Raw genomic sequence first — 144,179 nt, 5'->3', positions numbered from 1 at the left:
CTGTCCAACAAGAAGACCTAACAGTCTTAAATATCTATGCCCCAACATGGGAGCAGCCAACTATATAAACCAATTAATAACAAAATCAAAGAAATACAACGACAGTAATACAATAATAGCAGGGGACTTTAACACTCCCCTCACTGAAATGGACAGATCATCTAAGCAAAAGATCAACACGGAAATAAAGGCCTTAAATGACACACTGGACCAGATGGACATCACAGATATATTCAGAACATTCCATCCCAAAGCAACAGAATATACATTCTTCTCTAGGGCACATGGAACATTCTCCAGAATAGACCACATCCTGGGTCATAAATCAGGTCTCAATCAGTACCAAAAGATTGAGATCATTCCCTGCATATTTTCAGACCACAATGCTCTGAAGCTAGAACTCAATCACAAGAGGAAATTTGGAAAGAATGCAAATACATGGAGACTAAACAGCAACCTTCTAAAAAATGAATGGGTCAACCAGGAAATTAAAGAAGAATTGAAAAAATTCATGGAAACAAATGATAATGAAAACAAAATGTCTTCCTAAAACTACACCCTGAAACCTTCATCTGAAAAGCCTGAAGTGAGGGTCTTGTCCATGGGACATCCTAGGGGTGGGTTCAGCCCTAATGTAGGTCACAGGCAGCCACACGCATGTCCAAGAAAAGGACGTGGGAACTTCCCAGCAGATAAGGAAATCCAAAGCTTTGGCTTTTTCTTTAAAAGTCTCAGGTCAGGCTTAGGGGAAATCCAGTAGGGATGGCCTGAGGCAGGTGAATTATCCGGAACTGCCCCTTCCCCTCCATGCCCGGGCCATGGGAAGGAGGTTCTCCTGCCCTCTTCCTCTCTGGAATGCTGGCTGAGCAGAATGGCCAAGCCAGGGGCACCAGAGGAGGCTTCCTCCCTTGACCTGACCAGGGGCAGGTTTCCCAGCTTCTCCGCAATCAGGCTGAGCCTCCAGGACCTCAGGGGAGCTCAGATCTCCTAAGGCAACCAGGGCTCAGAGGGCCAACGACTTAGAATACTCTGGACTGTGTAGAGCCCGTTCTTCCCAATTCTTACATGTATAACAAAGCATCGTTGGGAGAGCTTTTAAATATATATGCTATTATTTACAAAAGACTGTTCAAACATGTTAAAAAAAATAAACTCAAAGGGTACCTCATGATTTAAATGAACCTCTCTCTGTTATGCTAAATACCCCTTTGCCTGGTCATAGTTCTACTTTTCAGAAGCAACTTTGTTCTGTTTTGGTTTGGTTTTGTGTCAGAGAGAGAGAGAGAGAGAGAGAACAGGCAGGGGAGGGGCAAAGGGAGAAAGACTCCCTGCTGAGCAGGGAGCCTGACGCGGGACTGAGCCACCCAGGCGCCCCAGAAGCCTTTTTAAAGCATTTTTAAACAGTTCTGGTTTGAGGTCTTCTGTACCACAGAACTAATCCACGTGTGTGCACCTGTGCTTCTGGCCTTATCAGCTTCAGAGAATACATATCTGCTTCCTATGGGGAAAGGTGTGTGCATTTCACATGCTTTGTACTCTGAGCTCGCCTCCTCCATTTCACCTTCCAGTTTTTGTTCGTGACATTAACATTTTGAGATCTTAAATGTGTCCATGCATCACTTTAAATAATCTGCCTCAATCCTTGCTTCTTGATTCATCGTCTTCTGGCATCAAGGACCCACTCCCCGTGCAGTAAGATGAGGAAAGTAGATCTCCACGGGCTAGCCTCCGGCTCACACTTTCCTCTTCCAGACTTGTCACCTGATTAATATCATCATCTGGGCTTGAACCTCGATACTGTTCTGTCATTTTAAGTTTGTTTTCTGTACTTTGTCTGTAGCTCGACTTTAAAAATTAAAAGCCAGTGAGAGACATTCATAATGTTAAGATTATATAAATACTAATTGCAGAACCAAGTAGCATGAGGACACCTGGGTGGCTCAGTCAGTTAAGCGTCTGCCTTCAGCTCAGGTCATGATCTCAGGATCCTGGGATGGAGCCCCGAGTTGGGCTCCTTGCTCAGCAGGGAGCCTGTTTCTCCCTCTACCTGCTGCCCCCCTGCTTGTGTTCTCTCTCTCTCTCTCTCTGGCAAATCAATAAATAAAATCTTAAAAAAAAAAAAAGAGAGAGAGAGAGAGAAAGAGAGAAAGAGAGGGGCGCCTGGGTGGCTCAGTGGGTTAAGCCTCTGCCTTTGGCTCAGGTTGTGATACCAGGGTCCTGGGATCGAGCCCCACATCTGGCTCTCTGCTTGGCAGGCAGCCTGCTCCTCCCGCCCCCCACCTGCTGCTCTGCCTACTTGTGATCTCTCTCTCTCTCTCTGTTAAGTAAATAAATAAAATCTTAAAAAAGAGAGAGAGAGAACCAAGTAGTATGTAAGGCCCATAAAGATGGAAATGCAACTTTATGTCACCAAAAATATCCATCCAAAAAATAATGGAAAAATGGAGTCGCTTTATTTAGACCCTTTCTTTTTTTCTAAGTCACAGAGCACTTCAGTTCACTTCATCTGATCATCACTTCTGAATAGTTTTTGTTCCCTTTATTGTAATGGAGAGAACAGACTTGGGGGACCTTTTTACAGATTGAAGATCTTCCGGATTGTTACACATCTTTTTAACCAGGCTTTCTCAACCACCACGTCCTGTCTACAGTGTTCTACTTTGGGCCAACTGCTTTCTAGGCCTGTTTGCTGCTGCTAATTTGAAATTTCTTTTCATTTTGTTCCTCAGAAGTTCTGCTGTGTGTTGGATTCATTTTTCCTTCTCCTGAGGTACAACCCAAATCACATCGAAAAGAGTAAACTCCTGAGACATTGTCTTATTTTGCCTGGATCCTTGAGTAACAGGCTAGCTGGCTATAAAATTTAGATTCAAAATAACATTTCCTGAGAACTTTGAAATCTTGCTCTACTGTCTTCCAAAATCAGTACTATTAATGGAAAATGTATGATGACAACCTTATGCGTGTATTTGTGGGTTTGGGGAGTTGGGGGCAGAGCTTGTAGGTATCCTGGTAATTCTCACTGCAAGCTTTACATTAGGAATTGTTAAATTTCAGCAGAATAGCTCCTGACACATGGTGAGTGTTTTTCATGGGAGTTTTTTCGTTCAGAGATATTCATTTTTATCATTTATTTGCTTCTCCACTTCTGTTCTCTCACCTCAGATGAATTATCAGCTTTCCAGATCGATCCCCCATCTCAACTTCTCTTTCATATTTTTCCTTCCTGTCATTCTCTGCATCCTGGGCTACTCTCTCAACTTGACTTTCCAGATCGGTACGTTAGCTGTCAGCCAAACCAACGGTTCCATTCTATTGATTTTTCATTTTATCTGGGGAGCCAATGTTTCATTTTCAAGGTCTCTCTCACGCCCCTGGTTCGCTCCTTTGGCATAGCCACGCTCTGTGGCGACTAACGTGCTGGGTATTCAAATCTCTGAGACGAATTCAATGTTCAACAACCTCCTCTTTAATCTCTTCCTCCCTCAGTTAGTTGGTCTTTCACCAAATAGTTCATGAGCCTCGACTGACCCGTAATAATGTCGAATAAAAAGTGTACTGGTTGATTATTATAGGTAGTGGGCAAAGTTATCTTTGGGGGTTTGGAAGAGTTTACTGGTAACCCCCTTCCCTGGATGGAGGGGCTAACGTTACATTTCTGTGTGCAGGGGATCAGAGACAGGCTTCTTTTGGGGCTGCATAGACGGCTCAGTGTGCACCTTCCGAAGGAGCCATGGAGGGAGGACCTGCTCTACCTGGGCCGGGGAAATGCTTCAGTGGATGTCTCTCCTCCGTGAAGCTGCAGGGTCCTAAGTTATCTCAGCCTCCGTGCCAACCACCGCACTGGAGACCTTCTCCTAGGAAGGTCAGCTCTGTCAGTGTGTGAGCACTTCCTCTGGGTCTAGGAGGGGACCAGCGCAGGAGGGGCTGCTCCTGAGACCTGGGAAGGTGGGGAGGAGGGATCATGGGAGCCGCAGCTCCTACAGAGGGTTCTCGAAGTCCTTGACACTCCAAGTACAATCAGGCTCCACCCAGACCTACTGGATCTCAATCTGCATGTGAACCAGAGACCTCCCAGACTGGGGAGCACAGAAAGGCACACTCAGAAGCTGGGCTCCTCAGAGTCCCTGTTCCTGCCCATCTCCCAGGGCCTGCTTTCCATCTGGGTCACCTCTGATCAGCCCCCCACAGCGGCTCTGTGGGGAAGAGGGGGCTCACCGTGCTCTGAGCTCCCCCCGTGCAGGTGCCAGGCTGTCCCCCTGCACGACCCACAATCCACGATCCACTTTCTCCTTTCAGTATGTAGTTCCTACGTGTGAAAGAGCACAGCAAACATGCAAGCCCCCATCACCCAGCTCAGAAATAAAACTCAACAGATAGGATCGAAACCCTCGTGCATCCCCTTTGAGGGTTTTCCTGAGTGGCCCTGCGTCCAGCAGGCGGGGGACCCGGCGGCCTTGCAGCCACAGAGGCGCTGCTCTGTGGGGACTCTGTCATCACGCTGGCGCAGACCCACAGGGGACCCTAAATGACGTGGGGTGTGAGACTGTGTGGGCTGGCCTGGGAGGGGCGGGTCTTGGAACTAAAGTCACCGACACTTGGGTGGCCTAGGAAGAATGACAAAAGGCCCTGTGGGGTGCTAAGAAATCAAAGCCACTGGTGTTCACAACTGAGCACTGGGCCCGTGTTGGGGTGATAGAGAATGGCATCTGGTCAATGGGACTGCGTCATGAGCCCAGGAGAAGCTTCTGACGCTCCAGAGAGGCCCAGAGGAGGGAACTGGCATCCAGAATGGCTGTCCGCAGGAAGCAGTCCCCTCCACAAGACAAGATCCAGAGCCCAGACAAGAAGGGACAGGAGCAGGGCCAGCTCCATGTTCTAGAGAACAGTCTTGGAGGCAGAACACAAGCAGGGTGGGAGGGGGGTCTTGAGGCACGGGGAGCAAAGACGTTCAGTCGCCAGAATGTGGAATCAAGATGTGGCTTAGGTTTCCGAAATAAGGACGAGCTTGGGCTAGACCAGGTACAAGAACAAAGAGGTGGGTTCTTAGAGACTAGGAGCTGCTGAAATTCCTCCTACTGCCTCTTGGAATTGTTTCTAGATTTAACTAATGAGGACTCCGAGGCCTGAGCTGGAGAGCAGGGCGGGTGAGAAAAGGAGAAGGGAGGGGAGGGAGAAGCTGGGAACCGGATACGATTCGGCACCGCTGCTTGACCTCCAAAGGGCTTATGCTTTTCAGCATTTGACAACAAGCCAACATACCCAAAAACCTACACAAACCATGAAGACTATTCCACGCCCCTCTGGCCCAACCCACATCCCCAAACACTGTGCAACAAACACCCCAGAGCACCAGAAGACCTCATTCCATCCCTGAAAGAAAGTTTGGTGCACCTTGTGTGTGCCAGACCCTGTGCTGGGAATGGAGACTTTGGGGGGGGGGGGGGAGCAGCCCTGCCTGGGCCTTCAGGCAATTCCTGTCCAGCTGGGCAGTCAGACATGCAAACGGTTGGTTGCAGTTGGTGTAGGAAGGGCTGTGCCTGAGGAGTTCCTGAGTTGCACGCCTGAGAGGGACAGGGGAGAGGGGGAGAGGGAGGGAGACACGGAGAGGAGACCCAACACAATGTGTTCCATAAGACTGTGGCTGCTGTGCAAGTGTGAGGTGGTCAGAAATCATGGCTTTGGAGACAGAGAGCCAACCCTGGGTTCAAATCCTTCCTCTGCCCCTTAGCATTCGTGTGACCTTGAGCATGCTACTTTAATCTCTGTAAACCTCAGTTTTCTCCTCTGATCATTAGGACACCTAAAAAAAAAAAAAAAAAAAAAAGCCACGAGAAATACTTCTGTCACTTTGCATGAAGTCCATACCCTTAAGAGGAATAAAGGATAATTCAAGAAGAAGACATATGTCATACTGGCTACTAAAATTGCTTAACGTTTATTCTTTTAGGATTAGTGGGTTGTAAGCCTCATGGGAGACAGACCCGAAGAACTGGAATTGATTACACTTGAGTAGAAATGGATCAAATTATTTCCTCTTCTTGCTTCAAGTTTCCTCCAAAAGTAGTCATTATTTTATTTTTCTTTGTCCTTTTACAGATGTATTTAGTGGGACCTACCATTTAGGCCTGCTCGGACAAATTCATGCTATGTTTATCATTGACATTCTTATATATACTTAAAAATGGAAAAAAAAAATGATTATCTGTGAATTTCCAAGAATCCAATCAAAACAATGAAAAAAACTACAGCAAAGACACAATAGAGAAGGAACCTGACAATTACTTGGCTTCCTTTTTGTGCATTCCTGCTCAGAAGTCTCTTCTTTGACTCCACAGGGAAAACAGACAAACTGCTGAGCATAAGGTAGAGAGCATAAGGTAGAGAAATTTATGCCGGGATATCTGCTCGCCGCACTGGACTACTGATTCTCTGCAGCCAGCCATGGACCACAGCTTCTCCACTAGCCAGGGTCAGTGTTTAATGGTGATGGTTTTGACTTCAGTGAAAAATTCGTAAGAGTCCTTGGCTCCTTCTCTACCTACCCCAGAACTCTTCATCCCCCCAAAAGGGAGGTTGAGCTCTCTGATGAGCCAGCAGTTTGTCCAGACCAAGCCTGACTGCAATTTCTTTGCCACACGGTGGATACGGCCCACGTTGCTGGACCACACTGTGGCTGCCAGCCCGTATTTAACACTGTTGGCTCTTTGAATCACTTCCTCTTCGCTCTCGAAGGGGACGACACACGTCACTGGACCAAATATCTCTTCCTTCATGCAGCAAGATTCATCCTTAATGTCTGTTATCACTGTGGGAAGCATAAAGTATCCTGCACGATTCCTGGGGGGGAGACTCAACGTGTCCACCCCCTCACCACACAGAATCCGGGCCCCTTCTGACCGGGCTCTCTTGATGTAACTTCTGACCTGGGTGGGTGAAAACCATGATTAGCAACATCTTACCATTTGCCTTGACACAAAGCAGCAGAAAATTCAGTATTTTTGAATCATCTAGGAAATATGGATAAGGCCATTGCTAAGAAATCTAAAGTTGATTATCTTATTGCTCAGCTGCTAAGCCTGAGGGTGGAAGGGCTCTGACCATCATTTGGACAGTCAGCCCCCAGACGGAAGAGGAGGGCTGTAATTTCTTTACTGTCTACGTCCGAGGCACATAGATAAATGCTTTTCATACATTCTCATTTAATTCTCTCAAAACTCTATTAGCTATGTATTATTATCGCCTATTTGCTGATGATAAAATTGGGCCTCCGAAAGGGTAGATGGTTCATACCACTAGTAAACAGGAAAGCTAGAATTCACACTCAGGGATATTCAGTAGTTAGATACACAAAAGAATAGTTACTCCTTGTGTGGGGTGGCGGGGGGAGGGGGCTCTGTCTGTTGCAGAATATGGGAGATTGAATGGTGTGTAAGATTTCATGAAAGGCCAAGAAAGGCTTCCAGAACAAATGATTTCTAACTTCTGTCTCATTCTGATTACGTTCTGAAAATATATCTAGTTAATATAGAATAGCTAACTATAATGGGAAATAAATTATGTAGTAAGTAAACCCAGTAACTTGGAGACAGTGACAGATGTTTATTCACAATGGTTGTAGAAATGACTCCTTATAAAAGGATACGTACGTTTATGTATGGAAATTTCCTTGCAGTCACAATGATAACCTTATCCTACCCCTGAGCATAGGAGAAGTAGAAAAGTGATCTCAAAAATTAAAAGTATAAAACAACAGATAAGCAGTACATCAAAGGCAGGGTAAATTTTGAAGTCATACTTTGGATCCCTAAGTATCACCTATTCATTTGAGCATTCTGTCCTGTATTAGATAAGTACTCCATTGTAGAACCATGCTCAACATAGAGTTATGTGTTTGCCATATAAAAATTAAAAAGTACTGTTGTCTTATTTTTAATTTTGCTCTAGCTCATAGAACACTTAATAAACCATGAGGTCAAAGACTTCTAAAAAATAGAATATTTGGAACAGCTTCATATTCCCCTCTGCTACACATTTTCCCCCAACACGTGCAATGATCTCAAAGCTCTCCCAGAAAAAGCCCTTGTCTAGTTTGCAGATGAAAACTAAATTAGGTCTGGACTTCTCTTTCCCCTATTCTCTTACTCCTCTTGAAACAACCCACTTAGATTAAAAGATGCCAAAGGCAGCATAATGTGTGTACAGGGGAAGTCGAGGCAAAGATCTCCAGGAGCACCTGCTAAATGCAGGGCCAGAACTTTTTTCCATGATTAAACACAGAGTGGCTTTAGATCATCTCATCTACGTGGAATTTCATGATTATCTCTGAGACGCTCTTGGATAATAAAATATGAAGGAAAGTGTCTGTTTTCAAAATGCAAACCTTTCAAAATTTTTAATATATAAGATATATTAAACTCACACTAAACTAAATGTATTTTCTGGATGATAGAATGATATTTCAACTAGCAGCTCAGGAACTGAGATTTTCAGGAAAATCTGAAAAAAGAAAATGCTGTGACTGCTAACATGCCATAAAATGTAATAAATTATAACTACAAAACTTTCTCTAAGAGCAGAGAGTAGTGAGTACTTGGTAGCTTTGCCCATAAAATCCCAGTACAGAGGTCAGGTGGGTGGGTGGGGAGCCCCAGGAGTTCAAATCCCAGAGCCTCCACTTGGTCGCAGAGGGATTTTCAATGCTCAGTTTCCCCTCTGAAAAATGGGATTAACACTCCCATCTGTTCATAAGCTTAGATAAAATGTATATAAAATATTTAGCATAATGTCTGGCACGCAGTAAGTCTTTCAAATGCCAGCCACCACTGGTGCTGTTGGTGAGGAAGGTGATGGCATCACACACCATCTGAGGCTTACGAGCTGGGAGACTTCAGCGACATGCCCACCCGGCAAGTCAGTTTGGTTCTGTTTGTTTGTTTGTTCGTTTTTTAATCTGACAGAAGCAGCGAGCAAACTGCAAAAGTGGACCTTTGTTAACAGCCTGCAGCCTGGCCCTATCGGGGAATGCACCTGTGAATTTTCCCTGCGCTCCGCCAGCCTCGCTGTTAACACTCAGAATCCCATCTCCGATTTCCTGCATCTTTGGGCAGGCTGGCCTCGAGCCAGATTCTCTGGACAGTCACGTGGAAAAGCATTCGAGGGGGGGAAAAGAAAAACAAAAACAAAAAGCAACCTGTGAAACAGGCAGAGAGCCTTTTCTACCCTCCTTGAGGACAGAGTCGCCTGCATCCCTGGGAGGCAGGCGAGTCACTCGTCCACTTAGGAGCAAGCTGCGTCTCTGTGAGGTTCTGAGCCCTTTGCCATGACCGAACAGCTTAACAGCTTCTGCATATTCTAGTCGGACTCCTGGGTCACCGCCTCGCCATCTATCCTGACAACCACAGAGAAGCAAGATGGACACAAAGACCCCAGACTCTGCAGGGCTAGTTGCTTCAAAGCAGACACAGACCAGCTGCAGAGGAGAAGCAGGATAGAAGATGGCCGCCTGGCCTCCCCTGGGACGCAGCCCCCACAGCTCTCTGGTGAGAGGTGAGGACAGATGACCACTGGTGGAACGTCTGCACGCCCTTCTTGATCTCCGAAGCGGCATACCCAGCCGGAAAGAGTCCCACTGAAAAGGCCACATTTATACTGCCCTACCTGCTTCCATTATCTCTCTCTCTCCCTCAAGGGCCAAGATACCCAGCGCCTCCTCACAAGAATCCATCTGCAAGCCCCCCATCATGGGTCCACCTGGTGGGAGACTCAGAGGGGGACTTCATGACTCCTTGCATCTGGGCACCTGTGCTCAAGGTGGAGCAGTGAAGATGACAGATGTCCAGGAGCCATTGAAGTCTCAGTAGGACTGCCCCATGGCCTCACATAGGAGAGGCAATGTAGGCCCACCTGCGGGGCCCTCTACTCTAGCAGGGAGAGATCCAGTCTGTAGGACGACGAAACAAGAGGGCTCCGCTGATCGCAGCAAGCTTATATGTGGTGGAGTAATGGGAATACGATCTTTAGTGTTCTTCTCTAGAAAAATAAAAATAAAATAAAATGGCCAGGGTGCCTGGGTGGCTCAGCCGGTTGAGCGTCTCCCTTTGGCTCAGGTCGTGATTGCAGAGTTCTGGGATGGAGCTCAGCATGGGGCTCCCTGCTCAGCTGGGAGCCTGCTTCTCTCTCCCCCCGCTGCTCATGCTCTCTTACCTGCTCTCTCTCTCAAATAAATAAAATCTTTAAAAAGAATAATAATAATAAATTGGCCAATGATTAAAAAACAATTTTGAAATTTTTTTAAAGATTTTATTTATTTACTTATTTGACAGAGATCACAAGTAGGCAGAGAGGCAGGCAGAGAGAGAGGAAGAAGCAGGCTCCCTGCTGAGCAGAGAGCCCGATGCGGGGCTCGATCCCAGGACCCTGGGATCATAACCTGAGCCGAAGGCAGAGGCCTTAACCCACTGAGCCACCCAGGTGCCCCAATTTTGAAATTTTTAACTGTGTGTACAAAATCTCTGTCCCTAAAAGCAGCAGAGCCATGGAGCTTTCTGAAATGAGCACAGAGTAATTAATTGTACTTTGTTTTAATAAGAAAGTGCCTGAAAAATTATTTTCTATAAGGACCAAGTAGAAAATCAAGAGAGGTTAATTGAAAAATCTGCAGTTTGGTGCACAGTCATGTGCTACATTGGTTTCTTAGTGTGGACAACTGTATCGTGGACTTGGAAGATGTTAGCAAACGGGAAAGCTGCATGAGTGGATATAGAAACTCTCTGCCCTGAGATTCTGAGATTTTTCTATAAATTTTAAGTTATTCCAAAATAGAAAGTTTATTTCTTTTCTTAGTTATTTGACCGAGATAGAAAATATATCATGGTAAAAATACAAGGGAGTTTTAAAAAACTTCTGTTTGAAAGATAAATTTGGGCTTATGTTTGAATGTGGTCAGGAAAAAAAAAAAAAAACCAAACTGCTAACTGTAAGCTTCACCATTTTCAGAGTTATTCATGGCACTTAAGTACACTACATTGAAAGGACAGTAAGCAAACAAAATCCAACCAACATGTTAAATAAACACTTGTCTTTCCAGCATAATTTGGTTTCATAGAAGATGGTATTTCTGGGCTAGGATTCGTGAGGGAGCGGTTGACACCAGGCCTAAAACCTCGACAATGTTTCAAGTCTTAAAAAAAAAAAAAAAAAAAAATATCATTTGTGGTTTAGCTCTATCAGGGTTCTTGGCTTTTGTCCACACCTTCTGTGGCTACAATGCTAGAAACAACGGGAATCCCTTCTGATGTCCTGCAGGACTGTTTCAAACCCTTTCCTCCCTCCTGAGCCCTCAGCACCTTCTCCCCTCTTCACCCTGCTTCGTAGTTCACTGGGAAAACAGAAGAAATAAGGAGACCACCTAGCTGCTACACCCTCGGCTGAGAGCCTCTGTGCTTCATAACGCTGTAAAGGTCAAAGTTAAAATGTAGTAAATCTCCCAATTCTATGCAGAGTCAAAGATTTCTACAAACTTAAGTAAAGGCTCTGTCCCTCACTGGCTAACGGACAGGGGTACATCTTCCTTGGTGGGTCTCAGTTACCACAGCTGAAAACAAAGTCCCCCAGCTCCAGCGTTCTGTGACTTATTTTGGGAGTCACATCAGGTAATACATAAAGATGACTTTAAAGACCTAAGTTCCATAAACCACCCAGAGACCATCATCGGCTTCTCCCACATAGACCACCACTAACTCTATCCACTAAGGACCACGTAATTTGGATCATGCCTGCTGGCATGTCCGGAATTCCATCTGCCATAAGCCACAGGCAGAACCCATTCCACTGGGAACTTTTATCGATGGAAATTCCTGCCACCCTTAATCTACATCATTCTTATCCGGTGACCCTTGTGTTTTTTAAATTTCTCTTCCTCGCTCTCGATGGTATCTACATGCTGACTTCTCCAATTCATTTATTCCGTGTAGACATGGCTTTAACCTGGACAACATTTGTAGACTCTGTATCCAGAGACCATTTCCTACATGTCAGAATTTTTTAAAGAACAGGGTGGTAATGAACAACATTTCAAAGCAGGAATGTGTGCTATGCCCTGCACTGGGCTTCTCCCCAAACTCCCATTGCAGAAAATTGACTTACTTTCTCCAAATGAGCTTTACTTATCAGAGCTCCCATGCTGGCCGATGGATCGGAGGGAATGCCAACTTTCCACATTCTGGTAGCTTGTACAAACTTCTCCAAAAATTCACTATAGATGCTCTTCTGGACAAAGATTCTGCTGGTACAGAGGCAGATTTCGCCCTGCCAAGAATGACACATGAGGACAATGACAAGACACACTCCTTCATGGGTAGGTCACCCTGCATCTCTGATCACCTACCTGCCAGTTGCCAGGCGGTGGTCTAGGCCATGGGAGACACTGATAAACAAAACAAAGTCCCACCACCAGGAACACACACTCTTGTGGGGAAGTCAGACAACAGCACAGCTCAATGAGCTCAATCAATAATATAATTTCAGGTCATGAGCAAAACCATACAAGAAAACTAAGCAGAGGATGGGAACAGAAATCAACGGGAAAAAGCCGCTTTTAGTCCCTTGGAGTAAAAGGAGTTCTGGAAGGCCCTTGTGAGGAGAGGCTGTTTGAATTGACCCGTGGTTGGTGGGGAGGCGCTTACTGGGCTAGATGCCGAGGAAGGCAATTCTCAGCAGGCAGGGTGGACCGGCTTCTTGCTGCCGGAGCGTGCTTGCGGGGGTGTGGTGTGTGAGGCAAGGAAGAAGGCAGGCAGGGCTGAAGCTGGGAGTGGAGGCAGGAATGGGGGCAGGGAGAGTAGGAAAGGAGGCAGGAGGTGAGAGCAAGGCCCTACCATGTGGAGTCCCACAGGCTCACAAGGAGTTTGCGTCTTGCTCCCGGGATCATGAAAAGGTGGTGGAAGGCTTTAAGCAGCGGCATGATATGATCGATTTCCGTTGTTAAAGAGTCGTTCTGACGGCCGTGTGGAGTAGAACAGAAGAGAGCGAGAGTGGGGTCAGAGTAGAGTTCACAGCATATTCCAGAAGCCCAGGCACACAGAGGTAGCTTGCACCAGGGCAGGACCAGCGGAGCTGGGCGAAGTGATAGGTATCCACTGACATCACCACATTCATAAAGGGACATGGGACCCCCAAGTGCGAGAAAACTGGTATCAATGCTCTGCGGAAGCAGGGGGTTCCAGGATATATTAGAATAATTGGGCCAACAGGATGGGTTGATGGATTAGTGAGATAGGATGTTGGGGTAAGAACAAGGTCGAGTCCCAGGTTTTTGATGGAACCTCGAATGGTAGTGCTTTGCCACCCTAAGGCAGGGAGAGGAGCGGTGTTGCAGGGATAGGGGATGGAAGGAAAGCTTGGCATGGGTTAAGGTTCGGATGCCTACTAGACATCCAAACAGAGATGCTGTCTGTTTGGGGCAGAGGTGCTAACAGGAGCCTGAGTGAAAAATGATCCTTACTATCGTCTGACTATAACGTGCAGTCACTTACAAACCACAGTCTAGACATCTCAAATCATTATGTATGTATGGTTATTACATTTCTGCATAAATAACGATTTTCACCACATTTATAGTTGATCTTCAAACCATCCTAAGGATGGAATATTTCTAATTATTTTGACAGCTGTGCAAAGGTGTATTGTCCAAATCAAATAGTCACCGTTTCAGAAAAAACAATTCTCTCTGCAACCCAGCATCACTGTAAGACCCATCTGAGTATCTGGCTTGGGAACTCTCCAGACACAAGTGTCCCCTGCCGTGTGGGGAAGGATGGTGTGGTAAAGAGAGTTGGGGGTTACACAGTCAAGGTTTTCCTGATTACTTAGTGCCAGGAAAGCCTAGGTAATGCCAGGATCTCTGGTAGCATGACTTTTGAGGAAATGAGAAAAGGGAAATATTATTTACTGCATTCCAGGGACCGTGCAGGGTGCTTTTTTCATAATAATTCTATGATGCCATAGGTTTCCCAGCTTATAATTAGGAAATGGAGCTTTGAACGAACCCAAGCCCAGGGCCACCAGGCACAGGAAGTTTCAACTTCAGGCCGAGTGATGCTGAAGTCCATTCACTTCTTCGGTATCCCACAGCTTGTCGAAGTGTGAGTGCGCCCCCGGCCGAAGGAGACTACGTGTGCCAGAGATGTTTCAAAGGGGCCCATTATGTTCAACCGAGGAAGAAGTGTTCACTTGTTTTAGGAAAAAGAAACCAGCCCCTGTAGTTTGCCTAAAGTCTGCCTATTGTCTTGAATTAACCAGTTGGGTTCCTGTCCTCTTCCCCACAGACATTTAAAATACCCCCTAAGAGGAAGGTTCTCTCAGCAATTTCAAGTTCTGGCACAATCCTGGTAGCCAAGAAGCCACAGTCCATCTCGGCGCTCAGAGTACTTTTTTTTTTTTTTTTTTTTTCATGCAGAGTTCACCTGACGTCCTCTGGGCTTTTTCGCAGTCCACAGCTTGTCCCTACCCCCCGTGTTGTCACTAAGACACCAAAACGCTTGATTTCATTGTTCATTTGGACACTTGTTTACTTTAATGATTGAAATAGCTGTATCATAAAATTGCAAGTCTATTTTCTAAAATCTTAAAATTTAAGTCTGTTGATCCAGAAAAACGCTCTCTACAGACACAGTGAAGCCACTTTCCCTAGGAATGACTGTGAGAGAAATAATTACAATGATAACGATCGCAAAAATAACCACTGTCAAGAATGGTTTTCATTCTACAACTCACAAAATCGCTACTGGAAGACATCATTACTGCTTCCAGGAGTTTATAGGCAAGGAAATGAAGGTTCAAAATGTTACGTACAGCAACTTGGGCAAGTTAAATAAAGATATATCTCATTTCACTCATCTTTCTTTCTATGGCAGTTCTAACTCTTTAGTGAATTCTTTGTTCACTGCTAAAATTTTTTAAAAGCAGGCCCTTTGGAGAAAATCATTCAGTATTTGTGCACACCTGCTCTACGCGAGACCTGATGCTGGGGTGTTTAAAATCGACTGCGGTCCCAGAGCAGACTCTGTGAGGTTTACCGTCCGGTCTATCTGGGTCCGTGTTCCTAACCCTTTGGGGTGCCACCGCCTCGAAGAATCTGCTGAGAACTTTGGCTTTCAGAAAAACATCTGTTACACAATTTCGGGAGATACCAAGTTGCCCATGGCTCTGTGACATCCATGACTCCAACATCAGCAACATCCTCTAGACTGGTTTAGGCATTTATTTCTAAGTGTGTGCTACATTTGGGATGCTCGGGGAGCACACGGTTTACTGGAGATAGGACATTCAGACAGCAAGAAGAGAACGGGGGTGACTATGAATACAGGGATGAAAAAGCTTAGAGGAGCAGTCAGTCATTTTGCCCATGGCTCACACCCGATACAGCTCAAGAACAGGTGTTTGCCCAACAGAAGCTGTGATTCCACAAGAACCACAGATGGACACTGAGACAAAACAGAGTCGATGGCATAACACAATGTCAAAATCTCCTTTCCCTGAAATAGCCCCAGATTGACCCACTCACTCCTGGCTTGGCACTGTAATGAAACGGATCCAGGCTGACCGGATTTTTAAAACAAACAAACAAACTCAAAACAAAACACACCAACCCAGAGGACACACCTGGTTGGCAAAGCTGGACCTGACAGTGGTTGGAATGCACTCCTCCAGGTTGGCGTCCTCGAAGATGATGGCGGGGTTCTTGCCCCCCAGCTCCAGGGACAGCTTCTTGCAGTGCGGGGCACTCAGCTGTGTGATCCGCTCGGCCGTGGGCTGGCTCCCCGTGAAGGAAATGAGGGGTACCTCTGGATGGGACACCAGGGCCTCGCCAACCCTGGGCCCTGTTCCAAACACAATATTTACCACACCTGGTGGGACACCTGGACAGGAAACAGAACAGTCTCCAGGTCTGTATCTGGATGGGATACAGAAACAGTAATAGAAATTACAACAGTAATTCTTCTCCGTGTGTTGAGAACTTTCAGTGACAAGGAGGTTCTCCTTGGAAGTGAAGTAGTTCGAATGGAGGGGAGCAGATTTTATGGCTGTCTCTAGTTTAATGGCGAAGCAAAGACTATAGCACAAATCCAGTGTGCCCTAGGTGGGATATTTCCAGGTGCTTTGCCTTAGAAAAATGAAGAGTAGAACCTTCTAATTAATTCATTCCATAATATTGACTAGGCATCAAGGGCTCGGGTCACAGAGATGTCCTCAGGCAGGTCAAGCCCTGCAAGGTAGAAGAACCCTGCTCCAAGCGGGCGTTGAGGAGTCACGATTCAGTGTGAAAATGTGAAGTGGACAGAAGGAGAGACTGACTGACTTGGCCCAGGGAAGGGAGGGAGGGCTCCCTTGGGCTCCCTTGGGCTCCTCCAAGAAGGTGAGTATTGAGTTAAAGGTCCTGTGTCCCATGGTACAGACATACACTCTAGAACTGACTTAAAGTGCCAAATACACCCTAAAACGGGAGCCCCATCTTTCTAGCATGAGACCCTACTGCTCCCCACTGGCCCCCCTATGCTAAGGCCCTAGTTTGCCAGATAGATTAATACCAGTAAGTGCCCGCATTCACTGTGGGCCAGTCACTGCTGGAAGCGATCTAGATCTCCCAGCTACTGGATGAGGCAGGGAGGACTCATATCCTCACCTCAACCAAACGAGGCAGAATGAAGCTAAAGGGCAACCAACTAGGAGGCAAAACCGGGGGCACGCGGTTAACAAATAATTACGTGAATGAATGAATGGAGGCTCCATGTACATTATCCAAATCAGAAATGGTCCTTGACTCTGGAAAGCTTTATGTGTCCAGAAAGAAAATCTAAGTGCAATCGTGTTGTGTCTTAGGGTTTAGGAGATTAGCTGAGTTTCTTTCCCATATTTCTCCAGCCTGGAAGTACAGAGATGCAGAAAACCTCCAACGTGTAAGGTTTTTTAACTACTTCCCTGCTCCCACTATCCTTCCCTGTCCAGGTTAAACATTCTCTTCCTAACAGAAACATGCTCTGTTGGATTAAAACCATCTCTTCCAGAATATGCTTTTAGAGTACAAAAAACAAGTTGACATTGATGATCCATCATCAACCAGAACACCTTCCCATCAAGCCAGAGCCCTAGTGTGATCACCTGAGGGGATCACCCCCATCAGGTGAGCCTCGGAGACAGGTGTGGAGAATCGATGACTCCTGGTGGTACCCAGGGGAGCTTCCCCTCTAATGGCCTCACCTTTACACGCAGGTGCACACATACTGAAATCTAGCTTGGGTTGGTCCTGGATCCCAGGTCACTGCCATGGAGGGCAGGCCCAGAGTCAGCCACTAAGCCCTGTGTTGGGGCAAAGAGGGGGCTCAGGAGAGGGGCCCTCACGGTGGTTGATGGGGGAGAAACAAGGTCAAGTCTCCCACCATTTGTAGGCTGGGGGGTCCTGCATCTCCATCAGACAGTGAGCATGTGAATATTTGCCCAATACTTTCTGATTGGGGTTTGGGGGCAAGAGAAGGTGGACGATTGGACTTTATAAATCCTGGAGGCAAAAATGGATCAAATCACTGCTAATGTATACAACAGCATTTTAATGAAGAGTGAAGAAAACTCAGAAACACCACGTATTTATCATCCCAGGAAAATGAGTTCACTTCAGCAGGCCAATTGCCCTCTACACAACGGCATTAACACTTTACATTCCCTTGAACTTTGGTGTTAATGTGCTTACCTACTGGCCAGTATTTCTCAGCACCACTTTGCCAATTTGATCGAGACAGTAATGAAATTTTTCTAGAGACACTGGCCCTCTACCCTTAAGATAGGCCAGTTACCAGAGAAAGGAGGCACTACGTTGGCAAGTAATAATTCGGTAAAACTCAGAATAGGTGGCTAACAGACAGCACGGGGCATAGATTCCCTGCACCAGGGACCAGGATGGGGAAGGATGGCAACAAGCCTCCACTGGGCAGAACAAAACTAGGAAAGGACAGAAATCTGCTTTCACTGGACACTCCAGGAATGAGGCATGCGTCTAGTGCTGCCAAGAAGAGATAACTGTTCTAGAACTATAAAAGAGGTATTCACTGCATATTTTTTAAAATTACTTTACTTCACAGGAGGGTCAATTGTCAAGTCTGTTTGAATGCTCCAGACCCGAGGACTGGCCCTATAAATATCAAGAATGCACCAGCAGGTCTTCTTAGTTTTCTTTTGTGTACAGTATTCAACATGTCTCGTACAGATTCTCAATCCAAATGGAGAAACAGGGCTTAAGACAGGTGCAATTTGAGCCTTACACTCTCTGTGGTGCCCAGAGGAAGAAAATTTAGCAGAGGCAGGGAAGGAAGGAAGAACTGTCTTGGTATAACAAGCTTATTCATTCACAAGAAATAAGATAAATGCTATGCAAATACATGGAAATGTAGAACTCTCCTGTAGCCCAGGAGCTGGGCATATGGAAGGGGAGAGTGTTTAGGGAAGAGAAATCTTCATAGATCAAGACGTGGTTGACTTCAAGAGAGAGTGGTTCTGGGAACACAGTTCTGTGGCATCGCCCCACCTGCAGGGCTGCCCTCCCCAGCATAGATCACGGCAGAGCATCGGCCCCTTCTCTCCACTCCAGGGAACCTATAGCCAACAGAGAGGGAAGAAAGGCCTTGGAACTCTGTAGATACTAGGCACTTAATTTTGCAAAGAATGGCATTAGAAAGTGATCCCTCATGTAAAGAAGGAATGATACCCCTGGGACATGAGAGAGATAGGCACATTTCTATCATAACCCTCTAGAAGCCTAGGGCATCCATAAATGTCACCCCAAAGGCTGAAGCTGGGAGGCCTCATTCCTCTGTACAATACAAGGGAAACGGGCAGCTAGACTAGGGTCATAAGGCCACATAGTTCACCCTGCCATCTAAATCCTGGAGTAAAAACTGGCTCAGCTTTCTTGGAAGCCAATATGTATGTTTTTGCTTAGAGAGATAAGGTATCCAGAAGAGGGAGGTACGGATGGGTTCTTTCCAACCACCTACTTTATGGATATGGGTGAGCCCAACACTACCTTCTCTGTGGATTTGAAGGAAGTGCGCAGAGCAGGGTACAAATGGAGACCTGAGCGGAGGGTCCTAACAGCAAGGGTCTTTCCTGTGGGTTACAAGCTAGGCTCTCCTGACACAACCCTGGTGCAGAGTCAGACCGCGCCCATGCTGAGTTATACCCTAGAACCTACGCAGGAACATACCTTGAACGTGGCCAGGACACTGTTGACATAGAGAGGCCAAGGAGCCATATTATATCAGCTTCCACACGGTGGCTCCAAATGTAGAGAAAACTGAGGGAGGTATATTCAAATCTCTTAAAAATGCCCATTTCTAGCAGGTATCGTATAACCATACAAACCAGAGAAGTACTTAAGGGCAGTCTTATTTGCATCAAGATTAACAAGTGGTTCAAACAGAAGATTTTAAACCATCCGCTGAAGACGACCTCTGGAGCAGGCTGGTGTCTGAGTTGACGGGGATCTTTAAGCCTGTTCTCACTTCACAGGTGTGCAATCATGTCACTGCCTGCCAACCCCCACCCCCACCCCCGCTGGGGGGAACAGGGGTGAAGAAGAGGAAGCAGTGTGATCCAACCCTGTGTGTGAAGGGGATTTCTCAGAAAAGGATCAGAGAGAGGAAAACCAAAGATGTCAACGGAATCAATTTTGCTGAGCAGATTTCTAGTCAGAACAACTTTTCACATGTCAGCGACGCTGTGGCGGCTGAGACCCACAAAACCTGCCACCCCAAAGCCAGTCCTGCACCTCTCCAAAGCCACCGCGCATTACCTGCTTTCTCCAGGAGTTTGCACATCATCCACGCCGTCACTGACGTCAGCTCGCTGGGCTTGGCTATCACGGTATTGCCAGCCGCGATGGCCGGCGCCACCTTCCAGGTCAGCAAGTAGAGTGGCAAATTCCAAGGGCTGATCAGACCAGCTACAAGAGGAGAAGAGAAACACTACCACCAAAGGCAGGACCCTCAAACTAGACTGGCCAGACTGAGTTTATTCATGTGGAACTCCTCCACCCTGCATGAAACTAAGGCTTACTCTTCTAAAACTCCCACCTTGGCTTACTTGTAGCCAACTTTGGGGAAATAACTCTAAAATGTATTACAAGCAACTGTGCCTTTTAAAACTATAAAGCTATACAATTTACTCTTTTCTTGTTGATGTAACAGTTGTATTTATGAACAAGGACAATGTAAGCTCCAGGGCCAAGAGGCTGTCACCTGCTACTAAACAGTTCCAGAATGTGATGAGTTTTGAGATTTATAGACTGACCTTTACATTTTTTTTAAACTTCTCTCTCCTTCTTCATCATCCAACTGTCTAACTACTATTTCTTTCAAGTTTTTCCAACAGTTTCTAACCTGTTGTGGATTAAGGCATAAAATCTCAAGCTTTGTAGAATCAGTGGTAAAATAAGAGCAAATGCATTCTTAGTCTGCCATGTGGGGGTCTTCTGATTAGTAAAGCCAGGGAAATTTGATGCATAGACTATGAAGCGCATTTTGGCCAGCCAGAGGACTTTTTAATAAAAAAATTCTCTCTGGGTTATCACCTGTTTCATGACCAGGTAGAATTGCTAAATAAGTAACAGAACCAGCATCTAGAATGTGTCTCCATGCAATGTTCTGAAACCAACAAGGTTTCCAACCATAAAACTCTCAAAAAAAATAAAAATTTACTTTATGAATTTGTAAATGGATTCATCTCATTTATACTCTTCCCTTAAACCTATGCTGTGAAAGTCAACATATATTTTATATGATTATATTTCTCGCTAGAAAATCTTTTCTTTATAGGATAAGAGTATTTTTTCAGCATTATATATCACCATACTTCTAAGAGGGAAGTTTGAGTTTTTCCTAATTCCTTCAAAATATGATTTCCAAAGAGTTCAAATAACCAAAGTGGTAATATGTCCTCTTTTCGTTCCTTTAAATTTATTTTCTTTTATCCCATCATAAAATATAACTAATAAATACACGTATTTGCTGGTTGGAGGAACAGTGACATCTAGTGGATAGTTTGAGTCATTGCTCGTGTTCACTTACTCTGAAAGAAAGCAGGAAGCACTTAATTCAGAGGGCCCTACACTTACTAATTTATTTAATTCACACTAAAATATATAAATATAAACTATTCTCCCAGTTTTTAAGATAAGAATCTTGAAGTATACAAATGTTATGAAACTGGCCCCACACATACCCAAAATCCTTGCTCTTGACTACAAAACTCTCTGGAAAAAAAAATTTTTTTAATGTGGGGGGCGGGGGGAACCTTCGCATGTGAATTTCCTCCCGGCATCATTCTTTTCCTGGTAATTTCCCAAGAACAGTGTTCCATGAATAAGTAGGGAATGTGAGACAAAGGAAATAAACTAGAAATAGATTTTTGAGGCCCATTCATTTTCGGCCAAAGTAGAAGTCACCTCTTTCCTTCCTCTCGGTCTGTTCCTTTAGATGAGTTCTACAGAACTGGGCGCCCTCGCAGAGCAAGCTTTCCCCAAGCACCTACCAATCCCCACCGGGGCCCGCACGGTGTAGTGCAGACAGCCCAGGTGGTCCATGTGCGTGCACTCAGACGTGTGGTGCAGGATGGAGGAGGCGAAGAACCGGAAGTTCTGCACAGACCGGGGAATGTCCATGGTTCTAGCCAGTGTTATGGTTTTCCCTGAAAGAAGCCAACAACAGAAAGCACGGTCTGCCTGCTTCCCGGGGATGGAGAAGACATGATCACACACGTATCCCAGCTCACACGGACGGAACCTTGGTCCTCTCCAGCCTGAGACTTCATCCCCTGATGACACAGAGAGCTGGTCGTGGTCTCATAGAACCGTGAAATAATTAGATATGAAGTTATCAAATGAAATGGGGGGGGCGGTTAAAATTAAGTGAAACCATCTTTGCTTTGTGGACTGAACAATTCGTGGCTATCATGAATCTGCCAGATGCTACCACTCCGCTCACATCAGCTCTTTCAAGTCAAAATCACCAAGCTTTGTACCCGCTTGGAGGGCTTGGAGTGATGGGTGTTAAGACAGCTGTAGCTGCATGACACAATGAAACCACTTTGACAAACAGACAATGTATATTAAATGTCTCCCCAACACAGGGTGGAGTCCTTAAGATGGGAACGTGCCAGAACAGCTGAGGGGACCCCAAGGATACCGTGTGGCCCTCACTCGCTCACCACGTGCCCCATGTACACCTTATCTCCTGGACTGAACAAAAAGAGAAACATAGCTTTTCTGGGTTGTCCCTTAGTTGTCTTTAGTGATTCAAGGGGACTCCCAGGGTCAGCAGCACTGGCAGGAAGCATCTCCTTAAGAGTTTGGACTCAGGCTGCCTTCTAACTTTAAGGTGATTTATAAGCATCCGTATCATTTTAAAAGATCTCGGGGTTTCCCAGTAGATATTACTATTGGACATTTAATCCATTACTTAGGCTTCTGGGAAGGAGTTGAAATTGGGAAGTTGTGTTGAGAGCGCGATACCGACATACAGAGTCTTTCTAAATAACCTGCTCTTCAATTACTTTTGCTTTGAAATGGTCTACCTAGAAGGATCGACCCTCTTCTTCCCCTTGCCCCACATCTACTTCCCTTGCCAAAAACCCTGGCAGCGCCTTCCACCAAATGGACAAAGTGTATTTATTTCTTTGCCCCCGGAACTTGGGCTCAGCGGTGACCTGCTTGGACCATCAGAACGGGGCAGGAGTCTGCCAGATGCGAGCCTCCTGCGTGGAGGCTTCTCATGGCTTCTCTGCCTGAGAAGCACAGGTGAGGCTAGACTGATGGGCCGGGCGGGGGTTGGGGGGGACACTACTATGGAGGAAGTACCCGAGTCCCATCCCTTGTGGTTAAGAAGCTGGAGGTCACCTGACCAGTCGGAAGGAGGGCAGGCATGGCCTGCATCTGAGGATTAGTACCGCTTCAGCACTCTTCGTTAGGCACCACACTGGCTGGCGCAGGGCTGGCCAGCGGCACTCACCTTGGTCCCTGGATTCTGCCTGGGCCAGCTCCTCCAGGGACTGTTCCAGCAGATCCGCCAGCCGGTGCAGCACCTGTGAGCGCTCCTGGGGGCTCCGGGCCGACCAGCCGGGGAAGGCTGCTCTGGCTGCCTCCACCGCGGCTTCGATCTTTGAGGAGCAAGAGGAAGAGGGTCAGCTTAAGACCGTTCCTGCTGAGGTTGGATGAATCCAGAATCCACAGATCCACCCACGTCTAATTTCCTTCTGCCTGATTTCAAATATTCAAGTCTTCCTCGTGCTGAGTTACCTGCAAAGTGGTGTTTACGCGACCAGAGAATCAGGGGCACCACAAAAACAGAGAAGAATGCTTCATTTCAACCAGGGTATTCAGATGCGGGCATCAGAAGGAAACTATTTGAATTTTAATAGACGCACATTTTTAATCACGCCAAAATAGAAAAATTTTTTTCAGTAGCGTGTGAGAGAGAAAACATCACCAAGATGTGTAGAATCCCTCAGCTTTTAATCAGATCCAACATATCTGACGAAGTCTATAAGTTTGTTTTAAATCATATCCTCAGATTGTCATTTCCGCTCAGAATGACCACTCAAGGGGCGCCTGGGTGGCTGAGTGGGTTAAAGCCTCTGCCTTCGGTTCAGGTCATGATCCCAGGGACATGGGATCGAGCCCCGCCTGCTTCCCTTCCTCTCTCTGTCTGCCTCTCTGCCTAGTTGTGATCTCTGTCTGTCAAATAAATAAATAAAATCTTTTTTAAAAAATGACCACTCAAAAATTACTAATTTTTATATATAAAGAATATGCTAAACACACAAATTATTTTATTTCACCTGTTTTAGAATTCTGTACCCTGACTATTGCTATGCCCATTTTGTGGATGAGGAAACCGAGGCACAGAGAACTCACGTAACTCAGCAGAGGTCACACAGCTAATAAGTGACAGCGTCAGGACTCAAACCCGGATCTCTGTGGTTCCAAGACCACAGCTGGCCTGCTATGGCAGAGCCACGGTCCCTGTAGCCTGCCTGGCTCTGCCCAGTGACAGAGGCCTCTGTGGGAAAGGAGGGCATCCATGTTTAAACAGATAGCTTGGAGACCTGGCTTTGGAGCAAATCCAAAAGGAAACAATATATGGGAAGGTTTGAGCAAGCCAATTCCTACAAGGCAAAATGAGTCTTGGGGTCTTCAGCGAAATCAAAGCAAAGTCTTTCCTGGAGATAGCAAATACGTAGCCTGTGTCTCAGCTTTCTGCCCCCTCACATGAATGACAAGACTCTACAATCACTCACAGCTTTCTTCCACCCCTGGGCCCAGGCCCAGCCTCAGAATCCTTTTCCACAGGATTCAGGCAACCACGAGCCTCTTTCTCGAATCACGTGACCTGACAATTCAGCCGCCCTCTCCCTCCAAATCTGATCCACGCTCCTTCTGTTTCCTTTATAAACAGAGTCACTTCCAGCTGAGCTGAATAAAGGATGACATGATTCTCCTCTTCATTATAAATTTCTGGAAAAGTGGTGGTTTCTGTTGAAAAGCTGAATCTCTACTGTGGACCCGCGGACGGGATGAAGGGAGAAGGTGGGCTGTGCTGTTCACCACCAGAAGCTGCTGCCTCCCCAAGGCCTGGCTGCCAGCCAACACTGAGTGCCAGCCAGCACTCCCGTGCTCAGTGTAAAATCTCATTTTCCTGAGGTTGTCGATATAAAATCTAAGCTTTTTGCTATGCAGAAAACTCAGGTCCAGTCATATGTTCTAAGGTGGCTAATATCTGTGTAGTATATAGAATACGTATTAAATCTATCTGAGCAAAAGCTAACACCTGAAAAGCACTTACTGTATGCCAAACACGAAGGGCTTTGCGTCAGTCTGTTTCATCCTCAGAACCACACTAGAAGACAGGTATTATTGTTATCCCCATTTTATAGGTAGGGAGACTGAGGCACAAGGAAGTTCAGCTCTAAGTCAAGACAGTAGATACTGAGCAGTACAGCTGGTCTTTGGAGCCATGCAGTCAGACTCTGGTTTGTGCTTATGATTGCAAAACTATCATGTAAATGCCACCGCAAATCTCTATGTGTGTCTGTGCGTGTGTGTGTGTGTGTGTGTGTGTGTGTGTGTGATCTAGGTATCAGAGATGAGAATGTTAGCTCACTGTCATCTGTGGAATAAGGGTGATGATAGAGTCTTATTTGTAGGTTGTTATGACTCCCATTGGGTGTAAATTGTATTAGAGGGCTTAGTGAACGCGGAGCACACAGCAAAACCTCTTAGCAACACCGGCAGTACTTTCTGTAAGAGACTTTCTATGAAACTGGGTGTGCAGTTTGTGTGTTGATGATATTTTTCAAGCGAGCAAAAACTGAGACTTGTGGGATCAGAGAGGATATTTGCAAGTTAAATTGCTGGGAAATCCAAAATATTTATTCCTCTCCTAGCAGATGCCTCTGTACTGCATTCTATCTTCTGAAAAGGCATGAACCATTAGCCACAGAAAATATTTCAACAAAATTTGTCATATTTGTCATTTTTAACAACACTTTGGAAAACACTTAGAGACCAGGAGGATTGGATAACACAAAGCTGGATTTCCCACATCTATCCCAAGTCATTTGAAACAGAATTGTGGGTTACAGTTTAACCAACAGATTAGCCAATGTTTGCAAACTTTTGTCCACAAGTCTAAAGGTTTTTTTTTTTAATGCAAGACTGTTTTAAAATATTATTAATAAAAGAGAAATAGTAGCTTAGTATAAGAAGGCTTATTTATAGATACTTATTTGTATATGAAGACTACAGTGGGCTTTTAAATAATCTAGTTCTAAAAAATTGTTTAAGATAATAAATAAATAATCTAGTTCTTTGTGCCTTAAAAAGTAAAACCCATTAGGCATTAGATGAGCATACACACATCAGCCATATTCATCACCCCAGACACTTTTACATTGTCAATGAAATAACTGATAGCTAATCGAATATATCCAACATTTTATAAAACTTCTTAAATAAAATTTTGCATCACTAAAAAAATTTTAATGTTTGTACCATTAAGCACTTTGAGTGATGGTTTTAAATTTAAATGCAAAAATACATGGGAATTTGATTTTGCATTTCATCAAACGATCAGTTTTATATCACTAGAAATTTTAAAGACATAAGGCATTATTAGAGGATAATCTAAAATCAATCCCTGGGTTTTTCACTTTTGCTTGTTTTAGTGGAGCAGTAAGTTTTGTGTGTGTGTGTGTGTGTTTTTTTTAGAAATCCATGAATATAGTGGCAAAGTTAGGCAACGCTTAGTAAAGAAAAGTAAACAGAAACATGGATCATTCTTAACAAAAAATACTTTTTACTAGACCCCTAATAAGGAATGTCTGAGAAATGCAGCTGTGTATTAAGATGCCTCATTGATCACTTGCATTCTGCACAGTCATGGGCTTTGTGCCAGGCATAGACATCCCCGTTTGAAAGCTCACAGGAGGCCACTCACTTTTACGTTAGCACCTGTTTTCACTCACCAAAAGAAATACGAAGAGGATTTTCACTTCTATGAAAAAAGCCGTTACCATACTTATTATTTCTTTCCCAAAAGCCAAGTGGCGTATTGCGGACTTTCTGAAAATGGAGGATAGTCTCCACGTTACACCATTTCAAAAGGTGTCATAAGAACGCTCTCCTTTCGGATAGCCTGGGAATCCTGCACCCTAAAAGTGCCATTACCAAGCAAACCTTCCCAGCACTAAAATCTTCCCTCTGCTAGTGTTTAACAATTCTACACCTTTTCCCAACTCCCTTTGCTCCTAAAAAAGTGACACGTAATTCATCAGCACATGAGGTATATTTCCATCTTCCCTAAGTGAATATACTCACCTCTTCTCTCTCTCTTTTTTAAAGATTTATTTATTTATTTATTTATTTGAGAGAAAGAGGGGGAGGGGAGGGGCAAACTCTGCGCTGAGCACAAGCCCAATGCGGGGCTCGATCCTATGGCCCTGTGATCACGCAGGACCTGAGCGAGACGAAGGGATGCTCAACGAACTGCCCCAGCCAGGCACCCCACTCACCTCTTCTTTCCCACTGTTTGGCACTCTGCAATATACTTCCCCCGTAGACGGATCATAAGAATCAAGACAGGAGTTACAAGGTACAAACTTTCCATTAATGAAGTTTTCTAGCGTCAGAAGTGCCTTTGTTCCAGCCATGGTGAACTCGACTCCTGCCTTTCTCCTCCGCAGGTGTCTCCTTCGGTTCTCGTTGCCTGTTTCTCTACCCTGAGTTAGCCCCACCCTCGCCTCCAGCCCCAAAGTCCTCATTTGCCAATCAGTGAAAGTGGGAGGTGGCCTGACGCTCAGGAATGTTCCAGTCTCCAAACTCTGAGTGAAGAAGATTTAGGAATATTTCACAGACTTCCAGTACATTATAACAAAGGGATAATAATATGGTAAGCTAACATCAGCTTGGGTCCATGGCCCTTTAAGATGTCAGAAGGCACCTGTGTGACTCCTTTTATTGGGTTCACACTACAAACTATTTATTGTTCAAACATGGAGGGCCAGACCCTGAAACAAGTCCTTGACATGAATCTACTCATTTATTCCACGCAAGAATCCTTTATAAAGTGAAGTCATTAAATCCCTGAATGGTACAAGGAATTGAGCCTCAAAGAAGTTAATTTGTCCAAAATCACTGTTAGTAAGGCATGAACTTTAATCTGTTTATCTTCAAATCATGTGATTTTCTTCAACACATCACTGCCCTCACTCCGCAGAGGTGACTGAAGACAGACTCCCTCTTTCCGTCTCTCGTCTGTTTTCCTTATGTGGCTGCCCTCTTTGTGAACAGTCCCTCCATCCTGAAATCAGCAGCTCACATCCTCCCCGCTGTGCCACACCAGTAAGGACACAAGTGGTGTCCATGCATGGATACAGGTAACACATAGGGATTTATAGCCACAATGCGTGTAAGAATTTCTATAAACTGGTAAGGGAAATGAGCAATCCAATTGAAAAAAAATAAACAAAGTCTATACAAAACCAATTCATAGTAAAAGGGATGCGATTGGCTAATGAAGGCCTGAAAGGCGCTCCACCTCATGTTAATCAAGAGCATATGAAATACAGACAGGTGCCCTGATTCCCCAGTCAGACTGGAAAACTGTAATACCCACTCTGTGTGCAGGTGTGGGAAAGCACGTGCTCTCCTCCTCCCCTGATTGGGGGTGGGGGTGGGTAGGGGAGGGTAGGGGCAGTGATGCAGTCACAGAACACGGGTTAGGGCAGTCTGGAAGCGTCATCATTTAAAATGTGCCCACTTGGGGCGCCTGGGTGGTTCAGTTGCTTGAGGGACTGCCTTCAGCTCAGGTCATGATCCTGGAGCCCTGGAATCAAGTCTTGCATTGGGCTCCCTGCTCAGCAGGGGGTCTGCTTCTCCCTCTGCCCTTCCCCATCTCATGCTCACTCGCACGCTCTCTCTCTCTCTCTGTCTCATTCTCTCAAATAAATAAATAAAATATTTAAAAATAAAAAATTTTAAAAAAATAAAATTGCCCACTTTGAGGCTAGTAATTCCCCTTTTCAGAATCTCTTCCAGAGAATTTCTTGCTCTGGTGCAATAGGTAAGTCACAGGGCATCATTTTTTACTGTAATTTCAAAATAGAAAATACCTACCAAATGACAATTATGATACTGAGTTACGACAGCCAGAGTAAGGATTGTGACCACTGAAGCCATTGAAAGGATATACTGTTAAGTGAAAAAGGAGAGCTAGTGGATAATAAACACAACAGGATCTCCTCGGATGCCTGCTTGAGGGGGATGGAAGGGGAGGAGGGAGGGTTCCTCTTTTTTTTTTTCTTCTTCCTCTTTTTACTCCATATAGTTTTAAATTTCTTGAATACTGTCTGGTGAACCTATAGGAATATGCAACTTTTGTAGTTAAAATTTAGTCAAATGTGAGATACCAATACTCTAAATTCGTGGGTCATTTGGGACTTTTGCTGGCTTGTGCACGTCCTCAGGCCCTCCCTGCTCCCAACTTAACTGGTCTTTCTCTAAATGATCTCCAAAATGCTTGCAGATCACGCATGCAAACAAGAGGGTCTCTGCTCCGTGTTCAGTGAAGCTTCAGGCCTTTCTGCAAATCTAAAACTGCCTTGTGGTGGTCTGCTGAACACAGGACCAAGCCCCCTCGTCTTTTCTCCTTTGCAGCTCAAAGCCGCTGCAGAACCTTTGGCATTAGAACTCATTTTATATAACGTGGCCACATTCTTGAGGCTCTTTTTCCCTACCCAGTAAAAGGCGGGGAAGGAGTCCAAAGATGAAAAATTTTTTTCTCAGCCTAAAATTCTTAACCTTTCCTTTTCCAGGTGAGTTTTCTCTTTTCTTTCTCTCTTGTGGGTGGTTTGGGGTCGTTTGGATGTGCTTCTGTTGAATACCTAGTCACACATAAAAAGAAGGGACCCACATGGACAAACACAATGCTATACACAGCCCTGGTCTGTTCCAGGACACAGAAACACTGTGCGTATTTTAAAGTCTAATACGAGGAAAGGGTTACATTGGGTTAGACAGCTGAGGGAGGGCCCGGTCCAGCGGAGGTACCCAGACAATAGTAACATCTAGTAACAGGGAAGAGAGGCCACCAGGAGAGGTGGGTAGCAGCAGCTCCTGCGGGGCGGGGGGTGGGGGTGGGGGGCAGGGGGGGCGCTGCTTCTGCTGCAGCTACCCACTGTGGCTGCAGAGATGCTGACAGAGACTGGAGACAGAAGGTAGCATCTCCTCCCTCCTCCTCCTTCTAGGTTCTTCCTAGGGCCTCCCATTGGCAGAAAGCCTGCTGGCAAGAGATGTGAGCCATACGGTTTGCAAGACCCCAGCCCTGGCCCCACAGAACACAGTAGCGGGGAGCCCAGAACAGAGAGACCTCGAGGAAATACCCAGCCCAGACAGACAGACCTTCCCTAGACTGTGTCCCTGGTTCTCCCACTCTCAGCTTCTTGTGTCTTTTTTGCTCCTTCTGAACCTCCTAGAAGCCCACCTTTCTCCCAAGCACTTCATGCTCAAAAATATGCCTGACCTCCTTTTCCCTCACCCACTTAACTGAGATTTCTCTCACCCCAGCTACTGAGAAAAAATCTGATTATGTGACAGAAGCAACTGAGACTAATGTGGATTGATTAGTCAGATTTTTTTGGTCTTTATGCATAGCTCATAGTAATCCAAAAGATTCCAAGTAGAGGACTGCTTAAGGGAGAGCTTTTTAAAGAAACAGACTTTCTAAGGACACCATGGGGGTGGCATTTTCTGCCACATAATAGCAGAGTAGTGTAAGAAGATGGACCTCGTACTTCTAAAAAGGGCTGGCACTTCTCCGAGCTTCCCCACACAGAAACAGGCCCAGCTGACGCGGGGATTAGTCATAGTTGCACTTTGCACCACTTGCCATTCAAGCTTGACCTTGTTCATTTTGGCATAATCCAATGGCCCTTCACCTTCCTCCCTCTGTCCTACCAGCCCTTTTCTGTCCACACTGCAACCACTGACCCCCGCATGCAGATCAACCTCCGGTCTGACTCTGGAACCAGAGCTCGGTTGAAGTGGGAGGCACTTCCTTGGGATGCAGCAACCAGCCTCACTTCGACCTGAGCCCTAGCCTGCCTTCATACCCGAAATGTAGGACCAGTCATCGCTTGCCTTGTTTCCCTTAAGAAGACATAAAACCCTATATCCAGGCCTACGAATAGAGACCTTGCTCCCCTGTGGTCCCACCTGCCTCCCTGTACCTCTGGATGTGACCTGCTCCTGAATTCTCTGGGCTGGACCACCGGCACTCCGGAGCAGGTCCTGCTGAGTGCTGGGGTAGCGTTCAAGGGTATTCCCATTGGCAGCAACCAGGTCTGCCCCCACCACCCCCCAGTGGACGGATTAGTGCCAAGTCTGGCACAGTGAGAATAGAGGACTCAGCACTGTAAGCTCAACTGACAAAAATTATAAACGTGATCTATGGAACATACTCATATTCTGAAGACTGAGAGTTCTAGAATATTTCAGAAGAGGATAGAGTGTTTTCACCTCATAGACAAAAAGCATTCCTTTTGAGAAGGGTAGGCATTTGCTGATGCAGAGCGCTCCCAGGTGTGAAGATGGAGAGTCCCGTGTGAGTTCTCTGGAGGGATCAGAGGATGGAACTCGGGAGACTCGGGAGATGGCTGAGGAAGGATGGGGAGGAAGTTAACGGGCAGCCAAGAAGTGGGTAATCCCAGGCAGAGGAAATATCTATTCAGAACCCCACCTGCCTTGTCTCCACAAGAAACTTGACCAGCAGACTATCTCCTCTCCGGCCCCTTGTCCTTCTCCTCCCTCCTGGTTCTGCAGCCTTTCAAAGAGCCCGTCTCTCCACTATAATAATGGATAGTGGGACCAGGGTGGAGGAAAGCAGGAGCCTGGCGGTGGAGGTGTGTACCTTCTCCAACAGAACATTGCTTTGAGAATCACAAAATTAAACCCAGTTGATGGGTTGCTGAAGTAGCCACAAACTACTTCGTATCCCCACAAGCTACTTCGTATCCCCATATTTAGGTATAATTTAATTGACCTCTTTATGTGGTTGGTTTTACACTGTTACTTCTACCTATTTCAGTGATTTCCATGTGAGAAAAAGTCACTTCTGAGAGCTAGAAGCTGGCCTGGGCCTCACAGGCAGGCCATGGTGTTCTTCTGTCAAACACTAACAATTCCTAAATCTCTGACGTCAGACTAGGTCGCTCTGTGATCACACCTGAGCCAAAACCCAAGGACTGTGTAAACCTTAAAAAGGATGAAACTACCCCCTCTTGTGGCTAACTTGAGTGACTGCCGTCGGTGTGCCGTGTTCATTGCCCTGACCTCTTAGATAAAAGTGGGTCCCCCAGCGGCAGAATTACTCCCTTTCTGACAGCACCCAATCCAGAAGAAACCCTTGCTCACTTGAGCCCTCCTCAAAATCACCTACTTCCACGTGCCAATTTTTTAACAGCCCCTCCTTACACCTTCTTACTGAGCTCCTCGTCCTCTGTGGTCTGTGTTCTCTCTTGCTGCAGCAAGCATCAATAGAAATAATTTTGACTAATTGTGCCCTGGTGGTCTTTGACCGATGACATCTACAAGTGATGGGCACCAGCCTATGCTTGCTGCATAACATTCTGTCACGACCTCCCTAATCTTAAAGCTTTGGACTACCTCCATGATCTGAGCATTTTACATCCTGCCTCCCCACTTCCTTTACCCCTCTCCCACAAGGACATCTTACCCTCACCTGTAAACAACACACAGCTGAAGAATGGGTTCATGGGTTGCATTCCCTCTAACTTAAAGTTTTATATATTTAGCTCCTGTGTTCCTTTGTCTTTTATAAAAGTTAGTGCTGCAGGGGTGCCTGGGTGGCTCACTGGGTTAAAGCCTCTGCCTTCAGCTCAGGTCATGATCTCAGGGTCCTGAGATGGAGCCCCGCATCCTCTCTGCCCAGCAGGGAGCCTGCTTCTCCCTCTCTCTCTCTGCCTGCCTCTCTGCCTACTGTAATCTCTGTCAGATACATAAATAAAATCTTTAAAAAATAATAAAAATAAAAATAAATTTAGTGCTGCAGAAAAGACCGGGGTTCATTTTTTGTTTCTTTGAAGATGACTTTTGGGGAGCTTTGTTTTGGTCCCAAGATTTGTTTTAATCTTAGAAATGTAAAAGTTTTAACAGAAAAAAATGTGATTGTAATCCCTTTGTAATGTTTTGCATAAAAACGTCATACTGTCTTCAACTACAATCTTGGGGTCTATCATTTTCATCCATCTGTATCTAGGACTGGTTTCCAAGGAAAATTCCAGATCTTCAATTCACTGTCTGCAGTTAGTATCTATTTTTACAGGCTTCGGATGTTGCTATTATGATTTGGGTTCCTGTGCCATCTCTTCTAACCTATTCTGATTCTCTTCTCAACCCATCAAATCTCCTACATCTCACGGACACCATGCAGCAGTTAAAGGAAAACTTCTGTTACCTACAATGCATAGGAAAGAAAGGTTTTTGCCTCCACCTGCTCAGAACCCTACACGTACTTCTGCTTTTTCCATGGGCCTGTTACTATGTTTCATAGCCATCTTTAAAAGAATTCTATGTAAGCCCAGTGCTGGCAGGCGAGAATGCAGTGAGTTCCCTCGGCCATCTTGGCCATCTCACTGTCCATGCAGTTGCTGATAGAATCCCGGGCAGCCAGTGCTCGCTTCGGCAGCACATATACTAAAATTGGAACGATACAGAGAATCCCGGGCAGCCAGTTGATTTCCCGGCCCGATTCTGAAATGCAAGCACAGCTGAATCCCCGAGGCTTACGAGCTCACCCCAGCTCAGGAAAAACTCTGTCCAAAGTAGGGCTGTGTCTTAACAGACAAGAGGACAGACAGAAGCAGTGCTGAAGTTTGCTTCCCTAAGTTTTCTTTTCCCTTCACTATAAAAATAGCCCCTGCACACACAGCATTAGAATAGAAATAAAAACTTGTAATTTTCTAACAATGCAGGCATAAGGAAATTAAGATCATTCATATTACTATCACCAGCATTAATTCTCACAGTCATTTAACAATCGTATGTGCTAGGGACTAATACCAATAATGAAATAATAAACAGAAAAGGTCTCTTTCCTCTTGGGACTCAGATTTCAGTAGGAGAAAATAGTGAATTATACAAATAAATGTGAAATTGCAGCCCTGAAAGTGTTCCAGGGAGAACAGGGTCCTCTGAAAGCACATGACAGCCTACCTTCTGCTATTATGAGCAGAGTCCTAGGGTTCCCTGGGAAAGTGGTGCAGAGCTGGTCCACAAGAGCCGAACCTCACACTTCACCTCAAATTCCAGTTAATCGTTATCATGCAGTTACATGCCTCATCTCATCAGTGTTTTCTAAAATCTTGAATAGCTTTGGCATTTTCAAAGAACCAGACGGTCTATTATCCATCCATTCTACTTATTCTGAGATCTCTGATACAGAAGGGCTTTCGACAGCTCAAAGAAAGGTTACCATTGGGCTCATCTTGCCCCTGGGACCCATCCTTCATGTCAGCGTGACGCTGTGGGCTTGTGCCAGCTCTGGTCCTACTGAGAAGATTCTCACTCATGTGGCTCTTCTTCCTGGAGGTGGGTGGATTCTAAAGAATGGTTCTCACTGTTGGTGGGATTTTTAAATGTTGCTAGTTTGGAGGCCAAAATCTGCCCTCTTGGATGATTTTGCCAATGCAAAACCTACCCCCCCACCAACTTCCCCCACTAATTTTTAAATAGGCAGGTGGGAGACTGTAATTTACAGACTGAATTACTTTAACTCAAAAGAATCTTTTATAGAAGTAAAATTTTACTTCAGCATTAATGGTCTCCCCATCTAGACCCTTCTGCATTGTCCTTAGCGTACATTCTTGCTGGATGCTTTCATACTGTTAATTCGCCTTCGTAGTCTGTGGTACTGAGAAGCCCACCCCAGCCCCGGCTGGGCTGTCAGCACAGTGAAGACCTGCACTCCAGAGCTCTCTCCTGCACCTAGAACATGGCAAGCTCATGCTGAGGAAGGAAGAAATGTTTTTCCATTAATATCTCCATGGATATTTTAGAGGAAAACTAGAAAGTGATGACCCAGTAATTTTTATTGGTCTTCTTCTGGAAGATGTGTGTGTGTTTCAGCTGTATAACCTTGATGAACTCCTATAGATCAGTAATATACTAGGGACATTCAAATAATTTTGTATTTTTACACCATTTTTTAAAAGCTACTAATACATATTTTTTAAAATCTTGTTATATTATAAAAATATCACAGAGGGGCCTAAATAGTCATAAATAATGAACATGTGAAATAACAGAGTCAAAACATAGATCTATGTTTTTAAGCCCAGTTATTCTAGAGGCAACTGAGCAGTAAAGACTCAGAGTTGAGATCAGAGAACAAAGCCACCTGTGTGACCAAACAGTAAAACCACACAGAGCAAGAAGAAACACAGTATGGGAGGCAAAGTAACCCCAGAGGAATGTACTGTTATGAATATGGGTAGAAGTTTCACGGGGAGGATTTCCACCAAAACCAAACTTGGGCATGCCTGCTGCTGTATGTCTTGTCCCCTACCCCCAATCTCCCACTGCCAGCACACCTGTCCCACAGGTGGTCCCCATAATGTCACCACCCCCCCTTCAGCAAAACCAGTTGTAAACATAATGTAAATAAAAAGATCGTACCTCATCACAATTAAGAAGAAATAAAATTCATTTCTCCTACTGCTACTACCATTTGTTTTATGCTATATTCTTATTTAAAGTTAATTCTATCATGACCTTACATAACATGGTGGTGGTTTCTTGTTCTTGGCCCCCAGCCCTACCAGGTCTCAATCCATTTCCCTTTCCTAAAAGCACCCTCAATTTCCTTCCCAGGAATCTCAGCTATGTGCTGTGGGTGATTCACTTCACACTCAACTACAAGGATGCCCCAAGTAAAGAAATTACACTCAATTATAGTCAATGATAAGATATTTCTAGAACTTCTGGAAAACACCTGCTCTTTTAAACCTGCCCTTGACTCTTGACGAAACCTCTGAAGATTTATGTGTGAAACTTCAAGGGGTTCTGTATGGAGTCTGGGGGCAAAACCAACACTGGGGAAGGCAGAGTAGAGACGAGTCTTTGCTCACACTGCGAGCTGCTTGATCTAGGCGGAGTCAAAGCAAGTCTGCTGCTAGTCTTTCTTTTTTGCTTAAGTCACTTTAAGTTAGGTTTTGCCAGATTTACCAGTTACGTTCCTGAATAACATAATATATAAATAGAATACTTTCTTACCTTAGCAAGTTTATCTGAAGTAACAACTACTCCAATACTTTTCAGTAAAGAATGTGTGATCTGGGTCTGTTCACTGTGATTGTTCTCCAAGCAGCACATTTACGCTCTGTGCATTTTAGCACGCGGATGTAGTCTTCCACAGAACCAAGGACATGCTGTTGTATACGGTAAGTGACCAGGGTACAAATCACACCATTTCCCAATAAAGAAAGCTTAGCATACAGTCTATTAGATCAGAGTCCCAGGCTCGGCTGAGCATGAATTCTACTCTAAAGCAGCTCATACTCAGGAGGCAACTCAACAAATACCTGTTAACTAAATATACCTTGGAGTTTGCTGTTGAAACTTCAAAGAAAAACATGACTTTTACTCCCAGGGGACTTCAGTCTATAAGGTATGCGAGATAAAGATAAAGTTATCATATACGTAATTCTAAATGAGAGCAGAAGAGGGTGGCCTGAGTGCTCAGTCGGTTAAGTTTCAACTCTTGATTTCGGCTCAGGTCATCATCTCAGGGTCACAAGATCGAGCCCTGTGCCAGGCTCTCACTGGGCATGGAGTCTGCTTAAGGTTCTCTCTCCCTCTACCCCTCCTCTAAATAAATAAATAAATAGGAGAAATAAAATTATGGTGAGAAATGGAGATGAAATTTGACCTGTTGTTAGGAAAACAAACAAACAAACAAACAAACAAAAAAAAAAACCAAGAATTCATGTGAAAGAGCCAAGAAACTTAGGTGAAACAGATCCCATAAAATCCTTAAGTCATTCTTAGCAATGGTGGTAGAGAATCTCAACAGAATCTAAGAAACAAAACACAGTTTGCTGTTATGCTCAAACTAAGGCATTTTATTAGCTGGCTTTATATTTTAAATAATATCTTGGTTACCAAAGGGACTGTTTCCACTAATTCCAAACTAAGATTTCAAAAGTTCATTTGGTAGAAGAAGAATATTCTTATGCTCAACACCAAACACCTTTCCTATAATCTTCAGGCAATCTTTTCTTAGTTAACTAAAAAAAAAAAAAAAAAAAAAAACCACTCAGGTTGAGTATTAACTGCCTCAACAATCCATTTTATTACTTTTCCTTAAAATGTGTGCAGTAAAGTTGAACACTGTAAACGTTTGTGGTATGGCTGGAAGTAGAGTTCATTTCATGACGACTGAATGTCTTCTAATACATACTTCTGATGGTTTACATAAACCTCAGCAAATTCATTCACTAACATTTCAAAGGGAAAGCCAGTGGTTTTAATGAAAGTGTAGTATTAGCCTTTCTTTGCCATTTGGCAACTTGAAATTTTTGCAGGAGTGATGATTAATACTTCTTTGCAGCTGATTATATCATTTTAAGTTTCTCTCTTGTTTAAAAAAATAACCAACTGCACATTGTTCCTTTAACTTGAACAACTGGCTTCTTTAAAAACAGAGGTTAGCTATTTCGTTGCATTTGGAAACATGGTAGAAACTTTGACCCATCATTCTTTTATCTGTAAAAGAAAAAAAAGAAAAGGTGCTATAATTTAATCAGTCACATTTTAAGAAAACAAAAGGAAAATGGCAGCAATATAATCATTATGTTAAGATGAAACTTTTTTCCTGTAACTTTTCCCCTTTTCCAGTCATGCTATTTCTAAGACTTACTACAATCTCCCCATTATTTTCCACAAGAAACTATCTTATTTCTAGAATGCTCTTTTAGAAAGAATGCTTTGGCTGACTGTGAGACCGTGCGTGAGGTAACATCTGCTGAATGCCAATTACTGTGCCAAATGCTTTGTGACAGCCTTTTACTTTGCAACGGTTGGAGATAGGTTCTCATACCCAGTTTTTACAGGTGAATGAACTGAAGGAGAAACTTGCTTGTGCTGCTAGGACTCAGTAGGGCGGTAACAAACTTGGGCAGCTGAATGCCAAAGCCTTTCATAGGTTGCATGTGTAACTAAATTTTGATGCAACTTTAACAGAGCTCAGTGTTCAAAGTAGACATCCCATTAAATACAGTGAATAATTTTTATGCAGAAAACCACCACATGAAGTATTCATTATAAATATAATATTTTTAAGATTTATATTAATCATGATTGTGTGGAAGAACATGTAAATTACTGAAGCTTGCTGGTTCACCTCTGGCTATTTTCTTCAAAACTCAACTGCACCTTACATGATACAAAAGATCCCTTTCAGAAACATTCATTGAACTTTCTGAATGGATTATTTTAAATGCACAGAGAACCAGTTATTTAAAGAAAAAAAAAGTAATGAGAGCTCTTCCAGCAAACAAAATCACCTGTCCCAATTCATTTGACTCTTAAAGACTGTGTTCATATAATCTGGATTGCTAACTTACAAATCTTTTTTTCAACAAACTTACTTAAATTCTGAGAAACATTATTTGTGGAGAGGACAGTTCAGAAGTGTCATTATGAAAAGTTCTAAAACCCTACATTTTCTTGCCATCATTTAAAAAAAATTTAATATAAATTTTAAAATCTTGTTCTACTACTATAACTGTATTCCCCTTAAGTCATAAACTCTCAGGAATCATTCTTATGAAGTAGGTACAGAAAAGACACCCGGACCCATAAGCCACCAGTCCCCTCCCAATACCTCCGTGACCACCCCTGCGGCAATGGTCGAGCCGCTGTAGCGCAGCATGAATCTGCCCAGCTCCTTGAAGTCTTTGTACAGCTCCAGAGCCACTGGGCGTTGTGTCTGCAGCTCCACCAAGGCATTCTGGCCTTTAGTCAACAGTCTGTCAAATAAAAGGTGGGTGGGGAAGAGGGATGGCCCATACAGGTGAATAAACATAGTAACAACTGAAAAATAAATATTTCACATTCGATCAACAAATCAACTTTCAAAAACTTCAAAAGGAAAGGTTTGTTTTTTTTTTTAATGAAAATATATGCCCTTGTATTTTTCTGGGTTAGTTGAAAGAAATGAGAGGAATGATTCTAGATAGAAGAAATGTTAGCTGGTTCATTTTACATATACTTTTTTTTTTAAACCAATCTTCCAAATACAACTCTTGAAGGATCTTATAACCTAAAATGCTCAAGGACCCTCCACCAAAGCTTTCCCTTTCATTCCTCATGCAACTGAGAGGTTCAATTAATAAAGAAAGTAAAGAATTGTCATTTTAAAAGAGGGATACAATATAAAATTCTAACAGGTAGATTATGTGTTAAGAAAGTTACCTATGAAGAGGACAATCTCCTAATGCCAACAGACTATTCTAAATTTCTCTTTCCCTCCCTCCTCTCTCTAACATAGGAATAGTGATTCTTTAACAGGGGTTCCGAAGAAAATCACATAAGATTGTTCCACAATATGGTGTTTGTAGGAAATGAAGGGGGGGGACAGACACAGGAGACATGAGCTTGAGTGTAAACAGTTTCATACAAATACATAACAAAAATCCTTGTGCATGGGCTCATATAAACTTACTGAAAGAATATAACCCAAAAGGGTGCACTCTGAAAAGATTCTCTAGTTTAATTCTGATGTGCTCTAGAAGGATAGAAGATAGCAATTATAGACTCTCCTTCTGCAAGATTAGTTCAGGAACAGACAGATTAGAATAAGCCAAACTCAAGTTTCTTTCTTTTTTTTTTTTTTTTTAAAGATTTTATTTATTTATTTGACAGACAGAGATCACAAGTAGGCAGAGAGGCAGGCAGAGAGAGAGGAGAAAGCAGGCTCTCCACGGAGTGGAGAGTCAGATGCAGGGCTCAATCCCAGGACCCTGGAATCATGACCTGAGCCGAAGGCAGAGGCTTTAACCCACTGAGCCACCCAGGTGCCCCCAAACTCAAGTTTCTAAGAAAGTATTCCAAAATTTCCAAATATTGGTTTTGGGCAATTTCAGTCCAAAGTCCCATTCCTAAGAAAGGAGAGCATCTAATATATTTATCATTTGCACTTAAATATTGTTTTTAGATAGCTTGATTCCATTCCACATAAAGCAGTTGAGTCTACAATATCCTTGAAGTGGAAATGAAGGAGAAAGACCAAATTATATTGGTGCAAAATAAGAGAAAAGCTACAAATAAGGTGACAGGGAAAATTACTATGAAAATATATTAAAACCTAGCATCACTGAGCAAGGACTTTGTAGCAGAAGCAAGGAGGGGAAAATTCAGGATTAGATGTGATGAGTCAATTCTAGATTAAGAATTCTCCAAATCACTTGTGTGATGGGTCAAACAACCTGGCTTCTGCCAAAAATAACACAGTGTATGTGAATCAAGGTACTAGATTAAAACCCTGACTGCCCCTCACTAGCTCTGTGAACCTGAACATGTTATATAACCTTTCTACACCTCAGTTTCCTTATCTGAAAAATGGGGAAAATAGTACGTGCTTCATAGGGTTGCTAAGAATGTATATCATGTGAAAGCAGTCATGATAGAGCCCAGGAAACAGTGGTCCTCAAGTAATGTTAGCCATTAGTTACAGTTCTCAGAACAGGACCCACACTCACGCCAGAAGCTAAAGATTCCGGTTAAAAATGAAGATCGGTCACTACACTGAAAAATGCGCAGAACTATCGAGTCATTAAGCTGCACATCTGAAGCTAACACAACATTGTACAGTTCAGTAAATTCTTAAAATTTATCTTAAAAAATAAAATAAAGGACTACCTGTAAGAGAGAGATTAAGGAGCCCTTTCTTCGTAACTAATGGAGAAACAGGCCTGGGTTCAGAGCAGTGTGAAGACTCTCTTCTCGTAGCCAACCTATGAACCCATTAACCCCCTCTGGCCTCCTACACAGGTGCAAATGAGGAGGAACACCCAAAGACTAAAAAAGGGGGATTTTGGGTGGGATTCCCCAGAGGGCTGAAGTGAGGAAAACCCCAAAGCTAGAGCAGCCAAGCCAAACTGTGGTTACCCTTTATTGAATTAGGGTAAGAAACTTAAGTTTCTCAGGAAGCACTTCCCTTGAAAAATCCCAACCTTGTCCCAGCCAAAGGGACCTGTCCACATTTAGGCCTGGATATTAATGGTAATCAGAGGGTAACAGGGCACCTGGGTGGCTCAGTCTATTAATCAGCTGCCTTCGGCTCAGGTTATGATCCCAGGGTCCTGGGATCAAGTCCCGAGTCGGGCTCCCTGCTCAGCAGGGAGCCTGCTTCTCCCTCTGCCTGCCACTCCCCCTGCTTGTGCACGCTCTCTCTCTCTCTCTCTCTCTGACAAATAAATAAAATAAATAAAATCTTAAAAAAAAAATCAGAGGGAAACAACATGGTGGTGATAGCTCAGCTTAAAGCTCCAAGTGGATTCTGAGCAGAAAGAAAATAATTCTTGGAAGCTATACAGTATGAAATTCACTTTCTTCTTGGAGTGTTCTTAGCATAGGGAATGATTCTCATTAAGGGAGTGACAAGATAGTTAAGAGGAACACTCAGCTGGAATTTGGAACTAGTGGCTAGACATAATTCAAATTCATTCTTTAAAATGTAGAACTGATTTTTTAAGTGCCCTTTGTTTTTACATCCTCAGTATCTAGGGCCTGACGCATACATATAAATTTATACTTAAATTTTTATATACAATTCACACCCCACTGCCACCATCCACAACAGAAATTATATCTAGCATTCATACCTAGGTAGGAGCTTAAATAGATGTTTTGTGTTTCCTTTAATCTAGTTTTTTTTGGGGGGGGGCAGATTTTGGGAGCAAGTAAAAATAGACTTCACTTATCACAAAGAGAAATACTATAAAAATGAATTGACCAGTAAAAAATCTGCTAAGTTGCTTGTGTTCACTCTTTGTGCATTAAAACACTCACTTTGGCTTCTTCTTTGTGACTTCACCTGTGCTTTTGTTTAAGACACTAATCAGTCGTTTAATAACGGCAGGTTCACTGACAGTCTGGTAGTGTAACAGCACCTAAAACAAAAAATTGTCACATCAAAACACCCTTTACTGTACATCTGTGGCCTTTCACTCTGACAGTCACCTGTCATCACGTTATTACAGCCAGGGCTCCCACTGGGAACTTCCAGGGTCTCCAGCTGCTTCCTCTAAGTCCCCGCAGTCTGCCCAGGGTGCTCCCTAACTTACTAAGGCAAAGAGGTCACAGAGCCGGTTCCAGCTTCTCCTCCACCACACCTCACTGTGTGAACCTTAGTAGATCACACAACTTTCTTTACAGGACGCGATCAGACAGTGCCCCGTGGAGGAGATGCTCAAGGAGATGCTCAAGAGTTGCAAACTGCTCCCTCATGAGAAAGAGGGAAGGGGGATCTTGTCACAATCAGCAGTACTTAATGTATTCACTGCTGGATAATGAGAATAAAAGACTATATGGGAGGGTAGACAAGCTTTGAAGTCGGGACTGATTCTACAGTTTCCAGGAGTATGATTTAAGGCAAGTCCTTAAAGGCCCTTTACCCTCAACACCTCCAGCCTCAGGCTCCCAATCACTGAGGAAAATCAGATGATGGTATTTTGAAGCGGTGCCCAGGACGTGGTAAACATTCAGTTAACTGATGACCTCGGATATTTGCTATTATTTTCCTTATATGTGTGAGGAAGTTTAATACCAAAAAGGCGAAGTGACTTCATGTGGCCATGGCGACATGTTTCAGAGGTGAATTTTACGCTGAGGTCAACTGGAGGCAGAGCCGGACTGGCTATCCTGATTTAAATAATAAGTGCTGAGTGTGCAACCTGTCTGCGGTAGGGTACTGGGAAGACCAAACACTAAGGAAGTGGCAAAGCTAAAGTTTAACTGGCTTGAAGTACCATTTTATGCTGCTTGCTTGAAGAAAACTGACGCTTCTACTATGACACTTCCTGGCTCAAACAGTTTGCACGTTCAGAAAATAGAAATACCTGGGGGACCGGTGGATCCACAATCCTGAACTCTGTAATTTTCTAAAAACCGAGTCTTTCAATCAGCTCTTGGTTAATTCTGTCTACTTCTCTCTCTAGGACAATGCTGTCCACAGTCCAGAACCATCTGCTCTCACCCAAGTTAAGTTGCAGGCTCCTTCCTGCTCTCTCTGCCACCACTCTTGCCCTCTCTCACCCATTTCTCATATGTCTACCAGACTGATTTTCTAAAAGACAGACTTAATGGTACCTCCTTGCTTTTTAAAACCACAGAAACTTTAATTCCACCACAAGGCACCAAGACTCTTCTCAACCTGACCGTCACTTTTTTCTCCATCCTCGTCTTTCTCCATCCCTCTTGCATTCTCTGCTCCAGACACACAGAGCTTCCACTCCCTACATGAACCAAGTCCTTTCTAATCTTCAGGCTTTTACACGTATTATGCTTCTGGCCAGAACACATCAGCTTCATCTGGCTAACTCTTACTCATCTTACTCTACCTCTCTTAGAGTAAAGCACTGCTTCCTACAAGAAACCTGAACCCCTAGTCTGAGATAGATCCCTTCGTCTGTGTTCTGTAATCCTATAATGTAATATCTCACCTTTATTGTAACTGCTGTTTTAAGTGTCGGTCATCCCAGGTAAATATAAACTGTGTAAGACTAGGAACTATGTACACCAGTGCAGTGCCAGATATTTAATCCACGCTCAGTAAATATTTGTGAAATAAATAAAGTATGAAGGAAAAGAACACCTAAAACACATGGAATAAATCAGTCTTGTGGTATTCATTTTTTTAAGGCACAACTGAACCTCCATCACTCTGCAAAGGTAAATTAGTTTTGGGTTTTTGTTTTTTGTTTTTGTTTTGTATTGTTTTCATTTTTTGGCATTTGACCATTATAAACTGGAAACATTCTAGAAAAATTTAACAATCAACCCTTAGGGGAAATCCATAATGCATGATAAAGTCACATCTGGGCATCCAACAGATTCAGGGGTCAAAGAGCACCAATGTATAACATCAATGTAGGTCTACACCTCTAAGAAACATTTCTTTTGCAACAAACAAGTAAATAAGCAGATGTTGGCTCAGGTGTGACTAAGAAATTGGTACTGGTCTCCATCCATGACTTGCCAAATTTGAAACAGAGGCACACAAACCTAGTTAAGTTTCTTCTAACCTATTTGGGAACTATGTGTGGGTTCCATCCAATGAAGTGGATAAAGAATGGGTTGTGGCAGTATGGGATTAAGTTTTATTTGTTTTTTATCTCCACACCATCTTACAGGTAGTAGCTCAAAAACAAACAAACAAACAAACAAACAAAACACAAAACTTGTGGAACACACAAGTGAAAAAAATCTACATGCAAATAAGTGGAAAGTAATTATATATTATTTTAACATTTAATTCATATTATATGTAACCAAAGTAATCTATAATTCAAAACAGTCTGCAGCCTAATGTAAAAGGAAAAGAAAGTACTGGATTCCAAAGTGGACAGTACTGAGCCTGAGTCCTGGCTTCATCACTTCTCATTCGGATAGTCACCACACCTGAGTTTCCAATTCCTCATCCTTAAGTGCAGACAACACTAACGTAAGTGCACGATCTTATCTGCAATTCCAAAATCCAAAAGACTGAAAACCTAAGTTTTTCCTAATTCTGCTATAAACCCATTTAACTAGTAAAACAGCACTTGCAGTAAGGCAATTTACAGTCCTTATTTATTTCACTTAGCATTAATATTAATAAGCCCTGGCACAGAATGATTAGTATGTTTGATTACAGGGTGTTGCCCATTCTCTGTTAGGGGTTTTATGTAACATACATGCATCACATCACCCTTCTATCATCTGAATATTTCTGCATTCTAAAACACAGTAGCTTGAAAAGTTTCAGGTAAGGGTTGGGACTCTACATCATGTGCAGTTGTGAAAATAAAATTATAAACTATAATGAGCTACGTAATCTGTTATGTGGCAAAATGAGCCAATTATTATTTTCTTTATACCTCCAGGTAACCTATACTACGAAGTTATCAATGAATGTATGGTCATTTAATTTGCAACAAGGATGCCAAGACCACTCAATAGAGAAAGGACAGTCTTTACAACAAATGGTGCTGGGAAAACAGGACATCCACAAGCAAAAGAATGAAGATGAAGCCTTACTTAACTCAAGTACAAAAAATTAATTCAAAATAGATCAAAGAGCCAAATGAAAGAACTAAAACTATGAAACTCAAAGAAGAAAACAGAGGGGGGAGTTTCCTTGATGTTGAATCTGGCAATGATTTCTTATATATGACACCAAAAGTACAGGCAATCAAAGAAAAAGATAAAGAGGACCTCATCAAAATTAAAAACTTTTGTACATCAAACAGCACTATTAAAAGGTCAAAAAGACAACCCACAGAATGAAGAAAATATCTTCAAAGCATGTATCTGACAAGGGATTAATATCCAAAATATATAAAGAAGTGAAAAGACGCCCAACATCACTAGCTATTAGGGAAGTACAAATCAAAAGCACAACGAGATACCACTTCATACCCATTAGAGTTTGCCTATTATAAACAAACAAAAAAATCACACATCCCCCAAAACACACACACACTAACAAGTGTTGATGAGGAAGTGGAGAAATTAGAACCATTGTGCACTGCTGGCAGGAACATGAACTGACACAGCTACTGTGGAAAACAGTTCGGTGGTTCCACAAAAAGTTGAACACAGAATGACCGTGTGATCCAACAATTCCACTCCTAGGTATACACCCGAAAAAACTGAGAGTAAGGGCTCCAACAGATACTTAAATACCGATGTTCAATTGCCCACAGATGGAAACAATCTTAACGTCCATCAACAGATGAATGGATAAACAACAGAGGGCGTATACATACAAAGAACAACATTCAACCTTACAAAGAAATGAAATTGTGATACATGCTACAACACTAACGATCTCTGACAACATTATGCTATGCTAAGTGAAGAAAGTCAAACACCAAAGACCAAAACTGTATGAGTCCACTTACAGGAGGCACCTGGAATACGCAAACTTATAGAGAAAACAGAATAGCAGTTGTCGGGGAAGAGGGGAAGGGATAACAGGGAGTTATTGTTTAATGGGGACAGAGTTTCAGGAGGGGATGAGGAAAAAGTTCTGGAGATGGATGGTGTTGATGTGAGTGTACTTAATGCCACTGAACTGAACACTTAAAAATCATTAAAATCGAAAATTTGATGTTTATAAAATATTTTACCACAATAAAAAAAAGCATGAATTTAAAGTCTAACACATTCTTCTATTTTTTCTTCTTAAATTGAGTTTACCATATAAACCAAGAGACACAAATCTATTTCTGTAGTGTTAAGAAATTAGTCCCTGAAACAGTATTATTTTAATTGCCTAGAAGCCTTTTTGTGATTTAAAAACAAAACAAACAAACAAAAACTGAAGGTTTCTTCCCACAACGGGTAGATTAAATGACGAAACACGACTGTTTTTTCTGAAACAAATTTCATCCGGGGAGTCGTGAATCAATATACGCGGGTGGAATCGCATAAAACAGCACTGACAAACTTTCAATTCATACACATTTTTAAGAAAGTACAGTAGACAGGAAGACAGTATTACTATAGAAAGTAACTACTGACCTCTCGACCTCTCTGCCTCTCCAATGGCAAAAAAATTATTGCTGCATGAGTAAAAACACACAGTAACCAACCTCTCCAGCTTCTCCCCATTGGACATATTGCTTTCTAAGAATGGGGGCCATTCATTCATAGCAAATTAGCTGTAGTTTCTTGCCTATCAAACATGAATTCTAAATATTTAAAAATGAAATATTTTCAACTATAGCCATTTTTTTGGGAGAGAAACTTTTACTCCTTTTTTTAGCATATGGGAGAAATGGAATATGGATTATAAAACTAAAATACTTCAACAGTATAATTTTTATCTGATCAAACTTACATAGAAATAATTACAAAGGATTTTAATCAAAGCACATGGTTATCTCAAAGGTGTATAAGTATAAAATGAATTTAAATGAGCTAAATAAATTTATTCCTGGCCCCTAAAACATTACCACTAACTAAATTAAGTTTAAAGGTCAATTACTATTCTTGTCTTATTTTTATTGCAATGATGCATCAAATGTTGAAAACAATCTGTATTTCCAAAGGCAAGTCATTTTATTCCATGGAGACACATTTTTTTGTCCTGCAAATCTGTGCTACATAGGCTGATCAAGAAAAGAAAAGCCTAGTGGGGAAAATGTCATCTGTTAAGTGGCAAAAACAAAGTATAAAACTATAAACAGAGTATGGCCCCCAAACATCTGAAAAAAAAATTACACATAAGAGAAGGAACCCATGTAATTCACAAGCAGTATGTCTTCTGGCTAAGTAACATTATAGTATAAAATCCCCCCTCCTCCCCATTAATGTATATGTTTAAATGATGCTGGACAATAATAATCTACCAAACTAACCTCACAGCCTGCAGGGTTTGAACGTGTTTTTTCAGCCCAATTAAAGTTAACTCTATGGCAAGCATCCCTAGAATAGACTCATAAATACCAACGTGCACACATAAAAAAAAAAATCACTAAAATGTAAAATGTAGAGATAATTACGTATTATGTAATTACAGAATATTCTTATCTTTTGTGTTTTCCAAAGTTTTATATATATTACTTTTATGATAGGAAAGCACTATAAATAAGCATACTAAAGCAAGAACAGAAAGACACAATCTGAGATTAGTCAAATAACCCTAAAACACAATAAAAAAATCTACCATTTTCCCTAGATGAATTTGACTATTATTATCATTAGTTTGTATCCTACTGATTATAATATTTCTTCTTAATGCCTCTTTGAAAAAATCCCCAGCCTCAAGGACCAAAATAAAAAAGTAAAAATGACTTTCAAAGTCTAATGTCATGTTTTTCTGGATTAGAATATTAAGATGTTAGTTGAAAATAACTAGAGCATTATCAGTTGAAAAGTAAGTTACTACTTTTAAGATGAAGTTACTTTGAATTTTACTTTGAATCGACAATAACAAACATTTGAAACTTACAGGAAATCCTTTAGTGATAGGAATTTCAATATTAAAGATGAGGATTCGAGCTCTGAAACGAGTGCAAGCTTTAATGGGTTCTTTGGGGCCACAAAATATGCAGCCAACACTGTAACAAAACAAAACAAAAGAGAAAGAGAGAAGGTAGTTGGAGGAAAGATAAGTATACATCCAATAGCAATACCTCTAAAACCATTTACGAAGTAAAACAATCAAGTAAACTGGAGACTTTTACTAAACACTCCCTTTTGGGTTAAAGCATAGCTTTATACAATTATTAACCTTACACCATTTTTATACATTATAGTTTTCATTTAGAGGACATGTCAAGTACACATGTTGCATGTATTAATTTCAGTTTTAAAAAGGTTTTGCTCATCATTCGTATGTTTCTACATGTGCCTATTTTTGGCCAAATGAAATTCAAAATTAATACTCATTCTTTCAGTTTAGCGAGTGAACAGCAAAATCTATGTTTTGAGGTCCTATATCCAAAACAATGGTTGCTTAAATTCATTTTCTCACTCACTTGATCTTGATGATATCCATGCCAACCAACGTAAGACTAACATGATCACCTGCTGCCGCCCAGTCGACGGGTTCATCGTGCAGAGTGATTCCTGGAAATGAGTAAGAACCAAAGCATACAATGAAACACCTCGATATCAAACCATAACAACCAAAAGAGCTTGGCTGATTTATGCTTCATCAGTCACTACTCATCATTTTCAATATGAATGGATTGAGAATGAGAAGTGTAACTGTGAGCGTTGAGGAAAACACACTTCCTCTACACTTGACTCTTCTAGAACACCACCCTAAACATAAAGTGACTCTTATTTGTCCAAAAGAGGCTGAGTTCAGCTTAATTAATCAAAATTTTAAAACTCATTTATACAACCGGTATATTCCTTAAACACACCTCATTCAAACAGTTCACTTACATTAACAGGTACAAGCGTAATAATGCAGTTCAAATTACTTGATAACATAAAATATGGGACTAAGGAAGGTGTCCAGTAGTATTTTATTCTCTTGAACTTTGCTTTTAATTAGACAACCACCTCAACAGTCACCTGAGTTTTCTGAGGAACTCTTAGGGCATCAGTGCTCAGTCAGATGGTGCTCTTCACAGGTCCCTTCACTACTCCTGGCTCAAAAGAAATGCTTCCCAGAGAGAGAGGTGAACAATGATAACTGACTACATGAAAAGTGTAGGAAATTGAATTCAAAAACAGTCCCAGGTGTTGCTATATACCTTTATTACCAAGGGATAATCCTGGAGAACAATTACAAAGGGCATTACTCAGCTACCTTATTCAAAAGCTTTTAAAAGGTATCTCATATTTTCTGATTCTAAGGGGCAATAAAAGGGGTAAGTTCCTTTCCACTAGAACTTGAATCTTTTCATGAAGACAGACACAGGCCAACCACTGTGAAACAGTGGACTGATGTGTTTTTAGTAAATTATAACTCATCCATATCTTTCTCAAAATACTTACTTTTTCCATGTAGCATACTCTTAAGAAACTCTTAATTAAGTTTCTTTTAGACTTTTTATGAGTTCAAGGAGAACTTTAAGAACTCTGAGACAACCTATAGTTTTATTTAGAATTTTATGTATGTACACACCTGCATCAATCTAAGAGGGGCCATAACTTTCAACAAGGCATCAGAGAGGTTCTTGACTCTAAAAAATGTTAACAATTATGCTATGAAGAAATGTTTGTTAAACTTTCAACTAAATTTAATTAGTTGAAAACAAAATTTAATTATGTTTTAAAATGTAAACTTAAAGTGGCCATATCCAACTTTTGCTCTGAAATGTGGAACTGAACACATGGGCTAGCTACTTACAAACAACAGAGATTGCCTTTAGCTTAAGATTCTGAAGAGTTTTCATACTAGAAGTTCAATTAGCAATATAAAATTGTTTAGAGGCAATCTATCAACTGATTTTTTCCCTCCAAACATGTTACACTGTCCTATATAGGATATTCTTTTTTTTTTTAATAATAATTTCTTGGTTTATTTGTACATATGTAAATTCATAGGTTTTAATGAAGCTGCATGTTTATTCACACATGTAGAGATCTTTTTTTTTTAAAGATTTTATTTATTCACTTGACAGAGACAGAGATCACAAGTAGGCAGAGCAGCAGGCAGAGAGAGAGGGGGAAGTAGGCTCCCTGCTGAGCAGAGAGCACGATGCGGGGCTCGATCCCAGGACCCTGAAATCACGACCCGAGCCAAAGGCAGAGGCCTAACCCACTGAGCCACCCAGGCGCCCGGATATTCATCTTCTTAAGGACCTTCTTCACTGGACAGACATCACACAAAGAAGTTCTTTTGTAACAATCCATGAACCTGATATATTAATAAAATGAAAACTTAATTTAGAATTTTCATTTGTTGGTAGTAGATTTAGTCACTTTTCTCTTTTAGGATACTATGGGTTAGTGACAGAATTGTTGAGACAGAGGGTGCGCTGAAAAATCAAGTAAATGAAGCAAAAGCAAGAGTTAGAAATTGAGGACTGAGAACTTCCAAGTTGGGTTACAACAGTGGCTGTCAAGCAGGGGGGAGAGCTCAGGTGTTTCTGATATAGCTACCCTTTAAGATTAAAGGTAAATTGTTAGAGTTTTTCTGGTGGGGAAGGGACAGGAAGGAAAAAGGAAAAGAATGTGGTACTTCCAGAGGTAAATTATGATTTCGGAGGTCACAAAGAGCCCATCTGTAAGGTCCATGATAATTTTAGGATCATGGTTTTAATTCATGCCTATTGATTATTTTAAAAATCCTTATTCTCAAAAAAAGCTCATTAACATACAAAGAAATTCATATTTCAAAAGTGTTGTAGCTCTTGATCACTTTAAAAAACAAAAGCAGATGGGACGCCTGGGTGGCTCAGTTGGTTAAGCGGCTGCCTTCGGCTCAGGTCATGATCCCAGCGTCCTGGGATCGAGTCCCACATCGGGCTCCTTGCTCCGCAGGGAGCCTGCTTCTCCCTCTGCCACTCTGTCTGCCTGTGCTCGCTCACGCTCTCTCTCTCTGAGACAAATTAAAAAAAAAGCAGAGATGTGAACTTGTAAACAATACGTCAACAGAAAATGATTCTTTTATAAAAAGCATGCATTACTGGGGCGCCTTGGGTGCCCCAGTCAGCTGACCATCCGACTCTCAGTTTCGGCTCAGGTCATGATCTCACGGTTGTGAAGTCGAGCCTCGTGGGGCTCCGCACTCAGTGGGAAGTCTGCTTGAGATTCTCTCTCCCTCTGCTCCTCCCCCTGCTTGCGCTCTTGAGCTCTCTTTCTCTAAAATAAATAAATCTTGGGGCGCCTAGGTGGCTCACTCAGTTAAGCACCTGCCTTCAGCTTGGGTCATGATCCCAGGGTCCTGGGATTGAGCCCTGAATCGGGCTCTCTGCTCAGTGGGGAGTTTGCTTCTCCCTGCCTCTCCCCTGCTTGTGCTCGCTGTCTCTCTCTCTGTCAAATAAATAAAAGCTCTTGAAAAAAATAAAGTAAAATAAATCTTTAAAAAAAAATGTGTGAATTACTTTTTATCTAAACAGAATTTTCACGATTCCTAAGCTGGCAAAAAGAAAAAAGGAAAATGGAAGTAACTTCGGCTTTCATTCCCTTATTCATTTTTAAATTTAGTTTAAACTCTGTTACCTAAACAGATATTAATTTCTTATAATCTTTAAGAAATCAGCTTTTAAAGTAAGAAAATAAATTCAAACAAAATGTACATTCAAATTTATGAACCAGTCAGGTACAACTCTGGATATAAACTATAAATAAGAGTAATAGAGGAGGGGAACCCAGGTGGCTCAGTCGATTAATCACCGTTGAGCCCTCAGTCAATTAATCACCGTTGAGCACTCAGTCAATTAAGCTCTTGGTTTCAGCTCAGGTTGTGATCTCAGGGTGGGGAGATCGAAACCTACACTGGGCTCCATGCTCAGTGGGAAAATCAGCTTAGGATTCTCTTTCCCTCTCCCTCTGAAACTCCCACTCATTCTCTCTCTCTCTCTCAAAACAAATACATAAATCTTTAAAAAAAAAAAAAAAAGAGGAAAAGTACTGAAATCTAAAAACTTTTAGCATTCTCAGTATACTTTAGCTTAAAATTGTTACAAATTATTACTCTATAGTATAAAACAGATCATCAGTTTCATGTTGAAACTGGAGGCTTAGTTGGAAGCTAGATTAAGATTAGTATAGAACTCTAAACTTTTAAGCAGAATTTGGAAAGAATAACACGTACACTTGCAAGTTCAAAGGATTTGAAGATAGAAATAGTTATCGGTCATTATGAAAGGCCATATATTACAGGTGGGAAAGAGGACTGTGGCACGTTAGCTCAATTTCTCTTTTCAACATTAGGATTCTCTGCATTTGCATCTTATTTTCTTAGGTTTGTGCAAAAAAAAACTTTTTTGGTATAAACATGATCAAAGCTGTTAAGTTATAGTAATTCTGAAATACACATTTCAAAACAACACAGTACAGCAAGCAGTCTGCTTTGTTACTGACTGTCTAGCGCCAGGATGGGGTTAGATTTAATTTCTGCTACTGAATACTATTTTAAATGTATCTGTCAGGTGTCTATACATCTGGTTAAATCCTAACCAGGCTTTAAGAATCAGGAGAAAAAAAAAGAAGAAGAAATGCTACCACAGTTAGAATGCTCTATGTACATTTATATACACATAGTCACAACAGAAAAAATCGTTTAATGTTTTCACATTTTTATCTTCAACAGTTAGTATCACTTTGACAGTCAGTTACAATTTCACTAAGAGGTTATTTACTCAGGAGTTAATAACTAAACTACTTTTTAAAAATCTGCTGTCTCAACTTAAAGGTTTTTAGCAAAAGAATCTTGCAGAGGAATACCTTTTGCAGTACAAGTTTCATTAGGAGGCATTGCTAGTAGTCGGTCACCAGTCTGGATATAACCAGCTTCAATTTTACCAGTTACACAAAATCCAGATCCTTGATCTGCAAAACATGCCCAAATCTTACAATTCATATAGCAATATTATCTGATGATTGCTGCTGTCAGCTACAGTTAGTTACAAGGAGTTAAATAAAACTAGCAGTGCAATGAACATTAAACAGTGATCACTTCAGAATTTTAACATATATACTAAATACAGCATACCACATTCTACTCTAGACTTTCCTACAAATCACAATATTCATGTGATAAAAAGTGAAATTCATTCTTTTTTCAAGTATTTACTGAATGCTTACTAAGTACCAAGTCATGTACTAACCTAAAAGATGAAAATATAAGCCCCTACCCATTACAGGGTTTACTCCAGCAAAGAGAAAGACAAAAACAATTACACTGTCCAGAAACAAGTATTATTTAAAATGTACAATGAAAATAGAAAAAGGTACACAAAAGAATCCATGATGAGGGGAATGACTGCACTTTAACTGGGTACTAAGAAGGGGAAAGAACAGGAGTTTACCAGGTACTTATGCATATGGGTGGGGGGTGGTGGGGGGAGAAGGAAAACACTGCTGACCCAGGACAATGTGCAAAGGCACAGAGTCATAACTGCATGTGAGATGTGCTAAGACCCACATGTCATTTATATGACATGTTTATGGGACTACAGGGAAAAGGAGGAAAAGGCAAGACATGAGGCAACAGGGATAGGCAAGAGACAAATTAATAAAGGACCCTCATAAATCATGCTCAGGGCTAGAACTGCATCCTCAGTTAAAGAATAGGAAGGCAGTAAAGAATTGTGAACAGAGAAGTGATGTGTTGTTATTTCTGTGTGAGAGAGGAAGGGAGGTTGACTGAAATGCATACACTGCAGACAGGAAGCAAACCCAAGAATTTGGGAATAAGGTAGATATTTGGGTGATGAGGTAGATGACAGAAAATGGCAAAAAGGGAGAAGTCTTAAGATGACGGCGAGATTTATCTCACATTTAATGTGAGATAGGAAATTAAGGATCAAGATCCATTTAGGCTTGGTGAATGTGAAGTGTCTACAAGACATACAGGTGGGAGAAGATGCATTCCAGGGGGCACCAATCACATCAAATTCCAGGAGAATGGGAGCCCGGGAGCACAATCCCTGCGGAGATGTCCAGCAGCGGTTAGCACATGTATCCAGAGAGTAAGATATGGATCTGGGAACCATCAAGACGCAGGAGGTAGAGGACCCATGGATGTCTGTCTGAAAACAGTAGGTAAACTAAGAAAAAGACTGAAGCGATAGAACACTAGTTAGGAGTCAGAAAAAGAGGAGCCCGCAAAGAAGATACAGAAAAGTCAGAGAAACAGGACAGCAGGAGAAGTGGGTCACAGAAACGGACGGAGGAAAGTTTCAAGGCAGATATGGCTACCAGTCTCAGAAGTAATGCCATATTCAAGTAAGGTGGAAGTAAGACAGAACTGAACAATGAGTACTGGCTTTGGCAACCAAAGGGTCACTTGTTAATGTCAGTGGGAACACGCTGACAGGGAGGAGTGTAAGAAGAAGCCAGGAAGCAGCCCAAGGAGAGAACAAAAGATGAAAAAGCAGAGTCAACACATATTGTTAATCAAAACATTATTTTTGTATTTTGTATTTTAAATAGATACAGGCATTCTAAGAAAGCTACTTCTTTTTCTTCTACTTCTAGAATTGGGAAGCTAATAATAATGATTCATATCATTTCATTGCATGATTTTTAGGGAAGCACCTTCATTCATCCACTTATTAAACATTTATTAAACATGTACTATGTGCCAGGCACTGAGCTAGGTCCTGCAGATAAAGACATAGAAGAGACAGTACTCGCCCTTAAGGACTTCACAATCTAAGTTAAATAAAATGCACCGAAACAATTATAATACCGCACAAACAATGCAATGACAGAGGATACAGAGAACACAGAGGGGCACCGTAGGATATGTGCGTGGGTGAGCCCATCAGTTACCAACTTATTGTAGCTCAGTTCTGAATCCACTCTGCACTGCCTACTCTGTGATAACGGAGATGTGGGAGACCACTGACATCTGTACTGTAATGATTATTCCAACATACAGACTATATCCTTTTATTTATGAAGACCTTTATTTCATTTCTGTTTTATAGTTTTTTAAAGAGGATCTTGTACAACATTAGACTGGATGTACCCTTTGGGATTTAATACAACACCTTCTCTAGCATGGCCTTCTAAGTTTTTCCTCCTTTGCATACTCTTCTCAGTCCTCCGGTACCAGACAGAGTTTCCTTTCATCTTACAGTCACTCTTTTACCTTACTAATATTTCTTTATAATCAGCTTCTCTTTTTACCGATGTATGGTATCTATCTCCTGACTGGACCCAGACTGCTACAGATGGGTAGGAGATGAGCAAGTGAAGAAAAACAGAACACTGTGGAGCAAGAGTGGCAACAAAGACTCCATGTGGTTAAGAAATAGTTACCAATCCAGTTTGGCTGAAGGATACAGAAACTAAAGAGATGAGAAGAGAGAAAAAAACACAGGAGGCTAGAAAGAGAAAAGATAAAGAGGTCCACATAGGGAGGATGAGTATGAGCTGGGGAAATGACGTAAACTGAAGCAAACTGGAGAGTTTTCTGGGCAGGAGAGCTAAAGAACTAGAACTATGCACTTCAAGATTAATTTGGCAATGATCCTTACACTGCCACAGAGAAGGGAGAATATCAAGACAGTATAATAATTTCGTCTAAGAAAAGAGGTCAGGAGGAAATAAAAGCAGGGGCCAGAATGAAGCGGCACTAATGAGGGAGCACTTACCTTTGAAAACATCAGACACACATAATCTAAAAGGCTTATCAATAGATCGCTGAGGAGGCTTGAAAGAATCTGGAAAAAATGGCAAAAAAACAAGATTTAATTTAAAAGTAATTTTTTACTCCGGTCCAATCGGCCCATTATAGACCCGAGTCTCCCAGAAAATAACTTTCTTTTATAATTACTAACAGCAAATTGACTTTCATTCATATAACACTTGGTAGTTTATAAAATGTTTTCATATACATTATCTCATTTAAGGTTAACAACAGTCTGTAGGTTAGGTAGGGTAGGCCTGAGCCTCATTAACTAAATAAAGAAAATGAAGTATTAGTTTAAATACTGCAGATGATTTCAAAATCATAGGTGCGTAGGGAGGATGGTTTTTAAAAGACCTGGCAACTTTTCAGGATTACTTGTAGAGACTCCTGAAGGTGAGGATCAGGAAAGAAAATGTGTTTTTGTTTTTGTTTTGTTTTGGTGAGTTTTCAATCTTGTTTACCTATCACTTTTTCAAAAAGTGTAAGCTAAAGAAAACACTTGGAGTTTTGCCCAGGCTGGTGAGAGTTGGTAAAAATTGTCACGTGTGTTTGCATAGGAAGGTGAGAAGATGGTGCACTAAAGAGGAAGTCGTTAAATAATATGGGTATGTGGGCGTTTTAAAACTCAAGCCATCTGGTCTCCACCCCCCGCCAAAGGATAAAAAAAAATAGCTGCTTTAGGAAAATCAAGAGTATTTATCCAGTCATTTCCAAATTAATAAAGATGAAAAGTAAGATACTCATTAGACTGAATTGAAAACATTTTGTTATTCTCGATTTGCCTTTGAAATACAAATTTCTTAGTGATGCCTACAAAATGTGAGGCTTCCTCTTTGGTGTGATGTCACTGACCTTCTTATGTGATGAAGGTGAAATCACTTGTCAATGCAAACTGTATTAGAAGTTGATGAAATAAAGCTTTGAGTTTGAGAAATAAAGATATATTTATAAAATTATATATATTTATATTTATTATATAAATATAATACCCTAGCTCTTCTGATTATAAATCCTATGCTTTTTCACATACAACAATGCCTCCCAACAAGAACTGTAAATAACAATATCAACCTTATAAATGCATCAAAATTAGTATGGCAGTATACATACCAATTTGTTCTAATAAACAAAGTCCTTTATACCATTTTGTGAGTTCACTTGATTGAGATCTTGTGATTAGATTTTCACCACTGAGACCACTTGTAGGGATAAAAGCTACATCACTTTCCTATTAAAAAGGATTGAATATATGAAACTTAGTACAACACTGCTTTCAAAAAGTTAAAAGGCTCACTATTACCATGCTGCACCTAGTCTGTAAATGCAACAATGTACTTTTTTAAAAGTAGTAGAAATCAAAGAACCAACAGTTTTCAACTGTTTTGATTTTGTGGGAAACTTAAAAATTTGTTCCAAAACACTCAAAGCATTTTTAACCTGGTAACATAGGCATATTTCACTCACACTTTGCTAGAGAAATTCCTCCCCACTAGTTTCCACTGTAATGGAAGTATAGTTTCCATTCCTCTGTGACCTCCCTAAATCTATCCACCTAATTTACTAACTGCAGAAAAGTCTTTTATTTATGTTAAATTCAAGCCAACTTATAAAATGTGCATTTTCTATGGTGAAGTAACCCAAAAAACATAAGATATATTTGCTACCAGGCAGAAATAAAAAATGAAATTAAACATACTTAGTAAGACAAGAACGCCAAATATTGGGTTTTTCTGCCATATCAGTAAGATGAGACTTGAGGTTAACTATATAAATTTAAAATTATCTTACCTTAAAACCAGCTTGCTTAAGAAAGTGCCCAAGCTTTCCAGTAATCTCTTGAAACCTTTCTTGTTGCCAATTAACCTGATAAAGATTCAATTTTTAAAACTACACTTCAGACCATGCTATATATAAAATTTAAATTTCTGCTATAAAATGTAAAACAAACAAGATGGTAAAATATAAGCATAAAACCTATTAAATATGAAATCTATTAAAATTTAAACTCAGAGTATGAGATCTTACTATTAACATCATCTAAAAATAACTTTTCCTACAACAGAAAGCCCAGAAACAAACTTCAACACACACAGAACGTTTTGTATATGCTGTAAGTGATTTCAAATTTAAGGAGACAGAGTGAATAATTTATTAAACTGTGCTCAGACCAACTACTGAAGTAAAATAAAATTACTGATACACCCCCCCAAGCCAAAGAGACTAAAAATGTATATGTGATATGAACTCTGCATGCTGTAATATTTAGGGTTAAGTGTAACAAGGCATAACTTACTTGGAAATTCTTGTCAAAATAAGATGAATTAATGGGTGGACACGGGGTAGACAGACAAAGATGCCATCAGTATATAGGAGAATCTTAGGTAATGGGTATAATATGGTATTTATTATAGAATTCTTTCTACTATTCTTTGCTTTTTTCTATTCTCTGTATTTGAGAATTTTCAAACTAAATAAAAGGTATATGTAATAATGATACTGTAAAAGAACTATGTAGAAAAATGCAGGTGAAAAAGTATCTGATCCCAGGGTAAGAAAACACCTAATCATAAAAAAGGAATCAAAAGAAAATACTTATAAATTTGAATATATGTCAAAACACACAAAATGAAAAGTAAAATAACAAATTGGGAAAGTATCTAAGACAAGATAAAGGATTAATATTTTTTAATAAATAAATTATACTTAAAAATTGCTAAGAGAAGTTTTAAAAAGAGCGAATTATATAAATAATTCCAAAATTAAAAACATAAATGATTAATATATAAAGTATATTTAAATATTAACATTCAAGTTAAAAAAAGAGACATGCTTTGCATATCAAGTTGGAAAATAATCACTTAATAATAGCAGTGTTAACAAATGTTTGGGAAAGTATATATACTATATGTGCTGAGAGTAAGTAACTGGAACTTTTCTTGAAGGCATTTTGATCATACATATACCAAGTCCCAAAAATGCATATGACCTTAGGTGCAGAAATTCCCAAAGAATAAGCTTTTTCTAAATACACACATACACACACACGTCTGGAAATATTCACAAATAGGGGATTATTTGAATAAGTTACATATATCTTTAAAACAGACTAGAAAAAAGCTTTAAAAACCACCTGTTCATACAAAATTAATTACTTGGAAACATGCACAGGAACATTATTTTTTTTTAAAAAGGGAGATAACAAAACAGATTATAACACAGCATTATAAAGAAAAATATTTTCACATATAAAAATAAACGGATGGATCCGCAAAATGAAAAGTCAAAAGATTTCAGGGGGAAAAGGGGAGTTGGAAAATAGGTTATTTCAGGTTTCTTTAGACTAAATTAAATTGTGTATTATTTTATACTAAAAACAATTTTAAGATTTTTTTCTTTTTATTTAAATTCAATTAGCCAACATATAGTACATCATTAGTTCTTGGATAAGATTTTAAAATTAATGTTGGAAGTGAGAGAAGACATCTTTTTGCTTAAAAATTACTTGTATCTCCTGTATTCAATATGAGGATCATGAATTCTTTAAATATGGCCACCAGACTGATAAGACGTACTCTAGTGACCTCTGAGGTCCTGGATAGGGCAGGATAACATCTTAACTAACATCTGAAATGAAAGGAATGCTCATTTGCCTTCAAATACCTGATCCATCTTATTGACTGCAACCGCAAGCTGGGTGACTCCAAGAGAGCGAACCAAGAGGCCATGTTCTCGTGTTTGTCCCCCAGTCTCAAACCCAGCTTCAAACTCTCCCCTGCTGGCGTCTACAACTAAAACGGCTACATCTGCCTAAGAAAGAAAAAATAATCAAAACTAGGAATAACATCACAGCATTTTAATTCAAAGGACAGGTTAGTTGATTAACTATGGTCAGACTTTAAAGGTAGACTCTAACCTGACCCCAAGCCCCAAAGCAAACCAAACCAAAGACTTACACAGATGGATTAAAATTTAAACATAAAAAAAAATACTAGCATGTGGCCAAAAATAATGATAAGTAATTAAAAAATTCCCATATTTGATTACATACCAATTAAAATGTCAAGGCAAAGGAAATACATAAACACAGTTAAAACATAAAAAATAAGTAAAATAAATATAAATAAATAAAACAGGGACAGATATTTGTAAAAGTTATAACCTTAATATGAACTTTACTAAAACAGGGAAAATAGACACAGCTCTGTAGAAAAATAGTTACAGGGTACAAATAAACAATTTGCTCGAGAAATACAAATGGCCGAGAAACATGAAAAATTTCAAATTCACTAGGAACCAAAACCAAAAGACATTAAAAATACATGAACATATTCTTTCCTTCTCCCACTTTTAGAAATCACATAAGCAAGACTTAAAAGACAGAATGATTTACTACAGGCAAAGGCACAGCACCGCCTGTTTAAGGGAGGAAGCTAGCTTTCTGGAGGGCATTTTCACAGTAAGTATCAAGAGTCTTAAAATTATATATATTTTCCTTCCCCTCACTTCCATTTCCTGGAATTTATCCTAGAGAATTATAAACCAACAAGGATGTTTACCAGAGTACTATTTATGATAATGAAAAACTGTGAACAAATGAGTTCTCCAAAAATAGCACATTCACCCTTTAAAGCAGAGAAAAAGAACCTTGACTTAACAAAGGTTCCAAACCTTTCTGGAGCATTTTGAGAACCAGGTGAAAGACATTTTTCCTCTCACACGCCATTTACACACAAAGAAAGAAGGAAGTAAGCTAACCTTTGCTTTAGTTCCTTTTCCTCTTTAGCCTTACTGACACAGTTTTATGGGTTCCCACTATTCTTTCATGTTGATGCCTTTTTTTTTTTTTTAGGATTTTATTTATTTATTTATTTGAGAGAGAGAGAGAGCACACAAGCAGGAGGAACAGCAGGCAGAGGGAGAAGCAGGCTCTCTGCTGAGCAGAGAACCCAATGCGGAACTCGATCCCAGGACCCCAAGATAACGACCTGAGCCGAAGGCAGACGCTTAACTGACTGAACCACCCAGGCACCCCTGTGTTGAGACTTCTGTGACTCTACTTACATCATGTGGATGCAGTCTTTGAAAATTTGCAGAGAATGCTTTGTGCAATCACAGGTGTCCCTCTACTTTCATCTTCATCAAGTATTTCTGTCAATGCACTGTCAGGGCATCCCTGAAAGGAGTACTCCTGTTTTTTCCCCCTTTGCGGTTTTTGCCTTGTAGGCCTACCTATTCTTACAGAAATCTGTTTTTCTATAATCCAGGATGTAATGACGAACTCCAGCAGTGCCCTCCAGAGCTAGCTCAGACTGGTACTGGATAATCGCTCTCTCGAGGATCCTTTTACATTCCATCCACAGGAAGCGCTCTGGTTTTTCTGGTCTGAACAGAGTCCAAAATAGCTTTCCTCTTCCTTGTTTCCTCAATGATATTTTAAGTTTGTGCTATCCAGTTTTTAAAGAATTTCACATACATTGCCATATAATCTTCACCATAATGAGAAATAAAATGGTCCAAAAATAAAGAATTTATCAGATACTTTGCTCAGAAGTACCATCCACATACTCTGGTGGGGCAATTTACACCATGATTTCTATTCCTTTTTGCTTACCCAAATATTCCTTTCTTCTCATCTTAAACTCAGCATTCATTTCTAATCCTTCATGACTTGAGACATTGAACCCTAATTTCTTCAATGAGATCCAGTTCTTTGAACAAGAATTCTTGGTTAAGAGCACAAATTGGAGCAATCCATTTGGAAACTGACTGTTTCACTCATGTGTACTCACTAAGAGGCCTCACACCTCCAGTAAATTGTTTAATCTTGCTGTAAGTGTGGAATGACAATACTGTACACCTGAAAATAATATTATATTATATCTTAACTAATTGGAATGTAAGTGAAAACTTAAAAAGAAAAAAAAATTGCTCACTTCACAGAAACACTGAAGAGTAAGTGTAGTTTATATAAAGCACCCTGCCCTGACCTTCCAAATCCTAGGCTCAATAACTGTAAATCTCCTTCTAATCAGGTTTTACTAATAACTGTCAAATTGTATGTATTTTCTTAGGTTAAAACTTGAAATTCATTGGGACGCCTGGGTGGCTGAGTTGATTAAGCATCTGCCTTCGGCTGGGGCATGATCCCAGAGTCCGGGGATGGAGTTCCGCATCGGGCTCCCTGCTCAGCGGGGAGCCTGCTTCTCTCTCTTGCTGTTTCCCCTGCTTGTACTCTCTCTCTCTCTCTGGCAAATAAATAAATAAAATCTAAAAAAAAAAAAAACCCAAAACCTGAAATTTATTGAATTGACATTAAGATATCTAAGGCAATAAATATTCTTCCTAATTGTCTTTCCTATTACCATCTCCAAAAATTTGGGGGGCAATTTCTCTTTTTTCATGCAACAGCTTGTCTTTGGGAGCTCAAATGCCTACCCATCTTCAAGGAAGCCTTTCAGCACGACAAAGAGATCTTTCCTTATCACATGTACTGTGTATATACTTCTTGTGGTACATTTGTGTTAACCTTTCGTCTTTGTGTGTTTCACCTTCCTATGTGATTTCCTTGAGGAGAAGCAGCATATCGCACATTTTAGCTTGTATCCCTAAAAGCCTACCCCAGTATTTTGCACACTAAGTTCCCTAATATGTTGAGCCCATTTCTTTGTCATATAATAGAATTCAATTAGATAATTTCTGAAATCCTTTCCTATCCTAATTCCATTAGCCATTTGGAATAAATGATCTTTATGATTATTCTGGAGTCTAAGACTCTAGGATTCAAAAACATTTTACTGTAACTGTTTGTTTTTGATATTTCCCTCTCCCATTAAACTAACAAAATGTGCTTCATAGTTCATACCCCTATATTGCTTACCATAGTCCTTGGCACAGAGCAAGCATTCAGCAAGTATTCATTGAATGAAAACACACACACACAATGAAACAAAGGGAAAAATACATTGTTTCCTTTGGTACATGAAATGGTAAGTACACTAATTTAAACTAGGGATGAGGCACCAGGATGGCTCAGTTGGTAGAACATGCAACTCTTGGTCTCTGGGTTGTGGGTTCGAGCCCCACCGTGGGTAGAGAGTTTACTTACAAACAAAAATCTTTAAAAAAAAAAAAAAAAGTAAAATAAAATGGGAATAATATACACCTTCTTTATAAGGAGTAAACTAAATGTATACAAAACACCTCATATAGTGTCTAGCCCATATTTGGTACTCAATCAAGCGTGATATTTTTCAATCTTTAATATCTTGTTCAGTCCATGGATCTTAAATTATTATTTTGAAATTATGTATCAATTTCCTGAAATAGAATATTTTCTCATTCATCTTCAAATATATTCTAATTTATTTATAGAACATCCTTTTTAGGTTAATGAATGCTCGTATTAACATTCCCTTTAAACAGATATTAAGAACTCAGAAAATGCCAATTGCTTACGTCACAATTTCTGCCAAGTGACACAGGCAAACTTTTGAACTCTTTATATTTTCCAATAATCATCTTTTATTGAAAAAAAAGCTATGGCCTCTATGTACAGTGCTACTTTCATTGTTTTAATTTTTTAAAGTTATTATCTTTGATTTTTTTCAGTATCCTTAAGAATTATATAATTCTACAAATTGCAACTGTTTTTTAATCCTACAAGGAAAGTAAGTAAACCACAGAGGCAAAACTCCCAAGCTTCACTGTTTCTGCTTTTAAAAGACACAGGCCTTGAAAATACAGTAAAAAGGCAGATATTGAAACATTCACTCCAACTCATTAATATAATATAAAGCTATATTTCATCAAGTACCTTACCAGCATTTTTATTATAAGAAATTCATGGCTTTTATACAATAACTAGAAAAATATAATATATATAATATATATTAATACATAATATATAGTTTTATAATAACTAAAAAAAGTTTTATATAGGACCAATAAGATCATAAAAATACAATCTTTATGTTTTCAAATTTTTTCAAAAGTTAAAATTTTTAATTTCAAAATATTTTAGAAGTTATAATCCTAGAATTTTAAGCTCAGCATCAGGAAATTGCATGTACAATCAGTGTAGTATAATTCAGGAAACATATGAATACCTGGGCTGCTCCTGTAATCATGTTTGGAATGAAATCCTTATGGCCTGGAGCATCCATTAACGTAATAACTTTGGTTGTGGTCTCAAACTTTGTCATACCAACATCCATTGTTACTCCCCTTAAAGAAAACATAAAATGGTTAGAACACACTATAGAAATAATCAGTGCTATGGACTAAATTATTTAATAATATGGGCTAAATGACAGTCTAAATTCTTAAGAAATAATGGGAATTTTATTACACAGTCTACTATTTTGATGAATTAAGCTACCAATTGGGGCTAGAATTTCTGCTGTAACAAAATTACACGTGTATGGCTTTAAAATAAGGCTATAGATACCGCAAGAACTTAATCAAAATGCTGGATTATTTCCCATTTTTTTTCTTCCTTTTGGTAAAAGGCTAGGTAGACTGTGAACAGAGAAAGATATATGGGGATACCTCTGGAGGAGGAAACAGTAACTACCACACACCAGAGAAGGTAAAGTGGAGAATGACTACTATCAGGAGGCAGTTTTCCTCATGTTCATATGTAGATGCTTCACTAATTATAAAAATAAACTTATAAACTTCCATTTGCAAGGTAGATCAGTATGTTACACAGTTAGAAAAAAGGAAATATCAAAGGAGATAGCAAAATTTTTTTTTTTAAATTGAGAAAGATAAATAGCAGTTTGTTTCACATTCCACTTCATCTTTCTTGGAGACCAACACAGTACCTCTTCTTAGCCACAAAAATGTAGGTTCGGTTTATAAGAAAGCCCAGGAAGAGTCTACAAAAGTACTAAGTCTTTCCAGACATCAGGAAAGGGAAGTCGGGTGGGCAATAAACTGGGTAATCATTTATCCTGGTTTGCCCCAAACAGTCCAGAATAATGGATGGGCCGTCCCTTTTACTGCCAAGCGTTCTGACAATTAAGAGTAATTTATGTGTCTCCCCTAGCAGAGTGCTGAGGTAACTGTGGGTCTCCCTGATCAAGTCATTCCAGCTTAATCTAAAACAATGTGCCATTTGACTTGGTGGAAATGATGCTTAATTCTAATAATCCTCAAATAATCGCTCAGAATACTGATGAACCAAGACTTATTCTGAGCTCCTCCCTATACTGCTTTGACCAGAATATACTCTTGAGCCAGCTCTGGTCTGCATTTGTAACCCTAAGGATATAAAAATGTCACTCATTTTACTAATTTCTGTTCAACATGAGAACAGACGACTTATAAATATTTAATATGGTGGGATAAGTAACACACTGTATTTAACTCACCACATACAGTGGTGAGTTAAAACTCTTATTATGTATCTAGATGTATCTGTTATCTACAGAACCAAAGAATATTCTAAAATTGCATCATGCTGAGCATAGAAAACTACCAGCAGCAAAAATTAACAGCCAACCAATAGATGTATTATCAAAAATAAAAAATAAAAAAACCCATAAAAATTACTGACTATTCTAGAAATTAGATAATTAGCTCACTTGCCAGCTCAACTCAGATATAACAAGTTAAATTATTCTAACTTAAATTTTACTGTTCTCTTTACCAACTTGACAGATGACATAAATATAACTAAAGAGCCATATATTTTAATAATCTGTTTGGTAACCTGGTAGGTAGAAATTATTTAGTCTTCTAACACTGACATCATACAAGAATCCCACTGTTTTCCAACATTCGTGTTCCAAAAATTTGCAGCCAACTAATTTTCCTTACTAGGTTGGAAAACAAACTTATGATGCGATACAGACTAAAAAAGACCCACCATGACATAAAATTCTGTTTATCAAAAAAGCTAAAGAATATTATGACCCCCCCTTTATTGAGAATTACCTTATATATTATAATGTGGAATATTCAAGACTCCCCAAGAAAATAAATACACACTTTTTTTTAAAAGTATGAAAATCCAAATATATTCTCTAATTATACTCAGAAGGAAGATAAGGAACACGGAATAATTTCTTTGTTGATTTAGGACTTTTGGGAGGACTTCAGAGTCTTCACTCATTATTTTGACACAGTTGATATACCTGCCATTTCACTTACTAGGTGTCCTCATTCTTTCCTGACAAAGGTGCCATTGGTTCCCCCATCTCTGACAGTTATGACATGATATAAACCACCACTCTGAATACTTTGAAAGAAATACTTTGGCTGGGGGTATATGAATAGCTGTTCTCTCCTGCAGAGTTAGCAATGGGCACAGTAACTGACTAGATTAAATCTCTATTGTAGGAAGTAGATCTAATTACTAGTTCGTTGATTCTATCTCATAAAAACATACTACAGAAAGTATAAAGATGAATTAAGTCTGATAATTTAAATTTACTGGTCACTTTAATTCCAGACAGAAGACAGTTTACTACAAAAAGTTACCTTCCCTTAAAGTTACCTTATATAAAATTTAGTCTTATTCATAATTTTAATTCAAAGTCAAGTCAATTTAACAAATACTTAGGGAAGGGACAACTGAAACTTCTCCCACAGAATAATTAACTAAGGTTTTTTACTACCATTTTCCTGTGTGGGGTTTCTTTTTAAGTTTTTTTGATAAACATTCTTTTCAACTATTCTCACAGAATTTGGAAGAGTAGAAAATGTATATAGATATAATGAAACTATAATAAAAATATTTCCCTGATAATTAAAAGCTTTTCTCTAAAAGAAGTTTCTAAAATATTTCAGGGCATGTTTCATACATATTCAACACATACTATATACTTATTTAAAAGAGTATATATCATTTCAAACTAAAAATTTTGAAATATAGTGACTACCTTTCCCTTTCTTCGCCAGTCTCATCCAAGACCCATGCATATGCAAACGAAGCTTTGCCAGCCTTTTTAGACTCTTGTTCATACTTATGCATAGTTCTTTTGTTTACATTACCCAGAAGATAAAGCATATGGCCCATCAGAGTACTTTTCCCAGCATCAACATGACCTAAGGAAAATTGATTCAGGATTAATACTAGGTACATTTTCCAGACGCTGTTCACATTGAGGTATTACATGAATATGTAATCCAATAGTTCACGTCAGTGTTTAGAGTACTAAATACCAGTTTTTATCAAATGATAGTTAAAGTAAATGGAGAAAAAAAGAGTCTCTTGAGAGAGGGGGGAAATTTCCTTGACTTTTGGAAATTCAAACTGTAAGACATGGCATTTTCAAAACAGTCACAAAATGAAAATGCCACAAGCAAGTCTAATGACTTCCTTGGTAATCTGGCATTATTTCCCCCAGGGTGACTAGAAAGCACTATGATGTGATGCCTCCTTGCTTGTGTCCATTTTCACCCAGACAGACACTCAGAGTGGGAACGAGTGTACATGCTGCCACCAGGAAGTGGCCAGGCTAAGGCAGAGGTGACCAGGCACCCAGAGGAACAAAGGGCATTACCAATGACCACCAAGTTGAGGAGCTGCTTCCCTCCTTGCCGCTTCTCCAGTTCCGCTTTGACATCTATTTGTTGCCTCAGCTTGCCAGACTTTTTCACCGGCGTTGGTGTTGAGCTCTGCTCTTCTGATGTTTGAATGGTGTGGGATGGAAGAACTGGTTTAGAAACAGTGTCAAGAACATCAGAAGCAGCAATGCCAGTTCCTTCACTAAGATGTCCTTTTTGAGGTGTGTGGAAACTATGACCATTTTCTTCAGTTACTCTACAGAAAGCAGAGATAGGAAAAAAAGTGTTTAAACCAACTCAACTGACACCCTATAAGGTCAGAAGGGCAGAGAAGTTGTCTTTTCTTATTCCTTATACTTGCAGACCAACAATGATCTCTTCTAAGTGGCCACTCTATTAAGGTGGAAATGATAAGTAGTTAGACCCAAACCACACAAATACAGACTTGGAGGATCCCAGGAGAAAAACGGTCCAGCAAACACTAAGATAAGAAGAAAATATCCTATAAAATAACTGAATTCAAGGCCACATAGCCTTAGCCATATAATCCTATCAGAACAAATGGCATAATGGAGATATTTTGTAAACCTTGGTACTAAATGTGTTCCTAGAGATAAAGTACTATTTAAAAAAAAAAAAAAAAAAAGCTTCATTCCTAACTCATTCTTCCAACAGGACAGAGACTAACAATCTTTTTTGTTCAAACACTATCCTTAAGGGAGCTAACTCTGTCTACATTTTCTTAATAATTTCAGCAAAGAAGTTTTTATTTAATTCATTAATTCAACTAATACTTGATTTTCTAAAAACTACAACTTCTACTAGGCACTGATGTTGAAAAGAAAAGAAGATGCTGATGAGAAATTTATCTACTAATCCCAAAAGCTTACAATCTAGTGAGGGACTCAAATACATAAAGTACACTCCAAGGCCATGTAGCATAACTTATTCGCTCTTTGATAATGATGATGCCCCCAAAAGTAAACACGGACCTTAGTTCATTAGCTCTTTAACTGTTATCTACAGAAACTGTATCAGTGCTATCTATCCCATTGACAGCTAGCAGCGATGGGATCTAATCAACCAGACTACGATATAGTTTACATTTCTTTTAGGGACACAGATAAACAGAAATAGGACAAAGAACAGGTTAAATTGCGAATCATTAAGAATGAAACCAATTCTATCCAATTCAATTTGGAACTGGCAAAGAAACATACAAAATGCAGTTCATGTGAGAACAGTACATTATTTTCTTCTTGTCCACAATAACAAAAAAACAGACTCATTTTTCCCCTCTCAGGGCATTTTCATATGCTGAACACTGACCCTTCATCCTACTCCTCAGGGAAAAGTCCCATTAGTTACATTTGCAACTTCCTTAAAAACTTCATATCCACTCCCCTTCTCTCTTGCTTTCGTCAATCTCTACTAACAATTTTGGTGTTATTTGTTGACACCGTGTAGACAGATGAGCTTCATCTAGATCCACAGGGGAAAAAAATTTAAGCATGTGAAAAAGATTCCAATTCTTCTGAAGGATTCCAACAGGGTAAATTAAGTGAAATCTTAGACTATAATTTGCAAACATTTGAATGACCACAGTTAGTTCTAAAACCAAACATGACAACTCTGCATTTAGACAAGTTGAAAAAACCCTACAAATTATAATGAAAGTGTTCAACCAAAGTAACTAGACATGGGCTCTGGTTCTGATCAGACCCGGGAGAAATCACAATTTCTGGTTTCAAATCTCTGTTTTTAGTTACAGAAGCTTTTCTCCAAAGGAAAGTTTATGTTAACTCCAGTACGGAGAAGAGATCCATGCAGAACAGCTATAGCTGACGCAGGTAGAGAGGCCTGAAGCTCAGCTGGCCCAGCGGAGGAAGGGCTTCACAAAGCATGGGTCTGACTTGATTATTTCATGTACAACTCAATCACATGAAGGGCTTGCTTTTCTCTTGGTGTCATGAAAACATTCAAATAAAGTCTAGGTAAAATACAAATTAGTTCAATAAATTGTACAGTGTTGTAAGTCAACCAAGTGATTAGAAAAGCATCCTAGCTAAGTCTGTACTTAGTAAAAACTTCTATATATTACGAAGCAAAACTCAGTATTTTAAGGTTTTGAAAAATCTCTAAGATGAGGCCTAAAAAGGCTATAACTACTGACTGATATGAAAAAAAAGTAAGTTGGTTGAATTTTTTCAGGTGCTTTCTGATACAATTTTGTAAACTTACCTATTATTATAAAATGACTACTCTGGTGTTTTTCCTAAGCCATTGTTCCAAAAGTAGGAATATTTCTACAGGAATGTAGAGACTTAATCTTTCTTCTTCATTTATTTAAATGAGACTGGGAAGCTAATTTAAATTCAAGAGTATTTATTGTCTATGTAAGGTTCTAACCATTTATACTTAAATAAGCTTCTTCTAGAGAGGTATTTACCATCTTAAATATTAGTGAAGAAAAAGTTTGCTGTTTTAGTTTCTTCTAAGCAATGCATTACCCCTTTTTTATGAGCTGCCACTGGGAATCATACTACATAGGTATTTATGATACTGAAATCTTGACTCAGAAGCATTTTGTTATCCTTCTCTGTGCTTTAAGATCAAATCAGAATTATAGCTTAAGTTTTCTCCTTAGTATAAACTTTCTGAAAAATTCTATATAAGTATTTGACACAATATAGCTTGGTCCTTAAGCAATATTATGCATTTCTGAGTATCCTGATCTCGACCTACAGACCTCTCATGTTCTGATGACTTCTTTTCTAGAGCCGTAACAAAATATTGATGCGCAGCCTGCTTTTTCACCTTTATGTTTTTCCAAGTTTGCTTTTTTGTTTAATATTTTATTTATTTATTTGACAGAGAGAAACAGCCAGAGGGCACAAGCAGAGAAAACAAAAGAAGGAGCAGGAGAAGCAGGCTCCCCACAGAGCAGGGAGCCCGATGTGGGACTGAATCCCAGGACCCTGGGACCATGATCTGAGCTGAAGGCAGAAGTTTCTCCGACTGAGCCACCCAGGCACCTCTCCAAGTTTATTTTTAAAATAAAATATATTTCCCGAAGGACTCTGATCAGTAAATAAGCTATTCTATGAAAGAAATATGATGATGAACATTAATGGTCCCTGTCCTCATGAAGCATATAGTCTTGTAAGGTTCTAAAAGGCTTGTATTACACTTGTGAAGTACAGAGTTAGGTTGTCAAGAATTATTTACTTGTATTTACTATTTTTTTTCTTGATCACTTATTATAATTATTCCCACAGATAACTATGCACTTATTTCTAATGTGATACATTAATTTGGGTTTATTTGTATGTTGCTAAGATTTCTGAAATATTTTTCAATAAGATTATAAAATCCTTAGAATAAGGAATTGTATAATCTATTTATTTTTCTTCCTCTTAGTGGAAATAATCCCATTATAGGACTGTATGGTTCCCAAAACACAAGAATGAAAAAGAAATTTATGATTCTGACAACCCAACCCCAATTCAGAGAGAAAAGACATATATTAAGCTTTTGGTAACTAAATGAGGACTCAAAATTATTGTAGTGGGCTACAGTTACCCAAATTAAATGTCATTTGTTTTAATTCATTAAATGTCACTCATTAAAATTTCATTCATCCAATCATTCAACATAAACTGAACACTTATTCTGTCCTAGATATGGGATACTTTCCTTCACCGAATTGGAATCTAAATCAAGTATTGCTTTGATAAAATCAAAAAAATTGAACTAAGTGATCATAAAGATTCTTTACAACCAAGACTTGTGAAACTTCCATTAATTTATTTTTTTCCATTTTTTAAAAGATTTTATTTTTAAATTTTTATTTATTTTTTGAAACTTCCATTAATTTAGATACAGCAATGTTATAAGGGAAAAAAACAAGGCTGCTTAGTTTTTATTTCTTGAAATTAAAAAAAAAATCCTCTACTTTTTTGTTTATATTTCATAATATTGATTCCTATTTATATAAAGGACAGACAAAATACATGTATAATTTATAAGTAAAGGATTTAAAAAATAATAAAACAATCTGAAAATTTTTGAAGAGGTTTAAAGTTAATGTTTAAAGCTAATGTTTCAAAGAGGTTTAAAGTTTACTGTGCTGTTAAGTCTCAAGCAACCAATTTCCCTTGCTTACAAAAATTCTTCGGAGAGGTGCCTAAGTGGCTCAGTCGGTTTAAGGGGCTGCTTTCGGCTCAGGTCATGATCTCTAGGTCCTCAGATCCAGCCCCACATAGAGCTCCCTGCTCAGCAGGGAGCCTGCTTCTCCCTCTCATTCTGCCTTTCCCCTGCTTGTGCTCTGTCTCTCTCTCACTGGAATAAATAAAATCTTAAAAAAAGAAAAGAAAAGAAAAGAAAAACTCTTGGGGGAATCCTCTTATGATAAGAACAAATGAACGCTACTAATGTAGGATCTGTAATTTCTCACCAGATTTGAAATTCTAGGTATGTTTCACTTTATATTTTGTGACTTTGTTCTAGTGATCCATTTCATTCAACCTGAAAATCTAAGAGAGTTTAAAGATTAGAGTTAGAAAAATTTTAATTAATGATTACATGATTCACCAACCAATTTTAATTCCCAAAACTGCTTACCTACGCCATCTAGTGGTAGGGTTCCCGAGCTCAGAATGCTAGATTTCACAAAATAGAGGATTTTTGTTAAAATTTATTTAATTTATATGAGGAAATGGACAGTGAGATAGATTGAGTAACATGCATATTTAGTATCATGCCTAATTTCTCAACCCCTTTTCTTTGTACCATGTCACACTGAGGACCCATGTTACTTCAACCTTACTGACACATCATGTAAAATTTATTAAGGTAGGGTTCTCTTTCTTATAGTCAAGTGGAAGACAATACTGACTTCCAAAAAAAGATGGGGGAGGGCTTAAGAACTTACCCAGGCACTTCGAATCCCATAGTTTGCTTTTTTCCAGACACAGTCATTTTAGCAACTTTTGGCACAATTTCAGATTCACTTCGAGATGACTGGGAGTCTACTGATTTTCCTAATTAGAGAGTAAAATGTAAAGGGCTAATTAGTTAAAGCTGATTTCTAGAAAATGTTACATACTATATACTACATAAATATACAGCATGATAATTTAGTGTTATAGAATTTGTATCTTTATACATATTCTTTTCTCTAAAATAATTCAGTGAACATTAAAATGCTGAAATTCTTCTGTTACCTATATTCTGGGAAATCCCCTACTACTGGGACACTGCTATGCTTAACCTCCACCAAATCTCTTCCTAATTTTGAACTGACTCTTCAGTTTCAGTATTAAGAGGTCACAAGGTGGTTTCTGCACTAAGCCTTGCTCTGACAGAATACCTAGACCCTAGGACCCTGTCTCCTACCACACCCTTTCATGCTACTAAAATTGTTTGGTCAGTTAGCAGATGGCTAAGCTATTTTTAATCCCGTGATACCTATAAACTGATGAGCAAGTTAAGAGGCTGCTGAATTGTGCTGGACACTGTACATACTTTACTTGCACACAATACTAGGCTTAGGAAGGTATTTGATATCTAACAAGGATATGGGGGAAGAGGTCAATATAGAAAAAGTAAATTAAGAACAAGATCAATTATGAGCTAGGTCAAAGACTTTAATGTATTTGATATTTAAAAAACAGACCTGTGATTTATGGAATTCTTTAGAGTAACTTTGTAATTTCCAGTAATATTACCATCAGGATTGGGTCCACTTAAAACTGGAAACTGCACATGCTACACTGGTAAGTACATAAATTACTTTTTAAGTTAGAAAAGGTAAATTAATGTATATAATGCATACAAAACGCTTGCTATTTGCCTACTCGATGCCAAGCCCTATGCTGGAAATATAATGGCAAACAAAAGCAGACATAATGCCTGTGCTAAAAGAGCTTAAATCGAGTGGACAAAGTGCACTAAGTGACCAAAAATAAAAAACTGTTATTAGTGTTGGAATATGTACACGGTACCATAAGGTTTGGTGGCAGGGCACACAAATTAGAAGCTTCCACAGGAAAGCTAAGAGTTCAACAATGATGCAAAAGGAAAGACCTACACAGAAAGGAAGAGCACTGTGAACTACACAGAAGGAAGAGCACTGTGAACAGAGAGAGTAGCTTGCACAGTGACTGTGCGGTGGGAGGCAGCGTGGACCGCAGAGGAAGTAAGAGCTGAAGGGAAAGGGAACGCAGCTCACTAACTGAAGCTGACGCGGGGACAGTGGCCAGGCCACGCAGGAGCCCTCAGGCCAGGCCAGAGAGCCTAACACTTGTTCTAACAAAATAGGAAGCCACCAAAACGATGTAAGCAAGTAAGAGGAAGACTGAGAGAAGACAGAGTCAAGCTCAAGGACAGGTGTGGGCTGGAGCACCTATCTGTGATTCATCAGCACATGATTAATAGTTGAAGGCACACACCTAAGTGAGATCACAAAGCAAGTGAATACATACTAAGAACAGAAGTGGTTCTAGGATAGGGCCTTGAAAGAAATCCAGCCTTTAATCGTTATAGGGACCCCGAGCCTGCAAAAGGTGACTGAGGAGGGCTGGGGTGGGGAGTGCCAAGGAAGCCAGGGGAAGAGTGGCTGATGGGGCTGGCACCACCCAAGTCTCGGGAAACATTCACTAGTGACATGATCTCTTCAAGTAAAGGTCACTGGTAGAGTTCCTAAAAGCCATCTGAGAGAAGTGAGAGAAGGAAACACCACAATGAGTTAAAAAAAAAAAAAAAAAAGTGAAGATGAGAAAACAGAGGCAGTACCTAGCCACAATCTCTTATCCACAATTCCACAATGTGAAAACTCTGGAAAATTATGGTTTTTGTCTTATTTTAATTTGGAAGCAAAACTTGACCTGGACTGACATGAAGGCTATTATAGCCCTTATTTACCCCACTTAAAGTGAAAAGTCATACATTTCAAGGTCAGAAATCACAATGTGATCATTACAGGGTGCAGCCCCCCATTCCACTGAGGTTATCACACCATAGGTTGTACATACATGGTAATGCTTTTCTACGTTCCAAAACTTCTGATTCCTGAGGCAACTCTGGTCCCAACAGCTTTAGAGAGATTACAGACATGTGCAAATGACCCACTTAAAAAGTTTGGCTGGAAAGGGAGGGCTATGGTAGAATGGTAGCAAAAAGGTCAGCTGAGGGGTGCCTGGGTGGCTCAGTGGGTTAAGCCTCTGCCTTCTGCTCAGGTCATGATCTCAGGGTCCTGGGATCAAGCCCCGCATCGGGCTCTCTGCTTGGTGGGGAGCCTGCTTCCCCCACTCTCTGCCTGCCTCTTTGTCTACTTGTGATCTTTCTTTCTCTCTCAAACAAATCTTTAAAAAAAAAAAAAAAAAAGGTCAGCTGATAGAAAGGACAGCACTGAGAGGGACTGGTTAAAAATATTAGGAAGAGATAACATCACATTACATATTTTAGAACTCCTGGGAAAGCAGAAAGGGATAGGATATGAAGCATAGGCTGAATCTAAATTAAGATAGATATTACTGTACAGGAGGTAGGTTTGTGTGTTGAGGAGATGGAAGATGAAAATTCCTAACGGTTAGCTTCCATTTACTCTATCACAAGAAGCCAGTAACCTGCTGAGACTGAAGGTGAACAAGGGAAGTAAAAGGACTGGTGAAGCAAATGGTTTTCAATAGTCATCATACAAGGGGGAATGGCTGGACAGTATTGAAAGCCCACTTAAGATCTGTGATAACACCTGAAACTAATGTAACACTGTAGGTCAATGATACTCAAATAAATACATCTTTTAAAAAGATTGGTGATAATAAATTTATAATGGAATCACACTGCCTTTCTTTGTGACTTTTTCTAGCAATGTTCAGCCATTTAGGAACAGGCACAGCAAAGGCATTAACTACTTCATTCAGGGTTACATCTTTACCCAACAGGTCCAAGGAGAAAGCAGAGAAATAAGGCAGTTAAAGGTACTGGCAAAATGGGAGGAAAAGTTATCGAAATTAATCAAACAGGAATACGAAGTGGGATTAAACAAATAAAATGACAAAGGAAGAGTACTGATGCACTGGAATAAAGAAGAGAGGTCCATAGGTCAAGAGAAGGTCATGACCTGAGAAGCACAACTAGGTAGTCGTGGTCAGAACAGGACTGTGAATTCATGATTCTGGAGGAGGGGAATTAGAGTGAATTGCTAAGGAGTTAAAGGTCACTGGAAATCAAGTGGTCAAGAAACTGAAAGTCCAGGTGGGGCTTCTGCCAGTGTTTTCCCACACTGATGCACAAATAAGCTACGATCATCAAGGACTGAAGCTGAAGAAGAATACTGTAGGCCAACTGCCAGTATTCAATGAACAAGGAAGAGTGGACAACGAGGTTGCTCAGTAAATGACAGCAGTAAGGACTAATGAACAGGTGATTTAGGCAAAAGATGGGAATTTCCAAGGAGCAGAGACTTGAGGGGGGAAAAAAAAGGATGGAGGAATGATGGGTTGGAAAAGGCAGTAAAGAGAACAAAGTTGACATTCCAGGCCCTAAGGTTTGAGAGAATATAAGTAAGGCAAGGAGTGGAAAAACCACTTGGAAAACACTGAAAATTACAGAGAGGTTTGATTTTTATGAAAAAAAAAAAAAAAAAAAAAAAAAAGCAGTTTCAGAGTTATAGCAAAAGTAGAGAGGAGTGAGAGATGAGACAGGGATAAAAAAGGAGGACACACAGTACTGATGATGACGATGATGTTGGTGGTAGTGCTGGTGTCTGTAGGTAGGGAAGGCATCCTAAGGCAAGGCAAAGAGGCATGGTGGATTTCGGCCTCTATCCAAATAGGGGAGAAGAGTCATAAAGCACAGAAATGTCTTAATCCAAGCTATCCAGGACTAATTCCCACTTCCTACACATTTAGTACATTGGAACACTGTAATTTTGACTTAAAAAAAAAACTAAAACTAAAATGACATAGAAGGTCTTAAGCACAAAAATCACAATATGATCCTATAGTACTTCTGTGGGATGCAATAAATATAAAACCTTTTCTAGTGATTCTTATCTATAAGACATCAAACACAAGATGTAGTATTTCAAAAATTCAATTAAGTGAAAAAATCTTTTTTTTCTCAGAGTAAAATAAGTCTAGTATTATAGTTCTGACTATCACCCATTAAAGCAGTAATTCTGAAATCTTTTTATTTAGGTCACACAGCCCTTTAAGAAGCTCACAAAAACAATGAGAAATGCTTGCCAGAAAAACTCACCATACACACTAATTTTGCACGCTATTTCAAGGGGTTTAATAATTCTACCTGTAGAATCCTCCTTTTGATAAACTTGACTTGGGCTATCTTGGAAATATGCTAATTTCAATTTGGTGTTATCCACAAAGAAAAAAGATACATTCAGTAAATTCCCATTGAGCTGTTGTCAACAGCAATGTGATACACTTCCACTTACCCAACCATATTACAAAGTTCCTCTCATAATTACCATCAGGCTGATGCCAGGCAAAATCTACAAATAGGTCAGAAGTGAACTAATAACTCAAATAACCAGTCATGGATCACTAAGAGACACATAAGAGTATTTGAAGCCATCACATAAAAGTATGAAATGTTTACTGTGTTCTCCGACCTTCCCCAACCAACTGGAAATTCATTCACTGCATAACATACCTCAAAAAACTGAGCACTAAATTTTCAGAAAGTCAAAAAAATGTCAGTATGGAATGAATACTTGCACAGAAAAAGGAGGCATGGCTTCTGGTTCCTGCTCTGCCACTAGTTAGCTATTACCTACCTTACAGCTTAAGCAGTTCCCTTAATTTTGCTAGCTTCAGTTTTCTGATCTACAGATCATCCTCAACCTACAATGGAGTCAGGTCCCAATAAAACCATCAGAAGCTGAAAATATCATAAGCTGAAAATGTATTTAATACACCCAACCTACAGAACTTCACCGTTTAGCCTAGCCTACTTTAAATATGCTCAGAACATTTGCATTGGCCTACAGTTGGGACAACTCATCTAATGCAAAGCCTACTTTTTAGTACAGTGTTGAGTATCCAATGTAATTTACTGAATACTGTACAGAAAGTGAAAAACAGAATGGCTGTGTGCATACTGGCTGTAGACCCCCGTGATGAGCTGAGTGACTGGAAAGTACAGCTCACCGCCACTGCCCAGCATCATGAGGGAAGATAGCACCACATTATCAACTGAATAAAGATCAAAATTCGAAATCCAAGGTATGGTTCCTAATGAATGCAAATCTTCAGCAACACTGTAAAGTCAAAACATTAAGTAGAACCACTGTAAGTGGGAGACCATCTGTTACAACGAGATAAATGATTTCTGTCCAGTATTAGGTCTCTGACTCCCAAACCACTAAAAAAATGTTTTTTAAATCAAATAGCCCATTAGGAGGTAAAAGTAAAATGTGCCATTCCAGAGGAAAGTAATCAATGTCCTACCCCAAGTCATGTAAAACCAATAACAAAAAGATCTGCATTCTGAAATTTCACGTATTAGTGACTAGTGTTCATTCTCTAGGAAAACAGAGGAGAACCAATCATCATTTTGATCTTTCATTCAGATGGAAAAAACAGCTTACCCAGTTGATCAAGCTTAACCTGCTTATTTTATAGACGAAAAAATGACACAAGGAAATTAAGTGACTTCACAGGAAGTGGCAGGACCCGCACTTAATCATCTCACCCTACCTGTCCAATTCACCATTGTCATATACTAGTTGTCTCTAAAGCAAAGCCTTCTTTTGTCCCTGTAGTTATTCCTTCATGGGATGCTTTCTCCAGGGCTTCACTGCTTCTTTTCTCAACTGAGATCTAAATAGCAGTGTCTAAGTTTTCTCTTAAATACAAAACTATCTAGGTCCCTTGCCCTGAAGATCTTTTTTAATGTATATGCCTTTGTAAAAGATACAAAGCTCAATTTCCCCAGCATCACACAACTGGCATACTCTTGCTGAATTTACTGAAAATGTAAACTTGCATATCCACATGATTTACCTATCTCTAATTTATTTTTTTGGCCTTAAAGCACACTCAATTTTAGACTACCAGCTCTTGGGAGGGTGGAAACTGTCTTATACATATGTTCACACACTCCATAGCACATGAAAACAGTGTTGTGCCCACAACAAACATTCCAGAGAGTTTAACGATTATTAATCCCTAAGAGTTTACATTTTGAAGACATGAGATTGATCTACTGCTTCTGCAAATTATTGTCAATCTCTTCTTTGGAAAATAACTTCAACTTACTCTCTATTACTTGCACTTAATACCAGCCACCTCCTAACCCTGAGAGATCTGCATTCTAGAAAGCCAATTTGGCCCTGCTATGGGCATTCTCGTATGCTCTCCTGTTAGGTGCTTACATGTTCTTTTGCCTTCATAACAACCATGCCAAGTATGTATAATCATACCCACTTTACTTTAGGAAAACTGAGGTCCGTATTGGTGGATCTGACAAAGGCTATACAACCGTGGCCTGTGATATAACTGGGTTTAGAAAAAGATATGAATCGCATGGTGGCTATTCTCAAAGGGCTTATACACTACCCTGGGAGATAATTATAAAGTGGTAGAGATGAGTTATAGAAACAATAAGAGAATTCAAAGTATGCATCTAATTAGGAAAGTCTCAACAAGTGAAATTTGACATGACCCTGAAAAGAAAGAGAAGGCAAAAATAATTTGAGAAAAAGCATATTTAAGGGTCAACCAGGCAAAAATCTGAATAAGACTGGGCTTTGTCACAGACAGTAACACAAAAGTATACTTTATCTTTAGACTGAGCCCAGGTGTTTTTTTTTTCTTAATTTGCTTAAGTATCACGCAAGTAAGTTTAAAGAGTACAGAACAACAACAACAACAAAAAAGAATGATCCAGTAGTACAAAATCCAAAGGGACTATTTTGGGAAGAAACAAGCCAAGCTGATGCTGACGTTCATCTGGAAGAGTAAATGTGAGAGAATGACCAATAAAATTTTTAAATTAAGAATAATAGGGGACTTGAACTATCAGATATCAAGACCTCTTATAAAGCTGGAGTAAATTAAAATGGGGCCATAAGAATAGTTTGATGAATGAGAACAGAGCATCTGCAAATGGACCAATTAATAGGAATATATTTCTTATACATAAGAACAGCATTTGAGTATATACAAAAATATGTAAGAATATACAGAGAGTTACAAATAGAAATTCAGTATATGCAAAGTGGTATTTCAAATCAGTAGGAAAAGGATGGGTTATTCCATGTTGTATTGGGAATACTGGCCATTCACTAGAAAGAAATGTTCTATCATATGTCTGTGGCGTATCATATATAAATTCTTTGTTGATCAAAGATATGAATATAAAGAAGAAAAATATAAAAATATATTTATAGGCCACCTCGGTGGCTCAGGTGGTTAAGCGACTGCCTTTGGGTCAGGTCATGATCTCGGGGTCCTGGGATCCAATCCCACATGGGGTTCCCTGGCAGGGAGCCTGTGCTTCTCTCTCTCTCCCTCTGCCTGCCACCCCCCCTGCTTGTACACGCACTCTATCAAATAAATAAAATCTTAAAACAAAATAAAAATAAAATAAAATAAAAATAAAAATATATTTATAGGGGCACCTAAGTGGCTCAGTCAGTTAAGCCTCTATCTTCTGCTCAGGTCACGATCCCAGGGTCCTGGGACAGAGCCTCACAATGCGCTCCCTGCTCAGCAGGAAGCCTGTCTCTCCCTTTCCCTCTGCCCCTCCCCCACTGCTTGTGCATTCTCACTCTCTCAAATAAATAAAATCTTTATGGAATATATTTCCCTTAGAAACATATATTTATAATCTTTAAGTAAGACTAACAAGTTTTATATAAAATTTCTCCCTGATTAAAGATAACACAAGGGAACACAAAATATGTAGGGAAATATATATAAGGGGTTAACATATATAATAAAAGAACTCCTGAGAAGGAAAGGAAAAGTGAATTGGGGTAAATCGGAAGGAGAAATGAAGCATGAGAGACTGTGGACTCTGAGAAACAAACTGAGGGTTTTGGAGGGAGAGGTGGGGGGGGGGGACAGGTGAACTTGGTGGTGGGTATTAAGGAGGACACATATTGCATGGAGCACTGGGTGTGGGGCATAAACAGTGAACTTTGGAACACTGAAAAACAAAATAAAATTATAATTTAAAAAATAATAATAAAAGAGCTCCTACAAACCAACAAGAGAAAACAACTCAGGGAGAAAGAAGTGAACAATAAAAGCACCAGGTCAACATACACAAGTCAAAGAAAGGTGTAGCAGTGGAAAGGGGACACACAAATCGGAGAGGGACTGAGGAAAAGGACTAAAAAGTGGAGGTGGTAGGAGAGAGGACAGAGAGGGAGACAGGGCAGAGGAACAAGTAGAAATATTTCTACTTTTTTATTAGCATCTGGAGTTGCCAAGGGAAAGAAGAAGAAGAGTGCTATCTTACACTATTAGCAAGAGCATAGCCTGATGTACTTTTGGCACAGAAAATGTGATAAAGTCAAAAATTTTACTATGTACATTATACTTCTGGCAATGTGTTCTACAGAAATATTAACAGGATTGTGGAACGGTGTATGAACAAGATTATTTACTGTGGTGCTGTCTGTAATGGCAAAAAAAGGTGGGTGTACATCAATAAGGGAATGGTTAAACAAATTACAGTACATCCAAACAATCCAGATATAAAAGTAGTAAACCCACACTCATGAAAAGGAAACCATGACACATTAAGTGGAAAAAGCAAGTACAATATTAAATAGCAAAGATGCTATATCACTATATTATTGGCATTAAAAAGTCCACAAGAATGGAAGTGAAATTTTAGAAGTGATTACATCTAGAGAGTGATAATAAAAAGGAGGTAATTTTGATTTCAAAATGTACATACATTGCTTCTCGGCCTTTTGGCTAAGATCAAGTGCAAAATGTATATACTTCTATGATACAACTATATTATTTTTATAATTAAAAATGTTTAAGTGAAGTGGCCCCTGGGTGGCTCAGTTGGTTAAGCATCTAATTTCAGCTCAGGTCGTGATCTCAGGGTCCTGGGATCAAGCCTGCACAGGACTCCCTGCTTGGCAGGGAGTCTGCTGCCCCACCCCCAGTTTGTGCTCTCTTTCTCTGTCACATAAATAAAATTTTTTAAATGTTTAAGTGAAAAGCATACAAATTAAAACAAATTACTTCAAAACACTAAAAACTTCTTTCTACACTGTTCTTCAGGGCACTCTTGATTTTTCTTAGAAGTTAATAATATATAATCCTACTTGACAGTAACAGAATCAGCATACCACAACCCAAACTCTTCCCACCAATGATCCTGAATACCACACACTACTGAAAAGTTCATGTTTGGAAACAAAAGTGCAAAGTACATCTAGCCAGTCATTCAATGACAACTATATATTCAGAATGCTCTACTAAGCTGAAAGAAATCCTCTCGATTATAGGCTCTGAAGCTCCTTGACAGAAACCGCTACAAATTTTTTCTTTCTCTTTCTGCAAATATTTGATACTTTGTACCTCACTGATGCATGTTTGCTGACTGCTGAAGTGAACAGACAAAATCATTGCCTCCTAGCTCTTCCAATGCTCTGACAAATTTCTAAAGGAATGAGGATGAAAACTAAAAGGGAATTATCAATGTGACTTCTCTGAACAACGTCATGGTAACTCTATCTTGCACGCCTCACGTGCTCCAGAGCAGGATTTCCCCGCCTTGGTCCTGCTGATACTTCAGCAGGAAAGTTTTCTGCTTTTGGGGGGGGGGGGGGGGCGGGGGTGGAGGGGTGTTCTGGCCTCCCTTCCCCAGGATGTTTATAGCAGCATTCCCTTAGGGTCTACAGACACTTTCCTCCAGGTGAGGACTGCTCTATAGTTATTCGAAAAAGCATTAAATACACACTCTACACCCTATAATCACCATCTCAAATGCATAGATCCTTTCCTAACTCATCTTCTTGCCCACAAACTGATCAACTGCCTTTTCCTGTCCAATCAATCTTGAAATCCCAGTTATTGATTCCTGATTCCCCCTTTTCTCAAAACCTCTACATACTACTAATACTAATTCTATTTACTTTTTCCCCATAAACATTTCTCAAATTTGTCCTTTCTTTTCCTTTCCCATCTACTTAGGTCAGGCCTTTAAGGCCTCAAGGCTGATTTACCTTTCAAAACTCATCTCTTCCCTACTGCTCCCGTAAGCGGACTGAAATTTTCTGGCACACACACTCTCTTGTTGCACACAAAACACTCTCTTGTTTTCTCACATCCAGGGCCACGGCCCATGCTATTTCCATGTTCATGCAAATACCGTTATTTTCATTAAAATTATTCATACAAGGAAGCCAAGACTTCTTGATAATGCTGGAATCATAGAGGCCAACTTTAGCACTGTATGATCAAAGACTCAGATTCATCCTACAAAGATTTACTGAGAGCCTACAAGGTAGAAATACCTGTCTCCTCTGTATAATTGGCAATAGAATAAAGTAACTGTAGACACAGTTGCACGCTTTCATGCTTCCATAGGAGAACCCCCATAACCACTCCATGTCAAAATCCTCCAACTTACCATAGTCTGGTCAAGTAGGTAATACATGGACTGCTGCAAGACAGCCTAAGTGGAATCCAGGCTCTGCTATTAACTATGTGACTTCAAATGAGTTACAGAACTTCCTTCTGTGCCTAGGTTCCTCATCTACAAAATAACAATAATGGAATCTACCTTACAGAGATGTTATGAGATTTTAAATAAGCCAATACACGTAAACTGCTTAGAGCAACGTGTGACATATATTAAGTATTCAGTGCTCCATAGTGATGACAGAAAGCAGCATAGTCTGTGGGTCTCTGATATCACCAAAATACCAACTTCCTTTTCCTCATTTGATACCGGGGTATCCACAGACACGTATTACTCTATGGCAATCACATACTAATGATGGGGAGAAGAAATATGCCAACTGTGTGACACTGCACTAGGTACTAGGATAAACAGATAAAGTAATTCAACATAATTCCTATCCTCAAGAAACAGAAGTCTACTAGAGGTAACACACATACTACCATGGGAACTGTGACAATGCAGGCAAAATCAGTGTACAGGAAAGGTGCCACCCACCCACACTGAAAGAATTTCCTTTAAAATATTCCTAATGAATCTTGGAGGACAAAATAAGGAAAAGGGGGATCAGGAAATAAGACACAATGCCTGAAATAATAGGACTGCTGGTAGATCAGCATGGCTGGGACACAGGGAAAGAAGGTAAGTGGGTAAGACATAAGAAAAGAAAAGCAGGCAACACACTGAGGGCCATGAATAACATTGAGAAATTTAACTTGGTTATGAAATATAAGAAGACTCACCAACATATTATGCTTAGCGAAATAAGTCAATCAGAGAAAGACAACTATCATATGATCTCCCTGATATGAGGAAGTGGAGATCCAATGTGGAGGATTTGGGGCGGTAGGAAAATAATAAATGAAACAAGATGGGATCGGGAGGGAGACAAACCATAAAAGACTCTTAATCTCACAAAACAAACTGAGGGTTGCCGGGGGGAGGGGGGAGGGAGAGCATGGTGGGGTTATGGACATTGGGGAGGGTATGTGCTATGGTGAATGCTGTGAAGTATGTAAACCTGGCGATTCACAGACCTGCACCTCTGGGGCTAATAATACATTATATGTTTAAAAAAAAAAAAAGACTCACCAACAGAATTAAAGTATTAGAATAAAATATCAGAGCTTTTAAAACTCACTCTGACCACAGCATGGAAAATGGATTATGAAGGCAAGACTGGTGAGAGAACAGTTAGAAAACTGTTGTCCTAACACATATAAGAAATTCTATGCATTGACCCAAGATAAGAACGATGGAGACAATGAAAGGGATATCCAAGCTATTACAAGGTAAAATTAGAACTACTTGATACCTGGATGTATGTAAGCAGGTGAAATAAGTAACAGTTTCCAAATTTTCCACCAAGGAAGAAAGAGCAGATGGTTTTGTCATGAACAAAAAGAAAATATGTTCCCAAGAACTAAAAGAAATCTGCTATCAGCATCTTGCTTCTCTTGATTGGTCCTTTCATCAAGTGAAAAATTACAAAAGTCCATACAGAAACTGCCTCCTCCTAAATAGACGGGGATTGCCACCAACTTATTTTTTTAAACACTGCTTAGATACTATCTCGGGTCTTGAGAGTTTTGCAAGTTAAATTATAACATGTTCTTGGCACTGGGGACACAAAGATGAGTAACAGTCTCTGTTTTCAGGTAACTTTCATTCTAAATGTGACGGACATGTAGACAGACAAGACTGAAAGAAAATACAGACAAAGAGATTAAAGAGAATTTTGCGGGAGACAAGTGCTACTACTATAGCTGAGCAAGTACCATAGCACAGGGAGTGAGAAAGCGCAAATGGGCAGGAGAGCAAAATACATCCGTACATCGTGATGAGAATTAAATGTCAGGGAGGCAACAAATCAAGATCTTAATCCCTAGAACTCTAAATCAGATACGAATATAGAACACATTGGGTCTGAGATTCTTTCAAGGTAAAGAGAAATTGGATAGAAACCTGGATAATCACGTTTGCAAAACAGGAGAAAGGAGAGCCCTATTAAAACACAGGAAGCAACTTATGGCCTGGGAACAGATGAGGCAGCCTCTGGAAAGGGACGGATGACAAGGCAGGCAGGCCACGGAGGAGCTCTAACAAATACAGGTGTAGGCAGAAAATAAGTGTTCACATTCCTTGTAGAATCCTTCCATGGAGTTTAGATTCATGGAGTCAGGCAATTTTGTGGGCTATATTTTTAGAGGTCGTGTGGTCCAGTCCCTCATTTTACAGATGAAAAATTTAAGTAGATTTCTAAAGATCACATGTCTCATGGAAACTTTGCTTCTTTTCTCTGGGCTGCTTCCAAGGCATGTTCCCCTTTCCCATTTCTGGTTGCACCTCCTCCAGACTTCATGGGCTTGATTTTCCCAAGACTACTAAACCAGGTTTATTTTGAAGTTAAATGTATACAAAAACTGCTCAATCAAATCTCTACTAACTGTCAATGCTTTGTCAAGACGATGATTTTGTGATTTTAGCGAGGTTAATCATTAGTATCTACTCAGATGCTTCAGATAAATTGTTAAAATCAATAATTCTGATTTCCTTTAATGTTGGCATTTCAAAATCTCCAAAGAATCTATTTGGTTAGAGCCTAGTAGTTAAATCATTCTCTGGTTAGCAAAGAAGTTTCTGATACAATTTTAAATTCTAGTGGGAAACCAGAAGGATAGGCTAATTGTCCCCTAATAACAAATACATGCATACTAACTCCTTAACCTTTTGCTGATGCTGATTTTAGGAGGGGAAAGTGTTATTTAGGCTCTAAAGCATACATCATAGCATAAGGCTATCAATTTTAGGTTCACACATGATACTCCCAGATTCTTACCGATGATAACTCCAGACCAAAATGGTATGACTTGAAGTCAAAAACCTTTACTGGATATTCTCATACAGCATATATTGTTTTCTGACTATACTGTAAAGTATCAATATAAAATATGGGCCTTATCTCTCCAACTAACCTATGAGCTCCAGAAGGGTACTTTTTGATGTTTTCCACAACATCCAGTCCAGTGCCTGATACATACATACTAGTCACTCAAATATTTAATAAGACTACATAATTTTATAGATGGAAAAAAGTAATATATTCTCTAAGCCAGTGATTCTCAGCTTGGGAAGAGAAGGTGAATGGAAAGAACAAGACCATCTTTGCCCCTCCTCCTTTGAAAATCCTTGTCACTGGAAGATACTGATGCTGACGAAGTATTGGATCTCTCAGATGTCCTGAGACAGAAAAATAACTGAGAATAATTTATTGGGATAAAAATAAATTTATAAATAAAGAAGTGACGTTCATGTAAGTTAAACAATTTGATCAACCCAGATTAACATTCTTTGCAAATTACAACCACCTACCTCTTGTTACTGGTTTCAGGTTCATAACTAAAAAGATGTTTGAAGATCTGCCTCAAGTCAGGAAATTAGTTCAGATGACCTTTTAAGGTTCCTGCCCTCACAATCCTATTTTTAAAAAATAACTAGTTAGCCTACTCAGTGAGAATCTCTCCCCCATATGCATGTAATTAATCTCTAAATAACACCAACTGTAAAAGTTTTTATATTTTAATAATATCAGGCACATCAAACAGAGTACTAGTTATCTAGGAAATAATACTCTTAAAACCAATTAAAAATAACAAAGGTGTGTTTGGTTTTTTCCCATGTAAAATTCCCAACTAAACATAAGAAATATTACAAGGGACATGTTCAAAATGTAGGCTTGTTCACGTGATGGCATTAAATAATTTTAAATTTGAAGTTCCTGTAAAGATGTAAAAACACTAATATAAAACACTAGTTTTTGTTTTAAATTAAAAATGCTTTTCACGATTTTTTAATCAGTATTTTTCAATTCACTGAATCAAACTGGGATATAAAAATTCATTCACCCAGGGGGCACCTGGGTGGCTCAGTGGGTTAAAGCCTCTGCCTTCGGCTCAGGTCATGATCCCAGGGTCCTGGGATCGAGCACTGCATCGGGCTCTCTGCTCCGCAGGGAGCCTGCTTTCTCCTCTCTCTCTGCCTGCCTCTCTGCCTACTTGTGATCTGTCAAATAAATAAATAAAATCTTTAAAAATAAAAATAAAAAAAAATTCATTCTGTATTTAAAAATGTGTGCCCAGACAGATATAAAATGTAAAGAAAGAATAGGATACAAAATTGAATGTATAATAATTACATACAAAAACCTCAGTGAGATAAAGAATAAATATGCACAGGAAAAAATTGAAAAAAATATGGCAGAACATAAAACTATTATCTCTGGGTAAGAAAATCATGAGTGACTTTTCCCCTTTTTTCTAATTAAGTATATAATTACTTTGATATTGAGAAAAATAGGTGAGTAGATGATTTGAAAAATTTCAGAAAGAGAAAATAATTGTGTAGACTTATAAGGTTAAGATAGAAACATTCAAAATAAATCTGTAACAGACTCTTAATGTAAGATAAATTTACAATTTTTAAAGTCATTCGGATCAAAACACCGTGAGTTTAAAAAACATTTAAGATTACTTAGAAAGAAATGGGGGTTGGAGTGGTGGGGGGAGTTCCAAGTATACTTTTGCCATCAATCATTACTGTTCCTAAAAACGTTTCAAATACATCAGTACATATAGGTATACTCACAGACAAAGAGAAGATTTTTCAAAATTTCAAAGAAACCAGTGTTAAATTTTCAATGAAAAACAACTACTTCAGATATGAAATCATTTCAGTGAATCTGACTACATATTTAAATTCTAGTTACCAGATGTACATTCAAAAAGTACATCAACTAGGTTACAGAGAATAAACCACTTCCTTCAATATTACAGCTGCACTGACTGTGATTTATTCAGTATGAATTATTTTTTCACTTTAAAACTTTTTATATAGAAAAATTTGCCTCATCAAATCCACCATGCAGCACCATCAGCTATCACACAGAAGAAAAAGTTTTACCCCAAAATATTCATTGGGATCAGGTTTCAATATAAATATTGCTGAGCCAGCAATCTTTAAAAACTAAAAAACTTTAGATGAACAGATTTCAACCTGTATATTACTTCAGATTATATACCTTCAAGTAGCAGCCACAAAATTTAAAATCTAATATATGTAATGAATTTAAATTACAATACTTTAAGCATTCCATAGCAATAAAATTCTGGCTACTTCAAGAGTTAAAGAATAAAGACAGTACTATACTACTAATAATTTTCCTCTAAAAAAAGCCATTTACATTTTGTTAATAATGCTGTGACAAAAATTTAGTTAGACCAGAATTAGGTACAAAGCCTTTTTATTTTACAGAATAAAATGTATATTTCAAATATATATATCAATGTTCCTAATCATTCTTTCCTAGACCTTCTCTCGCTTACTCTAAACTTTCCCTGAGAAACCTCATCTATACTCCTATTCCTGGGATTATCCACCCATGAGACTCTCCCTAACAAATCTTCTTAATACTTCACATCTTAAATTTAGGTATGAATGTATATTTGAGAAACACCTCAATACAGAATAACTAAATTTAATGAGCTCCTAACTGTGCCAAGACATGCTATAATGGCTCATTATATGACTTCGTTCAACATTGTAACTACCCTAAATATAAGATTATCCTAATTTTGCAAATGAGGAACCTGTGACACACAAGGTTAAGAAATTTGCTGAAGACCCATAGCTAGTAAGTGGTTCAAATGGAATATAAATCCAAGCAATCTACATAAGTACCTGTGCTCTTCTCCAAATTACTGTGGAAACTAGGAGAATCAACTTTCAGTTATAAAATCAGTAACACACTAAATATTTGGACAGAGGAAAAGGCACAGAGGAAAAGCCTCATACTATAGATATGAGCTGAAATAAGGAGAAAGTTTACAAGAACCTTGTTGAAAACTTCAAGAAAGAGGTCCAATTTAAAAAGAGGTGAGTAAAAATTAAACTGTTACAATTCAAATTTAAAAGGTATTAAATTTCATTAATATTCTCATTAACTAGGTGTTATTCACACTGTTTTATTTTGAGGACTGTAAAATACACACATATACACACATACCCTGGCCTATATAGTTTTATCTTAATCCTTATTTCCACTTAGTCTTCAATTTCTTTCCTAAATTCTACCTTTGGGATCTTCCAAGAACATGGCCTTAAAGACAGAAGAGGCTACTGCACTGAACAATCCTTAAAAAAAAAACGAAGTTTTAAAAGCATATACAAAATGTCATATACTAATTGCAGACATCATCGTGAATTCTTATGTGGGACCAAGAGTCATTTCCAAATGATTTAAGAAGACCTGATAAAATTGGACATTACCCATACCCAGAGATAATTCCCTGATAACAAATGTAACCAATTTTAAAGCAATTAGTAAAAAGAAGAAGATAAGGGAAACCAGCACTGTTTTAAGAGACTACTACATGGCAGAAGCTGGGTTAAATAAATCTTAATACATTTGAAGTAGATAACATTATTGCTATTTTAAAGAAAGTCTCAGAAAAATCCAGTCACTTTACCAGACATGCAGATAACGAATAACAGAGCTAATTTACAAAACAATATTGATCTAATTTGAGCTACTATCCCCTCCTACTATATCACACGCAACTGATCACAGCATAAAAGCTGATACGTTGAAAATCTGGAAGAAAATAAAGTTTGACCCTTCTTTACACACCACACAAAAATAAATTTTAGAAGAATTAGAAGTCAAACATTAAAAAAAAACATATAATTCTCTCAAAAGAAAATTTAGAATGTTTATAACCTAGAGATTGAGGCGGGGGAGGGAGGTGTTAAATCCAAGACTGGAACCTGGTTAAGTTAACAAGACAGACACAGTGTCATCAAGTTTTTAAATTTTTATGTAGAAAAAGAGATGATAAAGAAAATAAAGACTGGGAAAATTATTTACAATGCATACAACTAAAAAAAGCTCTCTCCCAGACACTGGCCTTGGCCATATATTTACAGATATGTCTCCTTAGGCAAGGGAACAAAAACAAAAAGAAAATATTGGAAACACACCAAAGTAACAGTGAAGGAAACCATCAACAAAATGAAAAAGAAACCTAGTGAATGGGAGAAGATATTTGCAAACAATGATATCCAATAAGGGGTTAATACCCAAAAGATACAAAGAACTCACATAACACCAAAAAACAATCTGATTACAAAACAGGCAGAAGACCTGAATAGACATGTTTCCAAAGAAGACAAACAAATGGCCAACAGCCACATGAAAAGATGCTCAACATCACTCAGGATCAGGGAAATGTGAATCAAACCACACTGAAGCATCCCTTCACACCTGTCAGAATGGCTAGTATCCAAAAGACAGGACAAAACAAGCGCTGGCAAGGATATGGAGAAAAGGGAACCCTCGTGCTCAGCTGTTGGGAATGCAAACTGGTACAACCACTGTGGAAAACAGTATGTATGGAGGCTCCTCAAAAAATTAAAAATAAAAATACCATATGATACAGTTATTCCACTACTGGGTATTTACTCAAAGAAAACAAACACATTAATTTGAAAAGATGTATGCACCGCAATGTTTACTGCAGCATTATTTACCATAGCCAAGACATGGAAACAACCTAAGTGTCCATCAATCGATGAATGGATAAAGATGTGATACACACATACGCGCGCACACGCGCACGTGCACACATACATACATACACACACACACAAACACACACAGGAATATTATTCAACCATAATAAATGAATGAAATCTTGCTATTTGTAACAACACGGATAGACCTAGAGAAAGTTAAGCTAAATGAACTAAGTCAGAGAAAAGACAAATATCACATGATTTCATTTATATGTGGAATCTAAAAAACAAATGAACAAAAAAACCCTCTCAAATACAAAGGTTGCCAGAGGGGAGGTGGGTGAGGAGATAGGTGAAGGAGATTAAGAGGTACAAATTTCCAATTATAAAACAGTCATGGAGTTGAAAAGTACAGCATAGGGAATAAAGTCAATAATAATGTCACATGGTAACAGATGTTGATTACACTTACTGTGGTAAGCATTGAGTAATGTATAGAATTGTTGAATCATTATGTTGTACACTTGAAAGTAATACAACACCGTATGTCAATTATACTCAATATTTCTTTAAGTTAGTATCTGTATAATATAAAGACTTCAAATTAGCAAGGAAAAGACAACCTAATTAAAAATGGGCAAAGGATACAATTACCAATCCATAGAAGAAAGTTCGAATGGCAAATGAATATATGAACATACTTGACTTCATTAATGATCATAGAAATGCAAATTAAAATAGCAACGATACATTAATTTCTCACTTGTCAGACTCCCCGAATCATGAAAGGTACTAACACCTACTGCTGGAAAAGGGATGAACCACAGTAACTTTCATAAAGAATAGCCACACCTATTTAAAGCAAACAATACACCTTTCAACATAGCACCCCCACTACAGATCTATCTCATAACATCAAAAGTCCTGGCTTGTAAGGATATGGTTTGCAAATGTTCTATAAACAGCGTTCTTCACAGAAACAAAAATTGGGAATAAAATGAATATCCTCCAATACAGTAAATTTTTAATAAGCTGTAGCATAGCCACATCATGCAATATTATAAAATCACCAAAAAGAGTAAGTTGGAAATATCCCAGCTAACAATGTATTATAAGGAAAACGAAATTACAGTATTTTAATAAAACATTAATGAAAAAAATCCTTGTATTGTTATGCCTATTTTTACATATTATGTGAAAATAAAGAAATACATAGGAGAATCTATATCAGGCTGTTAAAAATGACTAAGTAGAGAGAAGAGCCAAAAGGGGCTTATATAAAAACATCATGAATGATGAAAAAAAAAAAGTCTTAAAAAAATTAGCCACTGGAGAGCACTTGATGTAATGAGTACATGCAACTGATGAAACACTGGACTCTACCACTGAAACTAACGATACACTATGTTAATTGGTTGATTTTTTTTAAAAAGTCAGAAGTCATTTAAGCACCCCAGTGCATTAGCCTTTAATACAATCACCTTTTAACTACGCTTGTTCCTTGGTAGCCAAAGAGCACTTCCTTTCTTTGAACGAAGTCAGTCAGCCCTTGGTGAGCATTTTCTATGTGCCATACAGTATGCCAATAGCACATCGTGGACTATTTTACTTAAAATAGAAACTTCTAAGTTAGATACTGTTTTCTCAAGAATAAGTGGTATTTTATACAATACCAACCTATGTAACAGCATGCACAATGCAGCACAGATAAAATTTTCAGGAACACATGGGTGACCGTCATCACAACAAGCCTCCCAAAAATGGCATAAAAAAGTCACCATCTTTGACTCTTAACAATTAATGAAAGAAAACTTCAATACAAATACATAATCCATCAGTGAAATACAATTATCCTTTATAAAATATTAGAAATGCTATTATGATTAAAAATTAAACATAAGAAGTAATCTTTCTAAAGGTAATCTTTCTAAAGGGTAACTTCACAATATGTAGAAAAGCATTAAAAATGTCCATACCTTTTTAGCTAGCTACTCTATACAACATTACTCTATAATTATCTTTTTAACAGAATTGAAAAAATATACAAATGTACAAAATGTTTGCCAAAGCGTTTTTTGTAATAATAAATTGAAAACGTTAAGTTCCTAGAGTAAGTGATTAAATAACAGAATACAATGAAAACCTAAATTTGCTGGCATACAAAAAAAAGTCTGGATGGTTGCTAGGGGCGGGGGAGGGGGGAACTGGGAAATGAGCTGTTTTGAGTACAGAGTTTTAGTTTTGCAAGATGAAAAAGTTCTGGAGATTGGTTGCAAAATACTGTGAATATACTTAACATTACTGAACTATACACTTAAAAACGGTTAACTTGGTTGCATCCATACCTTGCCTATTGTGGATAATGCTGCAGTAAACATGGGATGCATATAAAAAATGGTTAATGTAGTAAATTTCATGTTATGTGCATTTTACCCAATTAAAAATAAAATTGAAAAAAATTTTTAAAAATTTTTAAAGTATATGGTACATGATTAAGTTATGATGTGTTTAAAAAGTGATGTGTGGTCCCATTTAAAAAAAAACTAATATTCTCTATATAAAGAAACAGGCACACAAACAATGTATAAAAGAGAGAAGGACATTGGTATTAGAAGCATCTTACTAGAAACGTTGGTTTCGCCATGTACAAGTTTTATGGCCTAGAGCAAGTTATTTAGTCATTTTTGAGCTTCTGATTCTCCAGGTGTAAAACTAGGATAAAAATAATCCCTACATGGGGTGCCTGGGTGGCTTAGTTGAGCATCTGCCTTCAACTCAGTTCATGATCCCAGGTCCTGGGATCACGCCCTGTGTCAGGGTCCCTGCTCAGTGGAGAGCCTGCTTCTCCCTCTCCCTCTGCCTCTCTCCCCCCCTTCCCCCACTCTCTCAAAATAAATAAAATCTGAGAAAAAAAAAAAAACCTCTACTCTATATGATTATTGTGAATATTAAAGGAGAAAACAGAGATAAAAAGTAAAATATTCAGTATATGAGTAATCACTAATATTGTCTACTGTTATTGCTTAAATGCATCAAAATGCTATTAACTCTAAATTCTGGATAATGGGATTAGGTACATTTCTTTCATTTCCTCATCTGAATTTTTTAGTTTGCTCAATAAACACTATTATTTATTTAAGCTTTTGCTCTAAAATGGCACCAGGCCTGCAACTACAAAAAAAATTAAATTTTTCAAGATTTTAAATCAAATATAATTGTTGCTCAAGAAATGGAAGACCACAAAGTGACTTGAAATTAAACGAGAAAGGGCTTCATTTCTTAGGCCTCCTCATTTGCAAGGATTTGCAAATTAATACCAATTCTCTATACATGATTGCCTTGTCTCTTAGTGAAGTCATTACTGGCAGAAAAGGTACTTGAAAGTAATTTCTGAATACCTCACTAATGGTAAAGATGACTTCCTTAACAAAGCATTTAATTTTACCCTTAAGATACTTACCAATACACACCGAACAAGGTTAAATTCTTAGAATATAAAACTTTGTCACGAGTACTATGTAACCATGAAAAAAGCAATGGAGTTCAAAAGAACTCATTTTGAGTTACAATTTGCCCCTCAATACTCATGTAAAATTAACTCCAATTATTTATTTTACTTGGGCCTCAGTTTCTTCTACCTAACCCCCAGATTCTCCTGAAGACGAGAATACTGGAGCTACCATAAAGCTCCACAGAAAAGTCTGTGACCTAGATCTATGTCTCCAATGGCTACCACATGGTTTTCTCATAAAAAATGAATATGAAAATTAAATACTAAAATGAATTTTGTTGTTTGCTTCCATTCTATTCCTTGCTCAAGTACTTAGCAACGCTTATGTACATACATTAAGCACTCAAAAACATACTAAAAGAACTGCTTAGGAATCAAATATGAAAGTATACACCTGTAATCAGATTATAATTTCTATGGTTGGAAAAAAAAAGTAATTAAGCCTAAGAGAAAACTCTGTATTTAGCATTCATGCAATTCTTATAAGGTACTGGCTCTATCAAGATGATAAACTGTTTTGAGAATCTAAAGCAAATTATTTTTAAATTAAGCAATTAGGGTTTTAAGTTTTTCCAGTGTAGGTGTACATACAAAGAGAATCTTAAGACCTATCTGAAAACATTCTGAACCAGATGAGTTTCTTCAGTGAAATAAACCACTTCCTTTCAAAAGCCCACATAATTTTAAAGCAGAAAGTCAATTAATTCTGAAGCTTTCTATACAAGTATAAAATTCTTCTAATTGCTTGAATAAAGTTACTTAGTGATAAGCTAGTGAAAAAAATTTTTCAAAGAAAAAGATATTGAAAGGGACATCAAAAATACTGTAGTTTAAATTAAATATGCCTATTTTAAACTCCTTACAACAAAGGATTAAAGTAAAATGAAATATGTATTTTAAGTACATTACTGAAAGTTCATATAAAAGTGTTCATAACATCTCATTATTTAAAGCTTTCTTTGTAATACAAACTTTTCAAATTAAAACTGGGATTTGTTTTCAGGACAAAGATAAAAATCTCACAAAATGCTCTACCCAAGAGGAAAGAGGAGGCTGCATCTCCTAAAAATCTAATGTCACTTTCTCTTCCATTTAGTCAGGTAATGCTGAAAAGACAAATACAGCACAATAAAGAAGTAGAAAAAAATGATCCTGTTGCAGACGCATTTACAATCCTGCTTTTATCTTTTTTTTTAACTCCTTGTACCTTCTTTCGTGAATAACCTACCATTAAGACTCAAGAATATGAAAGTACAGTTATAAATAATGTTTTACATTCAAATAGGAGAATACAGATATACTATATGAAGACTGTTTAATAGAGTATTAACACTATAAAACTAGCAAAGCGATGCTAGAAAATACAACTTCACTATGTAAAATTAGACTTTCTTTTCCAAATGAAGGGAAAACAAGATGAAACGCAAAGGGAAAAGAAAATGAGTAGATTTCTAAACAGTATGGGCAAGCCAATGTTACTTAAGACAAGCCTTACCAAACACAGTAGTTCAACTATAAAGTACACTATTGAAATAGATTTCTCCAAAGCCTCCAACATTTTTATACAATCAGTTCTTTGAATGATCTAATTAATTTAAATAATTATTGCCTACTTTATTTTTAAGGCAATGGAAATATCAATTTTAAGAACTGTAAAAACCATTAAATTACATGATTCCTTTACCAGATTTGCAGACAGCTATTTTTCTCAATGCTTACTTTTTTTAAGGCCAACGATTTTTCTAAAAAATAAAAAATAAATAAAATAAACTTAATGTTAGAAAAAGCCTCAACAGCCATCAAAGAGTTTAACCTCATCTTACATAATAATATCCATTGTGAGGAAAACTATTTTTCTTCCAAGTTAGGTTGACTAATTATACAATTTTGAAGATAAATATTAAGATTTTTCTGCCAAGAACTTTCCTTTCAAACAATACTATATCTCAATTTGGATGCCTTTGTTTAAAAAAAAAAAAAAAGTCTGTATTACTCAGTTTTGGAGAGTGTTTTCTCCCTTGGCAGATTTAAGGTAGCAAGGAAAACACCAGAAAACTTAAAGATATACCCCAGGATTTTACTCCCTAAATATATGCTCTTTTAGCAGTTCACTCATATTAATGTGTAACAAAATTAGACACTAACCCATCTGAAGGTCATTTATATTTGCTATTGGTGATTTTCCATATTACATATGTTAACAAAATGAACTAAAATGTTAGCCAAATTAAGGAGACACATTGACATTTAGTACATTATTTTAGACATCAGAGTTCTAATTCATTAGACCATAATAAAAGGCCAATTTTCACACAAGTATTAAGTTCTTATTCCAAAATCCTAAAAGTACAAAGACATTGAAAAATTCTCTACATGAGAAACAGATTTCCTTCTATGCTGCTCAGTGGTACATCATGATCAAATCAGGTTGATATAGTTAGTGGAATCATATACCTAAGCATTTAAATCTTTGGTACAAAGTCTGCCTTATTCATGAGTCTCTCCAATCAGTCTAGTTTTACAGTTGAAAAGGCTGTGTTTAATCTGATCAACTGCTTTAAGGAAAAAAAATGTCTAGTTTCTATCCCATTTTCTACACACATACACACACACACACACACGCACACATACACGCGCGTGCGCACACGGTGGGGGGGGTAGGGAAGGTAGGAGAGAGAAAGAGAACACTAAGGATAAAAGAGAAGATGGTAAAAACATGAGGAGAATAAGTTGGAAAGCAAGCCTGCAGAATTCAGAAATACAGGGGGAGAAAATACTAGAGGAATAAAAGCCACACTAAAAGCAGCACTAGAAAACAGTACAGCAATGTCTGCAAAGCCCTCCACAAAAGAAAGAGGTACCCGAAACCATTATTTGTCAATTTGCCATGCAAACACAGGCCACTGAATCACTTTCAAATATTCAAAAATTTGGGAAACATTTCACACATATATATTTTACAAGGTGATCTGTCAAACCATATGTCAAAGTCAAATGATACAAATAGAAGCCTAATTATGAGAAATCTATTTTAAAATAACTATGGTTGGTTTGAAACTAAGGAAGTTTTGAATACAGAATAAAATTAAAATGCTATAAATCCTGGCAATAAATAACATAACTAAAAACATAGGACAGAAAGAGAGAAGGGGGCAGGTATGAGAAAGTGTAACTTTGCTGAGCTCAACTTTTAAATCCAGGACTCCTTAAATAACTGTTTAAAGTTAATAATTCAGTTAGTAGAAATTAAACATATTATAAAAGGTATAAATAAGAACTTAAAACATCAACAAAAATTATGAGAAACAGAGTGGAGATGAAGTATAAATTAATTTCTTCATCTTTCATAATGAGATCAACAGGTACCTTTTAGGGTTGGAAAATTTAAAAATTAAAGTATGTTACTATGTTACAAAGATAGTACAAATCTCTAAGTTATCAAAGAGTACATACCAAGTCAAAACACAGACCACATGTCACAGAAAGCATTATATCTATCCTATCATTCTCATAAATGAGAAAAACTCATCTATTGAAACAGTCTCTGGCAAACACAATTACACACATCTACAGGAGGAACAACTAAACCAAAGCGATTCAAAACACTGAAAGCAAAAGGATGAACAAATACAACTTAGGGAAAGCAACAATCATGACAGTAAGCAAACTGAATTTAAGTCAAAAAGCATAAAATAAATCACAGAGGAACTTTATATTAATGAAAACGTCAAATCCAGACAGCTCATGTTCAAAAGGCATAGGGTAAAACCTGTAAGTAGTAAGATGAAATAAAATGCAAGGGTCTTATTATATTTTAACTTACCTCTCAGCTTATAACCCACCAATTAAGGAACAGAATTTAAGTAAGAATGCTGAACCATGTAACAATTTAAAAGTAACTAACAAGGGGCACCTGGGTGGCTCAGTCAGTTAGGCATCTATCTTTGGCTCAGGTCATGATCCCAGGGTCCTGGGATGGAGCCTTGCATAGGCTCCCTGGTCAATGGGGAGTCCGCTTCTCCCTCTTTCTCTCCCTTTGCCCCTCCCTGCCACCTGTGTGCTCTCTCTCAAATAAAATAATCTTTTAAAAATAAATAAATAAGTAGTAACCCAAAAAAGTAACTAACAGAAATGTATCATATTTTGTGTTCTTCAGGCAGAATTCATACTCTTGACAAGTGCTTACGAAACCATTCTAAAACTACATTGGGCCTCAAAGAAAAACCTCAATATACTTAAATAAGTAAAGGACAGAGAGCACATTCTCTGGTACCAGTACAATGAAAGCTGTAATCACAACAACAATAATAACAAAACTCCCACAACAACCTGGAAATTGTAAAATTCTTTCAGGTTCTTGGCTTAAAAAGGAAATCAAAATCAAAAATCAAAACTGTGAATTATCCAGAAAATAAAGTAACTCTAAAAGAACCCAGAAAATAACAGTAATTCTAAAAGAATTCATGAGCCACAGCAAATGCAGTATCCATAGGATAAATAATTTCAGAGACCTAAGAAAATGAGACAGAATGTGAACAATGCATATCTACTACAAGGTAGTGGGGAAGAATAACGAAAGGGTGGAGCTAGGACTCCGATCAAACAATTTATTTCTTAACAACAGGGAGAGATACGAAACTAAATGATGGGTCCATGAGTGATTGCTAAATTATTTTCTGAATTTTTCTGTTTGCAATCTCATAAATAAAAATTAACCTCTAAGGGTAAAGAATTAAAAATGTGTTTGAGTCAAATGTTCCACTCACAAAGGAAGGGAAAAAAATGGAAAACAGATTTGATAATAAACAGATGAACTCACAAACTAATGAAAAAATACCAGTAGAGCTAATTATTAATCCAGGAGCCAGTCCTCCAGGAATAAAACAAAGGTAATTTAAAAAAAAAAAAACAAGAGAAAAAAAATGGGCAGAGGGGAAGAGTAAAGTAGAGGGGAGAAAACAATGTTTAAAATAAGAATGGATGGGGCGCCTGGGTGGCTCAGTGGGTTAAAGCCTCTGCCTTCGGCTCAGGTCATGGTCTCAGGGTCCTGGGATCGAGCCCCGCATCGGGCTCTCTGCTCGGCGGGGAGCATGCTTCCTCCTCTCTCTCTGTCTGCCTGCCTCTCTGACTACTTGTAATCTCTCTCTGTCAAATAAATAAATAAAATCTTTAAAAAATAAATAAATAAAATAAGAATGGAGATAAGGTTGCCTAGCTGGCTCAGTTGGAAGAACAAGCAACTCTTGATCTCGGGGACCTAATTTTGAGCCCCATGTGGGGTGTAGAGATTACTTAAATAAATAAACTACCAAAAATAATTAAATAAGAATGGAGATTTAACTGCATATAAGAATCAAAAAAAAAAAAGGACAATGTTTGCTATAATGCTAAACAAATACATTTGTGAACCATGAAGATGGTTTTCTAAGAAAAACAAAACATTCAAACTGACCCCAGAATATTGAGAAAGATAAATCCTATGATGGAAGGAATAACTTCAATGCTCTTTAAATTAATTAAGGATACATGTGCCTGAGTGGCTCGGTCATTAAGCATCTGCCTTCACCTTGCGTCATGATCCACTGGGATCGAGCCCCACACTGGGGTCCTGCCCAGGAGAAGCCTGCATCTCCCTCTCTCACTCCCCCTGCTTGTGGTCCCTCTCTTGCTGTGCCTCTCTCTGTCAAATAAATTAAAAAATCTCTAAAATAATAAATAAATAAAATAATCTCTATTTTAAAAAATAATTACTTAGGGGCGCCTGGGTGGCTCAGTGGGTTGGGCCTCTGCCTTCGGCTCAGGTCATGATCCCAGGGTCCTGGGATCGAGCCCCGCATCGGGCTCTCTGCTCAGCAGGGAGCCTGCTTCCCCCCTCTCTTTCTCTGCCTGCCTCTCTGCCTACTTGTGATCTCTGTCTGTCAAATAAATAAATAAAATCTTAAAAGAATAATAATAATAATAATTACTTAAAGATAAAGAAAAACTCTACATTCTCTATAAAAACATCACAAAGAGAAACCAAAACCCAAACACATACATACATACATACACATAACTGCAAATTTAATTTATGAATAGATGGAATAATCTTGAATAAAATCTTAGCAAACAAAATCCATCATATTAAAAGAACAATTTACCATGACCAACAAGGGTTGTTCCAATATTACAGGTCTACTAGAAAATCTACTAAATAAAGTTTAATGTTTAATAATGTAGTATCAAAAGCCTCTTGCCATCTATAAAAACAAGTATATTTTCTCCACACAGCTTCTGATATCATTAAACATCTAAGTAACAATTTTTTTCAGAAAAGTTGACAAGCTGTTTCCAAGTTAGATAATCAAGTGGATAACTCACGGAAACTATGAAAAACGAAAGAAGAAACAAGAGAGCCTACAAAACATAATCAAAATTATACAATAACTGTTACAGTAATTAAAAATCTGGTATTGGCATAAAACGAGCCAAAGAAATGGAACAGTAGAGTCCCAAATTAGATAGAGAAGAACTTAGTGCATGCCAAAGATGGCAGTTCAAATAAAGTTAAGAAAGAAAAGGGATATGTAATTCAAGAAAAGGTACCATTACAAATCCAGCTGTTAGAAAGACAAAAGATGCTGGTGAAGAAACTGGATTCCTATCTTACTCCCTAATGGCAGCTGGATCAAAGACTCAAAGGTGTTTAAAAAAAAAAAGAAAGAAAGAAAGAAAAAAAGACAACTCTGGCAAAGGTCAAATGTATTAGAAAAAATGAATAATCTTTTAAAAAATTATCTTGTAGTGGAACAGAATTTTCAAACAAACACCTTTCAGAGAAAGACCGACGCATTTGAATGTATTAAAATTAAAATTCTATCTTATAAAAATGACAAGCTGGGAATCCAAGAAAGTTTTTTCCATGCATGTAACAACGGACTAATATCTTTACCATTTAAATACATGTATGTGTATGCATGTGTGTATACAATACATACATACATTGTATGTATACACACACACACACTAAGAGTCATTACGAAAGATAACAAGCAGAAAAATGGGCAAAGATTAATAGACAGTTCCCAGAAGAAGAAATATAAATGTATCTAAATATACAATAAAACAGTTACCTTAACTCTATTTAAGACATATAAATAAATGAAAAAATATTTTCTAATTATCAGGTTGGTGTAATACCAAAAAGTAATAATATCTGTGAGAATCTGAAGAGAAACACTGTGAGAAGGAAATCGGAACAACCTCTGTTAAAGACAGTTAGGTAGTATTAATCAAAAATTTCAAGTCTATATTTTTTGGCTTAGAAATTCAATTTCTAAAAATGTAGGATGTTCATTTTGGAGTCATAGCAAAAGCAACTGAAAATACTTAAAAATGAGTATCAACAAGGGCTATTTACTGTACAACCCTATTATGGAATTCTACACAGCTTCTGAAAAGAATGAGATCGATCTCTACATAAATGGTAAGGAATGACAGGCAAAATGCTTTGGTAAATGATACAGATATAGAAGTGTCATGTATCTTTCCATTTGTCTAAATATGTATATGTAGGTACACCTATGTGATATGCAAGTAAACTTCTAGAGGAATAATACAAAAGAAGCAATTTGTTTACAGATTTATTTACAACTTCCTGTAGGGAACAAGAATGTGGGACTGTATTAAGGACCACACTCACTTTCTACTTAAACCCTTTCCTACATCTATGAGCCAGACGTATTCTAAGCTGAGGAGACAGCGGCAAACACATAAAATCCCTGTACCCATAGCAACTGCATGGGGGGCATGGGGATTGGTAAGGAGACAGATAAGAAAACAATAACTGTGTACACACACACAATGTCAGATGATGTAAGTGCTGTGAGGAACAATAAAGCAGGGTTACAAGGGAAAGGGACTACATGCACCAAGAAGGGAGACTGTTAATTTTACATGGAATGGTAATAAAAGGAATATAGTGAACTAGGATGCATATGAAGGTTCCCCTACACCAGGATTGGGAGTAAAGTCATATATAGACTACAACCTGAAGGATGGTCGGCCAGGGTGAGTAATGGGGGCGACAGTAGGGGCAAAACACCATAAAGAAGCAGAAAAAACTCAGGTGGTTTGTTCTTGGGTGGGTTGGGTAGAGGGGCACACATGAGCAGAACCCAGCTCCTAAAAGGTCTTATAAAATAATTTAAAACATTTATACAGAGGATAGAAAGAGCTAAATTTGGAAAAGTTACTCTGGCTGTAATGTGTCAAGTGTTTTGGGCGAAATAAACCGAGAAGTAAAGAAACCAGACAAATGTTTCAGTAATTCTGCCCCAAACTAATGGCCTTTAAAAGGTAAAGTAGCAATAAGGATGGAGACTAGTGGGTCAAAACATGTACAGTCCATCCTTATTACTCACAGTTTCCATATCTGCAAATTTACCTATTCACTAAAATTTATTATTAACCCCTGCCACTATGTGCGGCAGGCATTTTTGCAATCATGACCACATAAGTGCAGAGAAGCAAAAAATTTGAACCCCCCAACATGCATAGTCCCAGCTGAGGTCAAAAGGTGATAGACAGATACTCTGCCTTCTTGTTTCAGCTCTCACACCATAAACAAATACCCTTTTTATGACCTACCTAGTGTTACATTTTTCACATTACAATTTTAGTTGGTAATTTTGCTATTTAAAATGGTCCCCCCTTTAGGATGGTATGTTAAGTCCTCCAAGGTAAACATTTATAAAATTCTACCTTTTGGAAAGCAAGAATTCTAAGTGACAAATATCTTAGAAGAAATTCTTTACAACCAGAAAGTTTTGTGGGTTTTTTTTTAATTTGTTTATAGGAACATAAAAGCAGGTACCTTCAGCATAAATTATTAAAATCCCATTCTGAAGGATCAAGTTTATCTAAAAAATCCCTACAGATAAACTGTGATGTTTTCTTATTTAAGAGAATCCCAGAATTATAATTTATTTCAATGTAGCTTTCACAAAAATGTATATATATACTCAAAATGACAAGTCTTTTACACCCTAAAAATTAAAAATATAATGTACATCGAGTCTTATATAATTTTAGAAGAAAACTAGTAAAGAAATTACTATCAACACTTCCCTGTCTGGTCAACATTCTCTTTGTTTATATAAGTAACAAAAAGCAATTTTTAGGCTTCTACAAAAATGACTCCATAACCAAACATACACTTGTAGGAACACAAAACAAAAAACCTGTTGATACACAGTTCTTCCTCAATGTGTAACTGTGTACTTGTTTATTTGTAATGGTCCACATATAAATTCAGGGTCAATTTAAAAAGTAAATAATCACATAAGAACTCATTACTTTTCTCTTAACTGTGTTTATCTTAACAGTGCTCCCTTTTACATACAAAGAAAGTCACTGTACTAGTTTTATCTCTAGTGTGACAATCAGTTGGATGACCTGCCACTTGAATACTAAACACTGAAATATAACACACTGGGAATATTACTACTTATATGAGAAGAAAAAAGGGTAAACGAAAAGTTCAAGAAAGGAGGATTCAAAGCCAAAAAGAGATTAGAATGCGAGTTATTAAACTAGAAGCAGGAAAAAAGTAAAACAAAAAAAGAAAGAAAAGTTAAGCAAAATGTCATGTACACAAGTGAAACCCTAGTTCTTGGCAATTAATGGAAAAGAAGAACCATAACCAAAAAAGCCAACTGAAGACTTTAGAATGCAAGAGGACAAAACATCCATGAACCATTTAAATCATTCAGATCATTTAAAGACAAAAAAAAAGTGAGCAAAAATAGTAATTTTAAATATCTTTTGTATTTTATGTCACTTAGAATATAATTACAGCATCATTTACATTCCTAAAGAAAAATGCTCTTGATCATTATGCAAATAAAAATGGCTTTGCATCACAAAACTGATATTAGAATTAGAAAATAATCCAAAACTCTTAGCATACCTGAGCTACCAGGACAGCAGTCAGTCAAAAACCAGCAGTTGGTGCAGAATATGCACTTAGTGCAAGCAAACATCATCACTGGGAATGTATCCATAAAGAGGCACTGGTCTCTTTATCAAGGGCCAAAGGCCAAAGGTAGAAGGGGCAAGGGACCTTCTCGGTTCCACTCTCTGAATCTCAGAAACTGTGACACATCCTTAGTCAACAAGGCCATATCATGTATGTGCCTCACGGACCAGTAGGCATGACAAGGGCAACAGGGAGACCTACCGATCTGCAATAAAGTTTTTCCCCCTAAATAATCTTACAAATGGTAGTTACAATCCTAATCAGTCAACAAAAGGAGACCTAGTTCACTCTACTAGATCTACTATATGGCTTAAAAGTATTGTATTTCCACTTGAAAATCTGTTATAAAAGAAGGTAAAATAATAGTACCACTGTTCAATTTCACTATGGGTTAAGTATTTGTGGGTTCATGTGCAAAGTGCACCACTTGCGTAACACTTAATCTATCTGGAATTATTGTCAGTTCCAAACAGACTCATAGAATACAATTCAATTCTAAGTGGGAGACTGCCCATACATAAATCTAGTTGATGAGTCATATACTAATTTTGCAAAATTACTAAAATGTTTCATCAAGATTTAAGGCTAGGGAAACAAAATCAGCAGTTGGGATAATTCAAACTTTAAAATCGACCATAAACAAAACGTGATTTATATGATCTCCTAAGCATCAGTATGATGTGCACTGAAATATACAGTTAAAAACAAAACTGAAGACATCATGAAAAAAAGTGGTCAAGAACAAAGAAGACTTAAGATTGGCTTAAGTTTTCCCACCAAAACACTGGATATAAAAACATCATACACAGCTAAAAATATTGGAATGTCATTCTGAAAATAAACTGAAACAAGAAATTAAAAAAAAAAATTATCAAAAGCATAGTGAAGTAGCTGCCAGAGTATATATTTCTTTACTGGGAAAAGGTCAGCTATTTCATTTTCATTAAGAAATAACATTCTAGATACTATTTTTTCCTGCAAGAAATATTAATAATACAGTATCAGCATCCTCTTATGTAAAAGACTATAATTCCTAATTCGAATTTTCCTTAGTATTCCTGATTCCTAGAAACTACGAAGTATAAATTCACATTGGTCTTAGCATTAGTAATGCCTCTCATGCTACTGATTTCTTCCCCTAAGGCAGTGGTTCTTAAGTAAAAGTAACATATCAAAATCACCTAGGGACTATTTTGAAAATACACATTCCCAAATGCCAACCCTCAGAGACTGACCACCATGTCTAGAGTGAAGCTACAGTATCTGTGTTTTGAAAAAATTCCCCCAGCGATTCTGACTGTTTGCTAAGGACCACTGCTTTAAGGGATGAATTATATACTTGTTCTAGCAACTAGAAGAGCTCTTACTGGTCTACCATTGCTGTAACTGTCACTGCAGTACACACAGCTGTCAGTATCAAAAAGGAAAATTCCACATTTCATTACTTACAGTAAAAAAAAAAGTAAGAGATCTGATAAAACTATCTACTCAAACAACATGCAGCCATACTTGAAAACACTTCCTACACACTTATTTTAGAGTGTGCATTTAGGACAAATGGTTTTGAAAATGTATAAAAATAATTTAGTATTAATCCAAGTTCAGTACGTACATGGTCCTTTAAAGGTTTTTCATTTCATTACCATCAAAAATGTATTTCAACAACCTCCACAGTATTCTGAAGAGTCAGGAATTTTAAAATTTTCTAATAGAAAAATTTTAAGTATTCACCTACAGAAAAATAATAAATGGGAATGATATCACTAATATTTTAAAATATAATTACGTTTCACCTATGCTATGCCAGGTATCATAAGAAAAATCTTCATCACTAAACTCTAATAATCCCAAGTGGCATTTTCGTTTAAGAACGAAGCACAAAAATACTTTATAAAAGAAAATGTCTCGTTGTAAAAACTTATAAAGTTGAACGCTTCAAACAAAAATATCTGAGAGATTTGATTTCACAATATCAAGTTTCTATATGCGCTTTGTAAACATACACCCATTTTAGGCTATCAACTTAAATAAAGCCAGTTATCACTTAAAAGGAGATATAGTTTAAAAAATTTTTTTCAGTGCAAAAACACATATCAACTAAAACTATCAACTGACTTAAGACGATTTTAATGTAAAAATCACAACTTGAATCCCATAATATCAAGTAATTCTATAAAGACTTTAAATTAAAACAAAAGCTCTTCAACAGTTAGCAAGTTTTCCTCTTGTTACTATTCTCTAGTGAAAGCTTTCTTTTGATTAGCTTTTACAATGTCATCAGGAGATGCGGATTTGAAGTCAAATGGTGTTATTGCTATAAGAGGACTTATTTCTTTGTCCTTTACGTCTTGAACTTGTCTACTATAAAGAAAAGTCTTATATAGGTCAAGGGTGCGTCGCTTGCAGCTTTTCAGTGGGTAACGAAGACACAGTGTTGAAGCAAAAGCTGAAGGTCTAGCAGCAAGGGCCTTGGTCCAAGAGAGAGAAAAAGGTGGCTTCCTAGTCAAAAAGCCTTTATTGGTTTTTTTATTAGCCTTAGCAGAATTGAAACTTTTCCCTAACTTTGAACTTAAAACTTTTATTTCTGATGTTGGAGCAACTGATTGGTCTACTGCATGTTTTGGAACAAGATGAGGGGTTTTTATAAGGACACTAAGATCAATATTTGAATCTATTCCAGGTGACCTCATTTCAGATAAACTGAGCTTAGAAGACTCCTTCCTAATCTGAGTGTTGTCTATATCAATTGTTTCTGCAATCAAATCAGAAAGTGACAAATTCTCAAGATCTCTTGTAGGAGAAGCTTTACAAAATGCCAAAGATGACAGGGATCCTGTTAATTCTGATATTCCAGTCGAAGATGGATACCGATTTGCTAGCTGTGACAGGGGAAAGGATCCCAAACTTAGATCTGTGAAACTGGCAGATGACTGGTTACAAAGATCAGATAAAGGAAAGCACTGGCTCGGATTGTTTTCTTTGTGTTCCTGAAAGAGTTCAGCTAGGGATGGACTTTCACACTGGGAAAATTGCAAATTGTCATTTTTTAAAATGTTATTCTTGGTACTTTGTTCAACTGAAGAAACACTTCCAACTTCAGTCATTTTAGCAGCATTTACATTATCATGAGCTGTATCTTCCAATGTGCTAGTTAAGAGCGAAGGATTACTTAAACTTCCTACGCTGTTTGGTACTAGAATGCTTTGCAAATCAGGTAGTGAACTATTCTGAGTACATAAAGAGTTATTAGGTGTTATGTCCTTTGTCATTAAGGATTTTAAATCTGATATTTCTTTGAATGAAGAATCATCTTTGGAAACACATTCAGATTCATGAGGTCTTAACATATCAGCAAATAGATTCTTTGAAAACAGACCTTCCAGACTACCTGTGTTTGATAATCTGACTGATGGTTGACTTTTACAAGAATCTCTTGGCATATCATCAATTAGGTCAGCTAGTGACAGCTCTTTTGTTAACTTACATGATTCTAGTTTCTTTTCACTTTTAGGTCTGTCAAGTTTCTTTTTTTTGTGGAGTAAATAGTGACTTGGTATAACTGAGGAATTAGGATATAATCCAGATTTTCCTACTAGGCCAGAAAAATCAAAGGGTTTGCTACTATAATCCAAGTGGTTTGCAGATTGAGGACAAGAGCCTTGAATATTATCAGCTGAAACTTCAGAGGAAGATAATAAGACTCCTTACCTTACAAAAGCCATTAATTTTCAGATGAATAGGTTGACATATGCAGAAGGCAGTCACAGCAACCAAAAGGAAACATGAAATGAGGCATTTAATTACTAAATGTTTCTTTTGATTATAACATTAATAAAGTGATCAAACATTTGATCATTATTTAATAAAAGTGAACACTCTAAAAAAACAGTAATAAAGGAATTTTACCTTCCTTTAACCATCTTAAAGTGACCTTCTCACTTTGCTCACTGATATATACAAATACAAGTACCAAGTTAGTCAATATTCTAATTTTCACAAACTTTATATTGTGAGGTTTTAACATACTAAAATTATCATCAGAACTGTCAAATTCAAAACATCTAAAAGACCAATGAAAGGAACTTATTTAGTTCACCTTCTCCTATATTCTTAATGTATTAAAAACAAACAAACAAGTAACATTCTGTAATTTCTGGAATAAACTACTAATAAAGATAAAATACTATAGACCTCATTTTCATTTGGTCAGTTACAGGTACCTCCCCACCAAAAGTCTTTTAAAATTTAAACAAAAAATAAAAAACCACCCTTATTTCATGTTAACAGACTGCATACAACTTTGTTATGGTGAAAATCTAGTCCTCGGGATACAGGAAATATCAAGCCAGTTAATAAATCATCATGCTCCTACTGACAGACACCATACCAATTATTATAAAGATACCTCAGTTCCCTTCTTATGCCAATTAAATTCAAAAACTAACCCCAAATTCTATAAATCTAAAATAAAAGATCAGGCTTTGAAATGCAAGAACAGTATAATTATGATACTTACAACATTTCAATAAAACTAATACTTTTACAAATGCTATAAACATAAGGGCATTTTTGTAATTGTCTGGCTATTAATTTCCATCTCCTGAGCCATCAGAGTTAAAAAAAAAAATTAAAAAAACTCTCTAAGCTACTGACAAGAAGCAACAAGTGTCTTGTCTTGTTTTTATCTGATTTTATTCCCCCTATATTCTTCTACTTTAAAAAACACAGGGAAATAATCAAAAAACAATCTTTAACAAAGGAAAGAAAACACAACACTCAGTTTAAAAATTCACAAATGGGGAAATCAATTGATGATCATCAGGATTACTATAACATGCACAATTTTCTGCCCATTTTTCTAAACAGCTAAAGCAAATCAAAGCCTCTTTTAAAGAATTAACTGTAAAAAAACTAAAAGAAAACAAGTAAAAGCATACCTTTTGCTATCTTCCCTGTAGATATTGCTCCCTCACTCTTGACCTTCCAATTCTGCATTTTATCTTGTTCCAGAACCATTGCCAAAGCCTTCTGCACATCAAACTTGTTCTTCAGAATGGCTTCAATCAAAGTGTCATCTGGCACAGTGTCTCCAAGCACCTCTCTCATGTGATCAAGGCATGAATAAAGACGAGCTAGAACAGAAAGTAAGTAAAGCCATACATAAATGATGTCATGAAAGAACCCTCAGTTTTCAAAAGGACTTGAAACTCTATTAGGAAGTCCAACTTTCCTCTTTCCTTGGCAAAAATTACTTATAATGATTATATTTTTATCCACAACATACCTATCTTTCCCTATTAGAGCTCATGAAACAATAAATATTGCTAAAAGAAAATAAATCACTTACGTTTCTCTCCTAAGTAAATGAAGATCTCGGTCAAATATTCCAGTTACTAAATAACAGCCACACAACCAATATTTCAACCATGGAGTTAACCATACACTCCTCACAAAATATACTTAATAAAATGTAAATTTCCCTTGAAGATACAAGAGACATTTGTACCATTCTTACCCACAATCACTACTGTGAACAATTGCAATAAACCTAATAAATTCTGGTGTATTGATCATCAACCACGTTCACACAGGAAGCACAGATTAACTACTCTTTACTATACCTTGATCAATTCCACTCAGTTGATGGTTCAAAAGAGAATTGGAGGACTCTTTCAAATCGTCGTAATCGTATTCTTCTACAGGCTCACCAAGGGAAGGTTTGTCACGCCGCGAGTAAATAAACTGAGCAGCTAGAAGAGAAAATGATGGAAAAATGCTTAGCACAGCCACTTCCCAGTAAGTCTTTTTTCCCCCCACAAAAGTTAAAATAGAAATTAAAGATTCTGACCTACCACCTATGGCCATTTACCCACATCCTATAATAATGGATAGAAACAAAAGCAAAGACAAAATATACCATATCCTAAATCCTGGTCGGAGGTCCTCAGTAACTACTCACTGGCGTTAACAACCATCCTCCTTCTTTCTTCCTATCTCTAACAGCTCCACCGAGCTGACTTTTGCCATAGTTTTCGAACACCTCATCCCTTTCCTAACACCTCATCCCTGCCTACTACTCCATCTTCCACGCAAAATGTTCTCATCTTTGGAACAAATATTTCAAACCACATACCAAACCTGCTTATTTGCATAATTAAGAAAATACTAAAAACAAGTTAATTTTCACTTTCCGAGAATTGCTAATTTTGCTTGAACCCAACAGCTGACCAAAATCATAAGCCTTAACTTTTGAACAACTCCTATTTTCAGTCAAACACTGTCTATGCTGTATACTAGTGTCACATACCTCACTGACTTTCAGCGATTAGTCTATGCCATTCTACAGCAGTGTCATCATTTAATATATAGCTGGTATTGTAGATTTCATTAAAAGGAGGAAAGACAATATATGCCTGAGTATCATAAATAAAACACAAGTGAGCAAAGGAGAAAATCATCACACGCACCCCAAGTGCTAACTCTTCCACCTCAGCTAGATTCCCACTGAACTCAATTCCTAGGACTGTGCTCAATTGTGAAGAAATAAAATTAAAGAATAAGAAGGAAATTTTAATACAGTATTCTACAGGCAAGGTGTTATTAGGGATTTTATATTATTTAGTTTTCTGGAAGAGCACATAAACTCAAGTCTATACTGCTTAGTGTTCCTACACTTAACTTTTGTTCATGTTTTCAAGAAAGCACCATCTATGAAAGAAAGGGAAGCTAACTCCATTCAAAGTTTACAACTACTGCATATAAATAATGCACATATAGACACCAGATAATAATACTATGGCTTATGTGGAACTCCCATATGCAGAAGGCTGTAGCATAACGGCTATCTATGCATAGAATAAATCAACGATGGCCTTACGGAAGAGTAGGAAAGGCCAAGAAGAAAAATGTAATGATGTATTTTAAAAGCCAAAAGAGCAATATAGATAACAAGTGCCACAGACGCACAGAAGATTAAGTAATCACTGAAGATCGGCACAGTTCTAAAAAATGAGGTAAGAGTGTCAGAAAAACTGAGAAGAGGTGGAAGACATGTTGGACAAGAAAAACAAACAAGAGAGATACAGGACAGCTGAGAGATTCAGTCTATTCTGCTATAAGGCATGTTACCTCAACAAGACCTATTCACACAAATGGTAAAGAGAATGATGAGGACTTAATATTCAAGTGCTTTGATTTATGAGATTTTTTTCCCCTCAACACTTAAATGTTTGGCATTACCTAAAAGCAGCAGGGACAAGGGAACACCCAGCACAGAATATGACACTGTACCTATAATGGTACTGCAATGCCAGAGAGACCCACGGGCTTCCTCTTGGCTCAGTTTGGAGGACATGTGTCGCTTTGTGCACGCTTACTGCTTGGCTCTCCAACAACTGTGAGCATTTGCCTTTGCAACATTATTCATTAGTTCAACTTTTTCTCACATTTCTATTAAGATTTTTACCTTTTTTAAAATGTAAACTCCTATATTTACTGGAATATTTCTTCATTAGCAAGTTAAGGTATCTTCAAATGTGCAAGCATTTTTATTAAGATGATTACTGTTTTTGATAGTACTTTACAGGTTGACATCTGTCATGATCCTAGTTTTTCCCAGATGTTCTGTTATTTTCAGTATACAGTTTTGAAGACCATAAGGTTTTTCAAGAATACACACATTATGTTTTATATATTTCTCCCTATTTATCCCCCTTCAGTACAAGAATAGAACACTATTAAAAAGTCAGCATGGCTAAACAGAAGAGTCATCCTATTTATAGACTCTCTAAGATGACCACTAATTTCATGTTAAAATCTCAGAACGAGGATGTGTCTTACAATCAAATGGCATCCAACATCATGCAACACTTAGACTGACAGGAGATTTACTTTAGGTGGTACATAAAATTACAATATACCTTACATTCTGTGGCATCTTAGATTAATAAAATGTGGTAGTACTAAAAAACATAAACTGGGCCACTTTGTGCCTGGTGATTTACAAGTTATTTTCCTAGCTATAATACACTATTTAGTTTAGCCTAAAAGTAACAAATATACTTGCCCCAACTTCCTCGCATAGCTTTTACCTGTGAGGAAAACCCCAAGAAAAATAAAAAATTAAGTGAGGAAAAAAATCGGGTAATTTTTCCCCCAACAATTTTTACTTAGGAAATACTGACAGGAAAAGGGAAGTCGTCAATATCCAGGCTGCAACTCAACCTCAGAGGAGCTATTTTTTCCGGGGGGAAGGTGGGTAGTTCTTACCCCAGATGAACACACAAACCCAACTCAGAAACCTATACTATGGCCACTGTTTTGGAAGCAGTGTTGGCTAGATTTGCTGACAAGTGGGGAGGGAGGGAGGATAGACAAATTCCCCTGGGAAAATAACTACTAGTGGGGAAAAATAGTCCAAATCTTTGAAGTTGAAATGAGAGCTCAAAAGGCAACAAATACAATAAAATAGTAAGAAAAAAAGCAATGGAGAGAAAAAGGATAAATACAAAATGCTATTTGTTTCTAAATTTAAATCACAAACTTTAATAGAAATGCTTTTTGAAAAACTGGGACATGCTCATTGACTTTTAAAACTTAAGGCAGTTCAACAAACATGAAAGTTTTAAGAATTCAAAACCTGATTCAAAACCAAATTGTTTCCTCAACACCTTAAAATAAAAATCATCTAAGAGGCACTCATTAATGACAGAGCTGTCTGGGCTTCTTGCTCTAGAAGTTCTGATTCAGTGAGGTTGGAAATGGGGCAGGAAACCTGTATTTTAAAGCTGCATTTGATCTCCCAGCTAACCAATATCATCAGGGAAAATTAGGAAATACTGGTCTACAAGTCCCCCCATAGTCCACTCTGTACAGTCAATCAATTCCCTTCCCAAAATACAGCCCCCTCACTCAAAACCCTTCACTAAGCTGACAGGACACACCTACAATTAAAAATTGCTTTCCAGGGGCACCTGGGTGGCTCAGTGGGTTAAAGCCTCTGCATTCGGCTCAGGTCATAATCCCAGGGTCCTGGGATGGAGCCCCACTTCGGGCTCTCTGCTCAGCGGGGAGCCTGCTTCCCCTCTCTCTCTGCCTGCCTCTCTGCCTACTTGGGATCTCTGTCTGCCAAATAAATAAATAAAATCTTTAAAAAAGAAAAAAAAATTGCCTTCCACAGCTTGCCTCCTACTTTCTTTCCTAGTCCTCTTTCCTGCTGCAACCGTATGTGTTCTCGAATAAGCCTCACATAGAGGCCACTGCTCAAGCGCTATTTTCTTCCTCGGAACAAAGCCATTCTTCCTCCCAAACTGACCAGTCCAATCTCCCTTCCTTCCAGAAGCCTTCCCAGGCCCCTTCATGTTGACTATGGTTCCACCCACCACACTGCTGTGGCATGTCTGAAGAGGACCTCTAACATGCTACCTTAAACTAATTTATAAATTTATTAAATAGGGTTTTTCATACACATTAATACTCAATAAAGATTTTGAGTTGGAACGCACTGAATAAAGATTACTACTGCTTAAGTAATCATTGAAGACCTTTTGACTGCAGCAGCTCCAATGCCTTGATAACAAATGAAAAACGAAGCAAGAGTCAATTACTATGAATGTCTCAGGAACAATCAATCACAAAAAGCCAACTAGGCTTTCCCAAATAATGCAACCTTTAAGCTATAGCCAATCAAATAATTTCTTTGCTTTGTTTCCTGTCTTCTCTATAAAAACCCTGCTCCTAGCTCCGTTCCAGTGGAGCACGCCTAACCACCTCCAGTTTGGAGCTACCTGATTCAAACTGATGTTTGCTCAAATAAATTCTTAAAAATTTCAATATGCTTTGGTTTATCTTTTAACACTTCTAATTTCAGTAGGCAAAACAAAACCCATAACTGTTCAAATAAAGTTATATATATGTTGTTTTTGCCATCCCCAATTCCTTGACATATGTTCAATATTCAGTATCAAAGTCAATCTTTCCAAAGGAAAAAAAAGCTGTAACATTTAGAAATCACGAAAACTGTGCTTAGTAGAGTTCAAAAAAATACAAGCGCTGATGAATTTTAGAAAAATTCCTATTGATAAAGCACCCAATTATCAGAATTCATTAAGACCATGAATATAATCATCACTACAATGACAGTGGCAGTTTGAGAACAGAGAGGATCCTTCTAAAACTCTTCATTATTTTTACTGAAAATCACCTGGAAAATACACCACTAAATAAGAAAAGTTTCTGATCTAATATCACTATGTTTTAAAAAATTAAAAAATCCCAAACCAGATGTTTTTTGTTAAAAACACAGGTTGTCACAGAAAAAACTCAAAACCATTTAACTATCTCCTGCTTCAATAACATCACTGACTTCTTGGAGTGTACCAAAGTAACTCAAATTATAAAACTGTCCTGAACATGAACCACACACAAGATACACATGAAGAGCTATGAGCGACACAAGGATAAACTCTGACCTCAAGAAAGCTAGACCACGAGTGTAAATCTCAGAAAAACACCCTCAGGATGTCTGACCTCAGAATGTATCATCAATTCCTAACACAAGATTAAGCATGATTTATTCAGATAAGACTAGATAAATCAATGTGTTAACCTGCAAGATTAAGATTTCTTTCAGTAGTTCCTCCCTCTGTAAAGGTTCCCACCCTTGTGCAAGTCAGATTCAAGCAACTTCTAAATCTGTAGGCCTTAACTCCTCTAATTATATCTGGAATCTCTCTCCAAATCTAATGCTACCACCCTTGTCCTAAACAAATGATTCTCAAAGCAAGCATCAACATACCATGGAGGGCTTGTTAAAACAGTAGCTGTGCCCCACTCTGAGTTTCTGACTGGAACAGGGCTAAGAATTACTTTTCTAATAAATTCTCAAGTGATGCTAATGGCACATGGACATTTTGAGAACACTGTTGTCTAATATCTCCATCTCTGGTTAGTATAATAACCTCCAAACTAATCTATGTATATCCACTCATGTACCACCTTCAATCCAGTCTCCACTTTGTAGAAGGGATTTTTTAAAAACTCCAATCTAATTATCACACCCACACCATCTTCTCATTTCATGAGCATGTCATGCTCTCTACTGTGCTTAACAATATGAATGATGAAGTTCATAATAGCGGCTATCACTTTATCACCTAGTCAACTGTGACAGTATTATTACAGGAGCCCACACGGGTTAACCCATGAAGTTTTCTTTAACATTGCAAATGGCATGTGTCTGAGAGGTTCCTTGGACAAAATTTTTTTTTGTTTTATTTCTTTTATTTTATTCCTCATCCCTATGCAATGTGGCCTTGAACCCCTGCATAAGGAGCTCTAAAGGAATGCTGATGAAGCCATCTGAGCTTCAAACCCAGCCTTCTTTATTCTTTTATTCCTCATCCCTATGCAATGTGAACCCCTGCATAAGGAGCTCTAAAGGAATGCTGATGAAGCCATCTGAGCTTCAAACCCAGCCTTCTTTATTCTGCTTTGTGATACTGGGGTTGCAGTCCCCAGGAAGTTCATTTCTTCGACAGTTAGCTCCTTTGGGGATCAGCCAATGGGGGAGATGCTAAAGGGAGACTGGAGGGCCAGGGGAAGAACACAAGTGCTCCTTTCCTTTTTGCTTCTTGTGCAGCCCCCTCTGCTTCACCCACATTGCACACTACAGTAACGGCAATTAGGACCAGTGAGCAGTTTGCCCCAAACTCCCAGAACCAGCTTCCATGTGTCCCCACCTACATCCCTCAGACACCATGTCCAGCAAGCCAGCTAGAATTCCCTCTTCAAAAGGCTGAATCCCAGCTTCACAGGGTCCTTTTGCCGACACCAGTACCAGCCATGCAGTCCCCCTCCTCAGAGGGCTGAATGCCCCATTTCACAGTCCCTCCTCTGAATTTCAGAGGCAAAGCAGAACCCCCGTCACAGGTCTAAGCCCCAGCTCCAAGGAGGCCCTCTGCAAGCTTCTAAAAAGTTGGGTCTAACCTCACCCATTTGCTCCTCTACAACTAAATGCTTCCTGAAGTTACCACCTTCCTTGATACTTTGCTTGCCTTTCTTGCATTTTTCACTCTTTAAAATCTGGTGAACTTCTTGTATTAAATTCTCTCTGACAAAATAACTGATGCAATTTCTATCTCCTAATAGGATCCTGATTGGTAACAGTGTAACACTAGAGAAAGAGAGGAAAGGCCTTGATTAGTAAAGCTAAATGAGGAAAGTACAAATAAAGAGCTAGATGCATTTCAGAGGAACAAGTAACAAGATAAGAAATGGCAGGAAGAGAAGAGGTGCTAAGACAACTTGTGGAACACCTATGCTTTATAAAGAAAAAGGAATTCTAAAAAAGTCAAAAGAACATATCTAGTCTTCAGAGACTGAAAGGGAGATTAAAACAGCAGGCACAGGGCTACAGGACAGCTCTGCAGACTATATGGTATTAAAGACAAAGTGGATTTTGATACAAATATTAATTGTATTAAGCTTTTGAAGTCATAGAAAATGAGTTTTGTGAATTATATTTATGTTGTACATAACTATATTTAATTTTACCCTTTCCTGGCAGATTAAAACTCAGCAAGGCATTTTAACCAAATGTTTATAGAGTAGGCTGAAATATGAAGACAAATACATTGTTAGGGAAATTAGGAGAAAAGGTCTGGTCGGAGACTATGTCTTTGCTGAAGAGAAGGTATGAATGTATCATGTTTCCTTTATATGGTGTCAAGAAGAACTCTTTCAGCTGGTAAGACAGGAGATGCAGCTCTGATGTGGAGTCCTACAGGAGCATGAACTCTAAAACACTCTGGCTCCGGGAAGACTGACCTACATGGATTTGGCTGATTTAACAAACTATTTAATAGTAGATAAACTGAAGTACCATATGAAGGGAAGTCTATGCGTGAAACCTCAATGTTTCTAAGATTCAAGAGATTGCTGAATATATAAAATTAATTACTACTGGCCTTCAGAAGTTCTAGATTTTTGTTAATGACTAAATTACCATTTCGGTACAACTCAGATTATTTGCAAGTTACAAAGAATATTGGAAAAAACATAGTTTTCAAAGTTTTCTTCAAATGTTTAAAGCTAAATGATGAAATCAAAACTTTAGATTCTATTCATGGGTAAAGAAATGATTTTATACATTTATAAAAGTTAAGGACATTATCTTTTTAAATGTTACATAACATTATAATCTTATGGAACACTCTAGTCCTAGAATAACAATAATACTTAACATTTTTTAACACCCAAATAAGTGGAAATCAAATTGTTTTTTAAAAGTCACCTGTTGATGGCGAAATACAATAATCATCCTCTACAGACTGGCCATAGAGATCATCATCTTCAAAATCTAAAATAAAAAAACAAGAGACAAATTCTTCATAAGTTCTTTTTATATTCTTAGTTATTAACAAAGGAGCATCTGAATTCTCTCCAAACTAAACTGTCCCTCAAAATTAAAGGAGCTTGGAATGTCTATTTCTCCAAAAAATTCTAAAAATTTTACCCCAACGTAGATACTTACTTTCTGTATTCATAAAGATATACATAGTTCTTTGGTTTTTAAGCTAACTGGGTTTTCTTAAAACTCTTCCAAGTTTTCACTGCATGTGATCAAAACATCATAGTATCAGAGACCTCAAACTTGAATCGTCTCTCCAGTGTTAAAAATCTGAAGTCATCAATTCATTCTTTTCACCAAGTGCCCTTCCATGACCAAAGCATTTGTTTCCCATACAACTAACTAGTATAAGGAATGCAATCAGACAATGAAAGCAGTTTTTCTTCATGTCCAGCTGGTTAATTTCTATAAAAACCATCTTATCCTAAATTCCCTTATGCTCTTTGTTCATGCTAATGAGACTTTTTTCTTACTGACCAGAATATGCACTTTGCCCAGATTTTCCTAAGGCTGTTTCTTTTTCCTCAGTAAGGTTCTAGCTAAAACATCACCTATTTGCATATGTCTTCCCTGACCATTCTGGTAAAGCCACAAGGCCCCCTGCCACTTCCACTCTCTAGCACACTCCTCCAGTTGTCTTCAAAACACTATATCTGTTTCATTCCATGAGACTATAAGCTCCTTCAGGGAAAGGTTTTGTCTTAGCCAACTACCTGGCACACGGCTGGAACTAAATTAGTTTTCCTTTTATTATAAATTAATGAATCAATTTAAAACTAAAACGTACAAAAAAGGTAAATATATTTACACAAATGCATTCATTCATTTGATAAATAGATTATGCCAAGGATTATTAGACGTATCTGAGGGACAACAGTGAGTGACAGGTACATTTCCAGATCTCTATGAATCTAAAATCTAACAGGAAAAAAAGACACAAAAGCAGGCAATTACAAATTATATGATAAGTGTTTGAGACATGAGAAATATACAGTGATTATAGAGTGATTTGGGATCACACATACGAACAACAAAAACAGAACTGGGAGAGGGGTAGCTAAGGAAAGATCCCCCGGAATATAGAATTTAAACAAATTCCAAAGGATAGTTAGCTAGTTTCTGACGGTATTCATATAGTAGGAACACATGTTCAAGAGTTGCAACATTTACAGCAAAGAAAAATTAGATAAATGCTACTATTGGATAAAAATATGTAGCAGCCTGGGATGCCTGGGTGGCTCAGCCAGTTAAGCGTCTGCCTTCGGTTCAGGTCATGATCCCCAGGGTCCTGTGATCCAACTCAATACTGGGCTCCCTGCTCAGCAGAGAGCCTGCTTCTCCCTCTCTCTGCTGCTCCCTTGCTTGTGCTCTCTCTCTCTCTCCCCCTGTCAAATAAATAAATAAAATCTTTTAAAAAATATGTAACAGTCAATAAACTATTAGACCACAATCCCAAGTAAACACTTTATTATCAGCAAATTAATAAGGAGTCACTTGCAAAATACTATTTTTAGATATGAATGCCAAGAAACTTTTCTAGGTCAGTCTTTCAACTGAAATTGATCCTAACAGTGCCACAATATAAAAAAATGAAGAGAATTCTTTCCTAGAATTTTTGTAAAGTGGTTCTTCTCCTCAATAAAATTCTGTAGTATTTACTGCACATAAAGCATTGTTCCAGCTACTGGAATAAATATAACAATAGAGTAAATATAACAAGAAGGTATGGACTATGCCCTCCTGGCACTTTTAAATTAGTAGTTAACATAGCATTAGCTGAATGAAGGCAGTCATGTAAAGTACTATCCAAATTACAAAGAACAAAGTGAAAGTTAAATAGAGGAACCAATAGGTTTAAAGCACATACTCTCTAATAACATCGCATTACTTTTAAGAATTTTCAAATTATTATTTGAAATTAATACAAGGGGGGAACCTTTAAGAAAAAACAGAAATAAACTGAATCCTTAAAATGAGTAGAACTTTTATAACCAGGAATTGGGGATGAACTTCCTATGCTATAGGAACAGCTTGTTTATGATGTCATCAGTTGTTCCAAAGAAACATGAAGGACAACCTGAAGTGGAGTTGCCTAGGTGAAAAGAGATTTAGCACTTACTCCCACATGCCAAGCATCTCTCCTCCAGAAGGACTTTACTTCACATAGAAAACCTGCTTAAATTCCACCAACCCACACTGAATAAGGTGTTCTCACTTACATAGTTCCCACAGCACCTTGGGAGTAATTTTTGTAGCATGTCATACTCGACTCATCTGTTACTTGTATATTTCCCCCTTTAGAGTCTCTCAAGCATCCAACTATCAGTCCCCAAAGCTTAGAGCAGTACTCTAAGCACTCCATTAATGAAGAATAAGCACTCAATTAATGTTGGTTGAGGAAATTATAAATACTTATTTAAGAAATAAGTTGCAATTAGGCCTATTCATATTTTTCATATCATAACCTCAAAAATAACTATCAGGCTAAAGTCATCTTGCAGGTAGCAGTGATCCACACGCCATGTTTACATCCACTGCAACACTTAAAACGGCCTCCAATCTTGAGCGAACACCAGGAACATAACACATGACAGGCTGACTAGGTAACTGTCTCCAAATGTAGCACAGGGTGTTAGCTACCCTCCACTGTGGTTAGGGCAATACTGATGTTCTAGAATAATCGTCTGGCAGTGCCAGTAACAACCACCAACATATTAAGCACACTTACATGATCTGCACTTTAAAAAGCAATAGGTCTTTACTCCTTTTTTGCCCTCCTTCATATTTGTTTATAATTTTAGTTTGCATGATGCTTGGTGATGCCTATAATTATCCACTGTGGAGAGGATGCACTTACCCTAAACTAATTCTAACTCCTTTTAAACTCCTAGAGAACATTCATATGCACATTTTTTATTTCTTTTTTTTTTTTAATCAAGAAGTATGTTCCAGAGCCCCCTTGCTTCTAGCATCGCCTTTTTTTCTCCTCTCATTCCAAAATACATTTAAATTCAGAATGATCGACCAAGAATTGGGTATACACACCTCAAGATCATCTGATCCACTTATTCACTGGGTCTTTCTGATATCTTTTTTATCGTCTCCTAACTTTCCAATTTAACTTGAAACTCATAGAATAAGTTATCTGCTCAAGCCAGGTTTTGTACTAAGTATGTATGAACAAACACAAACGATTTACCACGTAGATCTAGTTACAGCAGACAGTTGAATGTAAACATGAAGTCAACCCGTCTTTTACAAATTAGCACAGTTTCATGAGCATTTTTGAAAGGGGGGTCGGAAGACACTACCTAGAAGTAGACAATTGTCTACCCGACCTGGGAGGAGAAAATGGGAGGGAGAGCGGATAATGCTTACGTGCACAAATATCACCAGATCCCAACATTCCCAAATGTCCTTCCCATACGACGGCATGCAGCAACCTCCCTCTCCCTAAATAAAATCAATCCCAGAGGGCAGAAATCATGACTTAAAACAATGCCATTCGCTGGCACTCAGATGTATTGTTATTTTCTCCAACTGAGGCTACTCCGAATTCCAGCCTGGCACCACTAATGAGAAACTCACAGATCCAAGTGGGAGCCAACGGGCTGAGATCCCAGCTGAAACCACGAAAATGACGTTCCGGCATGCCCTACCACCTACCTTCATCGTAGTTATAGCCCCGGACATTCCGATGCCGGGCCATGGCGGCGGAGAGGGCGTTCGCCACCCCTTAAAAAACACACGGTTTAGATACTGATAAAGCGCCAACCGCGGCCTGGACACCACATACGCGCCATCTTGACTTCCGGCAGGCCTCTGCGCTGAGCGCTTGCGCACGCGCGACGACTTATCTGCGCACTGCACGACGGTAACCTCTCAGGGTCACCCGCCTCCCTGGGGCGCATGCGCAGAGATGTGCGTGGACGTAGTCTTTCAGCATGGCGCCCGCCCACAGGCAGGTTGACTGACAGAGGGTTCAGAGGGGCGGGATTCCCGTCCCTCGTTTCTGTCGGTTTGAACCAAAAACTTGGAGGCCGCGTTCCTGACCTGCGTCAGCGTTCCAGGTTATTTCCGGGCTCTGATTTCTGATAATGAAGCTGACTGTGTGCTCAATAGAAGCCGGAAGCTTACGTAAACTTTAATCTTTGAGGCCTAGTTAGGGACGTAGTAGGCACTCACGAATTTGTACTCGTTTAGTTTAAGAAGTAGTCCAAGATTTAGAGGGGGGTAAAAAGGACTCTGTTTAAATGGGTATATATGGTTTAACTGAGAACCTGGCTACAATAGGTCACCAAGCCTTCGTTTATGTTAATTTATGGTTTTACGTATATGCTCCATCCTGCGTTAACATCTCTAGGAAACAGAGGTCGGCCCTTGGCGATGCAGACAGTTATCATCAGCATCATGAAGAATTCTTTGAGCATTTACTGAACACATAATCATGTGTAACATGCTAAGGGTATTAAATATAGCTTTTTGGACATAGCGCTGGCCTTAGATGTCCTCATTTCTTAGCACACAAAGTGGAAACAAAAACACAAAGTGAATGATGCCATGTAAAAAACCAACGTCATTATCATACTAAAATTACATTTCGGTTTTAGCCTGTGTTTTCAAAATGGTGATAATTTACATCAAATTCTAGAAATGAAAGCTTACTAAACTTTACTATACATAATAAAAAAAAATAATGATGCAAATGCAGTTCATATTTGTAAGTGGCTTAAATATAATTTAAACGTGCATTTGACTGTGTCTGATTACCAAGTGTTTGTTCTTAACTATCATTGATGTTTAATGTAGCTCCAAGACAAAATTATACAAAAAAAGTTGCTAATTTTATATGGCCTAAGGGTTTTATTTTACACTTCTAGGTGATTTTTATGTTGCAGCCTGTTTCTTTGTAAAATGGAGATAGTAATAGTATCTAACTCACAGAGTGGTGAATAATAAATTATCCTTTTAAGATGATTTCACACAGATCTCAGATGCTTTAAAATATTAGGCATTATTAAAATACAAGTAGCAGCTTCTAGTGTGGTATAATTGTCAGTTGTGAGCTTCAGTATAACTCACTGAGGTATAAAGAGGATGAGTTATAAAATGACCACATAAACAGTACTACAAAGCAATGAAGGAGAAAATATTACTTCTGCCTGAGGAATAGTATATAATTTGCCTCTGGTTCATCAATAATGCACTCTCTTACATTCTAAATACTTTTTAGAGCCTTGACTACATCTCAAGCAATAGAGCTTCTTCAGCAGTGAAGACTTCACTGACTTCCTCAGAAAGTGTTAGGGATTTTATTCTCAGCCCCTAGAACTCTTTAGTTGTGATTTTTATATTGTGGTTTGGTTGAAAGTACCATAACTTTGGAGTCATACAAGCCTGGATTTCAGTGCCAGTTCTGCCACATTCTGTTAACTTTTGGGAGCTCAATTTATTTATCTGGAAAATGGGCATAAAAAGATATGTCTTCTGTTTTGTGAAAAGTAAATGAAGTGATGGATGTAAAAAAGAGCTGTTACATAACAAGTTCTGTAAGAGAGGAAAAAACCTCTACCTTCTTTGGGTCTCTGACTCTAAAAGCAGGAGAAAAGCATGTAAGTTTAAATTTTTGCACATACATGGGAGCCTTCACAAGAGAATGAAGATCCAAAGAAGTGACCAGAGCAGGAAGCTTTTATACCTTTTAAACAAAAAAACAGGGGGCTCCTGAGCAGCTCAGTCTATTAAATATCTGCCTTTGGCTCGGGTCATGATCTCAGGGTCCTGGAATGGAGTCCCATGTCGGGCTCCCTACTCATGGGTAGCCTGCTTCTCAGGTTCCTCCCCCCTCATGCTCTCTCTCTCTCTCTCAAATAAATAAATAAAATCTTTTTTAAAATTAAATTAAATTAAAAATTGATCAACTTGTCAAGAATTGTTAAGACAAAGGGATATGGGCTATGGGTAGTAAATTGTGGGGAAGTAACTAGGAAATGTATGGTGGGGCAAGAGTGTACAAAACAAGCAGAAGATAAGGGTTATTTCAGTAAATTTGTACAGATACATTTCAGCATCAATTCCCAGTCTCTGGTGATAAGGACACTTTCTCATCCTGGTATAGGGAGGGTACCTTTCTCATAAGGGAAATGACATGGCATGTTTTATATAGAAAAGGATAAATTTGCTATTTCTGAGGTTCCTTCAGCTCAGAACAATCAGTATGCCAAAGTCGCATATTTTGGGGTGAAAGGCTCTGGACTCCTTCAGTACTCAATGACTGCTAGTTCTCTACCCAACTAATTGGAAAGCTTTATCTTTGTTTCCCCAGGACTATGAATGTTTGCCGAATGAACTAATGAATTTAAAAAAAAAAATAGATCCTCTGAGAAAGACAAATACCACATGATTTCATTCATATATGGAATCTAAAAAAAAAAAAAAAAAAAAAAAACGAAAAGCAGAATCAGACCTATAAATAGGGAGAATAAACTGATAGTTGCCAGAGGGTAAGGGGGATGGGCAAATGGGTGGATGGGTGTGGGACATAAGGCTTCCAATTATGGAACAGAAAGGTCACAAAAATAAATGGCATAGCATAGAGAATATGGTTAGTGATACTATAATTGCACTGTATGGTGACATATGGTAGCTCCATGTGTTAGGAGCACAGCATAATGTATAGAGCAGTAATCACTGTGTTGGACACCTGAAACTAATGTAACACTGTGTGTCAACTACACTTAAATAAAATAATTGTTAAAAAATGATACAGTTTCTCAGTATATTTAACAAATGTCATAAACAACCACACAAATAATTCATTTTTACATCAATTCATTAAAAAAGTTATAAATGAAAATAGCATAGATTACTGAAAAGTTTTTAATACTTTTATTGAGGAATCCTTGATAAACAATAAACTACACATATTTAAAGTATACAATTTGATACATTTTGACATATGTATTTACCCGTCAACCCATTAACCCAAACAAGAAAATGAACATGTCCAGATTCCCAAAAGTTTCCTCATAATCTCTCTCCTGCAACCCCCTCCCCACCCCGAGGCCTCCTCACCCTGGTCCCATGCAGCAATTAATCTCTCTGTCACTATAGATCGGTTTGTATTTTCTAAAATTTTACATAGGGAAGTCATATAATAGGTTTTCTCTTTTATAGGTCTTCATTTGCTCAACATAATAATTTTGAGATTCATCAGTATAGGTGCTTTAATCAATAGTTCATTCCTTTTTATTGCAGAGGGGAATTCCATTGTATGGATATACCACAATTTATTTTTCCATTCACCTATTGATAGCTACTTGGGTCATTTTCAATTTTGGCTACTATAAATAGGGCTACTATGATTATCCATGTACAGTTCTTTTTATGGCCATACACTGATTTCTCCTAGATAAATACCTAGGAGAGGAAGAGCTGGATGATATGATAGATTATTTCTAGCTTTTTAAGAAACTGCCAAACTGTTTTCCCAAGTGGTTGTAATATTTTATGCTCCCACCATCTGCACAGTTCCAGTTTCTCCACTGGTTATGGTCTAAAGATGTGCTTATTTGACATTTCTATATCCTCGGGAAAATGTCTGAGTCTTTTTGTCTATTTTCAATAAGGTGTTTGTTTTATTTTTTACTTTAGAGAGTTGTGTTTATATTCTGGATAAAACTACTTTATCTGATACAATTTGTAAATATTTCTCCCCATGTGTAACTGGTCTTTTCATTCTCTAACAGTGTCTTTTGAATAGTGGAGGGTTTTAGGTTTGATGAAGTTCAGTTCATCAATTTTTTAAAATAATATATTATTTTAAAATATGGATACTGTATCTAAGATATCTTTGCCTAACCCAAAGTCACAAAAATTTTCTCTTAATTTTTAAAAAAGTTTAATGGTCTACATTTAGATTTTTTTAATCCATTTTCAGTTGATCCATTTCAGTTGATTTTTGTGTATGGTATAAGGTTTGGATCAAAGTTCATTTTCATACATATATATATGTGTGTGTGTGTGTATATATATATATATATATATATATATATATATACAGTTGTTCCAGAACAATTATTTTTTAAAAGGTCCTTTTCCCACTTAGTTTCATCTGCATCTTTATCAAAAATCAGTTGTCCATGTATGTCTGATCTGTTTCTAGGTCCTACATTCTATTAATCTAGCTTGACACAAATACCATGTTGTCATGATTATTGTATCTTCAAAATCCTTTTTTTTTTTTTTTAGATTTTATTTATTTGTTAGAGAGAGAGAGCATGAGAGACAGCAGGGGCAGAGGGAAAGGGAGAAACAGACTCATTGCTGGGCAGGGAACCCAATGCGGGACTGGATCCCAGGACCCCGGAATCACAACCTGAGCCGAAGACATATGCTTAATGAACTGAGATACCCAGGTGCCCCTCAAAATTCTTAATATTAGATAATGTTAATCCTCCAAACTTCTTATTTTTCAGAGTTTTCTAGCTAGTCTAGGTCCTTGGCATTCTATATGAATTTTTTTAAAGATTTTATTTATTTATTTATTTATTTATTTGAGAGAGAGAGATGGAAAGCACGAGGGAGAACGAAAGGGAGAAGCAGACTCCCCACCAAGTGAGCAGCCCGACATGGGACTCGATCCCAGGACCCTGGGATCGTGACCCGAGCCAAAGGCAGATGCTTAACCAACTGAGCCACCCAGGTGCCCCTCTATATGAATTTTTAAATGAGGTGATCAATTATTACAAATATTCTTGCTGAGAGTTTGACTGGTATTTTACTGAATCTATAGATCAGTTTGGGGAAAATTGATATTTTAACATTGCTACAAATATGTACTCTTTCAACACATGACATCATATGTCTCTCCATTTATATGGATGTTTAATTTCCCTCAATAATGCTTGCCAGTTTGCAGTGACTAGTCTTACACAACTTTTGATAATGTAGTTCTAATTATTCCATGTGTTTTTATTCTATTATAGATAATAATTTTTATATATTTTTATTTTTTAAAGATTTTATTTATTTATTTGACAGAGGGAGAGAGATCACAAGTAGGCAGAGAGGCAGGCAGAGAGAGAGGGGGAAGCAGGCTCCCTGCTGAGCAAAGAGCCCTATGTGGGGCTCGATCCCAGGAGCCTGGGATCATGACCCAAGCCGAAGGCAGATGCTTAACCCACTGAGCCACCCAGGCGCCCCTAGATAATAATTTTTAAAATTTCAAGGTAAAGGTACATAACTACACTATTAAAATTAGTAAGTTAATTAGTGCCGTGGATACACCAAAAAGTGTACTTATATATGATAGGAATAAGGTAGAAAAATAAAAATTAAAAATAAATTACATTAGCATAGAAAATATGATCAGGGGCGCCTGGGTGGCTCAGTGGGTTAAAGCCTCTGCCTTCGGCTCAGGTCATGATCTCGGGGTCCTGGGATCGAGCCCCGCATTGGGCTCTCTGCTCGGCGGGGGGCCTGCTTCCTCCTCTCTCTCTCTCTGCCTCTCTGCCTACTTGTGATCTCTCTCTGTCAAATAAATAAATAAAATCTTTAAAAAAAAAACTTAATAAAAAAAGAAAAGAAAATATGATCAAATACCTATGATTAATATAAAGAAATAGGAATAAGGCCTAAACTGAAACTAGAAAATATTGCTCAGAATAATAAAGAAAGTCACATTAAATGGAGAAATATACTATGTCATTTTAATGGGAAGAGATGTCAAATGCCCCCAAATGAATTTATATTTAATATTATCCTGGTTAGATCCTAGCAATTCTTTGGTAGAAATTGACAATCAGATTCTGTAATTTAAGCAGAGCTGCAATGATTCTGGAATAGTCAAGACAATCTCAAAAAAGAATGTCTTTCTCTAGGCGCCTGGGAAACACAGTCAGTTAAGCGCCTGACTCTGGGTTCCAGCTCAGGTCGTGATCCCAGGGTTGTGAGATAGAGCCCCAGGTTGGGCTCTGCTCTCAGCATGGATCCTGCTTGAGATTCTCTTTCCCTCTAGCCCACCCTTCTCTCTCATGCGCGCGCAAGTGCGCGTTCTCTCTCTCTAATAAGTAAATCTTAAAAAAAAAAAAATGACCTTCTCAAGTTGAAGGATTTACACTACACTAAGACTTGCTTTAATGGTAAAAGCAAGGAAGACAGTGTGATATTGATTCAAGGATAGACAAATACACCACGGAAACACTATAGACAATCCAGAAACAGGTTCATACACGTGTGATCATCCAATTTACAACGAAGGCACCACTGCAGCTCAGGAGAAGAAAGGATGGTCTTGTCAATAATAGTTTGATCACAATTCTAGAAAAAATATAGGAAAATACCTATATGACAACAAGATGGGTAAAGATTTTTAATCGGGTACAGAAAACCGTAACTTATTCATAAATTCAACTTTATTAAAATTATTTATTTATTTATTAATATTTATTTATTAAAATTAAATAAATTAAAATTAAAATTAAGAACTTCTGTTAGTCAAAAGACATTAAGAAAGTAAAAAGACAGGTTACGTCTAGGAGGAAATATACTACATATATATCTCACAAAGAATTCATATCTAGAACATAAAGGGAAACTTACGCACCCCTTCAAAATATTTACCCCTGCCCCAAATTAAAAATGTGTAGAAGTCCCAAATAAGCACTTTACAAAAAAAGAATAACAACATGGGCATTGAGCATTTGAAAAGGTCCCTAACACCATTAATCACCAAAAATAAATGCAAATAAAATCATAATGGGTATATCCCTACCAGAATGACTAAACTTAATAGTAGGGGTTGGAAAGGATGTAGAGCAATTGGAAATCTCACAAGTAACTAGTGCATATGCAAATTGGTACAACCACTTTGAAGAACTCCTGACAGTATCACTAAATACTAAACATATATATGCCTTGTAACCCAAAGATGCTACTCCTAAGTATAGACTCAACAAAATTTAGTACTTGTGTTCAGAAATGTTTGTAGTAATCATATTCATAACAGTCCAAAAATGAAAAACAATAGTTCAAAAATGTAAACAAACCAAATATTTATGAACAGTGGAATAGATTAATCAGTTGTGACATACCCATTTAATAGGAAACTATACAACATTGAAAAACAGCAAAGGAGATTTTATATATAATTTAATATATATCTATATTTAAAATTTATATAATGTAAATGTTTTGTGCTGTATATTTAAGGTTTATGCAGCCTGCAATATAAAGTTATACCTCAATAAAAACAAATTAAAAGAAAAATGGGAGGGAAAATCCATGGAATTTTCAAGATTATCCTTTTTTTTAATAAAGATTTATTTAAGAAAGAGAGAGACTGTATGTGCACATAGAGGGAGAGTGTAAGGGAGAAGCAGACTCTCCACTGAGCAGGGAGCCTGATGCAGGATTCAATCCCAGGAACCTGGGATCATAATCTGAGCCAAAGGCAGACGCTTAACCAACTGAGCCACCCAGGTACCCCAAGATTATCTTTTTTTAAAGATTTATTTATTTATTTGGGGAGGTGGGGCAGAGGGAAAAGGAGAGTCTTAAATAGCTCAGAATCCCAGCTGAGCAGGGAGCCCAACTCAGGGCTCAGTCTCAGGACCCGGAGATCATGACCTCAGCTGGAATTAAAAAATGGGATCCTTAATGAACTGAGCCACCCAGGTGCCCCTGCAGTCCACCATTCTTAAAAAGAAATGAAGGAGTTGGTCATAATCATTAAGAAAGGAAAGGGATGGGGGAATAGTTGTAACTGTGACATTAAACACAGTATATAAGAAAAGTTCTGGAGTTTTTGAATTAAATACCTAGGAAAATGTGGCCTATACTACAAAGTATATAATGACTTTAATATCTAAAAGGATCCCTTTGGGGTCCTTTGTAGTTCTGTGGCTGTGATCATACTAATAACATAAATCTATTCATCTTAGTTGTTCTTACCAAATATCTGTAATAGCTATAAAGATATTATTTGATTTTCCTCCTGACCTTTTTTTTTTTAAGACTTTATTTACTTATTTGAGAGAAAGAGAGAATGAGAGAGAGAACATGAGAGGAGAGAGGTCAGCTGGAGAAGCAGACTCCCTGCCGAGCAGGGAGCCCGATGTGGGACTCGATCCGGGGGGCTCTAGGATCATGACCTGAGCTGAAGACAGTTGCTCAACCAACTGAGCCATCCATGCGCCCCCACCTCCTGACCTTCTAAATTAATTCTAGAACCTTCTGTCTGACCTAATGATATTCTTACCCTCCTTTATGGAGTTTCCCCTAGCTTCCCTCACATATTATTTTTTCTTTCTTCCTTTTTTCTTCTTTTATTTTTAAGGCATAAATTTAGTTCAGTGAAAATTGGCAGGATTCAGTGAATAAGGCACATCACCAGGACAAAGATTTGCCCTCAAAGGGCTTGAGGCCATTCAGGGATTCCATGTTTGACATAGGCATTCACAGCATAACTAAACAAACAAGAAGGTATTTAGAGAAGCTGAAACGGATCTTCAGAAGAGTCAGTGGTTGGTTTTTAATTTCTCTGTGGTATTATGGAGCTTAGTGCAGAACATATCAAAACCTTGGAAAGGCAATGGTCGGGTCATGAACTTCATAAGGCAGAATAATTCCTGACAAGAACGAAATAGAAGTCAAAGAACTTTACATTTATTTATTTATTTATTTATTTATTTATTTATTTATTTATATTTATTTTTTAGAACTCTACATTTAGATATGAACTACTAAACAGGGAGTACCAGCAAAACTGTAATGCCCGGAGAAAACCTCCTTCTTCCAAAGGTAGGTACTTCTAATCACCAATCCTGGGCCTTCTGGTTGTCAGGCACTTTATCATGAAATATAATAATAAATGCAGTTCAGGACTTCTTTATAAGATTCACTTTTTCTGAGGTTCATGTTGCTTTAAATGTCCTAGTAATAGTTAACCCTCCAGTTTAAAAATCTTGGACTTGAAAATCATTGGAACCACGTTACTTACAAAATAGGTCCAGATCCTTAGAAAGATATTGTGATTTCACTGCTGCCTGGGTTCCCACCTCACCTGTCACCACTCCACCCTCTTACCTGAGGTACTCTAGGCCACAGTTCCTGCTGTTAGGGTTTTGAGTCCAGCCATGCTTTTCCTGCTGTAGGACATTCACACACTCGGTTCCTTTGCATATTGCCCAGGAGGATCTTCAATAACATCATACATTCTGTGACGCCTTACTTAGCTCTCACAGAATAAGCACCCCTACTCTGTGCCCTTTATTTGTCTCGACTCTAAAACATTAATAATATTCTAATTGTCTATGTTTGCTTCTAACCCTCTCCCCCTCCCTAACTAGATATAAATTTCTTAAAGCAGGACATTCTAGTTTATCATGTATCTTCAACATGCAAAATAGTGGCTAGTATAAGGCTGGAATAAATAAAATATATTTTGTTGCGTGATTGTTGAATAGATCTATAACAGGAAAAACATATTTGTAAGGGAGAAGAATTTCATGACTTTTTAGACCTCAGTATCAATAGGGTGCTGAAGAAACTGTTTGCAAGGAATGAGAGAGAGTGGGTAATATGGAAAGAGGCTGTGAGTAGAAATTTCTAGACTCTAAGAGTCTCTTAATAACCCCAAAGAAATGAAACATGTTCACACAAACATTTGTACACAAATGTTCATAGCAGCATTATCCGTGATAGTCAAAAGGTAGGACCAACTGAATTGTGCATTACCTGATAAATGGATATATAAAATGTGCTATATCCATGAAATGGAACATGATTTGACAATAGAAAGTAATGAAATACTGATAATATGCTATGACATGGATGAATCTTGAAAACATTACATTAAGTAAAACAAGCCAGTCACAAAACAAACAAACAAACAAACAAACAAAAACAAAAACCCATATTTGCATGTATATGAAATGCCAGCTTGGCAAATCTGTAAAGATAGAAAGATTTGCGGTTGCCTGGGGCTAAGGAAGCAGGGGGCAGATGAGGAGCGGCTACTGATGGGCGGGGGGTCTTCTGGGTGTGAGAGAAATGTTCTAAATTTATGTGGTGATAGTTATACAACTCTGAAAATATATGAAAACCACTTTTTAAATTATACACTTTAAAGAGTGAATTATATACATTAATTATATATCAATAAAGCTGTTATTTAAAAAAAAAAGAGTCTCTTTTAGTGAAATTCTGTTTTAGATAAATATTCAAACATCCTCCTGTGAAATGGTGCAGTGAGAACCTTTTGTACCTTCGTAGCTTACTATAGTAATTATGAGCCACCAGGGCAAAAAAAAAAAGCCTTGTTCTACCATTTACCAACTCTGCAATGGTGGGTCAATTGCTCATTTTCTTTTCTTTTCTTTTCTTTTTTTGAAAGATTTTATTTATTCATTTGAGAGAGAGAGAGAAAGTACAAGCTGGGGAGAGGCAGGGAGAGAGGAAAAAGCAGACTCCTTCCCTGCCAAGCAGGGAACCCGACATGAGACTCAGTCCCAGGACCCTGGGATCATGACCAGAGCTGAAGGCAGCAGAGGCCTAACCATCCGAGCCACCCAGGCACCCCCAATTGCTCATTTTCTGATGCCTTAGCTACCGTACTGCAAAATGGTGAATAAAAACTGAACTGCCTTGAATATCAACAAGGATTTGAACGTTTCAATTCCACAAAGCACCTAAACAGCTCCTGGCACATAGAAAGCACTCCAACAATTCTCCTCGGGCCCCACTAACTACCCCTAAAGTGGGACAGAGGCCATCTGGCCCTTGAATGCAATGTTGGTCCCCACTGAGATGGGAGATGGGGATGGTCTGGTTTTGTGCCTTGGTGGTGACATCTACCACTGATGGTCTTGAACTTTACCACTGCCTCCAATGGTAAGACCCCCACGAGGCCTTCCCATCTTTAGTACAGGTGTGTTGGTCCATCACAACTTTTAGCACTTTCCGGTTCCTTGGCAGGGCTAATGAGTTTCACATGTTTTCTCAGCTCTGTGCTGCGTGGCAAGTGAGACTCAGTAGGTCTGTCCTCAGTCATAGCTCTCAGTCTCTGTCAAGGTAATACTGCACCATCCCCTACTCAACCTTCAGCATTGTATTCCACACCATGTCTAAGAAGCTTTCTTGAGGAACTTTCAGCTTCTCCCAATTATCTTAAAAAAAAAAAAAAAATCAAAGCCCAGCTCTCGTGTTCCTGAATTTATCCAATCCACCTAGAAATCTCCAACATAATGGCTCCTACACAGGTTGAAGGGAACAACCATTTTGAACATAGATTTCCGGTTTTAAATTGTGTTATGTTCATTGTTCTCCCAAACTTCTTGTCATATGAAAGATTCAGTGTAGATTACTCTACTGATGTTTAAAGTAGCAATGTATAGGAGCAGAGCCTGAAAGAACACATGAGGCCATATGGTTAGAAAGTTGGAGATATTTAGAGGATATTCCCAATTAAATGTGTTTTTGTTATATGATAGAATTAGTGTTTTAATCATCAGTGAAATAAAGATAGCTAATGTTTATTTAGCACCTGCCATATTTTAGGCATCGCAATATGTGCTTGAAAAGCTCTGTTTACCTAAAAGAAAACATAGTCATTAAGCTCCTTGACGTTAGCCTTGGTGATGATTTCGTATTTAATACCAAAAGGAAAGGCGACATAAGCAAAATTTTTAAAGGGGGACCACATCAAACTGAAAAGCCTCTGCACAGCAAGGGAAACCATCAACAAAACGAAAAGGCAGCCAACCAAATGGGAGAAAATAGTGGCAAACTATATACTGCATTCCTCCGCTATCCGGAAGTAGAAAATGTTCTTATGAAAGCTTTCGTAAACCAAAATGTCACTAATTTATACAGAAAAACTTGTGAAAATTTTTAGACCCTAAAAGCCCTCTCTTAGGCTTTTCTGATACCTTAGGACACATCTTGCTAATGGATGCACAACATAAATTAAGATGGAGCACAGATGTTCACATAGTTCAAAGCTATGGCGGCTTGGTACTAAGATGCTGAGTGTAGTTCCTGGGGTAGCAGCTTGGTGGTGCCACGCTTGCTGCCAGGGGTGCGCTCTGCCCCTCTAGTGGCTCGCTGCAAAACAAACGATAGACACCTTTTTTGCTTTTCACCTTTTTTCATGAAAACAAAAATTCTCTTCTGATTTCTTTCAGTTAATAAAACAGGTACTAATGCAGGTCCTTCATAAGAAAAGTGGCATAATGAGAACTTTCAAAAAGTGGGGGGTACCTGTATCTGATAATGAATTAATATCCAAAATATACAAAGAATTCCTATAACTCAGTAGCAAAAAAAAAAAAAAAAAAAAAGATTAAAAATGGGCAGAGGATCTGCTTAGACATTTTTCCAAACAAGAACTACAGGTGGTACATGAAAACCCATTCAATATCACTAATCAGCAGGGAAATGCAAATCAACAGCACAATAAGGTATCACCTCACACCTGTTCAAATGGCTATTATAAAAAGACAAGACATAATGAGTATTATTGAGAATGTTGAGAATGGGGCACCTGGGTGGCTCAGCGGGTTAAAGCCTCTGCCTTCGGCTCAGGTCATGATCCCAGGGTCCTGGGATCGAGCCCTGCATTTGTCTCTCTGCTCAGCGGGGAGCCTGCTTCCCACCCCCCTCTGCCTGCCTCTCTGCCTACTTGTGATCTCTGTCTGTCAAATAAATAAATAAAATCTTAAAAAGAAAAAAAATTTAAAAATAAAATCTTTGGGAAAAAAAAAAGAGAAAATGTTGAGAATGCCGCACTGTTGGCAGGAAGGTAAACTGGAAAACAGCATGGAAGATCCTCAAAAATCTTAAAAAGGAATTACTCTATGACCCAGCAATTCCACTTCCGGGTATTTATCCAAAGAAATGAAAATACTAACTCAGACATATGCAATCCCGTGTTCATTGCAGCATTATTTACAATAGCCAAAACATTGCAGCAACCTAAATGTGTATCAGTGGATGAATGGTTTAAAAATGTGGTATATCTATACAACAGAATATTACCCAACCACAAAAAAGAATGAAATCTTGCCATTTATGGCAACATGGATGGACCTTGAGGGCATTCTGCTAAGTGAAATAAGTCAGAGAAAGACAAATACTGTACGATCTCATTTACATGTAGAATTATTAAAATAAAAAACAACCAAGTTCAGGGGCACTTGGGTGGCTCAGTGGGTTAAGCTTCTGCCTTCGGCTCAGGTCATTCTCTCAGGGTCCTGGGATGGAGTCCCACATCGGGCTTTCAGCTCGGCAGAGAGCCTCCTTCCTCCTCTCTCTCTCTGCCTGCCTCTCTGCCTACTTGTGACCTCTCTCTGTCAAATAAAATAAAATCTTTTAGGGGCGCCTGGGTGGCTCATCGGGTTAAAGCCTCTGCCTTCGGCTCAGGTCATGATCCCAGGGTCCTGGGATCGAGCCCCGCATCGGGCTCTCTGCTCAGCGGGGAACCTGCTTCTCCCTCTCCCTGCCTCTCTGCCTAGTTGTGATCTCTGTCTGTCAAATAAATAAATAAATTCTTGGACACAGAGAACAGACTGGTGAAGGGAACTAAAGGGAACTGAATGAGTGACAGTTGTCAAAAGGTACACACTTCCAGTTATAAAATAAGTCAGTCCAGCGATACGATAATTCCGTATCGCATATTTGAAAGTTGCTAAGAGAATAGATATTAAAAGTTCCCATCACAAGGAAGAGAATTTGTAACTATGTATGGTGAAAGATGTTAATTAGATTTATTGTGGTGATCATTTCACAATATACACAAATACTGAATAATTATATTGCACACCTGAAAATAATATACAATCGACCCTTGAAGAGCACAAGTTTGAACTGCATTGGCCCACTTAAATGGGGATTTTTTTCAATAAATACAATATTGCACTATAAATGTATTTTTCTTATAATTTTTAATAACATTTTCTTTTCTTTAGCTTACTTTATGGTAAACATACAGTATATAATATACACATAAACACACAAATATATTAACCAACTGTTTATGTTATTGGCATGGCTTCCAGGCAACAATAGGCTATTAGTAGTTAAGTTTTGGGGAAGTCAAAAGTTATACACAGATTTTCAGTTGTGTGGGGTGTCAGCATCCCTAACCACCACATTGTTCAAGGGTCAACTGTGATATCATGTGTCAAGTATACCTCAAAAAAATAGTTCCTTTACCTGCCTTCCATCCACTGGTTTTCTATAGAATCAGCCTCATTGGTTTAGCTAGTGTTCATATTTAATAAACCACCTTAGAGACACTTAAAAACACATGGTAACACACTGCGGCTGGAACTTGTTCATTCTCTAGTACTGATAGACTCTTGGGCAAGTAACTTGATTTCTGAGGACCTCAATTTCCTAAATGCATAATAAAGGGCCTTGAGAAACTTACCTCTGTAGTATTTTCTTTGATTCTTTGATTTCCCATCATTCTTATCCTTTTCTTCATTCCATGCCTGTCACTTCTTTTAGGACAACTCCAAGACTCTTTTCCTATATAAATTCATTGCACAATGATCATTCGCTTAGTATTTAAACACATTTTATACAAAATTATTTTGTACTTTTCTTCGATAGTTAATACATGAATTTCACTGCCTTATGACGAGGGTGACACCTTTAATTAGACCTGTGGAATTCTACCATGAAGCATTCACGCATTGGAAAGACACATGTTGAAAGCATGCTGAAAATACCAATAAATCAAAATTTAAAGTAGGTTTTTAGGAAATCTGAACTCACCCAAACTATAAATTCATATCTGTATTCCATGATAATGGGCACCTAATAGGCTTTTAAAAATACATACTGAAAAAAATTCTACAAATATCAGAAGAGGAACAGATGTGGGTTTACCATAAAACTAAGAAGATGAAGCTTCAGAAGCCCTCACTTCCATGAACTACCCCCACCCCCCCCCGCCCGCAGAGGCCTTGGGAGGCACCCTATGAGCGTGTTCACACAGTCATTGGGTTGTGTGAAATTTTGAAACTAAAGTATACTCTCATGCATGGTAAAGATCTCAATGACCCTGCACTTCAACTTTCCTTCCAAAATAATTCCTCTCATGTTGGATGTCAATGATGTGGCCACATACATTTTTTGGTTCTGCCTAGGGAAAGTTGAGATGGGGATAGCTTTCCTTGCATTTAGCGAAACATATTCCTTTTGTTCACACTTACCTCTACCTTATGAGGAGGACATCAACAAGGTAATTAATTGTATCATCACTTCAAAGGATATTGGCGATTAGTCAAGAAGTCACAAAATGCACTGAAGTGCACTTTAGTCAGTCCTAAACCTTACGTGACATTACCAGGGTCACGTAACATTATATGATACTACCATTATGCATTGTGAAACTGAAAGAAACTTTTCTAGATCTTCAACAATGAAAAAACCAGAAAGGAAATTTCAGTCAGCTTATGCTGCTTGAATCACCTTTCTATTCCTTCTACAGAAAATATTACAAAATCATTGTCACGGAAAGAAGAGATCAAATTACAGGCAAGCAAAAAATGTAGGAAAAAGTATCACAGAAGTGTGATAGACAATGAGTTTCTAAATATATTATGTTATTTTTATGGATTTTTATTATATTTGTGGTATTTGTCAGCTTTTAAAATGAATTTATAATTTTTTGAGATTCTCTTTTTCAGTCTGGTTTATTTCAATGGTTTATTAAATCTGAGCACTGAACACTAAATACATACTTTTTGAAATAATTTTGTAATAATTTCATATTTCTTTTTTTCAAGAAGAACCCCCAAATTAAATGAAGTATAGACTTCACGAACGCTGAATCTACTTTGATAAGAAACATCCCAGAGGGGCGTCTGGATGGTTCAGTCAGGTAAGTGTTTGACTCTTGGTTTTGGCTCAGGTCATGGTCTCAGGGTCAGGAGAGGAAGCTCCATTTTGAACTCTGCGTGTTGCACGGAGTCTGCTTGTTCCTCTCCCATCCCCCCTGCCCTTCCCCCTGCTTGCTTTTTCTCTCTCTCAAATAAATAAATAAAATCTTAAAAAAAAAAAAAAGTCACAGATAAATAATCTGAAATAACATGGAAGCTCCCTCCATTTTATCCCTCTTCTTCAAGCATTAGTCAGAAGCTACAGTCTAAAAGTCGATAGTTTCTTATACAAGGAATAATGCAGAGGTAGTGGGGAAGATACCGGGGGGGGGGGGGGGGAGTGGGGAAAGGAGGAGGTGCTTGATTGTTTTGTTGTTAGAAAAAGGAAGACCAAGGAAAATGTATTTGTTTGGATTGAAGGGTTGAAGAAAGCTGAGTAAGAAAAATGTTGGGTGGGAATATTTCAGTGAAAAGATGAAATGTGGATTTGTATATCCTGGTTTAAATCCAAGCTTGCTAAACATACACTGTTAGTGTACACACAACTTCATTTAGGATCTATGCACCATCCATTGCTTTGTATCATCTTGAATGCTGCCTGTGTTTGTTTAACTTAGGGATACACACTGTTCCTTTGCCATGGGAAAGAGATAAATCCACCATATAAAATGCTCCAAGGCACCAAGAGAATACAAATAACAAATCAAAGGGCAAAGCATTTTTAAATGCCAAGGGAAAATTCAAAGCAACGAAAATTTGCAAATCAAATTTAAAGGAGAAAAAAGCATAAACATAAAGGTAGGGTTTGAAAAGGTGAAATAGGCTCTCATCAGAAGTCATTTAGAACAGTGACCTGTTTGAGGAATTTCCCTTCCTTGCCTTGTCATGCTGTTTTCTTTGAAAAGGCAGTAGATGGGGTACAGTGTCTATGAATTGTTTAGGAACCTAAATCTGGAAAAACTCTCAGAAGAAAAGAGTGAAATAATATAAGTCAAAACCATTTAAGCTACTTGAGATCATTCTTCTTAGAATTCCTTCAGAGGTGAAAGTTGGAAAGTGAGGAAAACAGAAGAGAAGCTTTTCTTTCTCCCTCATCTCAATATGTGTATAGGGCTGGAGGCATTGGTCCTCTTAGAAAATTAGGATATGGTGCAGCCACACAACAGTGCTGCCTATATATAGGACCACAGATTTTGTAGACTACCCCATAAAATGTTAACAGTTCTGAAAAAAATCACACTGATAGAGGCCCCTTGATACTGATTAATTTTGTGTAACTTGACCAAATGTCATTTAAAAGACTTTTGGCTCCTAAGGAAAGCATTCAATGTGATTGGTCATTTTTTCAATTTTTTCTTATGTACTGACTTGTGATTCTCAGATATGATTTTAATAAGCAAGAGTTACTTTTGACTTTGGTTGAGATATACATAACCACGTTGATAGGGCTAGAAGGCTTATAGTCAAGTTTGCATTTAGATAAATAGAAAAAGCGTTAGTTCTTTTCAAGTAGAACACTGAGTAACAGCTAGTCCTAATGATTACCCATTACCACTGTGGTGGGTTATATTTTTCTAAGATGCCCTCATCAGTATTCCACATCTAACCTGTTTCACTTACCATGTGAGGCTGGCACTCCTCCATTGAAAGAGGAGGGTCTATATTTCCCTGCTTAAAACTGGATGGATTTGTGACTACAGCGGAAGCACCATTGTGTGTCCTCCAGCACTAAGCCATGAAAGGTGATGCGTCTTCCACCTGATCCTCTTGAGATGCTCACCCTGGGAACCCAGCCACCGTATTGTGAAGAAGTCAAATAGCCACATGGGAAAAGCCAAGCGTAGGTGTTCCTGCCTTAGCTGAGGTTCCAGATGGCAGCCGGCATGCACAACCTTGAGGCTTCAGATGATCCCCGTTCCTGGCTTTGCAGATACCCAGCTAATGCTGAATGAAATAGAGAATATCTGTCCTTACTAATCCTATACTCATTGCAGATTTATGAACAAAAATAAATGTCTTTGTTTAAGCCAATGAGTTTTGGAGTGATTTGTTATGTAACAATAAATAGCCAGAATAATTATCAACCCAAAAATATTTCAGGCAGAGACAGCAATAAATATCTCCAAGCTTAAAAAAAAAAAAATCTCCACAGAGTGCCTGTGTACTCTCATAATTTATAAAAATGCTAATGGTAGTAGGGCACCTGGGTGGCATAGTCAGTTAAGCGTCTGACCGATGGTTTCTGCTCAGGTAGTGATCTCAGGGTTGTGAGATCAACCCAAGTGTAGGGCTCTGCACTTAGCATGGAGTCTGCTTAAGACTCTTTTTTCCCTCTTCTTCTGCCCCTCCCCACTCTCAAAAAAAAAAAAAAAAAAAAAAGAATCTTTAAACAAAATTAATGATGAGTGAGATTTCTTTTTCTTTTTTATTTCTTTTATCATTAGCCACCATTCTGAAAACTGCCTCCTAGGTATACCAAGAAAAATCACAAAAGATCTTTCTATTCCTTTCTGTTGATAATTTACACTAAAATTACTCAGGAAGGCTGGTGTAACAAGGCCTTGATTTTCTAACTGGAAAATGTGTGTTATGAAATTGTGTCCTTTCCACTCTTTTACATGTTACCCAACATAGCAATTGCCTGAAAAGTTTTAAGGAACAAATACTTTATTCAAAGTTTTATGTTTTTTTTTTTCCAAAGGTTTATGCTTTTTTAAAAAACCACAGCTCAACAAAGAAACTTTTGACATGTCTTCTTCCCAAGTAATGTTAATGTGGGTCATTCACAATTTTTCTTAAAAATACTACTACAGTGTTATTACATGTTGATTGTGCTAATAATTGATTCAGCCTCATCACAAGGACTGTTTGTTCCTTAAGTCATTTTTTGATGAGTGAATGAAAAAGAGGGCAAGAAACTCAGCAGCCTACAGCCAACCGCATCACCAAGAAAGTCTTCATAAAATTCAACAAACACAACATTCTCTGTAAGAATATTTTTAAACCTTCAGTGAGATTCTTAAGAATTGGGATGCCTGGGTGGCTCAGTCGGTTAAGCTGCTGCCTTCGAATCAGGTCATGATCCCAGGGTCCTGGGATTGAGTCCTGCATGGGGCTCCTTGCTCGCCAGGGAGCCTGCTTCTCTCTCCGCCTCTGCCTGCTTGTGCGCTCTCTCTCATTCTCTCTCTCTCTCTCTGATAAATAAATAAATAAATAAATAAATAAAATCTTAAAAAAAAAAGATTCTTAAGAATTACTTGTCCCTTTCCAGGCGTTTTAGACTAGACAGAAAGTGAGGCAATGCCATTCCCACGTTCTATTAGTGTATGTATTTCTGTTTTAATGTCTAGGTAAGTATAGGTAAGTTGCAGCCTCTCGACAGTCAATGATAAAGAAGAAAAAGCAATAAAAATTTGAGAGGAAAATGATGCTGAATTTATGATTTTAAAAAAAATCACAGGGACCCTGGGTGGCTCAGTTGGTTAAGGATCTGCCTTCAGCTCAGCTCATGATCTCAGGATCCTGGGACCAAGTCCTGCACCGGACTCCTTGCTCAGCAGGGAGCCTTCTTCTCCCTCTGCCTGCTCTGCCTACCACTCCCCTGCTTTGCTCTCTCTCTCTCTCTGACAAATAAATAAATAAAATCTTTAAAAAAAAAAATCACAATCTGGCCAACAAGGCTAACAGAAAGAGCCCAGTACAAACTAGTCTTTACATTGAAGAAACTTCTTCTCAGCCATGGACCCAGGGGTATTTGCTTGATAAAGTCTGAACCTGTACAGAGATTTTGCCTTTGGCTGGCTCCTTCTACTTCAGGAAAAGAACCTTTGGGGAATGTACTGATGTTTAAGAAAGAGAGATATTTAGAAGTAGTTAATGTGCCTTAGTATAGGCACTGGAGAGTAGGTGGTAAATGGGGGATTGAGAAAGAATCTAGATCATTCTGAGCTGTGGTAGGATGGAATCCTGGAGTCCTTCATGTCAGCAGATTCCCAGTATTTAGCATGGGTCTCAGGGGACCTAGTACACGACTTCATTTATTAACATAAGCAGTGACTAGAGAAAACTTTGTCAAGAAGAAATGAATAGGAAGACTCCTTTGTTTTGCTTCCTTTTAAGGAGAAATTTGGCACAAAAAAAGAATAACTGGGTGTCATTTAGGAGCCTTTGTTCTGGTTACTAATCAACAGTCACCGTGCAACATGAGGGAAAACTCATTTTACCCTCGATTGCCTGTTTGCTTGTTTTTAAGCAGGTTTTACTACATGACCTCTAAGTTTAACATATCTACGATCTTTGAATAACAGCAATACCAGCTCTGTCATCTTTGAATGTGAAAGAAATATATATATAGTGTCCTTCACTAGATCTGAAAATAAGAGCAAGTTTCTAGCTTTAACCCTTAGTGCTGGTATGACCTGCTCATTCTATAAGGAAATGCTTATAGATTATGGCAAATAATGTGCTCATTTCCACATATAAAAAGTTGTTTGAAACGTCTCATCTTGATTATCTATCTGGATAATAATTTTAGAATTGAAAATTTGCCCATTTCTCTCTGCCTTTTAATATATGCTATACAAATGAAATGTAAAAAACAACATAGTCTCTGTTCTAAAATTGTTTATAAGCAATATGCATAAATTTGAACATTAGTTAAATATAAAAAACGTTAGTCAAATAAATATTAATATTGAAAAATTTGCTTTCTGGGAAGTTGATGAAAGGGAAACATGGGAATCAGGTGATTATAGACAGATGCCAATGAAGACTGAGAGTGATTCAGGGACTAACTGTAAGAGGGTGAATACTGTGCTTTACAAAAAAATTTTTTGAATGGCTTAGAGGTATTTAGTCTAGAGAAAGGAGACCGAAGAAAGTTGTGGCTGTTATAATCGAGTATGTTGAGAACTGCCTATAGGTTACAGGTCAGTTTATTTTGTGCTGCCCTAGAAGAGTGGGATTTATAAAGAGGAAAAGTTTCAGTTCAGTATATAAGGACAACTTAAATGAAGTTTTTCAATAGTAGAATGGCGTGTCTTCAGAGACAGTGAATTTCCCATTATGGGAAATAACTCGTTGAGAAAATTTTAAGAATATTTCTTCATTTGGGAAAAGGCTGGACTACAAATTCTTTTATGAGCTCATGCATCTCTAGTCTGTGATTCTGTTTTTAATTAAATAGTAAGCAAAGGCAAGAAAACATTTTCAGCAAAAAAAATAGAGACTGAAAGAAAAACTCAGTTTTGGGAATGTAATAGGTTTCCAATTGGAAAATTGTGCAGAAAAGGGAATATGAAATGGGAAAAGACAAGATGAGTAAATAGGTTTACCCAGGCATAACACCGACCTTCAGGGTAAGGGTTGGGACCTTGCACCAAAATGTAACCAGAAGTTGACAGATTAACAAGAAGAGAAAGGAAACAAATCAGAAGGTCGATGTGATGCCATAGAAGAGTGTGGGTAAAGACTGTTAAGACATGCCCAGTGCTAAAGGCAGGTCAGGCATCCAATGACTTTGAGATTGTAGCAATTTAAGTAGGAAAAGACCAGGACACGGGCTAAATCCTTGACCAGGTATTTTTGCATAATTTATGCCAATGAATGAGGTACAGTGGGGGAGGGACAGGAAGATGAGAAGTTAGGAAACTATAGAGGGAAAGGAAGATGTGAGGTCAGTTTTTGTGAAGGTTAGGGAGAGGGCTTTCCAAAGGACCTGCAGAATTTAGACTTTTTTTTTGCTTTTGTTTTTGTTTTTATATTATTTCTCCATCAAGCAAAAGGGAATTCTTCTCTGGAAAATAAGTAAAATCTGAGCCCTTTGTGCATTTGTATTTATTTAAGATTACACACTATTCCAAGAAAAAAGTATGCTAATATCCCCACATCCTGGTCAAATTCCAAGTCAAATAATTTCATTCTCCCTACCTAAATCCTCTGCTGTTTGAGGGAAGTCATACTTCATTTTTACTTCCTTAAAAGCTAATAAAACATGTCTGGAGTTGTTCACACAATTATACTATGTGGTATAATGGGATTCGCAGATTTTTTTAAAGTCCACAAACTCTTTATATCTTTCAAAAAAACCTCTAAATTGAAGCTGCCAGCATTTTGCCAAATACTAACATTTTGGATCTTTATTATGTAATTAACATATGTTTATAGAGCATCATGACTAGGGAATAAAATTTAATATAATTACTTTTATAGATCAATGTGGCATCTTCCCTAAAATTACATGATAGAAAGCAACTTCTAACTTTTCTTGTATTTTACACAATTCTCTTTGGAATGCTTTTTGGACTCACCATAGAAATCCAAGAAAACATCAACTTCTCCTTGCTGTTGGGTTTTTCTGAATTCTCTTTTATATTAAGGCAAGACGTAACTTGGCCTGGTTGTTGAAAAATCCTGGCATCACAGGAGGGTGGAAACTTGTCCCTAATCCAATAAACTTTCATGATAACGCTCTTTCAGCTTCATTTTGATGGTTTAATCTGATAACCAGAAAGAAAGGAACTACTTAACAATATGTTAGCTTACTATCCAGTTTGCTTTATGGTCTGAAGTATGAAATTCTATTACCCATTGCTGGGATAAGTGTCATATCTTGCAAAGACTAATCTTGTTCAGCAGATGCACTTTTAAAATGTATACATCTAATTGAAAACCAATCTGATAACAAGGACATGCCTGCAGAAGGATGATTCAGTTGTATCAATGTACTTGTCGCTCAGGCCTCAACCAAAAAAAAAAATAATAATAATAATGTGATGGGGCTGGGTGGGTGTCAAAAGCATGCAAAGTCTTGATAATATGAAAACATTAACCACAGGATGAAAAGAAGAAACTTTTTTTGAAGTTGCAGGCAAAAATACTGTCTAATAAGTTTTTTAAGACTTTATTACATGAGTATAAGGAGACAAAGTGTCAACTT

General features: G+C 38.4%; 2 protein-coding genes and 1 long non-coding RNA gene across 5 annotated transcripts; 1 reads left to right on the top strand and 2 right to left on the bottom strand.

Moving 5' to 3' along the window:
- Positions 1–5,919: 5,919 nt before the first annotated feature.
- Positions 5,920–27,309, bottom strand: ALDH8A1 (aldehyde dehydrogenase 8 family member A1). Its single transcript, XM_080806339.1, has 7 exons — positions 27,112–27,309; positions 23,052–23,199; positions 21,577–21,732; positions 19,841–19,990; positions 15,661–15,917; positions 12,148–12,309; positions 5,920–6,926 (listed from the first exon to the last, which is right to left on the bottom strand). Exons 1-7 carry the CDS (start codon positions 27,247–27,249, stop codon positions 6,474–6,476), a joined length of 1,464 nt encoding a protein of 487 aa, XP_080662465.1. The 5' UTR covers positions 27,250–27,309; the 3' UTR covers positions 5,920–6,473.
- Positions 27,310–36,714: 9,405 nt separating this feature from the next.
- HBS1L (HBS1 like translational GTPase) lies at positions 36,715–121,182 on the bottom strand. Of its 3 annotated transcripts, XM_080806477.1 has the most exons (18): positions 121,020–121,182; positions 117,237–117,302; positions 109,567–109,695; positions 108,883–109,077; positions 72,100–72,208; positions 67,163–67,422; positions 66,539–66,704; positions 63,758–63,875; positions 59,313–59,459; positions 57,441–57,515; positions 56,763–56,880; positions 55,615–55,683; positions 52,736–52,840; positions 48,364–48,454; positions 47,835–47,943; positions 41,687–41,787; positions 38,499–38,643; positions 36,715–37,378 (listed from the first exon to the last, which is right to left on the bottom strand). In XM_080806477.1, exons 1-18 carry the CDS (start codon positions 121,060–121,062, stop codon positions 37,367–37,369), a joined length of 2,058 nt encoding a protein of 685 aa, XP_080662603.1. In that variant the 5' UTR covers positions 121,063–121,182; the 3' UTR covers positions 36,715–37,366. The 3 variants fall into 3 exon arrangements, with proteins under 3 accessions (XP_080662603.1, XP_080662605.1, XP_080662604.1); XM_080806479.1 differs by lacking the exons at positions 108,883–109,077; positions 109,567–109,695; positions 117,237–117,302; positions 121,020–121,182 and adding an exon at positions 105,558–105,568; XM_080806478.1 differs by lacking the exons at positions 36,715–37,378; positions 38,499–38,643; positions 41,687–41,787; ... (9 more) ...; positions 67,163–67,422; positions 72,100–72,208 and adding an exon at positions 106,059–107,648.
- Positions 121,183–121,271: 89 nt separating this feature from the next.
- LOC308344732 lies at positions 121,272–139,271 on the top strand. The gene is made up of 4 exons (XR_013967009.1): positions 121,272–121,423; positions 130,073–130,154; positions 137,153–137,244; positions 138,969–139,271. It is a non-coding gene; the product is annotated as an uncharacterized lncRNA (long non-coding RNA).
- The last annotated feature ends 4,908 nt before the right edge of the window (positions 139,272–144,179 follow it).

The sequence above is a fragment of the Martes martes genome (assembly GCF_963455335.1).
Source record: "Martes martes genome assembly, chromosome: 6".
NCBI classification, from domain to species: Eukaryota; Metazoa; Chordata; class Mammalia; order Carnivora; family Mustelidae; genus Martes; species Martes martes.
Note: the sequence above shows the minus strand (reverse complement) of the source record. Positions and strands in the feature narration are given on the sequence as shown.

Bases quoted from the DNA above. Each gene is read 5' to 3' on its own strand.
- ALDH8A1 (XM_080806339.1), bottom strand. From the start codon at position 27,249: ATGGCTGGAACAAAGGCACTTCTGACGCTAGAAAACTTCATTAATGGA. The intron at 21,733-23,051 runs GTGAGTGCCGCT...GGCTTCTTTCAG, and splicing joins GGCAGAATCCAGGGACCAAG to GGAAAACCATAACACTGGCT. The intron at 12,310-15,660 runs GTGTGTCCTCTG...CATTCTTGGCAG, and splicing joins GGTCCAGCTTTGCCAACCAG to GGCGAAATCTGCCTCTGTAC.
- HBS1L (XM_080806477.1), bottom strand. From the start codon at position 121,062: ATGGCCCGGCATCGGAATGTCCGGGGCTATAACTACGATGAAG. The intron at 48,455-52,735 runs GTATTCCTCTGC...ACTCATTTCCAG, and splicing joins TGAAACTTGTACTGCAAAAG to GAATCACTCTGCACGATGAA. The intron at 41,788-47,834 runs GTAAGTTTCAAA...TTTTTGTTTTAG, and splicing joins CTATCACTAAAGGATTTCCT to GTGCTGTTACACTACCAGAC.